Source organism: Chlorocebus sabaeus, chromosome 14 (genome assembly GCF_047675955.1).
Source record: "Chlorocebus sabaeus isolate Y175 chromosome 14, mChlSab1.0.hap1, whole genome shotgun sequence".
NCBI classification, from domain to species: Eukaryota; Metazoa; Chordata; class Mammalia; order Primates; family Cercopithecidae; genus Chlorocebus; species Chlorocebus sabaeus.
In genome coordinates, this window is record NC_132917.1 from 106,131,272 (window position 1) to 106,275,450 (window position 144,179).

Genomic DNA, 144,179 nt, shown 5'->3' on the forward strand with positions numbered 1-144,179 from the left:
GCCTTCAGTTGCGAGGGTGTTGAGAACATAAAGATGAATAGGATGTTGTCTCTGGCCTCAAGTTGCTTATGTCCTTGTGCAATCTTTCACTTTATGGAAGTCGGTGTAAGATGTGGATCCATAACACTAGGACAGAGCCAATAAGCTCTGCCAAGAAAAATGACCTGAAAATTGGCTTCGCTGTCAGGAGTTTATGTTACTGCATCAAATGCAGAGGATTACATTCCAAGACAAAGAGTATGGGAAAGAGAGAGGAGGTGGCCGGGTGCAGTGGCTCACACCTGTAATCCCAGCACTTTGGGGGACCAAGGCAGGTAGATCATCTGAGGTCAGGAGTTCGAGACCAGCCTAACATGGTGAAACCCCATCTCTACCAAAAATACAAAAATTAGCCCGGCATAGTGGTGGGCACCTGTAATCCCAGCTACTCAGGAGGTTGAGGCAGGAGAATCGCTTGAACCCGGGAGGCGGAGGTTGCAGTGAGCTGAGATTGTGCCATCGCACTTTAGCCTGGGTGACAGAGTGAGACTCTGTCTCCAAAAAAAAAAAAAAAAAAAATTGGCAGAGAAGGTAGCAAGGAAGAGGTGCCTGGTGTTGACTGAAGGCTTCCTTTAAATAAAGGGTGTGATGCTATTCCAGTTGGCAATGCCCCAGGCCATTGGAACTGCACTTCATACAGTGACCATCGGACCATGCAATGAAGTGTTACTTAGACTCAGTGCCTCAACCTTTAATCATGATTTCACACACTGTGCCTGTCAAAGATTTAGTTCTGAATAACTTTATTGCAAGTCACATAATCTTGGTTTAGACTTGACACAACAGGAAGTTACAGAGCTGTAAATACCAATTGGTCATTACCTTACTGAGTTTAGAAAACTTTCAAGTTTGTGGCATACATTAATTGCACTTAAATAGGCAGTGAGAGAAAGATTTATAAAGACATCATTCAAAAGGATTTTTACATTTGGTTGTGCCTTACTTGATTACAAAAATTTCAAACCAGCTTCCCACCTAGGGCCTAGGGCAAGTTTTCTCTTTCCCTGGGACTGAACTAGCACAAAGCACTAAAGGGTTGAAGCAAACGTGAGTATCACTGAAAAGCACTAGAAGAAAGTCTCGATGTGGCTGGAAGAAACCAGAAGGCAAGATTGCCTGGGTGAGAAAGAAAACATAAAAATCTGTGTGTGAGATCACAAGCAACAACTTCTCCGTGTTGACTTCAGATGTCTTTCCCACAGTCGGGGCACAGGATGTCGTCCCTCTCTGTGAGGAAGCCACGCCCCACCAGTGAGAGGGAGCACTTCTTACAGTTAAAGCAGTCGTTATGCCACTGCCGTTCCTCAAAGGAGATGTATTTTGTGCCGCCAAGTCCTGTTAACAGAGAGAAAATAATACCGGATGAAGAAAATTAGAATCAGGCAACTGGGACTGAAGAAGGAATTGTGGTTTGATCCATTTCAAAGTTTGGATTGTGTAATATGGATAGTGTGAACTTCTAGTGACTGGGTGCTGGGAATCCATATATAAATCAGATTCTATGCACAGTCTGGAGGATCTTGTGAATATCAGAAGAGAGATAGAAACTGGTTCCAAAACGATGTGATGAGTGCATCAAAGAAAGCTGACTGTATTTGTTACGTGTTTTCCCACAAAATGAAACTCTGTGAGAACAGGAAGCAGATTTCTCTTATGCCTTCACTAGGTGCCTCATGTTGGCTGGTGCTCAAATTTTTGTGATTTAATGATTGAAGCACTGAAGGGAGTGTAGAAGAGGAAAAGTTAATCCTCCCTGGGGTGGCCAGGAAAAGCTTCACAGATAAAGCACGATGTGGGTAGGAATGAGGGGAGAGGGATATTGTTGCAGCGGGAAGATCCTGAGAAAGCTGCAGACAGACAGATGGAATCAAATATTTAAGGTACATTGGTCCCTGATTATAATACAGTTGGTTTTACCTATTGGTTTTTCTCAGTGCTACAATAACCGCAATTCACATTCATATCTAACGTTTTACATTTAAAAGTGCTTTTATATAGATTGTATCACTTTATAAAGCTTAATGTTATAAACATTTACCTCAACAGAAGTTACTGCTGAAAATAGCATTATGAATATGTTCTGGCAAAAGATTGCATTTTCCCCCTAAATGATTCCAAGGGAAATGTGGTATATAAAGGACCAGAAACAGATATTTTAACATAGGTAAACTGTAAATACTATGCTTTTCTTCATATTTTAATTTCACATGGAAATGTAATGAGCTCTGCTTTACATGTGAGAAAACTGTTTTAGTGACCTGGGAAGGTGAGTTAGCTCAGTTAGGTGAACTTGGTTCTAGGCCTGAGGGAAAAGAAAGTCAAGCACAAGCACACAGGGGGTGTATAGATGTGTTTCTGTAATTACACTGAAAAGCCACATAGGAAAGCCAGGCCACCGGGTACTCCATGTGTCTGCCACCTTCCTCTGATAGGGAAGAACCAGTCCACTGAATGCCGTGGGATTGAAAATCCCACATCATAAAGCTTCTCCTGTGTTATTATAGAATACACACTTTTCTCTCCCCACCCAGTCACTAATTTGTGTAGTGATATGTGGTGACCATCTAAAGGACTTTAGTGGGAAGTCATCTGTTCTCCACACGGAATTTCTCCAGCCTGCTTAATAGTCTAGTCCAGAAACCTGATCTGCCAGCCAGCCAGATTTTGGGCTCTCACTTAGCCAGATCATTTGGGGGAATACAATATGAAAAACTCCTTAGAATGTACCCTCTGCCCTCATATAGCTGTGGCCTTGTGGCAGAAATTTCCCACTAAGATGCTTTGGAGTACAACCGTCCCCCTAAGATGCTAGGGGACACTACTAAGAAAACAGCACAGCTGCTAAGCCTGAAAAGGCCAGTTTTTATTGTGCTTATGTGGTGTCACAGGCTCATAGGCTGCAGTTTTAGAGATAATCCAACCCAAAGCAGAAACTAAACCAGAGCACAGGCCATATGGTTGTGATCCGGTGGGCTGCAGAGGAAGTAATCATTACTTGCTGAAGCATAGCCAGTGCACCAAGGAGAGGAAAGCAGATAGGCAGAAAAGTCTGCTGTGTTCAGAGCCTTAGGGAGGTCTGGGAAGTTTAGGGATATAGACAGGGTCACATGCTAAAATGCTAGGCCTTGCTCAAGCTTCCAATCCGTCTTCGAAGTGAGGACCCCGGGACACTCACCGCTGATGGGGTTGGTACACCCAGCACACTTCTTGGCATACAAGTCACAGAAGCAGTTCAGGCAGTAGGCAAAGTCATCGCGAGCCGTGAAGCGCTGCCCAGACAGCTGCTTCCTGCAGGCGGTGCACACAAAGCACTCCTTGTGCCAGGGCTGCTCCCGGTAAGTGACCCCTCCCGTGGTGATGGGCTGCAGGGACGAGTGGGAGAGTTAGTGTGGTCTCTGTGTTTGGGAGACATCTTCAGTCTCACTACTGCCACTGGACGATGCAAGATCCTCATTCAGAAAACGTCCCGTTTGTTAAACATCACCACGAAGCTGCTTTACAAACTTCACAGTCACTCGTTACCCTCGCCACACGCTTTCATTCCAGTGTCATAGGCCCTGGCTTTCCCATTAGTGAAACTGGAGCTTGGGGGTTGCCCTCAGCCCTTCCCAGGGATGCTGGAGATCTAAGGCACAGGGCACCTCAGTGGCATTGCCACCTTCGCGAGCAGGGAAGCAGCACAGTGGAGGGGTCGGGATTGAAGACAGCATCAAGGATACCTGGCTTTGAATCCTAATCCTACTCCTTACCAGACCTGTGGCTGGGAGCAGGTCATAATAAAGATCTCTGCACCTCAGTTTTCTCATCCAGGAAGTGAGGGTGATGATGTTAAATAGGCAAGTTGATGGGGAGTCCTTCCTTAGAAGCCTGGCAGGGCCGGTGGCTCACGCCTGTAATCTCAGGACTTTGGGAGGCCGAGGCAGGTGGATCACTTGAGGTCAGGAGTTCGAGACCAGCCTGGCCAACATGGCGAAACCCCATCTCTACTAAAAATACAAAAAATTAGCTGGGTGTGGTGGTGCGCCTGTAATCCCAGCTACTCAGGAGGCTAAGGCAGGAGAATCGCTTGAACCCTGGAGACGAAGGTTGCGGTGAGCCAAGATCATGCCACGGCACTCCAGTCTGGGCAACAGAGTGAGACTCTGTCTCAAAAACAAAACAAAAACCCTGGCAAGTGGTATCCTCTCCAATGCCACTCATGAGCCTGTCTCTCCAGCCACTTATGGTGAAAGAAGGAAAAGGCTTAAAGGACAGCTGGGACTGGCACCTGCTGATGCCACAAGAAGATACGGGCATCTTGGAAGTTTTGGGAAAAATAAGCCAGATGCCTTCATTCTCACCGGTCTTGTGGTCTTAGAACATCTGTGAGGTGAAGCTGCAAAGCCACACAAGGTGGAACGGCCATCAGTACCTCAATTTTACCTGGTATTTTCCTCCAAATGTTGCATCTCACATTCTGTTTAAAAAAGCGTGCTTGGTGGAGCTGAGTAAGCTATCAGAGGAATGTAGGTGGCCTCAGCTTGGCTAACGAAGGCCATGGAAGATGGAGTGCAAGCACCTCACAATCACGCTTTTTTGCTTTTTATTTTTTGAACATTTCAGTATCATCCAGTAATTCCTTTGGTCTTTACATAAAGCTTGTGAAGTAAGAAAGATATTAATTTTATGGGTGAGTAAACTGAGACTCAGAGAAATTAAAAAGTGACTTGTTGAAGAATTCATAGCTGGTTAATGACAAAGCAGGAACCAGAATTCCGGACTCCCTTCTATCTTGTATTCTTTTCATTAAACCATAAATCATAAAGCATCTTCCTATAACCCACCCCACCGCACAAGAGAATGAACACAAAACACGCTTGGTTGCAACGCATCCGTATGCATGCAGTAGCCTGTGTGTGTAAGACATCTCCTCTGCCTGCAACATACAGCCTCAGTCCTCCCTCACTCCGGATTCCATGCTTCCCACCCACATCAGCTAACTCGATGCCTCTCAGCATAGCATGATTTTCTCAGAGACTCCCTCCCTAAACGCCACCCTGGCCCCCGACTCCTCAGATTAGCTGAGGTCCCTCCATTCCACAATCTGCTTTTCTCCTCCATAGCACACTGCTTAGTAACGACTGACGGGTTTGCCACTAGAGTGTACTTCTACCTCGACTACAGTTAAGTGTCTGCATCTTGTCCAGCATCGGATCCCCAGTGCCTGAGAGGGCCAAGTTCATGTCAAGGAATGGATGCTTCTGGCGTGAAGGTTTTTGTGTGTATTTAACAAACATGCACACAAAAGGCGTGCAGAAGGATGTGTTGCTTTCATTTATGCAAATGAATAAAGCACACACTGGAAAGATGACAGAGGAAGAGCAATTCAGATGAACTTCTGTTAGGTCTTGATGAGAAAAACAGACCAAAATAAAAATAAAAAGGGGAGAGAACAGGGAAGAGGGTTCCTAAAATAAAAGCAGGAATGAGACCTCAATCTAAGAATAAAGAAAAAAACGGGAGTTTGTGACCAGTCTGGCCAACAAGGTGAGACACCGTCTCTACTAAAACACACACACACACACACACACACACACACAAAATTAGGTGGGTGTGGTGGTGGTGCCTGCCTGTAATCCCAGCTACTCAGGAGGCTGAGGCAGGAGAATCGCTTGAACCCGGAAGGCAGAGGTTGCAGTGAGTTGAGATCATGCCACTGCACTACAGCGCAGGTGACAGAGTGAAACTGTCTCAAAAAAAAGAAAAAAACAAGCATAAATGGAGAGGAAATTAAGAGAAATAAAATTTAAAATAACAGTAAAGAACAAAAGGGGCTGGGCGCAGTGGCTCACACCTACAATCCCAGCACTTTGGGAGGCGGAGGCAGGTCAATCACCTGTGGTCAGGAGTTCCGAGATCAGCCTGGCCCACATGTTGAAACCCCATGTCTACTAAAAATACAAAAAAGTCAGCCAGGCATGGTGACGCTTGCCTGTAATCCTATCTACTTGGGAGGCTGAGGCAAAAGAAATCGCTTGAACTAGAGAGGCAGAGACTGCAGTGAGCCAAGATCGTGCCACCGTACTCCAGCCTGGGTGACAGTGTGAGATTCTGTCTCAAAAAAAAAAAAATGGAAACGAGAGAAAGGCTGAATGGAAATTGGTAAGAATACTCAGCACTTAGAAAAGGTGCAGGCAAGCTGGGGACATTCTTGCCCAGGCCAGCCAGGTACGGGTAGAGGCACTGGGATGTTTCTCCATGGCCCAGAGGCAAGGGTAGAGGCCCCAAGGGCAACACAGCAGAAGCTGGGTAAGCAGGGTCAATGAGAGGATGAGAGCAAACAGAACCTGCAATGAGTTCCACAGCTGGCATTGCCCAGGGCGAGTGAGCCGTGGGAGGGTGCCACTCAACAGGCTGATGCAAAGTCTAACAGCACAGAGACGCTGGAAGCTACAGCATAATCACAGTTGCATGTGTGTGAGAGTCAGAGGGCACAGCAGAAAACTAAGCTCCACCCTGACGGGCACAGGTCGGGGGGCAACTGGGCAGAGTTGGCTTCCTACAGATAGGCAGTTCCCTTTCTTTCTTTAACCCTAACAGAGCCATGACTGGAACAGATTGAGTAGTTAAGTTTATTTATTTTTATTTTTTTAATTTTTTGAGATGGAGTCTCTCTCTGTCACCCAGGCTGGAGTACAGTGGTGTGATCTTGGCTCACTACAACCTCCACCTCCCGGGTTCAAGCAATTCTCCTGCCTCAGCCTCCCGAGTAGCTGGGATTACAGGTGTGCACCACCATGCCCAGCTAAGCTGTGTATTTTTAGTAGAGATGGAGTTTCACCATGTTGCCCAGACTGGTCTTGAACTCCTGACCTAAGGTAATCCACCAGCCTTGGCCTCCCACAGGTGATCCACCAGCCTTGGCCTCCCACAGTGCTGGGATTACAGGCGTGAGCCTCCTTGCCTGGTCAGAGGAGATACATTTAATAAATGATCTGTCCCATATCCACGGGGGCAGACTTTTCTCCTTTACTTTTCTTCTCACATCCGTCTCTCTCTCCTCCCTGCTCCCTCCCTTCCTCTCCCCCTCTTCCTTCCATCTTTCCCTCTCAAGTTTGCAATTGTTTTCTTGTTTTATTCATGGAGAGAAGCTGAACAAGACAGCTTTGGGATAGTGGCTCCCCTTCCCTCTAACATCAGGTCATCAACATAAGAATAGATTTAGAAATGGTGTAGAAGAAGGCAGGGTTAAACGATTTGATCACAGGAACTCAACAGTGTTGATGTTTTTGAAAGAATGATGGGCGCCCAGACCCAATGGATAAAGCTCGGCATGTAAGGCAGGACAGGCACAGCTCCCACGCCATTCCAGTATCACAGGTATCCTTGTTTTTGGAAAGAGAACTGACAGACGTGGACCATGGAGGCAAACCGGCCAGAATGTGCAAGGGCCAAGGGGGAATCTGAAATACCTTTTTGCACTGAACGCACTGCATGGCATGTTGTTTCTCATAGCAGGGCACACAGAAATTCTGATTGTCTTTGGGGATGAAACTCTTGGTTCCAATTGGCTGCTGGCAGCGGTGGCAGATGAAGCAGGTCTCATGCCAGCTGCTGCCCTTGTACTCCATCTTGCGGGTACCTGTCATCAGGGTCAAGAGGAACACAGCAGAGTTATGCTTAGAGGGGCGTGGAGTCCCAGCAATTGCCTTCAGAGCTTGCCACCCTCTAGTTTTATGACCAGAGCAAGTCACTTCAGCTCTTGAAGGCTCACCTCTAAATGGAGGTAATTCCTATTTTGTGCGAGGCATAGACTTTGTCTTTTGGTTCACTACTGTACACCCAGCTCCTAGAACAACACGTGTACATTTTAGGTACTTAACATTTATTTATTGAAAACCGTGGTTAGGAATGTTAAATCTAAAAAAAGTTAAGTCTGCCTCAGCAATGCAAAGTATAAAGGGAAGTGTGGCATAGCTCCGATTAATTTCTATGGAGCATGACTTTTGGAGTCTAGGGACTGTATTCACCTACTGCACACCTAATAAAGAACACTCTGTCTGGTTCGCAGCAGGATGGAAATGGCTGCAGTGTGAATGAACCTGGAACCTCTAACCCGATTCAGTGAGCAGCCTCTACAACACTCACTTTACGTACTGGCTGTTGAACCAAGTTGTGATGTATCTTGGTAATTTTATGCACTGTGCTAAGTGCTATAATTAAAACCTACATGTAGTTTTTTTTATTTTCGAGACAGGGTCTCGCTCTGTCACCCAGGCTGGAGTGCAGTGGTGCGATCCTGGCTCACTGCAGCCTTGAACATCCGGGCTCCAGGGAAGCTCCTGCCCCAACCTGAGGAGCTGGAACTACAGGTGCACACCACCATGCCTGGCTGCAATCTTCACGTGTTACTTGTACCTCCCATTTAGTAATTGCCTAAACCCGTGCCATCCATTGTCTTTTGAGTAACTATTAGCATTTGATACGTTTCTACCATTTCTCCAAGTGAACTGAGGAGCTCTAGAGAACTGAAACACTTACGGGTCACCCCTGCCACCACCAACCTGGACTCACTGCAAATGCCTGGTGTTTGTTGACTGACCTTTTTTTCCTTTTTGTTTACCAGAAAGAAGTGTATCTATTTATAGTAAGAGATGATTCCAGATAGGCATGTAAACAAGTACCCTTCGTGTAAAGCAAATGTAAAGAAAGATCTGGGGAAATGAGTTTCAGGGACAAAGAAACGGGAAAGTGTTGGAAGTGCCCGGACTAGCTGAGGGGCCTGGCCCCTGTGTGAGGACCAAGTCCAGACTGCTGCCTGCTTTTCAAATGAAGTTTTATTGGAATGCAGCCACACCCATTCATTTACTTCCATGGTTTCCATCCGCTTTCATGCTAGATGGCAGAGTAGCATGCAACTGTGTGCAGTTGTGCAGAATTGTTGTGTAGTTGTGGTAGTTGAGTAGTTGTGACAGAGACTGTGTGGTTCACAAAGCCCCAAATATTTATCTGGTTTTTGAAGGAAAAAATGTTGCCAATCCCTGGGGACTGCGGCATGAGGGTCACATACATGTGACTTCTACTAGCGGTCCGGGAGTGATGGGGAATCAAGCCGACGGGGGGACTGCCCGCACCAGACCAAGTGTAAGCAGCTGCAGTAACACAGGTGGCTTATAGGAGTCTATAGACTAGTCCGTAGCTCTCAGGCCCAAAATCTTATGGCCCCAAGGACAAAGCTAGAGGTTTTATTTTAGCTGGCTAGAAAGCTGGTCAGGAAATGTCTGTCCTCCAGTAATTAGGAATGTGCTGAGAATTATCACATGATTGTTATTTAGGATCATTTTCTCAGCTTCCTGTCCTTCCAAGACCAGACATTTGAGATTATATAAAATAAGCGGGGTGTGTGGTGGGGGGCAACGTGTGAGAGGGAATTTGGGTTGATGACACGCAGTGATCTTAACATTGAAAACTAAGCTGTACAATCTATGGAATTCAATTGTGGGGTGATGAATCCTAAAACGAACATGATGTGAAGCAATGGAAATTCAAGTCAAAATAGTGGAAGGACTTTGATACACACTTCACAAAGATTTTCTTCCACCTCCATGCATACTTTTGTCACTTGCTCTTTGGATCTCTGACCTTCATTCTGATCAAGCAGCCCAGAAGCCAAAGGATTTTGCCAATGAATATGGGGCAATTATGACTCTCGTGACATTCTTGGCGAGTTCTGAAATAAGTCTTATCAGATCAACACCAGTTCGAGGGCAACTCTACGTGCAGGGAATGCACGGGGCACCTGGAGCCTCAGGGAGGTGGCGCGTGCACATCTCAGGCAAGGCGACAGCCTTGGCCGCAGGCCTGCGTGGTCATATGCAGCAACGCCGGCAGGTGGCAGGGGCGTTCCTTCTCCGAACTGAATCGCACACTCTGAACCAAGTCTCCCGCAGACGGAAGCGCAGTCTTGAGGAACGGATGTCTTAATCGGATTCAAATAGTCAAATTAGGCTGGCTGCGGTGCCTCAGCCCTGTAATCCCAGCACTTTGGGAGGCTAAGGCGGGAGATCTCTTGAGCCCAGGAGTTGGCGACCGGCCTGGGCAACATAGGGAGTCCCTGTCTCTACCAAAAAACACACAAAAAAACAACAAATTAAGCTGGGTGTGGTGGTGTGTGCCTGAGGTCCCAGGTACGTAGGAGGCTGAGGTGGGAGGATCATTCGAGCCCGAGAGGTCAGGGCCATAGTGAGCAGTGATCGTACCACTGCTCTCCCACCTGAGCGAAAGAGCGAGATCTTGCCTCCAAAAAAAAAAAAAAAAAAAAAGGCAAATGAGGAGCCAGAAATTTGGTTGCAGGGTTGGAGACACTATCGCTACTGGAGTCTGCGCATGCGCAGAGGCTGTGGTGCATCTGTAAGCGATGTCTGCTAACAGGGGCGCGAGAGCTGGTAAACCCCAGCACTGGGGTTTCTGATGGTACTCCAGTTTCCTGATTAGTCATCAGGACACTGACTTGTGTAGGGGTGTGGCGCTGGCGGGTTGAGTTTTTTCACTCGTCCTCTAAATGTAAATTCACTGCAAAAGCTGTGTGCACTGACGCTGTAACCCATATTCATCTTGAATGGGTTCGAACACTTTTAAAAATCAAACCCAGGCAAGCAAGTGCTTTGATTCAGCGTTTTGTTGGTGGTGGTTTGTTTGTTTTGCATACACCAGGATTCTTCTAGACACCCTGCTTTTGGTGCTTAGTCCATTTCTTCTGGCAGAGGCACCTGTAAAATGGGGATGAAGCCATCCAACCCAGGGGACACTGAAGATTAAATGGGATTCGGTAAAGCAGCAGTGTCCGACCTCTCTGTGTGTGCTTAGGGGCCGGTAGCTGTGGCTGTGTTGTTATTATTACTACACAGCATTTCTTACCACAGAGCCTGAATTCCAGCTTCCCTCATTCCTTAGTAGAAGAGACTGCTGGCCAGTTAATTCTCAGATATTCAGTATGGGTTACCCCTCACTGAACATTAGGCTTTTACTTCTTATCTGATCATGTTTTTCCTTTCTTTCCCTCCCCAGTAAACACCACAAGAAAGAGAAGGTGTGATGGTTCATTTTATGTGTCAGTGTGGCTGGGCTCTGGTACCCAGTTGTTTGGTCAAAAACACAGGTTTATTTGTTGCCGTGAAGGCGTTTTTTAGATGTGATTAACGTCTAAGTCAGTAAGCTTTGAGTGCAGCACATTACCCACGTATCAGGGCCGGGCTTCATCTAATCAGTGGTAGGCCTTAGGAGCAAAGACTAAGGTTTCCCTAAGGGCAACTCATTCTTTTCAAGACTGCAATAGACACACCCTGGCTGAGTTTCCAGCCTGCTGCCCTATGGAATTCAAACGCTCCCATTTGGAACTGCAGTATCATCTCTTCCCTGAGCCTCCAGCCTGCTGGGCTGTTCTACAGATTCCAGACTTACAGCCTCCACAATCTCATGAGCCAATGCCTTGAAATAAATCCTTCTCTCTCTCTCTCTCTCTCATCTTTCTCTCTCTCTCTCATCTTTCTCTCTCTCTCCTCTCTCTCTCATCTTTCTCTCTCTCTCATCTTTCTCTCATCTTTCTCTGTCTCTCATCTTTCTCTCTCATCTCTCTCTCATCTTTCTCTCATCTTTCTCTCTCTCTCATCTTTCTCTCTCTCATATCTTTCTCTCTCTCTCATCTTTCTCTCTCTCTCATCTTTCTCTCTCCCTCATCTTTCTCTGTAATCTTTCTCACTCTCATCCCTCTCTCTCTCTCATCTTTCTCATCTTTCTCTCTCTCTCTCATCTTTCTCTCTCTCATCTTTCTCTCTCATCTTTCTCTCTCTCTCATCTTTCTCTCTCTCATCTTTCTCTCTCTCTCTCATCTTTCTCTCTCTCTCTCTCCCCCCATATATATGTATCTATGTGTATATATTTCTTCGATTGATTCTGTTTCTCTGGAGAACCTAACACAGAAAGTCAAGACAGGTGAAAAATTCAAAATCCGGGAACTATGCATACTTTTTATGTCATGGTTGGTGCTAACAGTTAAAGTCTTAAATAGCCCCTAGACTCCCCAGTGGAAGCTTCCTTGGGCCCTTGTTCAGGAAACAAGTAAGGGTTTAATTTGTTTTTCAATTAATGTTGTGGTTCTTGTTGTTACTGAGAGCGTTGTGTCTCTGCAGTGACTCCCTGTGGGGCAGGACACAGGTCAGCCTGGCTTTCTACGGGCTTCGGTTCTCATTCGCAGTGTCGCACAGCACTGGGGCCTGAGTTTCCAGCCTCTGCAGGATCCATGTGATCTTGGCGAGGCCTTCCTGCTTGGAGCTGCCTCATCTAAAGTCACCATGCAGCCCTGCCACCTGTCCTCCCTTACAGCTGCCAACAGGGCTGGGGTTGTGTCAGCCTGGGCATTTTTCTTCCCTGTCATAGTGTGTCACAGTTGTTTTTAAGTTGTATTAACCAGAGAAATGTAATAGCAGTAAGAAACCATCTTACTGAAGGTCAAATAACCTCCTTGCCTTTTTAAAAATGATGATTCCTTATCCTACATGTCTTTTTTTTTTTTTTTTTCCTCCAAGATGGAGTCTCACTCTGTCACCCAGGTTGGAATGCAGTGGCACAATCTCAGCTCCCTGCAACCTCCTCCACCTCCCGAGTTCATGCAATTTTCCTGCCTCAGCCTCCCGAGTAGCTGGGACTACAGGTGCACATTGCCATGTCCAGCTAATTTTTGTATTTTTAGTAGAGACGGGATTGCACTATGTTGGCCTGGCTGGTCTCAAACTCCTGACCTCGTGATCCGCCCTCCTCTGCCTTGCAAAGTGCTGGAATTACAGGGGCAAGCCACCACACCTGGCATCCTACATATCTTTTTAAACTATTTCCTATATGTCAGTCTCTTCAGTATTTCTTTATTATCAAAAACAAAGCAAACCAACACGATGAAACCCCGTCTCTACTAAAAGTACAAAAATTAGCCGGGTGTGGTGGCACACACCTGTAGTCTCAGCTACTTAGGAGGCTAAGGCAGAAGAATCTCTTGAACCTCGGAAGCAGAGGTTGCAGTGAGTCAAGATTGCACCACTGAACCACGTTGGCCAGGCTGATCTCAAAGTCCTGACCTCAAGTGATCCACCCACCTCAGCCTCCCAAAGTACTGGGATTACAGGCATGAGCCACGATGCCCAGCTTCTTTCTGTATTTTGAAATTCCATATCTTTTTATCCCCTTTGCTTTTCAAAATAAAAGATTCTGCCCTCTCACATAAAAGACAAAACAAAAAAACCAATAACTCCCCCCACCACACACACACACACACACACACACACACACGAGGGACATAGTCCTATCAACACACAAGGCACCTTTATTGCCATCCTCGGCACCTGGCCCAGTTGCAGGTGTGCCCTTTTTGACTGTCCATCTAGAACACCAACTCTACAAGGGCAGAGGACCAGGTGCACCTCGGCTCACACCCCATGGATGCTCGGCTTGAGCCCAGTGCCTGGCACGCAAGAGCACCATGCACACTTGGTGAAACAACTGAATGAGTACACATTCAGCAGGTAGAAGCGAAGAAAAGAGAAACCATCTATGGTGGTGGGAAAGTGGGGGCTGACGCAGGAGATGTATTTTTAAGGGGAATGCCCACCATTCACTTACTCTAACAATTCGACTGCATAACACTGCCCCATGTGCATAGCAAAAAGATCCCGTTACTGCCCATGATAGAACCCGTATGTGCCTGCTTTGTAAGGACTCTAAATACTCCTCTGTAATTCAAGGTAAAAATGGAAAGTCAACGCGAGTGTCTGGAACCAAGTCAATGTGAACAGGGGGTCAGAGGAACGTGCACAAGGCCTGAAGCTAGACTGGCTCACGCATGAGAAAGGTGTGTCTCCTGACCTGGCATGATGGTCTTCTTGCATTCCTGGCACTTGGATGAGTACTCGTTGGAATAGCAGTCTGTACAGAGCAGCTGGTCCTCCTTGGCAGCAAAGGGCTTGTCCACCAGTGAGTTTCTGCACTGCGAGCAGTGGAAACAGGCTTCATGCCAGTGCCGGTCCTTGTAGGATAAGTCCTGTGGGGCCAGACCACACAAGACAGTCAAGAGGCAGGATAGGAAGGCTTGGATCCCACAGCATTGGGGCCCCTTGCGAATCTGCAGGGCAAACAAGGAATGAAGGTGGGCCGAGGCACCCTGGCGCACCCACATTCATGCCCCAGGACCACCTAACTGCTGAAATCAATGAGGACTAGGCTGCTTTTCTCTTGCTGCATTTTAGACAACAGGTTAGACAGATGTGCATGTATGCACATGTCTGTGTGTGAGAGATGCTTCTCAAAAACAAAGGGATTTCCCTTAGGTATTGCCTGCAAGAAAGAGAAACAGAAAACATGAACACCTATCAATTTGTCTCACACCACATCCGGTGACAGAGAAACAGACTGCAGGAGGTCCTTGCCTGAGGGAGCCCTGCCCAACCCAGATCACCGTGGTCACCGGTGTGGCAGAGAGGCTCTCGGTGTCGGGATGTTCACCAGAAGGAGGCCCAAGGACTGACTGGTGGGAGAGGGTCAGGACAGACTGCTTGTGTGGGTGCTACCTGTGTGGATGGCAGTGAGCTGTGGGAGGAGGGAAATTTCAGGCAGAGAAAGAGCACAGACACAGAAGATCTGGGGACGGGGAGCATGTCAGATTGCAGGGACCACAGGCCGGGGGCGAGGAGGGCCCCCCGGCCTGGCTGGACCGGAACATATGGCTGCCTTTTTGCCTTTTATGTCTGCGTAGAGATTCCGTTGATCCTGAAGGCAGTGGCGAGCTGCTTTTCAACAGGAGAGTGAAGTGCTCAGACTGGGGGACAGGTAAGGGTGTGGGAGTAGAAGGGGGTGAGGGTGAGAGAAGTGAGACAAAAACTGGGCACACATGGGAGAGGCCCTGAGAAGACAGATGCATGCTTTTGAGTAAAAGATGAGAGACAGAAAGGAGCCCTGCAGAAAACTCGACTCCACACTTGGCTTCATCTTGCCTGAGGAATAAGAGAACCTTCCATAATGGCCTTTTAAAAATGACATACAGCATTTTTACAGTGCCAATAAAACATTAAAATAACAATCTATTTATGCCCAGCTCTATCTTAGAAAGAATATGTTTCTATTGCTGTCTTTGTGTTTCCAGCTCTGACCCCAAATCATCATCCATTTATTCATGAGGCAGAAACAGAATATTAGTCTCTGCACGGTTTCCTGGGCCAGCTTCCAGTTGGTAAGTATCCTGAACAGGGCGCAGGAGGGCTGTTCACGCGATGGCCCTGAAGAAGAGCCTGCCCACGCTGTTTCTGTTACTGAAACCAAAGTCGAAGCTGGAGTTATGCTGAGTGTAGGATGTGAAAACATGGATCTTGGCCTTGATTAGAAAGTCCTAAAACACCAACTAACTCAGAACCAAAACTAGAACAAACAGTTCTCCTTTGCTGAAGTATCTGTGTGTGTGTGTGTGTGTGTGTGTGTGTGTGTGTGTGTGTGTGTGTGTGTGTGTTTTCCTGGAACCTGGAACCAAACTGAAGTTATTTGATTTGGTGATCTCTTTGCGCATTTTGTTTTAGTTGAAGGAATTTTTAAAATGTGAACGCTGAGACACTTGGAAGACAGTCATGACTATGGCCTTTGTGAGGGGCGACCTCTTGTGCTATCCCTGTTGGAAGTTTACTTCCTAGAACATCTGGGAATAGGATTATTGCTGATGCAAGATGATAACGTGTGAAGGAGAGGTAGGGCACAGTGGCTCGCGCCTACAATCCCAGCTCTCTGGGAGGCAGAGGTGGGCGGATCACCTGAGGTCAGCAGTTCAAGACCAACCTGGCCAACATGGTGAAACCCTATCTCCACTAAAAATACAAAAATTAGCCGGGCATGGTGGTGCGTGCCTGTAGTCCCAGCTACTTGGGAAGCTGAGGCAGGAGAGTCACTTGAACCTGGGAGGCGGAGATTGCACAGCCTGGGCGATAAGAGGGAGACTCCGTCTCAAAAAAAAAAAAAGGAATGAAGGTAAGACGAGCATAGAGTGCTCTCAAAGCGGGACTAAATGCCCTGGTTTCTATGGGATTAGTTCTCACCTGAGCCCAGCACCCCTGAGTATCGTGGGTCCCCTGGGGTAGGCACTGCCTCCCAAGGGGACTCCAGGGCAGCTTGCTCAAATGTCCAAGTCCTCTCCATCCTTGAGAACCCAAACTGGGTATATACTGGGAGTTGAGGGCAGGGGGCTGCCCTGTCTTTTGTATTTTTAGCTTAAAGTATTTTCAGAAATCTGAGGGGAAAATCACCTGTGCTTTATGGGTTATTTTGACAAATGAAATACAGGACAAACTGCTTTGATTTGAGTTAATGTCTACACATGTGAACTCATGATAAACAGCAAAGCCCACAATTCACATGGACATCATCATTCAGGAACAGGCATGTTCTCCATTCTTTCCACGCACACGCCCCAGCTTCAAAAAGACATCTGAAACACCAGTGATGACCATCATTACCCCATCTGCGGGCTCCAGGCACGGCACAGCCCTGCAAGGTAAATGTTATTACTGAAGGTCAGAGAAGTTCCGTAACCTGCCCAGTCACATACCTGGCACGGAGCTAAGCCAAGCTTCGAGCTCAAGTCCTCCAGATGCAAAAGTTATTTCCACTGAACCAGCCCAGGCAAAATCCTGGTTGGGTCTGTGTTACTCTTTGCTTTCAAAGCAGATAGCCTTGAGGAGATGTGTGTGTGTATGTCCATTAAAAAAAATCCAGAAACGACCAAATTCTTGCAACTTTCTAGAACGTATTTTGTACCTAAATGAATGTGACTCAGCATTGCCTTTGTTTAGACTTTGAATAAAATCGAACAGACCATTAGAAGCCCTATCCACCCAAAACAGTAATCAGCCTAATTTAAGAAGAGATGGAGATTTGATTCATGTTATCACTGTTAGAATGCTGATTGTGGAAGAAATGCATTAAGAATAAATTTTGTATGGAAAAGAGCATGGCAGCTCCTCAAAATATTAGAAGTAGAATTACCATATGATTCAGCAGTTGTACTTTTGGATTATATACCCCAAAGAATTGAAAGTAAGGTCTCAAAGACACATTTGTACCTCCACCTTCATTGAAGAATTATTCACCATAACCAAAAGGTGGGAGCAAGCCAGGCATCTGTCTATCAACAGGTGAAGGGGTGAACAAAATGTGGTCTGTGCATACAATGGAATTTTATTCAGCCTTAGAAAGGAAAGGAATTCCGACTCATGCTACAACATGGATGAATCTTGAGGACATGATGCTAAGTGAAATGACAAATCGGTCACAAAAGGACAAATACTGTGTGATCTCACACATGTGGGATACTTAGGGAAGTCACATTCATGGAGGCAGAAGGTAGAAGAGTGGTTGCCAGGGGCTGGGATGAGAGGGAAATGGGAGTGAGAATGGGTCCTGTAACCCATTCATTCCTGAGGTTGCAATTTTTTGAATTTTTGCAATCAGACCTTGGCGATGATCTTGAGCAGTAGGATATATGTAACTCCGACATGCTCAGTGTTCCACTAATGGAATACTAGGCATAAATGGGTTGGATGGGGGCAGTATTTCAGATTTGCAAGAAGCAAAGGCTCTGGGGATTGGCTGCACAGCAACCTGAATGCGCTTACTACTGAACAGTACACTTAACAGTGGTTAAGGTAAGTGTGATGTTCTGTGTATTTTGCCACAATTAAAAGAATAAAAAAGTAAGTTTTGGCTGGGCGAGGTGGCTCATGCCTGTAATCCCAGCACTCGGAGGCCGAGGTGGGTGGATCACCTGAGGTCATGAGTTCGAGACCAGCCTGGCCAACATGGTGAAACCCCATCTCTACTAAACATACAAAAATTAGCCAGGCATGGTGGTGCCTGCCTGTAATCCCAGATACTCAGGAGGCTGAGACAGGAGAATCTTAAACCCGGGAGGTGGAGGGTGGAGGTTGCAGTGAGCCAAGATTGTGCCATTGTACTCCAGCCTCGGCAACAAGAGTGAAACTGTCTCAAAAAGAAAGTTTTGATTTTTATGTAGTAGGTGAAAAACACCTTTTCAGAAGTGACGTCTGTCCCCCTGTGCAGGCGAGGACAAGCTGCAGAATGTTTTCCATGACCCAGGACTCACTGTCTGGATGCGGCAGGCACCGGGGAGACGGGAGGAGATCCCTGGCCTCCCTCTGGGAAGATGGTAACTACCACAGCCCTGCCCAGGGAGGAGGCATTGCGCACAGAGGGGTGGCAAGTTATCAGTGACAAGAGAAGGAAAAGAAATACAATTTCTAGGAAATTTGCCTTTTGGGGCTGACCTTTAAGAAAAACTGAGGGAGAAATCTCCAAAGTCAACATGAGAGCGAAGCCACTAGATGTCACCACAGCCTGCACTCTGGTCATCGAGTCCCCAGATGGAGGAAAGAGCACATCAGTGTCCCTGGACAGACATGGAAAAGCTGGCTAAGACATGCACACGGACCCAAGGCACTGCAGAATTCCATTTTTCCTACAGTTAATATTTATGGCACTTTTAAAAATGCAATAGCTACGGTTTAAGACTGATCCGTTGACAGAGACATGTGACACCTGAAACTGTCCCTCTTAATGTGGATACTATCCACATGTTACTGGGCTAAGCATCCATGCAAGACTTGAGGACCTTCTGCAGGCGCAGCCTGTCCCCTGCGCGCTGCTCTATCAGATCCCACCTCGCAAGGTGCAGGCTGCATTCTCTCAGGACAACCTGGTCTGCTATATCTCCTAGGAACCATCTTGCCTTGGCTCCTGCGAGAAGCTGCCCTTTCCCTTCAGGCTGGTGTAGAGTGGTTGAGGCATGCAGAGATCCAGGTTTTGTCCTAAGAAACAGAAGACAGAGTGCCTTCCACAAAGTGCCTTTTCCTGCCCAGGGCCGCATTATCTCAGCATCATTCCCTGGGGCCGTCTGCACTCAGCTCCCAGTGCTTCTCTCAGCCTACCTCTATGAATTGCACACATAGGCATTCCTGAGTGAATATGCATGCAGCAGTTCCTAATTCTAAAACCTTCTACAGGAAACTCTTTTCCCTTAAGATAAATATTAACCTGTGCTCACGTTCTTAAGTTTTGTGATGTACAATAACTAAAAATACTCCATAAACAAGCTTGCATCACTGTTGTTGCTGGGTCCTCAGTGGGAACAGAACTGGCCCACCTCCCTGCTGCAGTACAGGGCGATGGTCTTCCTGGGCCAGCAATACCTGAACGCCAGCTGCATGCAAGCAGGATGGGAGAGCATGGGGTCCCACCGTCCACATCTCTTGTACCACTGTGGGGCAAGCGTCCACCCCTCTGGGATCCCAGGAGCCCGTGATTAAAGTGCTTGGTTATTTCACCCTAGAGGTTCAATTCAAGGGCCCAAATGCCAGACTGACTGAACTTAAATCCGGGCTCTGCCCTATGTCAGGTACATCACCATGGCCAAGTAATTGAACCTCTCTCACCAGATTTCTGACCTGTACAGCAGGAATAATAGACCCACTACTGGTTGTGACAAGCATGTATAACAGTTGCTGGTGTGTATTGCAATTGCTCAATGGATGTTAGTATAAGTCATTATTTAGATCACAGCTAATAATGAGAAGAGTTGCCTCAATGTGTCACTTGCTGAACCTACATTTCCTCATGAAGACAGTCCTGTCAATGAGAATATCTGCCATCTTAAAGTTCCATGTTGGTAACTCTGCCACTCTCCTTTGGCAGGTGCTTTTTCATTTCTCAGCCCTTTTAAATCTAAAATTCTTTTTCTTAATTCTTCATACCTATTTTGAGCCATACAATAACTCTATGAAATAAAGTTTTATTCTTATAGATGAGCAGATTCAATGTAACGACACCAAAAAGTGTTTTCTCCAATATTCCCACTGCCCTTCCACCTGAAATGATCCAACAGAACTAAACCGTGCTCCTGGTTTTTTACCTGGCACATCAGCCCCTTTGCAAGTTGACCCCAATTCGCTTTCCAACCTGACCCTCTGGTCTGGTCCCCTCTTCCTCATCTCCATACCTTTGACCATGTTCTGTCCCTGGCCTTGGAATATCCTTTCCTTTCTCCCCCAAAGGCCAAATCCCACTTGAAGTCCCAGCTGAAATCTCATCTGTTCTGCAAAGCTTCCTTGGCCAGAGCAATGCTGGCTTCAGGGAAGCCATGTGCCATGCCGGCTACCTAGCTTGTATGTCTCTTTCCAAATCCTGTTTGGAAACTCGTAGGTAACTAATTATGCCATGGGGTTTCCCTGTCACTCTCTGAATGGGGCGCTTAGTTTGTGTTTCTTTAGACGTCTGAGTCAAGTTAATAAATTCACGTCACTGCTTCCTCCTGGACTCGCTTCTTAAGAAAGTTCACAGTAAGGAGGAAGTGAGGAAATACTTTATGGTAAGAGGAAGGTAACTCAATATTGCCAGGTTTGATTTTTTTTTAGAGATCTTGGCCAACATGGTATTTGCTGAGTCTCAGCAGGAGGGAAGATTTTAGCCACACGGTTCCCTAGAGCTTAGAGGTAGACTGGAAAATGCCACCAAAAGGCCTAGAAGCGAGATTGTCATTGATTAAACCCAGGTGCCTGAGCCTGCGCTTCCTACCGCACTCTGAATCTTTACCTGTGAAGACCTAGTGCCAAGTGACCCTTTTCTTTTCTTCTATCTGTTCTGTCTGTCTATCTATCATACATCTGTTTAGAGACAGGGGTCTTGCTATATTGCCCAGGTTGGTCTCAAACTCTTGGCCTTAAGTGATCCTCCTGCCTCAGCCTCCCAAAGTGCTGGGATTACAGGCGTGAGCCACCATGCCCAGCTCAAGTGACTCTTTCCAAGCAGAAAAGCTCCAAAACCGATTTTTAGTTTCAGTTATTAGCACCATGCCAGTAGCTTAATTTTGCTATTTCCTTAGTACTCCATTGTGAACAGCAAACATGAGTGTAACAGAGATAGCACTTAGGTGCTGAGAGGCAACAGGGTAAGAAATACGGACACCTTGACAGACTTGCTGAAGAACTTTAAGATGGAAATATCCGGTTTTAAATTCCTCTAGAGAGAAATTGAAAACAAAAAGAAAGAAAAAAAGTCTTTTATACTTCCCAGAAAAAAATACCAAGGCTAATCTTGTGCTCACAGAAATGTCATACATTGCAGTAAAATGTTGATAAACATGTAAGATTAGGCCCACATACTTCCTTTCTGGTTTTGTATTTTTCCATTTCAGAAACATTCCTAACATGGGCTGTGCCTGTTGCTTGGCTCCAAATGTGTCCTTTTTAAGACTTTAGCTGAGCTTTAGTGGCAAGTGGCCTGGAGGGAGCCCTGGACCCCGCAGCTCATGGACGGTCTGGGTGGCAGGGTCACCCAGACTGAAACGGCTGGCTCCCATCCTCCCTCCTTCGCACCCCGTTCCACCAGGGCTGGGACCAGCCATTCTTCAGATCCATACGATTTCCCTTCAGAAATGGATTCTCACGTCATTCATGCTCAGCATTATGAAAAGATATTCTATGCTTGAGATCATCAGGTTTCCAACGGTACATTCTTTCAAATCCTTACAAATAAAGATGCGGAAAAATGGACAACAGCAGAAATGACAGCTCTGTGTTGGCACGTCACAGGTCTCCCTAGATGTTAACTCACTCAATTACCCCGACAGTCCCATGAGCTCGGAACCCCAGTTTATAGACATGGAAACGGAGGCTTATAGGTGGCAGGACTTGTCCCCTTCGTGTAGCTCGTCAAAGGTGGAGCCAGGGAGATTCGGCTCCGGGGTCCAGCCTCGGTGCATGCGACGTCACTGTTGAGCTCTGTGCACCTCTGCTGCTATGTCTTGCGGCTGAACTTTTGGTTTCACACACTGACAGGTCCTTCTCATGGAATCCATCCAAACAGCTTTGCTCCTGATCCTAGGACCCTGCTTGATTCAATTACCTTCACAAACAGACTTTTCTCTTGTAGGAGGAAATCCAAATAAATACACGTTTTCATTGCTCGTTACAAACTCTGTGGACAAACTCTACGTGGAAGAAGATCCAAAAAGGTAATTTTCTCATTGAGAACTTAAAAACCACCCCAACAAATAAAAAAGCACCAGGTTGGCAGGCTGGACCCTGAGAATGTGACTGGAGTAGCTGCTCTTCCCAGAAAAGAGTCCAGAAAGACCAGCGGCGGAGTCCTGTGTCACGCCAAGGACAGATGGATGGGTTTTTCAAACCTGACCTTACACCTTTCGCTAGGCTTGGTCAGAAGCCTTCCAAAATATACCAGAGGCATCTAGATTTAACCCGCATGTGTGAAAACCTTCGTCTCCTATTTCAGAGACCAGTTGCTTTCTGCTAAAATACCACTGAACTTTTCTGTCCATTACCAAACATTAACTGAGACTTTTACAGCATGATGGGTAAACCTCTGCCAAGTTGATAATCACTTCAATGTTTCCTATTTAATTAACTACAAAAGCTGGAAAGAGAGTTTGTGAAACAACCTGAGCCTGAATTCTGCAATCATGACCATCTAAAGGGGCCCACGAGAAGAGCAGGGGCTTTTGAATGAAGGTCACTCGATAGAGGCCAGGTGGTCACCACCTCTTACTCACAAGGACTGACTACATCTGGCCCGAGAGTCGCGTAGACAGGGTCCTGTCCAAGGTTGCAGGTGGCAGGTGGCATCGCATGCTAGGTGAGGACCCTCCGGGTCTGGGCTCAAATTGTACCTCGGATTCTTCCTAATCCCGTTAACCCTGGGCAGGATCCTCATCCTCTCTAGGCCTCAGCGGCTACTCCATAAAATGGAATGAAAAAAGTTCTTACTATACAGTGTTAGGAGGAATTTAGATCATGCAGTTTAGGCATTTACAAGTGCCTGGAACAAGTCATCAGGCAACACACGGTGGTTTCAATGACTACCACTAAAAGCTAAACCCAGAATGCTAGTTTCTGATCTGCAGATCTTTTGTTCTTGTTTATTATTAATTTTTTCTCTTCGTAGCACCCTCTACGCACATGGGTGGGTGTGGTAACCGTCCGATTTCACGGCATTGCTTGCAGACCCATGGAACATTCAAAATCTGGGTTAGGTGTGTCATCCAGGACTTAAAATCACCAATTTGTTAAATGCACAGTATTAGCAGCCATCTCTGGAACTCCAGCCTGTTTTTTATTTTTATTTTTTTAAGATGGAGTCTCGCCCTGTCACCCAGGCTGGAGTGCAGTGGCGCGATCTCGGCTTAAGGCAACCTCCGCCTAGCAGGTTCAAAATATTCTCCTGCCCCAGTCTCCCAAGTAGCTGGGATTACAGGTGCACACCACCACACCCAGCTTACTTTTGTATTTTTAGTAGAGCCAGGGTTTTGCCATGTTGGCCAAGCTGGTCTCCAGCTCCTGGCCTCAAGTGATCCACCTGCCTCGGCCTCCCAAAGTGCTGGAATTACAGGCATGGGCCACTGTGCTCAGCCCTATTTTTTCTTTAGTTTGTTGAATTTTTGAAGCCCAGAACATAGGTAGATCTCCCAAAAACTCTGTAATCAGTCTACAAAAATATTTTGTTAATATTAACAGGTATCCAAGAAAACATTCAGGAAGGGTGTAATGTCAGAGGATCATAACATTGTATTAGCACTGCCTATTCTCCACCATTATACTGGCCATACAAATCAATAATCTTTACCCTTTGAGATCACAGCATTTTCCCAGAGTAACTTAATAGAAAAAAAGGTTACAATTCAGTGGCTACATAGAGAGGATGTTCAAACTATAGAACAGGCTCTGAAGTCTTGCCTGTCTCATTGAAGTAGGTCAGGACTCTCAAAATTAGCCTAGTTCCTATAGGCATGCCAACATTTAAAATGTACACACATGAACACGTCCTTTAGAGAGAAGTAGCTGAGGCCCGTGGTGGCTGTGCTATTTTAAGAGAAGAGATTGGCCACCGGACCTAAGAGCGCAGTTCCTCTATCAGGTATCTCCCCGCCTGCCAGGACTGTGGGCTTTACTTCCAGAAAAAAACAGGAACATTTCTTTTCTATCATTGCTTCCACTACAAACCCAACTACCTGCTTATTTTTGAAAGTCAAGAAAATGACGCCTAAAGCATCAGAAGCCCCAAATGCCAAGGTCTCGCTTCAACTCAATGTCTCTTTTTGTTCCAAAATGTAGAAAATCATACAGTGTAACCCCACGTATCTCAAAACATGAATCCGAGTTGAAAAGTTCAGCACAATTCACTCCTGGCTTGACAGCAGCCTGGATGATTTTGGCTGCATTTGGGAGACTCTTGTTTATTTGCTCATAAAACACGCGTGGAAGGATGACTGGTTTTAAGGATCTTTCCACTAACTCACCGGAGAAACAGCAAGTGATTTTTGTCTTGTTTTTATTTCAGCCACTGGTCAGGGATGATTAGCCCCAAATATCCAAAATCTGTCCTTGAAAGTGAGAGTTACCCTTTGCCAGATGATATCTGAACCACTCACCTACTTAAGTATTTCTTTTGCAGGTGAAGTTTTATCATTGTATTTTTCTCGGGCCATCTAGTTCTTCCTCAAACTGGACATTTTTATTGATGTTTCAAAAATGAAAAGCGACAAAGAGAGAGGGTGAAGTGTCTGAAAGGTGTGTGGAAGGGACATGTCACAAAAAGAATAAGGAAGCAGTCAGCAGAAAGGTGACAGTCTGGAGCTTACCCTGTCCGCTGCTAGAAGAGTGTGAGGGCTTGTATCTACATATTAGAACCATCCTATGAGGCAGACCCCTGGTTCTCCCCAGTTATGTTTGTTTGTTTGTTTGTTTTTTGAGACAGAGTCTTACTCTGTCTCCCAGGCTGGAGTGCAGTGACATGATTCTTGGCTCATTGCAACCTCCACCTCCCAGGTTCAAGTGATTCTCGTGCCTCAGCCTCCCAAGTAGCTGGGATTACAGATATGCACCATCACACGCAGCTAAATTTTTGTATTTTCAGTAGAGACAGGGTTTCGCCATGTTGGCCAGGCTGGTCTCCAACTCCAGCCTCCAGTGATTCACCTGCCTTGGCCTCCCAAAGTGCTGGGATTATAGGCGTCAAGCCTATGTGCCTGGCCTGGTTCTCCCCATTTTATAGATGTGGAGATGTGCACGGAAGGGTCAAGTAACTGACCCAAGGCCATACAGCAAGTGAGACACGGAGCCCGGGCTGGAACTGGGCAGTCTGGTGGCCGAACTCTCACGCTTGGCCTGTTAAATACTGGTACAAGTGACCAGTGGTCTCTGCTGAACCACGCTGTGCCATCCCAGGAGAGCCGTGAACGCGTTTCCCCATTGAAAGGAAACAATACAAATCCTATCCTTCTCTCATTAAAGGAAAAGAGCCCACAATCTTCCAAGGACTTTGTGCTTTTATGTGCCCATTTATCCAGGAACCCACTCTGGTTCTCTCATGTACACATTCATTCATCAAATATTGACTGAGCACAGCACCTGCTCCACGTTACTCACCGTGGAGCAAACAGAGAAGAGGAAGAGAGCACCGCCCTTAAGAAAGTTACAGCGTTGGTAGGCAGCTGGGTGGTTAGATAAGGGCACTAATAACTAGAATACAGAAAATGTACTCAGAGACACTAAGCACGAAAGTCCTGGCAAGGCCCTCACCCAGTGCTTGTGGGCAGAGATCACATTAGCTAGAGGGAAGAAGCTTCTGAAAGGCTACATGCAGGGTCCACACCTCTCGGAGGGGGCTCAAGAGACAGACTTTAGTGGTGGATCAGGGCTTCAGCACAAATCACAGAGAAGCCTGTGTTTCTTGGGGGAGCACCGGGGACCTGCAGAGTCCCGTGGCAGGTACCTTGCAGTCACAGCCGATGGGCTTCCCACACTCCTCGCAGGTGTTGGCAAAGAGGGTCTCGAAGCACGCCACGCAGTATGGGCTCTCCTCTCGCAGGATGTACTTCTTGCCAAAGAGAGATTCGTTGCAATGGTGGCAGTCAAAGCGCTCGGTCATTTTGACACCTGCCTTTTCAGCAACCTATCAAAAAGAAGAGAAAATCCATGTCCCATTGAGCACTCTCTGAAAGAGATGCACGCAAAGACATTAACTGTCCCACTGTCTGTCATCTTTAGCCCAAAGGTGGTTAATTCCTCTGGATGAATAATTAAAACTCACCCTTTAATAGGTCATAATTTTCAATGATAACACTGTTTTTGGTTTTTTTTTTCATTAGCTAAGGCAGTTTTGTGTTTGAATGCATTCACTTCGTTGTTTGTTTGTTTGTTTTGAGACAGAGTCTTGTTCTTTTGCTCAGGCTGGAGTGCAGTGGTGCAATCTCAGCTCACTGCAGCCTCTGCCTCCCAGGTTCAAGCGATTCTCCTGCCTCAGCCTCCCAAGTAGCTGAGATTACAGGTGCCTGCCACCATGCCCAGCTAATGTTTATATTTTTAGTAGAGACAGGCTTTTACCATGTTGGCCAGGCTGGTCTCAAACTCCTGACCTCAGGTGATCTGCCCGCCTCGCCTAGCAAAGTGCTGAGATTACAGGCGTGAGCCACCACACCTGGTCACATTCCACTTCTTGAAAAGCACGAATTATTTTTTACTGTGTCAGAAAAAGCTATCTCAGTTTTAAATACAGGTAAGGGCTGGCACCAGAGCCCCCATCCTGTCCGGCTGTGACCCAGCCTTGCATTTTCCCCTTCTCCCTGCCCCCAAAATAGAAAGGCAGGCATAGAAATAATATGTCCATTTCTATAAAAAGATTTTCCATGAGCTCCTCTTTATGATTCATGATTTGAATAGGAAGAAATCACAGCGGCAAAAGGGAGGGAGATCTGACCTGGGAAACCTGAGAGTAGATGCAATGAGGCCACTATTACCCTTGACCTCGGTGCTGCATTGGGAGTGCAAGCTGACGTTGCACAAGAGAAACTGCCAAAGTCCCTGAGGATGAATCATTGCTCCCTGTGGGAAAGATCATCCTGCAGCTGCCCAGGTATCCTGAGAGCAGGATAAAGGGAAAGACTCACTTCCCAAAACAACGATATGGAATAGTCAGAAATGCAGTGGCTGCAGTCAGTGGCTCTCTGGGCAACACTTCAAGCCCTTTCAATAGGAACAAGACACTGGCAGGAACAAGACACTGGCAAGGCTGCGGAGAAAAGGGAACATTTATACACTGTGCGTGGGAGTGTAAATTAGTTCAACCATTGTGGAAAGCAGTATGGTGATTCCTCCAAGAGCTAAAAACAGAACTACTACTTGACCCAGCCATCCCATTACTGGGTATACACCCAGAGAAATACAAATCATTCTGCCATAAAGACATAAATAACATAAAGACACATGTACAGGAATGTTGATTGCATCACTTTTCACAATACCGATGACATGGAATCGACCTAAATGCCCAGCAATGACAGACTGGATAAAGAAAACGTGGTACATATACATCATGAAATACTATGCAGCCATAAAAAAGAATGAGATCATGTCTTTTGTGGGAACGTGGATGCAGCTGGAGGCCATTTTCCTTGGCAAACTAATGCATGAACAGAAAGGCAAATACTGCATGTTCTCACTTGTGAGTGGGGGCTAAATGAGGGAACACATGAACACAAAGAGGTGAACAACAGACACTGGGGTCTACCTGAGCAGGGAGGGAGGGTGGGAGGAGAGAGGAGCAGAAAAGATAACACTTGGGTACTAGGCTTAATACCTGGGTGATGAAATAATCTGTACAACAAACCCCTGAGACAACAGTTTACCTATATAACAAACCTGCACATGTACCCCGAACCGAAAATAAAGGTTAAAAAAAAAGGCGTCTCCACGCCCGGCACACTGCACTTTTCCTAGGATGAATACACAGTGTGCATAAGCAGCAAGGGACGGGCCCTTCTCTTATGACCATTCCTATAAAATCATGTCAGAATGATCCTGGAGAGAAAAAGCCTACCACAGGAATAGCTGGTGTGGAGAAATGTCCATAGGGCATTAAAAACAGACGATTTTCTTCAGGAATAAATGGCAATATTCCATTTCCTAAAAGTAGAAAGTTTTCTCTGTTGTTAAATAGGTACACCGGGCCGGGTGCGGTCACTCACGCCTGTATTCCCAGCACTTTGGGAGGCCGAGACTGGTGGATGACCTGAGGTCGGGAGCTCGAGTCCAGTCTGGCCAACATGGTGAAACCCTGTCTCTACTAAAAATACAAAAAGCGAAACAAAAACCAAATTAGCCGGGCATGGTGGTGCATGCCTGTAATGCCAGCTACTCACGAGGCTAAGGCAGGACAATCGTTTGAACCCAGAAGTGGAGGTTGCAGTGAGCCGATAATGGCACCTCTGCACTCCAGCCTGGGTGACAGAGTGAGACTCCATCTCAAAAAAAAAAAAAAATAGGTAGACTGGTTGGCTATGTAACTGTGAGCAAGGGTTCACAGGCTCTAAGAAAACTTGGTTCAATTTGCAGTCTTCAAACGATAGGAGAGTGAAATCCCAGAATCAGACCTTCTGAGGCAAATAAAATATTACCGCCTGGTTTATGATTACAGGAAATTTGATAGAGTTTATTAATTTTGTACTATTGCATATACACGGTCCTGACAACTGTAAGCAAGGAAAAGATCATCTTTCAAGCATCCATTCTTGGATATTTCTGTGTTTACAGAATAATTCTCTTCCAAGAGCAATAAATACACAGCTGGACACATGTGGCAAGCTCCGTCCTTCTAAATCAGTCTTCCTGGAGTTAAAGAAAACATTGCCTGGACATTCTTGTGATAACATCACAAGATGAGGCTCTTGAGCACTTGAATTATTGTTCTGAAACCCAACGTATAAATATCCTTTGTACCGCAGCCATCTCGGGTTGGAGCAGCCATGCTGGCACAAGATTCAATGCTTTCCTGTAATTGTTCAGTGATTGGCCTTGAAAGTGGCTGTCATTTATTTCATCGCAATTGAGAGCTGCTTTTCCAACATATATATTTTTCCGATAAAGGGTGCGATTTAGCTGTGGGACAAGAGGCTCATGGCCCATTCTGTGCCCACAAACATAAGAATAATAATTTGGGAATTTGAAATAAGAACCACGAAAGGACAGAGAACTATACATTGTGGAATTGTAAAAGCTGGAAACAAATCCCCAGATTCTCTATGACAACTTCCTCATTCTGTGGATGGAAAAACTGAAGTCCAGGCATATTTATGAAAAGGAGGGCCCACTGAGCTTTCTCAAATAGCCATCTGACTTAGAGAAAATGAACTCCCAATCTAACTTGAAAGGCCGTCTGTGTGGGTCAGGACAAGCACCAGCCCTGCTAGGGAAGGGAGACAGTCTACACCTCTGTCAATCTCTGCAGAGCTCCAATTCTGTTGGCAGCTGGTGAAAGGGGTGCATCTGTTTTCCTCCGAGGTAATAATCATGATCATGATGCTCATATACCTGATGTGTGTTTTTCACCTTCTCCGAATCTACAGGACCAGGACAGAAAAAAAAAAAATCTGGCCAGGCACGGTGGCTCACGCCTGTAATCCCAGCACTTTGGGAGGTTAAGGTGGGCGGATCACAAGGTCAGGAGATTGAGACCATCCTGGCTAACACGGTGAAACTCCGTCTCTACTAAAAATACAAAAAATCTAGCCGGGCGTGGTGGCGGGTGCCTGTAGTCCCAGCTACTTGGGAGGCTGAGGCAGGAGAATGGCGTGAACCCAGAGGCAGAGCTTGCAGTGAGCTGAGATCGTGCCACTACACTCCAGCCTGGGCGACAGAGCAAGACTCCATCTCAAAAAAAAAAAAAAAAAAAAAAAAAATCTAAGGGAATAAACTCTGAAAATAAGTAGGGTTCCACATTTGCTCAAAGTATGACTCAGGTTATGAATGTCATCATGATGAATGTCATCATCAGTGATACCAGCTCCCAGCAGGAACAGTAGCAGCTGCTATCTGCTCAGTGGGTCCACCTGGGAGGAGGCACCTGGCCCTGTGGTTCAGCTCCTAATTCTACAGAATTCTTTCTAAGAGTGGGTGGATCCCTCTTCCAACTTGTTCCTCATCTTCTAAGAGGTCAGTAGAGTTCTACAATGAGCAGAGAGCATTTCTACTCCAACCAACAGGACAGAGCATAAAATGGGCACCTGCAGGAACCTAGGAGCACAGTAGGATGCACTGTGTGAAAGCAGGCCCCTGAAGGAGGTCCACACAGTTACATACTGCACAAACCCTGAGCGTCAGAATAAACAGTCCGTGAGTCAATAAGCAAGCTCCAAGCTTCCCTTCTATTACAACGTGTTTAAAAGTATAATATAGTCCTATATTAGAAATCTCCTATAACTTGCATTTTTTTTTTTTTTTTTTTGAAACAGAGTCTTGCTCTGTCACCCAGGCTGGAGTGCAGTGGCATGATCTCGGCTCACTGCAGCCTCCACTTCCCAGGTTTCAGTAATTCTCCTGCCTCAGCCTCCCGGGTTGCTGAGACTATGGGCACGCACCACCATGCCCAGCTGGTGTTTTTTTTTTTTTTTTTTTTTTTTAGTAGAAACGGAGTTTCGCCATGTTGGCCAGGCTGGTCTCAAACTCCTGACCTCAGGTGATCCACCCGCCTTGGCCTCCCAAAGTGCTAGGATTACAGGCGTCAGTCACTTGCATTTTTTTAAATCCCATAAATACCTGATTGCTCATTCATTCATTGAATAAACATTGGTTGAGCTGGAACTATGTGTCTAATGTCACGAAACGTGCTGAAGATACAAAGATGACTAAGATGCAGGCCCCTCCCCTCAAGGAACTTGTCATCTGGTGAGGAAAAGAGATATATACCAAACAGACTACCAAGCCCCGTACTCGGTGTGTGCTGGAGGTGCACAGGTATGATGGGCACGCAGAGGAGGAGCCGCTGAGAGAGCAGGCAGGCATCCCAGTGGAGATGCTATCTGTGCTGGGAACAGGTCAGCCAGGTGATACGGAAGGTCAGGTCTCGGGGTGGAGTAGGCAAAGCCAGAGAAATGAGAGACAGAGTAGGTTAGGCAGAGAGCTCAGGAAGACGGAAGACCCAGTCAACAGCCAAGGCAATGAGGGCCTGGGCGCCTTGTTCATGGACTTGGGTGTGCCAAGCAGGCAGTGGGGTGACAGACAGCCCAGCGAAAGTTTACTGCATGGAAGCCTGCCTTTACTATGCAAGACGGCGGCCAATGACTTCTAAAAAATGTATCAGGGTATCACAGTCCATTTCTGAATCATTTCTTCAAATAAAAGTAGGACATCTTGGTTCTATAAGGACTTATTAACCTAATTGTGTACAATCCATTTACTGTCTCTGAACTCCTCATCCCTCCTGACAGGTTATCAATAATTCCTGCCCCTTAGCTGGTACACAGGAATGCTAAAAGCATCAGGCAACAGCTTGCAGGGAGATACCCAAACATAAGGTATCACCCCTTCTTGTTCTTTCATTGAATCAAATTCCAAACCACAGTTTCCTGGAGTTCTTATTCCTCACCAAGCTAAATCATTCCATGATGTCATTACCCCTTCGGCCCTGAACAGGGTATTTGAAAAGGGTGGATCTTAGGGTACAGGCTTGACTCCAGGTCAAGGGAACTGCCATGGTTGAGGCAGGTGCCAGGTGCAGCTCGGAGGTCTGGGGATGGCCCAGGGAAGGCTTTGATCTCTGAGTCTCTCGCCAGCCCAGCTTTGTCTCAGATATAAGAATAGGTTGGGTACAGGGGCTCATGCCTGTAGTTCCAGTACTTTGGGAGACTGAGGCAGGCATATCATTTGAGCCCAGGAGTTCGAGACCAGCCTGGGCAACATGGAGAAACCCTATCTCTACAAAAAACACCAAAAATTTGCCGGGTGTGGTGGCATGCACTTGTAGTCCCCACTACTCAGGAGGCATGAGCCCAGGAGGTCGAGGCTGCAGTGAGCCATGATAGCACCCCTGCTCTCCCACCTCAAGGAAACAGCCTCATGGTGACACAGACCATGTCTCAAAAAATAAATAAACAAATAAATAAATAAAAAGCATGTAAGAATAAAGGTTCAGAGAGCCAGGAAGCGACAATGCACAGCTCCTACTAACAATTCATACTAATTTTAAAAGTTCACAAGCTTATCAATGTGATCTATTTTTTAAATTTTCAGATTCAAAAACTGTAAAACAAAGTATGAGTGGGGAAAGTGTCAAAGCTAGAGGAACATAATGGGAAAAGGAAAACAGAAAGAGTAAAGGGAAGGGGAGAGGAGTAGTGACAGGACAAAGAAAGGAAGGAGGGGGGTAAATGAAATGAGGCGGAAGAGAGGCAAGGACCCCACATGCCAGAAAGCTCTTTGTTTGTTTGATTTTTTGAGACAGTGTCACTCTGTCACCCAGGCTGGAGTGCAGTGGCCCGATGTCAGCTCACTTCAACCTCCACCTCCCAGGTTCAAGCAATTCTCCTTTCTCAGCCTCCCAAGTAGCTGCGATTACAGGCGTGTGCCACCACACCCAGCTAATTTTTTTTTTTTAACCAGAAAGATTTCAATCAAAGGAAGGGCTGCCATGATAGACAGCCTCCCTTGGCTTGCTGGCTCAGGCCTTGAAGTTCCAGGAGCCTAGCAGATCCCTACAGGTAAAGCCTGAAGAGGTCAGATTAGCAAAAGAAGTCTATTTAAGCATCCTTTTCAATGCACCTTTTATTGACTACCTACTTTCATCTGATCCCAATGGGCCCATTTTCTCCTTCCCCTTTGAAACCTGAAGTGCTTCTCCCTATCAACCCTGCTGCAGGAGGTTCCTCTAGTGTAGTCATTTCCTAAGGAGAAATCTAGGAATGTTCCCAAGTTCTTGCTGCATGCAGCCCTTCAACACATGCAAAGGCAGCTTCGGTAAGTCAGTCCCTGGATCTTTAGATGCCACCGGGGATCCGCATGGGACATTCAATTGCCTATCAATAATCAACCAGAGCTTTCCAGAGCCAATTAGGAAAACTGGTCTATGTGGGCTCTTTTAAAAAATATATTATAAAAGTGTCATGTTTTCACGCAATGGCCCTGTCCTCTGCCAACCGTAAGCATTGGGAAGGGTGCCACTACCTGTCGCTGAGACCTCACCAGCAGGGAACACACACAGGACCAGGGGCTTTGTGAATACTTGTGGAATGCATGAACAAATGAATGAACGGGTGAGTGAATGCAAACATGTCAAAGTACAAACATATAGGCAAAAATCAAGCATGAAAAATGAGGAACGTATTATGTGAACAATCCACCCTGCATAGCAAACCCAACATGTAATGTGGTTTGGCATATGACATCATGAGCTTCCATCGCTGCCCTCGTCCCTCCTTCCAGATAAGCTGCTCCTTCCACAGCGGATAGAACTCTTCTTGTTGTGTTTGGACTCCAATCCCATGTGAACACACAGCTGCACAGTCCAGGATGTAGCCTGGCCAGGTCAAGAAGCAAAAAGCCAGCTGGGAGTCTTGCCCACTTTGGGAAGAACGCACAGATCCCCAACATGGGCTCCAGGTGTCAGCAGAAGGCCCTGATGTTCTACAGACACGTGTTGCCTATAATCAAAGATCCTCCATTCAAAGGCACGGGACTCACACCTGGAAATGTGCTCAAAGAATACCCTGCACTATTTTGTTTTCCTATGGATGGGAGTGTCTACACACAAAAACTGCTCACCCCCAACACTCGTCATTTGTCTAGCCAAACGATTTGTTTTCAACAGAAATTCTGATGAAATGGAGAGGGCCATCATGTCAAGGAAAGTTGCTGTTTTATAAACTAGAATAACGGATCAAGCCTTGGAGTTCCTAAAGAGAGAGGATCTCTTGAGCCCAAGAGTTCGAGGCTGCAGTGAGCTGCAGTGCTGCCACTATACTCCAGCCTGGGCCATAGTGTAAGACCTGGTCTCCACAAAAAAAAAAAAAAAAAAAAAAAAATTATATCAGTTGGATATGGTGGTGTGTGCCTGCAGTCTTAGCTACCTGGGAGGCTGAGGCAGGAGGACTGCTTGAGCCCAGGGGTTTGAGGCTATAGTGAGCTATGATAGCATCTGTGAAAAGCTACTGCACTCCAGCCTGAGCAACATAGTGAAACCCTGAAAAAAAAAAGGAAAGACAGAAAAAAAGTCTATCTCCCTCCACTTGAAATCTATTTTTAAATTGTTGCATTTTAAACAATCTTAGTTTGTAAGGTATAAAACTGACTAGCTTACCACTGTATAATATATTTACAGATTAATTTAATGAGCCTTTACTATATGCACGTACAGGCAGGTGTCAGAGGTGTATTATAGTTTACGTAAACTGGTAACTTCCAACTTAAAAATAAATAAATAAACATCTCCATTCATCTCTGGTGGTTCTGTGTGAGGCAATGTTTGAATAAGGTAAACTGCTGTCTTCTGAATTATCTTTTGATTATTGAATACTAAAAAGAAATGGGAAAACAATAAATATCAAATTTGTGATCTGAAGTCCATGACTACAAGAGGAGTTACACTTGTTCTGATGTCATTCAGGCTTTTGAATCCAGCCGACAAGAATGTGTTGAGTAACCACTGTTTTCCATGCGCTACGTGAGGCACCGGGAAGCTGAGATAAAACACACAGTCTATGAATGAGTTCCAGTCTAGTTCTAGCTCCAAATAATTTAAACACCTTTAAGATCCCATCTTGTCGTTTAATCTCAAAACACGTCAATTGCAGCCATGCAGGTCAACCATAGCTGCACAGGCTAGAATGGCGGGTGGCCTCGGGTCCGTCAATCACACCAGTGTGGGGACGGAGGGCGACTCCATCCTGCATGCTATGGCTCTACCATGCCTTCCCTGAGTGAGTTACGAACACTTCTACACCTACAAAACGAAAACCACCCACTCTTTTTCATGGCAGGGGTCTCCTCTCACCTCCCAAGTGTGGCTCACTCTTCACTCTCCCAGCCATCTGAGGTGCCTATGACCCCTACCCCCATGCTGGCCTTTCCCTTGGTGTCCAGCAGCTTCCATGAATGACTGGCCACCTCCTACTCACTGCAGTCCTGCGGCTCTGTGGGGTTTCTCTGGCACACTGCAACAGGGCTGTGTCCCGAGAGGCTTGCACACTTCCTTCTGCTTCATTCATTGACTGCCTGCTTTTCACTGGCTCCGAAAGTTGTATTAACCCAAACAGACAGGTCTATTTCCTTGTTGACTGACAAGCTCCATATTTATATACTGCAAGGACATTCTGGCATTAATTCTATTCACCCATGAAAATAGGGCAGCTGCTTCTGCCACAGACATCCCTCATCTCACTCAGGACTGTACGCCTGGAGGATCTTGAAGCCGCAGACAGATTCAGGGCAGTAAAGGCATGGGTCACGAAGGCTCAGGATGAGTGTGAAGTCTGAGTTCACACCACGCAAGATACCACCCACAAGCACTGGGATGGACCCGGGAGACCAGATGCTGCTCCAGACCCCTTGTGACATTCCCATGCAGAGAGCATGTTTTACAGCAAGAGGAAAGTCAAGACTCCCAGGAGCAAAGTAGTGATCAAATCTTTAAGAAAGGGAGAATGACAGCTGGTGGGGAGAATATTTAAGTAGATGCTACCAGAGAGCTGTAGTAGTCAGGGTTTTCTAGAGAAATAGAACCAACAAGAGATGTACATAGAGAGATTTATTGCAATGATTTATCTCACGCAAGTACGAAGGTGAAAAAGTCCCAAGACCCGCAGTCAGCAGGCTGGAGACCCAGGAGAGCCGATGGTGCAAGTTGCAGTCTGAAAACAGCAGCCTCTATAGACCCAAGAAGAGCCGATGTTTCAATGTGAGTCCAAGGGTGGAAAGGACCAACGTCCCAGCTCAAGCAGTCCGGCAGCGGGGCTTCCCTCTTACTCAGTCTTTTTGTTCTATTCAGGCCTTCAACTGTTTGGACGAGGCCCACTCACATTATGGAGAGCAGCCAGCTTGACTCAGTCTACCCATTCATATGTCAATCTCATTCAAAAACACCCTCGCAGACACACCCAGAACATACGACTGAATGTTTGGGCACCACATGGCCCAGTCAAGTTGACACATGAAAGTAACCATCACAGGAGCTAAAACTGAAATCCACAATTTACGATGACAGAAGAAATTCATTTGACTCACCCCAAAGTCAAAATGCCAGCCTAGTCTCCAGGAAGACACAGTTCTCAGCCCCTAGAGAAAGCACATGCATTTTTGTTTCAGATGGTCATCTTGAGGAAGCGACCTCAGTATAACGCAACCTGAGATGGACACTTAATAAATGTGGCTTTGATCAAATTCTCATAATAAAACCGCACAGAAGAACCCAACGTCTGGCGTTTCCATTCACCCAGGCTTAAGGAACTTTTTACCTCAGGGCATCTGAGTCAGAGAGCCACTTACCAACTCAGGCCCCGGTGCTGACAAAGGAAGCTGCCTGAGTCACAGAGGCTGAATAACTGGCCCTCAGCACAGGACGGAGTAAACTCCTGCTATCTAGTCTGATTTGTGTGTGTGTGTGTGTGTGTGTGCAATATTCTACTGGGTGTTTTTGACTGCAATTTAAATATCTTTCAGTACTGGAAGTGGCTTAACACGCAATCTTGGGTCAAAGAATGCAGCATAAGGCCTCATAGAAATAGTCAAATGTTAAAAAAAAATATTCAAATGTTCCTCCCGTGGTGTGTTTAGTGGTTAGAACTCCGGTTTTCAAGTTAAGCTGCCTGGGGTCAGATCTTAGGGCTACCATTTACAGCCTGGGAAACCCTGAGTTAAAGTTACTTTGAGCTCTGTTTTCAGTGTCTTTACCTGTAAAAATGAGGCTATCAAATATGTATACACTGTCTATGATGTCCAGACTTTTTAACAACTCTGCCAAAGAGGCAACATCATTGTCCCTGTTTCCCAGTGGAGGAAACCGAGACACCACGAGATTGAGTGGTTTGGCCCAGGCGGCACAGGTTGAGGGACCCAGATGTAAATTTAGGCAGCCTAGATGCAGTCCCCCGCATCCTCTAGCCTACCGCATCTGCCTGTGGCTATTTGTGAGACGGTGAGCTAAAATGAGACAGAATCTATGTGCCCAGAACAGTTTCTGGTCTTTAGTAAGTCCATCATTAGCCTTCATCGGCATATGATGGTGTAAATGCATTTTAAACCATGGCAGGCGAATAAACACCATGGAAACACAATTCTATGTATCAATTGATGATCTTCTAAATTGGAGGGTGATCTAAATCCAGTAACACTTGAAAAAATTTTATATAAATGCACAATGAAATGTTCTTTGAGTTTGGTTTTATTAAAATTAAATTGATAGACTAGGAATTCCTGTACTTCTAAGACTTGCTGCAAATATATATATATATATATATTTTTTTTTTTTTGTCTAAAACATCTTCAGGATAGTGCAAAACCTCTTTTCTTTAATACATTATTATAAAACACTCATTAGTAGAGTCAGCACCAGAAATGTGAGATGTATTTGGAGTTGTGTTTTGAGGACAGTTCTCCTGATTCTAAGCCCAAATTGTGATTTATTACCTTCCAAAATATGTGGAAGGGAGTGCGGGCCTTAAGTTCAGTGCTGTCTAAGTTCACTGCTGCTTGGAGGCCAGCTACACATTTCAGCTAACTGGGTTAGCCTACTTCCAATTAAAACCCGACTGGGGATGTGAAAGTAAATATGATTGATTCATTTAAAATCAGAAAAACAGTATTTTCTTCCCTCAATTTCTAGTATGCTAAGATATCGCACGAGTGCAACTTAAGAAAAACTTAGAATCTTTTTCATTTAAAATACGCCTTTTTTTTTTTTTAACCGAATGGTTCAGTTATTAAATGTCTACACGAGTCAAGGAGTGAGGTCACACTGCAAGCTCCACTTATTTCTATTAAAGGGAAATAGCCCGGACACCCCCGCGCAGACCACCGTGCCAGGAAAACCGGCTCCGGAGTCGGGCTTTGAAGCAAGGGGACAGCGTCACCTCCCCGCAGCCGCCGGCTGGGACCCGCGGCCAGCCTTTACCCAGGCTTGCCAAGCCCCTGCCCGCATGGCAGTGCCCCACCTGGTGAGGACTTGGGCTGTAATACCCCCTCTGGTGATGGGTCCGTGGGCTCCTCTGAGCTCCAGCGCCCCCAGGGTCTAGCCCCCTCTCATTGCTCCGCTCCCCTCTTCCCGTGGTCTCCCCACCCCCAGCCCCCAGGGATCTGCTCCCCTCTCCCGGGTCTACCCTACAGCTCATTTCCTTTCTCCCGGCTTCTCTCCGCACGGTTCGGCTCCCCTCTCCCAGTGGTCTTCTCCGACCCACAGCTCTACTCTCCACTCACCGGTCTCCCCAACTCCGGATCTGCTCCCCTCTCCCCGGGTCTCGCACAGGATTCGGCCCCCTCTTCCGAGTCCTGGTGGCTAAGCCCCTCGGCCTCCCTCCGGGGCGCAGGGAGTTGGAGGTACTCACCGCGCCGCAGCGGCCCGGGGACTGCCGGACGGGGCGGGCGGGCGCGGGCGGCTGGTGGCTGCGGCTCCGCTGCCGGCCGAGTGGAGCGCTGCGCGGCTCCCGCCCTCGAGAACCCCCTCCGTGTCATTTGACCATATAAGGAGATGCACGCCTCGGCTCGCAGGCACCGGGCGTGGGGCGCTGGGGGCGGGCGCCCCCAGGCCTAGCGGTCACCGTGCCCCCACCCCGGGCTGCAGCGCTGCCGGCCCGTGCCCTTTGTTTGCCAGGGCTCTTTCTTCTTGCCCTCCGGGTCTTGGGAGCACCGAGGTTATCCCGAGAGTCTCCTCCGACGTGGGCGTGAGTTTCGGACGGGGCCTGGACGCCAGTGGCAGGGGTCTGCCCACGCCGGGATCTCTGCCTGCTCCCAGGAGCAGGAAGCTGGCGAAGCCCGAGGAGGTGCCGGGGGCGGCGGAGGGAGGAGGGGGCCACTTCTCAGGAGGCATGTGCCTGGGATGTATTTGCACGGTGGATTTTTTTCCTTCTTACCCTGCAGATGTTTCTTTACCAAAAGAACCCCACAGATGACCGTAAAGAATCGTTCGTTCCACTAGGGAGGGGACTAAAGGAAGGTCCTATCCCCACCTCTCCCTCTCGGGGCCAGAAGACTAGTTAGACATCCTGGATTCCCCTCCAGAGCGGGAAAAGCAAAGTGAGCTGGGAGCGTGCCTCCCACATTCCAAGCCTGTGTCCTCTGAGTGAGGCTGACGCTGGGTAGGGACAGACGGCACTGTTCAACATTGTCGCAGGGAGAGCACAGGCTGAGCCCATCCCTGGGAGAGGGTGCATCGTGATAGAAACGTTTGCTCCTGAGCAGGTAACTGGTCCACTTGCAGAAACCAATGGACGATGAGCAGGTGGACAACAAAGGCGTCCTAGGCACTTTGGGGGCAGATGTATTATTTTTAACATTCAGGGCAGCTCATAGGAATACATCCTCCAGAGAAGGCAGGAAGAACTCCGTGATTGCCTTCTTTTAGTTGATACTCCCCATCTGGTAGCCCTCATGGATCTCCATCATGGAATCACAGAACTTGAGAATCAAGGGTTTCATCACCTTAGCTTCCACTCAGTGAGCACTAGCTCCATCTGGTATCTCATTTGATCCACAGTTCTTTAAGGTAAAGATTTTTACCAGATTTATGGTGAGGAAAGTTCAGCTCAGAGAGATTTGCTCAAGGCCACGTGAAAGGTAACTGTGCCAGCTGAGATTTGAACTGGAGTCCGGTAGATGGCAAAACCATGTAAGTATATTACGGGATCAGAAATGCCTGTCATCCCTCAGTCACTCAGGTGACTCCAGAGGACTGAGACTTGCCATAAGCCCAGCCAGAATTAGATGTGCGGAATACAGCCGTCCCCTGACCCCACCCCACGGTGTCCCTGAAACGGGACACTTCCCTGAAGAACCTGAGTTAAGGCCACCCTCCCTGAATTTCCGCTAAGTGTCAAGGCAGGCTAGTATTTTGAAATTCAGAGCAAAGTTTGTGTAGAAAAGGCTCCCAGCCCCTGACAGCTACCTAGCTGTGTTGTCGCTATCGTTACATATTAGGAAATGGTCTCCTAGTTCTCAAATGGTGAGCCTTAAGCTGCAGTTTGTAAAAACAAGTCCTAAAATGATGAAACATTAATTCTGCATTTATCTTCTTTCTGATTTCCTCTTGTCTTACATTTTGATTTTTTTAAGCTTTCTGACTTATGGGTGTAATCCATTTAACTTTGCTTTTTTTACTGATAGAGTTATTTAGTTCTGTTATTTTTCTTCTAAAAACTGCTTTAGCTGTGCCACATAGTTTCAGCGATGTTGTTTTATTATTAAGAAATTCTGTGATTTAATTTTGTGTTTCATTTTTGACCTAATGGGTAGCAGAACATTTTAAATGACCCTGTGGTAATTTGATAGGATCAGTAAAATCCAGACTCTGGAAGCAAACATACCTAGTTTCTACAACAACAATGCACAAAGAAAAAGAAGAGAGATGGAAGGAGAAACCAATAGATTAAAAAAAGACTTAGCCAACTGCAATGTATGGATCTTATTGGATTCTTTTTGTTTTTTGTTTTTTTTTTGGATCTTATTGGATTCTAATCAAAGAATAAACTAGTAGAAAATCAATTTTTATGAGACAATCTGGGAAAATATGACACTGACAGGCTATTTTCTAGTATTAATGAATAATTTATTTTAGGCGTAAGAGTGTGATTACACACATACATATATTTTTCTTTTCTTAAGTCCTTGCTTTTCAAGAACAGTGCCAAAATATTTCCTAGTGAAATAACATTATGTCTGGAGTTGTTTCAAAATAATTTGGGGTAGGGAAATGGATAGGGCCTATATCTATATGAAATACGATCAGCCATGGATTGTGGATAATCGCTGAAGTTTGATGATGGATATGCAGTAGTTTATCTTACTAGTCTGTCTCCTTTTGTAATGCTTGAAAAATCCCATAACGAAAAGATTTTTAAATTACAGATGAACATACCATTGGCTCTTTACCCAGCATTTCCCTTTATAGGAAATTATCTTGTAGATATGCTTGCTCATGTGCAAAACTATATACACACAAGGGTAGTCATTGTAGAATTGTTTGTAATAGAAAAATATTGGACCATGTTATGTGTTCATCAACAAAGGGCTTAGTTAAATGCAGTATGGTACATTTTAGAATTATTTATATATGTGGCTGTTAAAATGAACGAGGTAACTATATTTACTGATTTGGCATGATCTCCAAGATAAATCAACTGAGAAAAAATAAAAGTAGAGAACACTTTGTAGGTAGAAACCAACCACTTGTGTTCATGAGCAAAGAAAGGACCAGGGAAGACAATGTATACTTATAAGTGGTTGCCTCTGGGGAGATCTGGGTGGTCAGGGGTCATGGGGTGGAAAGGAGATTAACTTTTACTGTACACATTTTTATTTCTTGTAAATTTTGAGCTATGTTAATGTTGTGCTCATTCAAAAACTAAATATATATGTATTTGAGATGGAGTCCCGCTCTGTTGCCCAGGCTGGAGTACAACGGCGCCATCTTGGCTCACTGCAACCTCCGCCTCCCAGGTTCAAGCGATTCTCCTGCCTCAGCCTCCAGAGTAGCTGGGACTACAGGCATGTGCCACCACACCCGGCTAATTTTTTGTGTTTTTAATAGAGATGGGGTTTCATCATGTTAACCAGGATGGTCTTGATCTCCTAATCTTTTGATCCGCCCCCCTCGGCCTCCCAAAGTGCTGAAATTATAGGCGTGGGCCACTGTGCCTGGCCCAAAAGCTAAAAATATTTAAAAAATAAAAGCAACACACAGACTCCTTTAAGGAAAATAGGAAACAAATTTGTTAAACTGAGATGAATTGTAAGTCAAAGGAGGTTGGCAAGAAATAGAGGAAGGGAATGCAATTTCTGGGTTTAATGACATGTATGCTTTGATGAGCAAGTCCATCGAAGGACAAAGTATTAAAAACAAATTTTCATGAGACAATCTAGGAAAATGTGTTTTGAAAAGTTCCATCTGTCTTGTACATCATTATATTCCTGGGACCTTGTTATAGAGCATGGCACATAGTATGTGCTTAATAAATACGTGTATTGAATAAGTGACAGATCACAGAATTGTTTGTGACAAGTCTTTCACTATAGTGTGTAAGACTTGTGTAACGCTATCTATGGCAGATCTTTGAAGTCAAGCCAGGATTTGAATCTCTGTTCAACGTATGACTAGCTCTGTGATCTCCAGTAACTACAAAACTTCCCTAACCCTCAGTTTGCTAGTTTGTAAAATGAGTTAATAACATATAGTTTGTGAAATTGTGGCAAAAGTCTTTTGATGCGCATAAATCACTTAGCACTATTAGCACATTACTTGGCATGAAGTGGGCCCTTAGTAAAGTCTTCTGTTTTATTCAATGGCAAAGGGGAAATTAATCCAGAATAAGAAGTAAATGGACTTAACTCCCACAAGAAAGAAGAATTAAGGTTCAGATCCTGTTCTAAAGATGACAGATTATCTTCTTGAGAGAAAACCTCTCTGCTAAGGATAAAAGGCTAGTTCATGGAAGAAAAAAAAAAAAAAACATTAAGAAGTACTATTTCCTGGGGAAAGGATCAATGGTGACTGTGATGAGTTATTCAAGTTCTTCTTTTGTTTATTCCAATTATCCTTACATTCCTTCTTGAGACAACACTGCCCATAATGTCTCCCGTCTCTCCTGTAGGTGGGCTTCAGGGGGAGACACAGCTAGGAAGGGAGGAAAGAGAGGAAGAGACTTCCTGCAGCTAGTAGGTCTCAAAGCCTGGTCCCACAGGGCAGCAGGATCCCCTGCAAACCTATTAGAAGTTCACATTGTCAGGCCAGCTCCTGCTTTAACAAGCCCTCCAGGTGATTCTGATGACCAAAGGTGATTTGAAGTCAAATAAATACCTCTTAGGGCTTCCAACTCTGGACTCAGTAATTTACCAGAAATCTACAAAATGTCAGTTTATGGGGTGGGGGAAGGAGAGTGAAATAGAGATAGACTAAACATAGAGTAGACTCAGGAACTCTGAAATCCAGTTAGAAGTACTACTTCCTCTGTCAGTTACTTCACTCAGGGAAGCAGGAAGTAGAAAAGTTTCAGCCAGTGGGTCTGAGCCGTACAAATGCTGAAATTTCATTCTCTGGGAGAGGCGGAAGAAAGGCAGAGCTTCCAGGAGTGTGCTGGCAACTGCCGCTCTGTGGTGAGGTCGTGGTGGGGGAGGCTGGTGGGCTAGACCCATCTGTGCAGGGGCAAACAGTAGCCTCCTACCCGGATGGGGGGCTACCCCAGGGGGATTAGGATGAGCTCACCATTACCAGGTAGAAAGTGAACACAGGAAAACATGAGCTGGAGGTCAGACCCCCCTACATTCGTTACCCTAACTGACCACTGCCATCAAGATTGTTAAGCATTTTGTCACCATTACAGGATTTCACACAAGCTGCTCCTCCCACTCAAACCTTGGCCAGGAAACTGGTGGATGATTTGCCCTTGATTCAGAGGTAATCGTTCTTAATTGCCTCACATGGTTGGAAGGTGAGTAAGTGTCTAAGATCATAAACGCTGGAGGGAAGGGGTCACGAGTGATCAAACCAGCTCGCCTCCTGGCAGTGGGGTCAGAAGGCAAGTCCCTGCATGCCTTCCCATGACACAGTACCAGATCCCAGGATGGTGGCACAGAAAGCTGGGTTCACTTTTTCTGAAAACACTATTTGCCTGGCTCCAGCAGGAAAGTCTGTGGAAGATGACTCTACAGAGGCAGGGTGTACACCTGCCTGTGCCCGTGAGCTGGGTACAGTTGTGACGGGAGACCCAAGGGCCTCCAGCAAACAGGAGGAACTTGATCTGGTTACAGGAACGATCTTGCAGGATCCAAACTTTGTTCCTTTGCCTGTCAGACTTTCAGGAAAAGCTCAGCTTTCCACAAAGGGCAAGCTCTTTTCCTTTTCTTCTCCCTTCTGCTATGCTCTGGTTAGGAGGGAAAATGCTTGGCTCTCTCTTGAGATACAAAATTTCCATATCCCGTTTCTTCCCTCTCTCCTTTTTCACAAACTGATTTATTGGATGCAAATTGTCAGTGTTTCAAGCCTCAAAAACATGCCAGACTTTGAGCCAAATCCACAAACAACTCCATGATTCCGAGTTTCCCATCCTTGGTTAGAGTTTATTTGGAGCGTTGGATATAAGTTTCCATTGTGGCTTTGATTCCTCATTAAGAAAGGCTGTGTTTGGTACATGAATGACCAATAGAATGAAACTATTCGTACCCATAGTTCATTTGGGCCAGTAAATGTTGCTGGATGGTTTCAGATGAAAAGTATTTGTAAGGTAGACTCTGAAAAATTTTGCTTCTTATTTGAGATCTCTTTGTCTCTGATTTCAGTCCTTTTCAGCAGCAATCCATTCACTTCTCTGCTTGCCTCTCTTGCAGTTTTACTCTTTTTTTCCTCCGTCAACGATTCCAAAATCCATTTCAAGGGAGTATTAATGTCTAAAGTCTGTGCAAACCTGGCAAAATTCTCTTCTGAATGAACGGTTTGCTTCCCTAAAATACCTGAAATGGGAGATTCTTCCAGGCATTTCTGAAATGGGAGAGTCTCATGACTCACTTGTTCCTCAGAATGTTTATTTTATTTTATTTGAAACGGAGTCTCACTCTGTCACCCAGGCTGGAATGCAGTGGAGCAATCTCTGCTCACTGCAAACTCTGCCTTCCCTGGTTCAAGTGATTCTCCTGCCACGGCCTCCCAAAGTGCTGGGATTACAGGTGTGAGCCACCATGCCTGGCAAGAATGTTTATTTTAAATCACATCGAAATCTGTTATTCTTTGTGAATTAACTTTATGAGTCAAAATTAAAAATTTGAAATCCCAAGTTCCCTCTCCACTGCCACTAAGGTCATTTTGTGCTATTTCTGCTTTGATTAGGGTCATTAACAGAAAATCCAAATGGTCTAACTAGAAAGAGCCTGGGCTGGCCAGGTTCTAGGAGGGAGGGGGCGAACCCCAGGCCCAGGAGCTCCTATGGAGCAATGTGTGTGGCCATAGGTAACACCTTTCACCTTTTTGTGTCTTTTTTACATTACCTGTAAAACAAAGAATGTACCACCTCTCTTCTTACTTTGAAGAGTTATTTCACATTATCTAGATTTTCCTCAAGCCACTTTCATGGCTAATTGACAATGAGAATGTCTTCTGTGGCTAATTCTGCCCCATGGTACAGATTTGTGTGTGATGAACAACTATGCTTTAAGTTCTAGAGAGCATGTTTAGGAATATCTTTCCCCTATTTCAGAAGATGCTTTAAAACTGGACCTGGGAGTCAGGACAGAGCTTCCTGGAACAACTAAGCATCTTTCTCCATCATTGCTGTAGTAGTTGACTGCTGAAGTACCAGAAACAGATTTTCTAAAATATCTGACCTTCAGCATCTCCTGGCAGGACTGTTTGCCAAAAATAAAAAAACCTTCAAAAATTCTGGGCCATCCTAACACTATAAATATACTTGGAATCATGTGAACAGTCAGAGATGCTGAGCAATTACTCCTCAGTAGGACCAGAGGAGTCACTGTCTCCGCCGAGGGCTAGAGAGGTTCCGGTGGTAAATTACCATCAGATATCCAAACTCTTCATGTAGCCATCTTTGAACTCAAGGTGAGGGCTTTTTCTTTGTGTGTGTGTGTATATATATATATTTTGCCTTCCTTTTAATAACTTGAAATTCAATTTCCATTTGGCACATGACTGTAATGTAATCTCGATGCCCGACTTTGCTAACATTTTCTGGACTCAGTTGTCTGTCTCACCCTCTGCATGGGGGGGGTCTGTCTGTATTACTGTATTGCTTCTGGTCCCTTGAATTTCCAGGTCAGGGTAGACGCAGATGGAGCGAATGCTTGAGAGGTTTTCTTTTTCCAAGAATATGTTCGAAAGTGATGAGGTCAGGAAAGCAGACGCCGCGATCCTGTGCGGGATCCTGTCCGGGAGGGAGTCTTTGAGAGCCCTTGCGGCTCGTTCTCTTTGCACCTCACACGTTCCACCTGTGACCAGTGAGGGGCGAGCCTTTCATCCTGTGACTCCTGGAACTGCCTTCCTCACTCTCTTCTGCCTGGTGGACTCCTGTTTATCCTTAGACCAAATAAGGTATCCCCGCTAGGAAAGCTGCATGGGTAGCCATCATAGCCTCATTTTTGACCGGTCCACTCCTTCTTTCCCATGTTTATAACAACAGAGGAAAGACAGTGGGCTCCTTCGGGGCAAGAACTGAGACATTTGAATCTGTGTTCACAGCACTTTGCAACTTGATCAGTATTACTGAATTTAATTCACTTTTCTTGAAAATGCCTAAGCTGCCGGGCACGGTGGCTCACCCTTGTAAACCCAGCACTTTGGGAGGCTGAGGTGGGCGGATCACAAGGTCAAGAGATTGAGACCATCTTGGCTAACACAGTGAAACCCGGTCTCTACTACAAATACAAAAAAATTAGCTGGCCGTGGTGGCAGGTGCCTCTAGTCCCAGCTACTGGGGAGGCTGAGGCAGGAGAATGGCGTGAACCCGGGAGGTGGAGGTTGCAGTGAGCAGAGATAGTGCCACTGCACTCCAGCCTGGGCGACAGAGCGAGACTCCGTCTCAAAAAAAAAAAAAAAAGAAAATGCCTAAACCAATATAAGGCTGCTATACAATGGCTCTATATGACCCTGCTCAGAACAAACGCATCAGGCCCATTTCCCATTTAGGCAGTTGAGTTATCTGGGCTTGGCACTGAGATCCAGTTGGCAAATAACTTGAATTAAAGCAAAGCCGAGAACTTGGCCTTCCAGATGTCAGTAGATGCAAACTTGGGAATCTCTGCCTGAATTAAAGGAAGTAGCCCCAGGTTATAGCATCCACAGATACAATGAAGAGCTGAAAATGAGGATGCTGGGAAGTGTGCATGTGGACGTTCTTGGGATGGTGCTTCTTTCTCAGAGCCCAGCTTTTCTTCGCTAGTGAGGGTCTGCTTCTCCTGCCCCAATCCTCCCCCCACTGCCACCACCACCACCAGCCTAGGCCTTAATCGCAGAGAAGGTCACTCATTGAGGGACTTCCTTGAAGTCTGCATCCTGCAAACGGAAGTCACCATCTTAATTTTTAGGAGTCTATCTGGGGAATTCATGTCTTTAGTTTCTCTGCTTGGGGCATGTTGATTTTCTATCAAATGCTTAAAAACATTTCTGTCTATACAAATTGAATAGCAAAATAGAAAGTTAAACAAAAATTCCGTCTCCCACAGAAATTCCATAAAGTTTCTTTCATCTCTGCCAGCATGAGCATGTGTCATTTGTGGAAGCAGGCCTGCTTGCCATGACAACAACTCTTCTGTGGCTTTGCAGAGGCATCCTCCACGTTGTGGTGTGCTTTTGCTAGGCAGCCGGCAGAAATGGCCCACATAGGACCACTGCCGTTCAACCCCACCTGTTTTAAGGTGGACTCATTTGGATTGAGAAACTGGTATTTTCCCCGCACTTGCACATATTTTGGATGTATAAATATTTTCAAAAGATAGGTTCGACTAATATATGCACACCTTCCTTGACGATCACCATCCAAACCCACAGAGACGACTGGGAATTTCCAAGTCATGTAATCCTAATGTTGACTTGAGCATCCGCAGGCTGCCTTAGCACACTTTCCAACCAAGACTGGCACCAGCACTCTGGCACTTGCAGAATTACAGCCTTCCCTTACCAGAAGTACAACTTCACCCAGCCAGTTGGCTTTGTATTGAGAATTCGTTTATTTTGGACAGGTCTCTCTTCCTCATTTACAACTGGCACATGGATGCAGAGAAAGGAGAGCAGCTCCCGGCTAGAGCAGAACTAATGGGGCAGACAGTTAGTGAGCGTGCACCTGATGGCCCTGATCCTAGCAGTGGAGTTTGGAGGAGCAATCATTCGCCATCACTACCACCACCATGATTACCCCCATGATGTTTATCTTATTTATTAGCGTATTTTGAGTGCTGAGAGGGTGGCGTTTTTGGTATAGGAAGGTGAGACCCAGAGTGGGTCTTACTCTTAGAGTCTTGAAAGATTACTTTCTTCCCCTTTCCATCTGAAGCTCTCAGAAGAGAGGCAGTTTCAGAGGGACGCCTACATCCAGTGTGACGTAACAAGCAGCAGAGCGAGGGGAGAGGGGAGACCAGGCTGAGCCAAGGCAGCACCAGGTCATGGTGCCCTCTCTGTGGGTGCAAGAAAGCAGCAGGAGGTGGGGGTAGGAATGGCTGAGACGGGGGGCTGTGGCCCGAAGAAGGAGAAAGCCTTTGTGCCACGAGGCTTTAACTCACAGAGACGGAGGCTCAGAGACCAGCTGGGAGGAGCAGGCCCAGTGAGAACAAAAGGAGACCCTCTGCAGGAAAAATGGGCAAGTGAGGAAAAGAAAGAGACTATGGGGAGAGCAAGCCAAAGGAAGTTTTTGTTGGGGAAATGTTCGAGGAGTCTGTACTTGGCAGCTGTGCAATTTATATGTGTAAACAAGAGCTCTGGGTGTAATTCACCTGCTGATTTCTGGGAGTCAGGAATCGTTTCCAATGAAGAAGCTGAAGTTGCCCCCAGCAGTCTCCCATGATGCCCGTGTGTGGCTGTGGCTATTCTAAGTAGGCCCTCGCATGGCAAGCCCAGCAAGATAGCCAGATAGGGAAGGATAGGGGAGATTTGCCAGGTCTTTAGGTCAGACCCAAGTTAATAGTAAATTTTACATTTTTGTGCAATAAAGGCATTCATGTAATTTACAGCTTAGTGCCGGTTTAAATATGCATATGTGCTTAGGACCAGTGCTACCATTTTGTTCTTTGTTTGAGAGAGTCCCATTTCTGATGCGTTAGTAAATAAAGCGATATTATTGTTTACATGCCCATCTAGGCTCTTTGTCCCAGGAACGAGGACACAGAGGGGTGATATAAAATCCACCGTGGAGCCATCTCAGGGCTGGTTGTTCTGAAAACCTGGAGCTGCCTGTGTGAATCAGACTGGAAAAACACGTGGCTACACTTTTCCATGAAGCAGGTAACAAAGCCACAGTTCCTGCCTGGGAAACCTGCCCTAGCATCTCTGCCAGGAGAGCAAGCCGACTCATGCCTGGACGCCCACACGAGGGCCAGTGCCAAGTACACTGGAATGAAGGGACACTGCCGAGGATCAGGAATACCAGGAGCTCAGCCCAGTTACCAGGCTGAGCCGGGGATGCCGAGGTTACTGTGCGCACTCAGGCAGAGCTGGAAGCTGAGTCTGCCGTCCAGAAGGCAGAACCCAGACAGGGTTCAGGGATCACACCAGAATCGGGACACGGGAGAAGTTTGCTAACCTAGGTTCAACCCAGAATCAGATTCAGATTCAGAGCAGGAGGGCAGCAGGACAGTTTTGTCTCCCAAAAGGAATCAGGCCAGAGACGCAGCCCACCAGCTAGGAGAGCACTTGAGCAGTCTTAAACCCAGGCAGGTTATTGGCAGTTGCTTCACCTTCTAGTGACCTCAGTTGCACGCCTGCTTTCCCCAAGCAGATAACCCCACACAACTGCAAAATGAATTACTATTTTCTCTTCTCTGCTTCTAGAGGGTCCATGACCATTGTATTGGCAGTTGGAGAGGTGAGAGTTAAACTGAACGTGAGCCTGTGTCAGGGGCCGTGACCCATTTTAATGGAGGATCTCTAACAGCACCAGTCTCTCAGTAGATATCACTCAAATTGTGCTAGGCTACCTACTAGCAGATTTAGCACGGTGATGCCTTTTGAAGTCTAAAGTTTTGACTGCTAATCTCTGGGAAACGTGTCACATCCTATGCTATTATTTGGTGGTGGTGTCCAAAACCAACACGTTGATCTTTCTCAGACGAGAAGGATTCTTGGCACAGGCAGGCAGAGGGAAGTGTGTGGTATGTGCGTCTTCCTGTATCAGCTTGTGTTTCTGTTGTGCTGGAAACCTAAGGTGTCCGCACTGGTGGAAAAAAGTGCTGCCAGATTTAAGGTGAGGAGCAATGGCATGAGTAATCCTTTCAGATAGACGTTAGCAGTGCTGGACCCTGGAGGTGGCAGTTACAGCTGCCAACATTCGAAAATGGACTGTTATTTTAGGAAGCCAAGTGCTACACATTGAGCCAACCTCAGTTGAGATGCCTGAGGATCAGTACATAGAAGGTTTTTAAGATTCCACAGTTCCATTTCATCATTTACAAAATGTCCGCCATTTTGGCCCTGAACCTACAACTTGCTTATTGAATCTTTGTGAAATTCGAAGGGGAGAGGGAAACAGTAATATGACCCAACGTAAGAGAAGTACCAGCGAGCCTCTGTGGACACAGGTGTGTGCATAACCACCATCACTCTAATCCTTAGATTCATCCTTTCTCATTTCAGTCAAAAAACTGATTCTAAAATTAAGGCAGACTGACATCCACTACGTCCTAAACTGTAGACACATGAAAGGTTATTAGCACAATTTCCTAGTATTATCTTTGACTTTTTAAAATGTAACTTTTAAAGATAAAAACAGATTGTAACTTTAGAAACAGTATTATCAACTATCAATGCTGTCACGTACCGAGCGAATTTTTTTTAAAAAGTATAATATACAGTGTTGTTGTCGTTGTTTTTTCTCATTCTTTTTCAAGCACAGCTTGATAAATCTTGTCTCTTATTCCTGGTTTTAGATAGAATTCTGTTTTCCTCCTCAAGCAGAATCCTCATCTTTGAAACGAAGAATTTGTAAGTGGTCTTGAACTTAGGGGTTTTTTTACTTTAAAAGTTCTCATGGTTCCCAGCACTTTGGGAGGCCGAGGCGGGTGGATTACTTGAGGTCAGGAGTTCAAGACCAGCCTGACCAACATGGTGAAACCCTGTCTCTACTCAAAATATAAAAATTAGCTGGGCATGGTGGTGAGCATCTGTAATCCCAGCTACTCGGAAGGCTGAGGCAGGATAATGGCTTGAATCCAAGAGGCGGAGGTTGTGGTAAGCCGAGATCACACCATTGCACTCCAGCCTGGGCAACAGAGCAAGACTCCATCTCAAAAAAAAAAAGTTCACATCGTGTCCTTCTCCTAGTAATTGGATTGAGTAGAGAGCCAGAGGGAAACTATTGAGCAGAAACTTGTTGATTGCTAAGTGACTCATCCTCACAATGCCACCAAGATGAATAAATCTCACTCCATCCCTTCTAAGGGTTGAAGTCCAGTGTGACTGGAAGGGAGGGAGCCAGCTGAGTAAAGATGAAACTCCAATAAGTTCTGGTCAAGGTTAAGATATGGAAGTATACCCCACTTCTGGATATATATCTAAAAGAATTGAAAGCAGAGTTTAGAAGAAATACTTGCACACTTATGTTCACAGCAGCATTATTCACTATAGCCAACAGATGGATGCAACCCAGCCTTCCATAGATAGGTGAATGTGTGAGCAACATGTAGTACATCCATACAATGGAATCTTATTCACACTTAAAAAGGAAGGACATTCTAACACATGCTTCAACATGGATGAACCTTGAGGTCATTTGCTAAGCTTGAACGAGAGTCTCTTGAACCCAAAAGGCAGAGGTAGCTTGGATAACCAAAAGGTATACTCCTCAGGAAAATAGAAAAACCAAGCTAGTGGTGGAGGATGAATTCCATTTTGCCCTATTGAAACAGAAGCAGTTTGGGGACGGCCATCCAAATAGACAAATTTCCCAAACTTGTAGAAATGTAAAATTCAGGGGGAAGGTTGGAGCTGGTGGTATGAACATAGGGGTCATTAGCCAAATGGTAGGTAAAAACCAGTAGAGCAAAAGAGCAAATAAATAAACCAGGAGAGTGACTGAGGTCATGTAAGAAAGCACGTGGATGGTTAGGAGTGGGTCAAAGGTCAAGTTGCAGGGGAGCCTAAGGTTTAGGGGGCAGCATCCGCAGAGGTGGCTGAGGAGGCAGCGTCAAGGAAGGATGAGGAGAAAGAGTCAGAAGCAGGGGCAGTGAAGCCAGTGACTGACGCAGCCGAGGAGCGGTGGCTCGGGGCTGCTGAGAGTGTGTTGCACGTGGCAGCACAGTGGCTGTTGGTGACGTCTGAAGGTGATCAGTGGCATGATGGGGACAGAAGCACACTGCAGTGCGCTGAGGGTGAGTGACAATGGAGGGTGTGGAGATGGTGATATAAGAGGTCTGATGGGAAAAAAGGGAAGAAATTCCACATAGCTCAGTAAGGAAACTGAGGCCCAGAGAGGGCAAATAACATGCTCGAAGTCAGAGTTAATGGTTTAGAAGGACAGGATGCAAATCAGGACAGCGTGTGACTGATGTGACTGCTCCCGTTTCCTGGTTCCGTCCCTTCCACCAGGCTGCCTCCTGAAGCAAGGCAGTGATCAATTTCTGAGCTCTCATGACCCATCCTTATAGCGTCTCCTTCTTAACCAGCACAAGAAATAAAATAGTCAAACAGAAAGGCAAAGCCTCTCCACAACCCTCTTCCCTATTTCTTCACTCTCCTGACAAAAATGGACTGAAAAGTTTCCAAAATCAGGAAGCATAAAGCCTGATTTCTTTTTCTAGTCAGACTAAGGAAACTATTTATTTTCTTTCCACTCTCTTTTAAAGAAAAGAGGAGCAGCACCTCTTCCTGGAGCTATTCTAGCAGTTAACAACAAAGCTAAGGGCTACTTACCATAGAACTTTGTAAGATATCAGAAAAAAAAAAAAAGCAGTTTACAAAAATTTTTTTAGAGGCAGGGTCTTGCTCTGTCACCCAGGCTGGAGTGCAGTGGCACGTTCACAGCTCACTGTAACCTCAAACTCCTGGGCTCAGGTGATCATCCCACCTCAGCCTCCAGACAAGCTGGGACCACAGGTTCTCCACCACACCCAACTAATCTTTTTTAATTTTTATTTTTGTAGAGACAAGGTCTTGCTATGTTGCCCAGGCTAGTCTTGAACTCCTGGCCTCAAGCAATTGTCTTGCCTTGGCTTTCCAAAGCCCTGGGATTATAAGTGTGAGCCGCCACCACACCCAACCCCAAGCTGTTTTTCTCCTACTGGATGCTTACAGCGCAGAACACTTCTGTGACCCCCAGATGGGTGTGATTTTCCCTCCACATACCAAACAATTCTGCAAATGATTCTCCAGGACACACCAGCTAGGTGTCCTCAAATTCAATTCTGACACTATCTGCCTGGAGTTAGATCCCACAGGGCTCAGTTCCACAAGACTGCCACCCTGTACTTCAGATGCCGCTTGCAAGTAGTAGGTTGTCACCTATACTTCTGACCAACAGGATATTAATTGGGGAGAGGGGTCCTAGAACCCTTGCTAGAGCAGCTCACAGAACTGAGGGAGGCACTTTATTAATGTTTACCCATGTATTATAAAGATATTATGAGGGATACAGAACAAAGCATAAGGTAAGGCATGTGGACCTCCTGTGTCCTCCTTGGGGTCACCACCCTCAAGGAACCTCCCTATGTTTAGCCATCCGAACACCCATCTGAACCCTGTCCTTTAGGGTTTTCATGGAGGTTTCATTGAATAGGCATGATTGATTAGACCATTGGCCACTAGTGATCAACTTAACCTTGGGCCCCTCTGCCCTCCTGGGAGGTTGAGGTTGGGGCTGAAAGTCCCAACCCTCTAGTCAAGCCTTGTTCTTTCCAGTGATCAACCCCCTTCCTGAAGGTACCTAGGACTCCCCAGCCGCCATTATCTCATTAGCGTACAAAAGTGCTCTTATCACTCAAGAGATTTAAAAGGTTTTGTTTTGTTTGGTTTGGTTTGGTTTTTGAGACAGAGTCTCGCTCTGTCGCCTGGCTGGACTGCAGTGGCAGGATCTCAGCTCACTGCAACCTCTGCCTCCCGAGTTCAAGCGATTCTCCTGCCTCAGCCTCTAGAGTAGCTGGGGTTACAGGCACACGCTCCATGTCCAGCTAATTTTTGTATTTTTAGTAGTGATGGGGTTTTGCCATATTGGCCAGGCTGGTCTCCAGTTTCTGGCCTCAAGTGATCCATCCACCTTGGCTTCTCAAAGTGCTAGGATTACAAGTGTGAGCCACCGCGCCTGGCCAGATTTAAAGGATTCCAGGAGCTGTACGTCAGGAAACTGAAAGAAGACCAAATATCTGTTTCACAATATCACCAGCTTCTTTACAATTCCTCAGTAACCTATGACTTACAATTTTCTCTAATACAACTGTCGTCTAAGTGATGTTGGCTTACTCATCTTTCAATCCTGAAAGTTATATTAGTATATGCTTGTTGTACACAAACGCAGATGTATACAGATACTAGAACATTCTTTAAGGTAGCATAAGTGGGGAAACAATCTAAATGTTTATAGGTAGGGGCAGAGTCAAGTCATTCGTCCATACAATGAAGCAAGCACTACACCGCTATAAATAGTGAGGCAAAAATCTCACTCTCTGGGCCAGTCTTCAAGACAGGGTGTTAAATGAAAGAGGAAAGCGCAAGTCATTGTGTGGAGTGTCCTACCATTTGTGAGGAAAGGATGTGTGGCCATTATACATGTTTGGAATATCTCTGGAAGGATGCACAAGGAGTTGGCAATAGTAGTTGCTTCTGGGGAGAACTAAGGAAGACTTGAAAATGGAGGGAGGGGGAAAATTACTTTTCATTATTCTTTTTGTTCCTTCTGAATTTTGCACCGTGTGCATTGATTATCTGGTTAATAACTAAAATAATATAAAATAAATAAATAATCAGCATCTCTTACCACAGCAAAGGCGGTTTAAATAATGTCTTTAAACAACTAAATTCAATAACACTTTTAAACAAAGATTGAAGATGGCTTCACAATGGGCAAGGAAATAATATGTGACACAATTTGCAAGGACAAAAACGGTGTCTGTGAAAATCACATTAAAATGTGTTGGGAAACAGCCTGAAGAAAAGCTGTTCCTAAAATAGAACCAACAACAAATAAATAAACAAATAAAGTAAGCAATGCAAATTTCTTAAAAGCACCGGGATTCCTGCATCTTTAAGTTACTTCTTTGTGGTCCTAATCCCAAGTTAAGCACCAGGGACTCCTTGGAGCCGAATGGTACCCCATGGTGGGAGCATGGCCCATATGGTACAATTAATTAGATGATTTCAGCAAAAATTACATCTTTGACTCAGTGTTTTATACAATAGGAATAGATGGGGAATATTAACAAGAATTGAAATTGTGTGTGGAACCATATTCAATTAATTTCAAGTTTAATTAAGCCAGCTACTCTTAACCCCTATTTTTAAAGAGTGCCTCAAAGAGTACAGCCCTCTCTCTACACTTTAACATCATTAAGAATCCCAAAGGGTTTTTGTTTATGTGGGTTGTATCTATTATATTTACTGCATTAGAAAATAGAACTTAGAAGCTAAAAAATTAATTCATTTAAAATTAACAACATTAAATCCATAACATTTTATAATACGAATGTTTTCATGAAAAATAATTATACTTTTCAAAACAAAACAACTAGTAAGAAGAGTGGTGTGGTTTTGTATTTTTGCAAATCTCTTTAACATTGAGCCTAATAGAAGACAGCTGGAAAGCTCAATTCTTATGTCTGCTTCTGCATTCGATCTGTTGAGTATGTGGTTTTGGTTGAAATTTATGAAGGAAACGCAACCTTATACAGAAATGTTGTTGGAAAAGAGAAATATTTTGATAGCCATCTCAGATCATCATCTCTCTCTCTATATATAGATAGATAGATTCTACACCAAAATTTGACAAGCAGTTGTTTCTTAACTACTGCTTAAAGATTGCAATGTGGAATCTGAAACCACATCAATAAACTTTTCATACCCTATTACATTAAAACCCATTTGGTCTATCTTAAGCTTTAAATAGATCTTTAACCTACACATTATTTTGTTAGATTTAGAAAATATTGCTTCTATAGATCTTCCAAATGCTGATACATTTCATTATACAATATTAACAAATTACAGTAATTGATATCACCATCCATCTAATCAGAAAAGTTTTTACACACTGGGAAGCTGCCACGCTCACAGTTTCCCAAAATGCTAATTTCACCTGAAAACTCAAATTTTATCCTTGAGAACAAAAACAAATACTGTCAGTTGTTTCCCTTAGAATGACAGGCTACTCTTCATTTTTGGGAAAATATCTACTGCCAGAATCTAAGTATGCTTTGTCTTCAGTTGTTCTTTCAACTGAAAATGGAAGAAACAGCTTGTTGAACTCACAACTTGGGCCGTTGCACAACTGCCTTTCCGCAAAACAGCCACAGTTCTTTGATATGAGCAGAAGTGCTTCATGCATCTTCCCTTTCGTCACTCTGAATATTAAAAAGATACGTGTTGCGGCCAGGTGTGGTGGCTCACACCTGTAATCCCAGCACTTTGGGAGGCCGAGGTGGGTTGACCACGACGTCAGGAGATTGAGACCATCCTGACCAACCTGGTGAAATCCTGTCTCTACTAAAAATACAAAAATTAGCTGGGCGTGGTGGCGTGTGTCTGTAATCCAGCTACTTGGGAGGCTGAGGCAGGAAAATCGCTTGAACCTGGGAGGCGGGGGTTGCAGTGAGCCGAGATCTTGCCACTGCCCTCCAGCCTGGCAACAGAGCTAGACTCCATCTCAAAAAAAAAAAAAAAAAAAGAAAGAAAGAAAAAAAAAGGGTGTTGCTGGGCACGGTGGGTCACGCCTGTAATCCCAGCACTTCAGGAGGCTGAGGCAGGCAGATTGTCTGAGCTCAAGAGTTCAAGATCAGCCTGGGCAACATGGTGAAACCCAGTCTCTGCTAAAACACAAAAAATGAGCCAGGTGTGGGGGCGTGTGCCTGTAGTCCCAGCTACTCAGGAGACTGAGGCAGGAGAACTGCTTGAACCCGGGAGGTGGAAGTTTCAATGAGCCAAGATCTTGCCACTGCACTCCAGCCTGGCAACAGAGCTAGACTCCATCTCAAAAAAAAAAAAAAAGAAAAAAAAGGAAAAAAAAGTGTGTTGCTGGGCACGGTGGCTCACGCCTGTAATCCCAGCACTTCAGGAGGCTGAGGCGGGCGAATTGTCTGAGCTCAGGAGTTCGAGATCAGCCTGGCCGACATGGTGAAGCCCAGTCTCTACTAAAATATAAAAAATGAGCCAGGTGTGGGGGCATGTGCCTGTAGTCCCAGCTACTCAGGAAGCTGAGGCAGGAGAACTGCCTGAACCCGGAAGGTGGAGGTTGCAGTGAGTCAAGATTGTGTCACTGCACTCCAGCCTGGGCAACACAGTGAGACTCCATCTCCAAAAAAAAAAGAGGATGTGTGTCCAGGGTCCAGATTTAATAACATTAATACTTGTTACTGTTGTTTTATCAAGGTCATTCTGGAAAGTGACTGGGCTTTTCTTTTTCCCCCTACTGCTTGGTGATGAAGTATATCATGATTACAAGGTGGTTTGGAGCCACCAGCTTGGTTCCTGCTAAGGCACTAGGAGTCTTTCTACCGCAACTTTTGTACCAGCATAAATGTCAACACAGTGAAAAGATAAGTAATATTTTACTAGTATTAAGAAAATAGCTTCAACCACACAAACTCCTTGAAAGGGACTCAGGGGTGTAGGGACCACACATTGAGAACCACTGAATTATGTTTTGTAATAGAAATGGAGGTAGTATATTTTCCACCATGTGGGTAAATGGTGGAGATTCAGACACAGTCTGTATAGCTAGTGTTTTGTATCTGTCCTTATTTTTGACTCTGTGAATGGCCACCCGAGGCTGCCAAGGGCTCATCACTAAGATGGTGCTGGGCTTATTGAGCTGGATATCCTAACTCCTGGGCCTTCTGGTTTGAAAGATGTACAGGCCAGGCAGATGAGCACCAGGGCAAGCCACCTGGCCCACAGGAAAACATTCTCCCCAACAGAAACCACTTATTTTCTTCCTGTTGAAAATAAGCCTCAGAGACCCAGGCGGTCAAACAACACCAACAAAAACAAACAAAAACCCATTTTAATCTCATAAGTAGGTCAGAGTTGCATATTTCATGAGAATTGGGTCCAAAAGACCAGGTACCACTAATTATCCAGATATTTCAGTTGAGCTGATTTAGTGAGCAGTTTCCGTTCTGCACTTTACATTTTTGTGAATGCAACTGTGGATAAAGTATGTGCAGACCTAGAGTATTCTATTTCTTCTTTAAGAATATATCTCTCTGTAAAGAGTATTTATTCATACAGTAGCGCCCTCCCCCTGCCCTGCCTTATCTGTAGTTTCTCTTTCCACACTCTCAGTTACTCATGGTCCACTGTAGGGCTGAAAATAGATTGAGTACAGTACAATACAATATTTTGACACAGAGAGGCCACATTCACATACCTTTTATTATAGCACACTGTTATAATTGTTCTATTTTATTATTATTTATTGTTACTCTCTTACTGTGACTAGTTTATAAGTTAGAACTTATCATATGTATGTATACACAAGAAAAAACATAATATATGCAGGGTTTGGGACGATCCACAGTTTCAGGCATCCACTGCGAGTCTTGGAACTTATCCCCACCAGATAAGGGGGGACTACTGTGCAATATTTGTATATGAGTATTTTATTTAGTATATGTCTGTCCACAAAGTAGGCTTTCCTGTACCCATACATTAGAAAGACAGACAAGTAGATCTATAGAAGGCCACTGGAGAATCAGAATATGCCACACCAAAATCTGTCACACCAGAATATGCCACTTTGGCATAAGGATTTTTTTTTTAAATTTTTTATTTTCATAGGTTTTTCAGGAACAGGTGGTGTTTGGTTACATAAGTAAGTTATTTAGTGGTGATTTGTGAGATTTTGGTGGACCCATCACCCAAGCAGTATACACTGCACCAAATTTATAGTCTTTTATCCCTTACCCTCTTCCCACCCTTTCTCCAAGAGTCCCCAAAGTCCATTGTATCATTCGCATAAGGATTGTTTTTAAGGATTGTTTTGAGATGAGGGCAATTAAGAAGCAGCAAATGCAGAAAAAGCAGGACATAAATTTCCCTTTGTGAAGGTGTTTCTCCTCCCCTCTTCCATACCAAGAGGAGAATAACTCTTGTCACTAGAGACAGAAATTCAGCACCAAGACAGGTCTGCACAAACAAACCTCACCAATATCACCCTTACCTTTCATTAGGTTCCCCTATATGTTTACTCTCCCACTTCTACAAGCCCAGGTTGCTTTTTGCTTGTTTTGTTACTTCTCTGCAAATTTATCACCCTTTGTTAAAATGGCATATAAACTCCTGGGTCTAACAACCTCTTTGGTTCTTCACTTCTTTTCTATGAATGTCCCTTCACACAAAAATTAAAATAATAACATAAAATAAGATTTGTGTATCTTTTCTCCTGATGGTCTCACTTTTGTCAGTGTAATTAACAGCCCCAGTTAAGGAACAGAAGAAGGTTGAGGAAAAATTTTATTTTCCTCCCTTAAACTACGTAGTCCAGTATGACCGAACACACATAGTCACTAAGGGAAAGTGTTCAGCTGAGGGTGGAAGGGGATGCACTGGCCAAGGTTTCAAGAGGAGAATTGACTGCTTGGATTCAGTTCTTCATTTTCTCGAAGATAAGTCACCCAATGCCCCATTGTGTTAGTCTGTCGGGGCTGTCATCACAAAGTACCACAGACTGGATGGCTTAAACAACAGAAATTTATTGTCTCCAAGTTTTGGAAGCTGGAAGTCCAAGATCAAGGTGTCAGCAGGGTTGGTTCCTTCTGAGGACCTTGAGGGAGCATTTGCTCCATGCATCCCCCTAGCTTCTGGTGGTTTGCTGGCAATCTTTGGCATCCCTTGGCTTGTAGACTTACTTCCCTCATCTCTGTCTTCAAGTGGACATAGTATCTCCCTGTGTGTGCGTTTGCCCAAATGTCCCCCTAATATCCCCTTTACGAGGACACCACTCATATTGGATTAGGGCTACCCTAATGACATCCTCTTAACTAATTACTTTGTAGCAACCCCATTTCCAAATAAGGCCATAGAGTTATTAGGAGTTAGGGCTTCTGCATATGAATTTGAGGGAGAGACACTCAACCCATAACACCTTCACTAATAATACTAGCAAATTATTCATAAGTAATAGTAACATGAGGAAGAATCTAATAGAGGTGGGGCAGAGAGAGGGATGGCGAGGAGGAACCAGTGCAGATATCCCTAACTTTTTTGGCACCAGGGACCCATTTCATGGAAGACAATTTTTGCATGAATTGGGAGGTGGGGGGCAGAGGGTTTCAGGATGAAACTGTTCCAACTCAGATCATCAGGCATTAGATTCTCACAAGGGGCACACAACCTAGATCCCTCACATGTGTAGTTCACAATAGGGTCATGCTCCTATAAGCATCTAACGCCTCCACTGACCTGACGGGAGGCAGAGCTCAGGTGGGAATGCTTGCTCGCCTGCTGCTCACCTCCTGCTTTGCGGCTGGGTTCCTAACAGGCCACGGACCAGTACCGGTCCATGGCCCGGGGATTGGGGAACCCCTGAACTAATGGGGCAAAGTTTAGGAGAACAAGGGGCTCCATCCACACCATGAGAATGGGGCACTGGGGTTGTACAGAGCCAGTGGTGGCCCAGTATCCCTGTGTCCCTGTCCTATACTGGATCCGGCTCATGAGACAGATGCAGTTTATGGTCGGACTCCATGTGGTCCAGTCCTCCCTTGATAAAGAAGGTAATCCAATGGGAAGAAAGTGAACTGTCCCCGGTCCCATCGTCACTGGCTTGTCTCTGGCTTGTAAGGACCGCCAGTTTCACATGGAGTGTCTGGGACAGAGTCCTCACAGATTTGATTTGGTGCCAGTGATCTGGGGCTTTGTGGCAATCTTCTGCCCTGCTTGAGGTTACAGGCCAAGGTTCAAAGACCAGCGACCCAAAAGCCTGGTCACTAGAGTGTGGATGTTGGGTGGGGTATTCACAACCACTCTACAGAAAGCCCAATGCCTGAGGTAAGACCATAACCTCAACTCTCCTGATCTAAAAGACAAACACTCTTCTCTAAGACAAAGGCTATCTCTAGGACAAATGCTATCAGAATGATGAAAAACAATTTTCTGCCCATTTTTTTTTTTTGTTCTGACAGATGTGACTGATCTCTGGCAACAAAATGCTCCAGATGAAAGAAATCAAATACTGTCTGCAGTTTAACACTGCCACTAAATTCCATCTTTAGGTTGATTTTTGTGTCCTCTTTATCAATTCACTGCTTAATTGAGAAAATGATTGTCTAGCTCAGTTATACTATGCCTTGCATTGGCCGAGAGAGGTATCCCGGTCTCATGACCCTGATAGCGTAACTGTCAAATGGAAGTACTTCTGCGAGGCAGAGGGCACAATTCCATGCATGAGCTTGCAATGCACGGTCTATGCCATCAGGGACTCAACATTCTAGGATTTAGTTTTCCAGATTTGTTTCTTTGATTTAATGGAAAAGATGTTTCTATTTCCCACCCTGCTATTTTTCTATTTTTGTATTGAGACCAGAGTTCATTGGTACATCTTTTTGTTCCCATCAGCTTTTTCCCCTCTTGGGGTCCTGTTGTGTGCACTGGCAGCGTAGCTCAGAGGAGTTGCCCCTTGGAAAGAATTACAGTGGAGGACGGTCCTTCCCCACATGCATGCAAGTCCTCCAACACCATGCATATCCAGCAGTGATCTTGGTGGCGTTATGGACCAGAAAGGAAAAGCCATAGTAAGAAACAGCTGTTTGGCTTGAAGGTGTGTTGGTTTGCCTATGTTTGTAACTTGCTTGCTTTTTTGCTTTGGGTTTTCAAGATGCTGGTGCTATTGGTGACAATGGCAAGGACTCCTATGTCTTGTGAACCATAACCAGCTCCTGGCATTCTCAAGTTGGTGGCAAGATGAATGTCATGTGCATGGGGACTACAGAGGCCCCATGTGGATGGATCCTTGGTGCTTCTCAGATAAGACAAAACTACTTAGGAAGCAAAATTGTGATGGGAATAGTGGGTCACATAAAGAGAAATATATATTTTTTATTTATAGTTTCCTCTTGGTTGAATTTACTTTTTCATTACAGGATTATAGCACTAAATAAGACATGATCTACAAACCAAACCACAAGCCACTTAGAGACATCAGGACGATGAAAATCAATTTTCTGCTAATTTGTTGTTGTTGTGACAGATGTGATTTATCTCTGGCAAAAAAAAAAAAAAAAAAAAAAGCTCCAGATGAAAGAAATCAAAATTAAATACTGTCCACAGTTTAATACTGCCATGAACTTGCATCTTTAGATTGCTTTTTCTTGTCCTGTTTATTTTATCAATTGACTACTTGATTGAGAAAATGATCGTCTGGATCAGTTATACTATAGGTTGCACTGGCCAAGATACCAAAATCATTGCAGAACCACTGTTTTTCATTCTGATAGTTTTACTCAGTAGACACTGTCCCTCTCAGATAACTAAGAAATCAGAGTAAAGGCTTCCATCAATAATGTCAGAAACTAATTTTCTCTCCTGCTTCTTGCCTTTTCCTGCAGCTCAGATGGCATGGGAACCCATTACAGTTCCCTCATAGTGGAAAGCAAGCCGAGGATGCTTGCATTGGGCCTGACCCAGGAAGTGGTGCCAGGTCCCTGGGGCAGCTCTTCCCTTCCTCTCTCTGATGTTTGCCCCCAGAGGAATGAAAATTCTTCTAGATTTTAGTACAGAATAGAGGCTGTCAGTGATACCCATATGTTAGAAAAAGCCAACGGAGCAATAATGTCTCCAAGAAATGAAAGATGCAGCTTTTAGAAAGAATGGAAATTACAGTTCAGTTTTGAATTACTTGCAAGCCACTTGAAGATTTCAAAAACCTATTTCATCAACTCTAACAATAGCCCTTTACTGGTATAATTATCTGCATTTTGCAGGAGTAGAGATTGAGGTACAAAGAGAGGACATATTATACTTGCCTGAGGCTTTGATGAAACTTCTGACAATATCAAGGGACATATACTTCTAACAGTATTTTTAGCTACTCGATGAACAACAATTGCTTCTCTTTTTAAAGATCACAGTCACTGAGGAATTCACCATATTTCTGTAGTAGGAAGAATGTTTATATCTGTGTCTTGTCTTTCTGGTTAAAGGTATTTGCTTCCATCACACTACCTGACTTCAAACTATACTACAAGGCTGCAGCAACAAAAATAGCATGGTAGTGATACCAAAACAGATATGTAGACCAGTGGAACAGAACAGAGGCCTCAGAAATAACACCACACATCTACAACCATCTGATCTTTGACAAACCTGACAAAAACAAGCAATAGGGAAAGGATTCCCTATTATATAAATGGTGTTGGGAAAACTAGCTAGCCATATGCAGAAAGCTGCAACTGGATCCCTTCCTTACACCTTGTACAAAAATTAACTCAAGATAGGTTAAAGACTTAAACATAAGACCTAAAACCATAAAAACCCTAGAAGAAAACCTAGGCAATACCCTTCAGGACATAGGCATGGGCAAAGACTTCATGACTAAAACACCAAAAGCCATGGCAACAAAAACTAAAATAGACAAATGGGATCTAATTAAACTAAAGAGCTTCTGAACAGTAAAAGAAACTATCATCAGAGTTGAACAGTCAACCTACAGAATGGGAGAACATTTTTGCAATCTACCCATCTGACAAAAGGCTAATATCCAGAATCTACAAAGAACTTAAACAAATTTACGAGAAAAAACAAACAATCCCATCAAAAAGTGGGTGAAGGACATGAACAGATACTTCTCAAAAGAAGACATTTATGCAGTCAACAAACACATGAAAAAATGCTCATCATCACTGGTCATCAGAGAAATGCAAATCAAAACCACAATGAGATACCATCTCATGCCAGTTAGAATGGTGAGCATTAAAAAGTTAGGAAACAACAGATGCTGGAGAGAATATGGAGAAATAGGAACACTTTTACGAGTGTAAATCAGTTCAACCATTGTGGAAGACAGTGTGGCAATTCCTCAAGGATCTAGAACTAGAATTACCATTTCACCCAGCAATCCCATTACTGGGTATATACCCAAAGGATTATAAATCATTCTACTATAAAGACACATGCACACATATGTTTACTGTGGCACTGTTTACAATAGCAAAGACTTGGAACCAACCCAAATGCCCATCAATGATAGACTGGATAAAGAAAATGTGGCACATATATACCATGGAATACTATGCAGTCATAAAAAAGGATGAGTTCATGTCCTTTGCAGGGACATGGATGAAGCTGGCATATTCTCAGCAAACTAACACAAGAACAGAAAACCAAACACCACATGTTCTGACTCACAAATGGGAGTTGAACAATGAGAACACATGGACACAGAGAGGGGAACATCACACACTGGGGCCTGTCGGGGAGTGGGGGCCTGGGAGAGGGATAGAATTAGGAGAAATATCTAATGTAGATGATGGGTTGATGGGTGCAGCAAACCACCACGGCACATGTGTACAAATCTGCATGTTCTGTACATGTACCCCAGAACTTAAAGTGTGTGTATATATATATGGTATTTGCTTCCTCTTTGGCAATGTAATGGCCACACCATGTCATCATCAGGGGTGTCTTTCTATATTGGATGCAAGTTTTTACCCGGTGCATTTGTCAAAGTGCTCTTAGCTCTTGGAAAACAGGTTGTCTGCTCCCATAAGGAAGCGAGAAGAAAAGAATTTTCCAGCTTTCTAAAAGGCAATGTGTGTTCTGTCTTAGCCACTTCCCATCACTCCCAGCCTCACCAGGAAAAGTCAGTATTCATTTTTGATGTATAAAAGTAATTGCATCTAAGTTACCTTAACCAGGCTCCATAATTCAAGTCAAAAGCAACCAAAAGCAGAATGAAAAACACATGGTAAAGAATGGAAACAGCATGGTCTATTAAAATACCTTTGCAGTTTGCTTTTATCTCTCCTTCCAGACATCCTGCCTAGGGTCGCTCTCTTCTGCTCTGCACCAGGGTCCCCCTCCTCCCTTCCCTGAGCCAGCAGTCCTGGAAGGCAGCCTTTGATGTGAGGGCTCCCCACTCCTGCATTTACCTTCTGCAAAATTACAGGAAGAGGCTGGCAGCCCCTGCGCTGCTGCAAAGACCCTGAAACAATGCAGAAGGGGGGCCAGGCACTCAGGCGGGGATATTTTCCACTTATTTTGTGGCACAGAAGGGAGGTGTATGAGAACACACGCACAGCAACATCCGGCACTCCCACACTTAGGCACAAATAGTGCTGGGGTGCAGATGTTGCCGGGGAGGTGTGGGGTTGCAGAGAATTAGCTGAGTTGCTTTGAAGCTTCTCAGAGATCTCTACTCACATGGCCCTATCACTCCTTGGTGAATGGTGCAAGGTTTTGGCTTTTTCTCTCTTTTCCTTTTTTTGATAAAGACTTATGTTTATAGAACTGATCAAATAGGAAGGTATTTCATGGGCTGTAGCCTAAAGGATCCAACTAAGCTATCTGCAGAGAATGGAGGATGCCTGAGAGGGGTGTGTGGGAGTAAGAGAGCCGCCCTTGGCACTGTAAGAATCCAGGCAAAAGGAAAAAGAAAACCTGCAAAGATGGTTTATAGCAGGGGACTGCAAATTTTGGTGGTTCCCCACACCAGGAAGTACATTTTTACATCACAAGCACTTCAAAGACCCTCACATTTAATGCTAGAAAAATATACTGTCATGAAAAAATTCTGGAAAGAATTTCTTACTATGTGAAAAGCATTCTGTTCCCTTTAATTCTATTTTTTCCTGCTCTAGTCAATGTCATTTTGTTGTTAAAAATGTACCGATCTCAATCCACTGAACTGATTTCATGACCCATAGCATGAACTATGAAACTGACCCCGAGCTGGAAACACTTCTGTTTCAGTAAAGCCTGGACAAGACAGAGTGTCTCGTGAACACGTGGAGAGGGCAGCAGAAAAGCACCCCAATTTACAACAATGTCACAAAAGAAAAGCGAGCTCTGGGGCTTGGGGGATGGAGGTGCAACTCTCAAATGTCAATAATCAATAGGAGAAACGTGTCCCTGACTTTCAAACAGAGGCCCTTGTGAGGGAGTTACGTCATTGGTCCACCTTATAAGAAACTTTACTTCGGCATTTCTTGTCTTTCACGTGAAAGGAATAAGAGTGTTTGAGGTTGCAGGCAAGCATTTAGGTGTTGAAGAATCCCTCTAAACCATTGTGCTTATAGTTAAGGCAGCTTCACTAGGCCCTGGGTGCCTGGGTATGAGGCTTTGGGCTCAGAGAAGGGAGCCCCTCCAACAGGGCCCTGAGAATCTGCAGTTACACCTGTGGACCTCACACACTTATTAAAAGTGCTCTCAAAAGTGCCTCAGTTTGGACCATAAATTCAACGGTCACCCTGAGTATGAATAACTGAGAAAGGTATATCTAGAGTATGCAGTCTACTTTATTCTTATTGCTTTGTCACAAAAACACACAACCCATGTAAATTCACCTCTGATTTCTAACACTGTGATGCTCATATTAAGGAAAGGGTCAAAGTAACGCAACCGGGTACCAGGTAAGTAATCCTGTTCCGAGAGCTCGTGGTCATAAAAGGTTCCAGTCAGCTGCAAACCTGCTGAGGGTGTCCCCTAGTCCTTCCCACCTGGAGGAACAAAGGTCCTTTTAGATTCCAGTCCTGGAGGTCCTGCGCCGTCCCCAAGTGGGTGGAGGCATGTGTATACGTGTTAGGGGCGGCCCGTGCCATTCATAGGTGAGATCTAGATATAGGTCAGCTGACACAGATTTGGGAGCCAGGGGCTTGCCGAGCTGTGAACTCCCCATATTCCCCAAACTGCAGCTCATCTCCAGCTTCTAGTTTCCCTGCAACCCCACTTCTTTTGTCCTCAAATAATTCTCGTGTCCCGTTGGCTTGCTCCCTCCCTGGTGGATCAAAGCTGGCTCGTTTGCTGGGTTTTGGAGCTACCTTCCATCCCTGAGAGGCTGTGCTCCTCATAGACAGCCAGCCTGACTTGGAGGCCCGCTTACTACCCACTCCTGTGGACAGACTCTCCCACTACGCCCTTCTGTGGACAAGCCCGCCTGTGGCTGCCCCATGACCACGCTTGTCCTGTCCCTTGGCTTCGTGTGGGTCAGCTTGTTCCGCCACCTTGCTAGGCTGGTTCCTGGAGCTTCTATCTGTTGTGGCCTGGGTTGCCACCCTGTCCCTGGTCACCTGTGTGGGCAGACCCTGTGTCCCTCACTGGAGTACCCTGAGCTAGGCCGCCTCAGCTCTTCCTTACCTGCTCCTCTTACTGTGGGGATCCTGCTTCCAGCTCTGCCCTTGGCGGCTGCTCTATAGTCTGTACAGACACCCTGTTTGACGGGAGGCGTGTCATGGCCTGTGCCTACGCTGGGCTTTCATTTTTACTTTGTAACCTACTTTTATCAAACGTCTGTGGTTGCTTAAAAGTCAATAATATATTTGGAGATCGGGTGAGATGGATTGTTTCAAACCTCACCTTGATAAGATAAAACAATGTTGAAAGTTGACTGTGAGCCTTTGGCGTCCTTTACTGCAGAGGAGAAGGGCAGAAGGGGATGACCTGTCCTGTTTAATGCGGCATACAAAACCCGAATCTGGGATCCAGAGATTTCCGCCCTCCCTCCACTGCCACAAGGAAGGAAAAAGGACTTAATAAACACCAGAGATTTTACTGCACAATATGATGGTAAAACGATCGCAGTTCTGCCTCTTAGTAATTGGTAGCAAAATGATAGTCTCCCAAAATGTGCACGTCTGAATTCCTGGAACCTGTGAATACGACACCTTACATGGCAAGAGGGTCTTTGCAGATGTGATTAAGTTAAGGATCCTGAGATAGGGGGATTATTCTACATCAACTGGGCAGCCCCCAATGTAATCACCAACGCCCTTATATATGAAAGACGGAGGCTGGAGAGCCAGGGTGAAAGAGAAATGGGAAGTTGCTGTGCTCTGGGCTTTGAAGATGGAAGAAGGGGCCATGAGCCAAGGAATGCAGGCAGCTTCCAGAAGCTGGAAAAGCTGGGGAAACATACCTCCCCTAGAGCCTCCAGAATGCATCCCTGCTCATACCTTCATTCTGGCCTAGTGAGACCCGTTTCAGACTTCTGACCTCCAAAAATTTAACACAGTAAATCTGTGTTGCTTTAAGACAGAACGTTTATGGTAATTTGCTAGGGCACCCATAGGAAACTAGTACAGCGACTAGAGCTCCTTAGTTCTGATACTTTTCTGGATTTGTTCCCTCATCTGCAACTGAGGAATTGTGATTGTCCCTGCACCAGGTGGCTGCTGTGAAGACGGCAGGACAGTGCAAAGCAAGTCAAGCCTACGGGGTATTTTCTGCCATACACCGTGGGCTCAGTTGACAGTAACCGTGGCTGTTAGTGCCTCCTTGAATCCCTGCAAGTGATGGACAAGGTTACTGTTATTATTCTCATTTTACAGGTGTGGTTCTGGGAAGTTAAAACCTTGCCTGGGCCCAGTGTGAGTGGTAGAACTAGGACCTTGCACCCTGGCAACCTGACCCGCCAGCTCCCAGCTCCCTTCCTTGACAAAATGCAAGTGTAGTGGACGTTTTTAAAGTGAAGTTTCAGTGGTGAACAAGGGATATTAAACTTGGATCCTAACAAGAACACTGTGACCAGTGATAGGCATTGTTGGGGCTCAGCAAACGACACCCCAAAGTGTGGCACTGTGGCCTGCCGAGTGCTTTGAATCGAAGCACACTGGAAAGGCCTCTGAAGCAAAGTCTGTCTCTGATCTTCTCCTGTCCTCCTCCTGTTTCCTTTCCTCCCTTAAGGCAGGTCAGAGAAGCCAGAACCACTCTTCCTACAAAATAGAAGTAGGCCAGGCGTGGTGGCTCATGCCTGTAATCCCAGCACTTCGGGAAGCCGAGGCGGGCAGATCGTCTGAGGTCAGGAGGTCGAGACCAGCCTGGCCAACATGGTGTAACCCCGTCTCTACTAAACATACAAAAAATTAGCCGGGCGTGGTGGCGGGTGCCTGTAGTCCCAGCTACTTGGGAGGCTGAGGCATGAGAATCGCTTGAACCTGGGAAGTGGAGGTTTCAGTGAGCTGAGATCGAGCCACTGTACTCCAGCCTGGGCAACAAGAGCAAAACTCCATCTAACAAAACCCTAGAAATATTACTGTAAGGTTTCCCTGGCCCTTTTGTGTAGGAATTGGCTATAAAAAAATTCCCAAACCTATCTTGTCTGAAAGGAGATCCTAAGACCTCATTCCACAGAGGTCCTGCCCTGTGTCTGGGAGGAAGAACTCCCAGACCAAGATGAATCAGAGCAGACAGGCCTTGCTGTGGTTCCCCACTCAGTCTGTTGCCATTAGGCCATACCCTTTATGCCCAATCACATTTTTACGCCACTATACACTCTTCATCAAATCTAAACATAAAAATGGACAGTCTTCTCTGGGATCTTTGGGTCCTCATTTCTGAAGCCTCCCATGTCATGAAATAAATGAGTTATGCTTTTCTCTTGTTAATCTAGATTTTGTAATAGGAATGCCCGCCATGACCCTTATGATGGGGAGGAAGAGTTTTGTACCATTCCACCTCTACAATATGAATTACAGTCAAAAAGTTTCTAAGATCTCAAATTAAACATATACAAATAGATGATTCACACCTTCATCCTTCAACAGACATTTATTTAGCGCCTACTAGGCACCATTTACTGTAGTAGGTATTGGGGATATCTCAGTGAATAAAATAGAGTTTCTGCATTCACTGGAGTTCACATTTTATTGGAGGAGAGATAAACATATATATATATATATATATGTATGCAGATGTGTAGATGTGTGAGATAGCAAGTAAATCAGGGTAAGGAGTTAGAGATTGATAAGGAGTGTCATTTTAGATGAAGTGTTTAGGGGAAGCTCTCAGATTGGGTATGAATGAAGGAAGGAGGAAGCCTTGTGTTTGTCTTGGAGAAGAGTCTGACCGAGATGCCAGCAAGTGTGATAGGCCCTGGGGCAGGGCAGTGTTTGGCACAGCTGGGTCAGGGCAATATGACTGGAACCCCTCTAGATGGACAGAGAGAGAAGGAAGAGAGGAGGTCGGATTCTTGGGGCATGGATCACGTAGGGCTCTGTCAGCTACGGTTGGAGTTAGGATTTTATTTCGACTTGGGAAGCCATTGGAACATTTGGGAAAAGGAGACACACTGTCTAATTTAAGTTACAAATATGATCCCTAATTTTAAACAGAGACCCGTGGTTAAATGGAGCTCCCATTGGCCTCTGGGGTTGTCTGGTTGCTCCTGCCCGAGGCTGGCGGAGGTTTGCTGACACTTCCCAGGAAAGAGTGAAGCACACCAGACAAAAGTAGAAGCAGCTCAGAGCAGCATGCCAGAATTTTGCCAGGGCTCATCAGCAGCCGGAGTGGAGGATATGCTGCCGCTGCTGCTTCATAATAGTAGCTGAAGGGTTCATCAATCCTTCTACCCAACTTTCATTATTTTAACAATGTTGAACTTGCCACTATGAGTTTCCAAACTGGCTGACTTGTGGAGAGCCCTGTCTTAATTAGAAGGTCCTCATCCCACTCTTTCTTACTGCCTGCAGAGTTTTTTCACCTGAGAGTGTTTGCAGACACGGAACTGTGGGTGTTCTTATTTCTCCCCTCACTTGGATGATCGCCCGTGCGGGTTAATTGGAGTGCCGACACATTTGCACCTGCTCATAGATTTTTGCATTTTCAATTTGCAAGAGTCGAGAAACAGGGGCCAAAAAGGAGTTTGTCTCAGGCACTTTCCACATCTTAGCTTTATGTCTTACACGCGCTATTGTTTTTTCACTGGACCTAACTGATTTGAATGTCTTGTTTGACCTCTGTCTTTGATTTTGGGATTGGAAGGGCATAAAATTTGGCCATTGGTTCTCTATTCAATGTAAATAAAGTTGAAGAGACTATTCTCTCGCGCCTGCTTTTTTGGTTCCTAAAGTACATTTAAAGAGAGCAAAATATTACAGTTTCCTAGTAAGTTAATTAAAAGATTCTGAAGAAAATTGGACAGCTTTTCAAAAAGGAAGTTTACAGAGTTCAGAATTTTTTCAGCATTTCCATTCTCTTCTCTTCCCCCAACACACACGGACTCATACAGAGACACACACAGACACACGCAGAGACACGTGTACACAGAGACATGTGCACACACAGACACACTCACACAAACTAATACTTTAGTAAATGGAAGCTTCCAAGTCAGGGAATCTACTCCTTAAGCATACATTATCATCAGATATTAATACTTATTGCGTCCAAAAATTCCATTTAAAAAATACGTCCTTATGCTGCATATCGAAAGGTAGGGAGTGAATCTGAAACCTGGTTCCCAGCCAGGATTGCAGAAGGGAAAAGTACTAGCCAAGAAGAAATACTTCTAGCTCCTTCCTTTGGATTTCAACACTCCTTGAACCCAGCTGAATTAAACACAACAGTTTGGTTCAGCAAATATTTATTAGGCAGCTGTGCACTGTGTGCAAGTTACAGTGCTAGCTCTCAGGGTTTAACTAGGGTGGATGAATATACTTTCCAGCCTCTTGAGAAGGTGCTGAAACTAAAGGGAGAATTAAAAATGAAAAATAAAAATAAGTTCAAGTCCTCATTCTTTTTTTCTTTCTTTCTTTTTTCTTTTTTTTTTTAAGGAGTCTCTCTCTGTCACCCTGGTTGGAGTGCAGTGGCACGATCTCGGTTCACTGCAACCTCCACCTCTCAAGTTCAAGCAATTTTCCTGCCTCAGCCTCCTGAGTAACTGAGATTACAGGCACATGCCACCATGCCTAGCTAATTTTGGTATTTTTTAGGAGAGGCAGGGTTTCCCCATGCTGGCCAGGCTGGTCTTGAACTCCTGACCTCAGGTGATCTGCCCACCTCAGCCTCTCAAAGTGCTGGGATTATAGGCGTAAGCCACCGCGCCCGGCTTCACTTTTAAGATGAGGTCCTTTCTCCGTTGTGGGGACTTTTCCAAGTTTCTAGTGGGATTAGTGTGAAACTGGCGTTGCACTGCCTGCATTAGAATCCGGCTTCCCCTGTACTGCCTCTGTGCCCCTTTGCTTCTCAGTGCCTCAGTGTCCTCACCTGTAAACAAGGAAACCAGAAGCACTCCTCACAGAGCCACCCTGCACATCCTGTGTGTGTGTGTGCAGCACATCCAACACTGCTGCACACGCCATGAGCACTCAAATGTCAACAACTACTATCTCTCTAATTCAGAGCTTTATTTTAAATTTGGAATCCAAATTAGTCCTATTTCAGATTCTTTATAAAAATGAGTTTTTCCTTTTTTCCCCTTTTACTTTGGGGAGCCAAGAGACTTCCTTATTTCATTTTACAAAATGTTGGATTTTTGAAATGTCCAAAAGAGAACACAGAGAAGTGAGGTAGCCTCGTCCTTCAGTCATTACCCACCCCTCAACACATCTGGCATATTTTCTGGTACCTTCGAAGAAGTCCTATCACTTTCCATCTCCATATTGTTCACATTCCTTCCCACCTGTAATGTTCTCAGTGTCTGCTAATTTCTCCTTTCCTCGAGGCGCCACGTCCCTTTCTCTGTAAACTTTACCCCAGGTATTTAAAAACATCCATAGATTTTTGCCCTCAATACCTGAAGCATTCGTTTATGTCATTCAAACCATGTTGTCCCTTGCATATGGCAACAGGGTTGCTCTTTTGCAATTCAAGTCTAATGCCAACTGGATCGGAAAGTACTGGAAAGAAATCCATTGGCCGGGCACAGTGGCTCACGCCTGTAATCCTAGCACTTTGGGAGGCCAAGGCGGGCGGATAGCCTGAGGTCAGGAGTTCGAGACCAGCCTGGTCAACATGGTGAAACCCTGTCTCTACTAAAAATACAAAAATTAGCAGGGTGTGGTGGCCTACACCTGTAATCCCAGCTACTCAGGAGGCTGAGGCACTAGAATCACTCGAACCTGGGAGACGGAGGTTGCAGTGAGCTGAGATCTTGCCACTGCACTCCAACTTGGGCAATAGAGTGAGACTCCATCTCAGAAAAAAAAAAAAAAAAAAAAAGACATTATCTTTAACTTGGTTGCACCCTCAGCAATGAATGACACGGTTCTAAGCTTCAGTTTCCTTTTCTGAAAATAGGAATAATAATAAAATTAATAATAATGTTTATCTATAGGGCTGCTGTGTTAAATGAGCTTAAACATAGTTCCTGGATATCATGATCATTCAATAAATTTTAACTTTTTTTTTTTTTTTTTTAGATGGGGTCTTGCTCTCTTGCCCAGGCTGTTTTCAAACTCCTGGGCTCAACCAATCCTCTTACCTCAGCCTCCGAAACTAGCTATTATTTGTAATAGACTAAATCATTCTGGTTAGTTATTTACAATTTTTATAATTGGTGGTAATAATTAGACTGTTTTGTGTTTGCATAGAATTTTGCATTACCAAAACTTTCATGATTAGTCTTACTGTAGAAAATTTAGTAAACTATTTAAAATGTAGAGAAAAATGTAAAATTACTACTAATCTTATCCTTCAGAATCAATAATTTTATATATTTTGGTGTATTTTTTTAATTCATATATTATGAATATTGTTTTCTAGTCTGAGTTTTAAAAATTAAAAGTTCTATGCAAACTTTATTTTTGGTGGTTGCATATATTCCATACTATGGCTGTATCATATTTTATTTAACAATACTTCACTTTTGAGCTATTGCACTGTTTGTTGGTTTATTACGTATTATTATATATATATAATGTTTTCATATAACCCATTGTGCCTTCATCTTAACCATTTCATCTTCCTACAAAGGATACGACTTGGAGTAGAATATTCAAATCATGTCATTTTCTATTTTGTGTTCATGCAAAACCGTGAACTGATACATTGAAATTAGTCTAGATTTATCTGCACAGAACAAGTCCACGCAAAAAAACACTATGATATCTTTTACTTAACATGAAAATAAGTGGTTCCCACAGCCGCTTCAGATACGATCTAGACATGCTTACTCTTTAAAGACTAGAATGACAGCACTTTGGGAGGCTGAGGCAGGCAGATCACCTGCGATCAGGAGTTCATGACTGGTCTGGCCAATATGACAAAACACTGTCTCTACTAAAAATACAAAAATTAGCCGGGCATGGTGGCAGGTGCCTAAGTAATCCCAGCTACTCGAGAGGCTGAGGCGGGAGAATCGCTTGAACCCGGGAGGTAGAGGTTGCAGTGAGCCGAGATCGTGCCACTGCACTCCAGTCTGGGTGACAGAGTGAGACTCCTTCTCAAAAGATAGATAAATAAATAAATAAATAAACAAACAAACAAACAATTAAAAAAAAGACCAAAATGAAATTCTTGCACTTTCCTCTTAATATCTAATTACATGTTCCTCCTTAATAAAACACATCAAGCATGTTTCATACATTGTTGCCTTGATATAGTTTTAGTTCAGTTTAATTTTTCAGTATTACTTTCTAACTGCAACAAAAGTCCTATGTTAAAATGGATTTTTTATTCCTCTTTTCTCTATCTAAAATGTATCCATTAAATTCAGATGAAGTACCAAATTGTAAAATATTAAATTGCTCAGAACTTATGTGAGTTCTTTTCTATTTTTCATCCATAGTTTAGTGTATTAGAGACTAAGTGAGGAGGTGCTGACAAATCAATGGTAATAAAAAAAAATCATTAAACAGATTTTGTAGGGGCATGGAGGGCATACAGATCAAGGCACAAGGTGGTTGAGTTTTTCATGATTCAAAAGGGACGAGTAATAGTGTAGAAATCAATTACCAGATCATACTTTAAACTGATGTTATATTGCTATATTCTAATAACATGTCTTATCTAAATCTTTTTTTTTACTTCTCATCTATCCAACTATTATGAATATTTTAATATGTTGACTAAACAAATTGGTCATAATGATATATAGAGATAACCAATTTTCAAGGAATTAGATTTTGAATTAACAGTAAAAGATGTTGACCATAAATTGGACAGAAAGTAGAAGACCCAAATAATTTGATTTTTAATATACCTAAGTATATATATACACATATATATGTTTTTGTTAATTATAATTTACAGTTTCCCACATAATTTAATGTTTTTGGATTCACCTTAAAATATCTCACAGTGGTATTTTTTTTTTAAAAAAACTACTATTAAGTTAATGGTTAATCTTTCAATCAAAGACATCTTAGAATCAATAAATAATTAAGATAATCATTTGCAAGAATAGTTATCTTTGAGTAGTAAGAGTATGTATGATTTTCCATTTTCTTCTTTTTGCTGGTCTGTATTTTTTATAGTACCCATAGATCATTTGTAGAGTGAAAAAATAAAAACAATCAATATAATTTTACCTCTTTCTTTGGTGGGGAGAGAATGAATTAAAATCAGTCTCTGGGCCATATCTTGTACATATGAAATATTTTAGAGATCGGTAGAAAGCATTCAGGTCCCTGTGCTTTAGGTCGTGGGAATGTAGTGAGAGGCATGGCTTGGCCTGGCCTTGGGGATCTGAAATCAATGGAGAACTCTGGAAGCTCTGAATAGAACAATGAAACCTAAAAGTACGAAATGTGCTGAAAGGCAAGATGGTGGGTGAGCAGTCAGGGAACCCTGTATTGGAAAATATGCAACTTTTCATGGAAGTTATGCACTAAAATATTTTTTAATATAAGAAAATGCCTCCAAAATGTCATCATTTGAGTGGATTAGTCAGCTACTCAATTAAATGCCAAAACTTGTGTAAGGGGTCAGATGGATCTCAACATGTAATAGACCTTATTCCAGCCCATCCTGGATACCCCAAAACCCTAACTTGGTCATTACACATTCTATGTATATACTGAACACTCACATGTACCCCATAAATATGTAAAATATTATGTATCGATAAAATTTTAAAAGCTTAGCAATAAAATAAAATTCAAATAATATTCCTCAAGAAACAAATAAAACAATGATAATAAACTTACATACAGCAAATATGAGCTACAATAGCATTAATCTGTAACGCAGGTGTTTATTAACACTGTCTTTGGACCTCAGAATAATTTAGAAAAAAAAAAGACTGGACAGACAACTTTTTTTTTTCTTTTTAGATTAAACTTGATAAAGTGTCTTGCATGGAGTCTGGCTAGAGGATGTTTATATATATGATGTCTATTATCATATATATGGCATTCTATCAGTATTGAGATTGTTACACAATTGACCAAAGCATTACTTAGGACTGTGTATCTTGGAGTTTGCCCTGCTCTGGAAATTGTAAAATATTCATGCATTTCCTTTTCAAAGCATGCAATAGCTCTCTGGGCTTTCAAACCATCAGCTGCGAAGAGTCATGTTGTATAAACACACTTTCCCAGAGTAATCAGACTCATCAGTAATTTGCCTTTTCAGCCCAGGCTTTCCGGAAATTCTGTCAGGGAGAAAAAGTTCAAGTGCACTGTGGTTTGCCCCCTTTCCAATGTTTATTTTATAATATTTCTTCTTTTGCTTTCCCCTTAAAAAATGTTTTCCGTTGTTTAAAACGGATTCCCACTGACAGGGGGCAGGAGTTCAATTTTATTTAAATCTCTCCTCATTCCCGATGAGCAGGGGTTCTCTGTCTTCAAGCTGACGCCCCCGGTAGCTCTGGGCAGGGCGGCTTCTGTTCTCGGGCTCTGTCGTTGGTGGAAGCCAGCTGCCAGCACCACCTCCTGCATCTCTGCTGTGGTCGGCGAGCTCCCAGTGCCCGAGAGCTTCCTCCCAGGGCTGGGACACTCCCTCTGCATGGATCAAGATGCCCACAGAGCTGCTGTCCAAGCCTGCTGCAGAGACAGGCTGGGAAGGATGGCAAGGGTGAGAGAAGAGCACGGGGGAACCAGTGGCGCTTACCTGCGATGTCAGGGTTCTGTCTTCTGTCCTCCAGCCCGATGAGCAGGGACAGCGGCCGTGCAGGCAGATGGCCGGGTTGGTTGGCCCCAACCTTCTGTGCAGCTGCCAGCCAGCTGCGCTGCCCTTGTCAGTGGCGCTATAAATAAGGCACGTCTGGACATCGGCCAGGCCCGGGAGATAAGAACCCAGCCCCTGGCTCCCACATGCCTTTTAAGGTCTCCAGATTAAAGGAGGCTCAGCTTCCAGATGGGAAGGGGCTGCCATGTCCTCACTTGTCCTGCCTGCTTCAAGGACAGCCCAGGCATCATATTTTCCAGGAATCCAAAGGGTGGCTGAACTGGGAAGGCCATCAGCGCCAGAAAGGGACCTCACTTTGTCATACAAGAGGCAGAGCCTCCAACAGGCTGCCCAGCTCCACCTCTGTGCACCCCTCAGATTAGGTGACTGGCTTGGAGGCCCAGGAGTGGAAGGATACTTCCCCCAGGCCACACAGTACCTCAGTGAGCTGGGAAATGTGGATTTCCAGTGCTGCCTTTTGGAACAAGCTCACTGACCTTCTCTTTGGCTTACGAGGGCCTTTGCTTGGGTGAGAAGATGTTGGGAAGACCGAACAATCGGCTTAACAAATGCCAGGCATTTGTGAAGTTATGGAGTGGTATACATTCGCAGAAAGTTCTCTGCCTCCCTATCCTCCCTGCTCATGCGTGATTATGAGGGTTTCTTGAGCCACACACTGTTTTCTCTATAGAATTACAACAGTGAAATCTTCCCGGAGCCTTTTTAAAGCCATACACTAGGAGAGGAAAGAGAAAACTGATTTGGGGGACCAACAGCTCCTGATTCTTCCTTAATGTCTTACTTACGAGTATGCTGAAAAGGCACTCACCCACGACGAGGGCCAGCCTCTTCCGAGTACTATTTGGCGACAGCTGTCTGCATTACCACAACAATCCTAAGCCCGCAGATTTATTCCAAGGAAAGAATAGTGGATGTGGGCAGCGACTAACCGCAAGGACATTTCTCGAAGCTCTTTTTTTCTTGGAATTAGGAAAAGTTGGAAACAACCTAAATGGCTAACAAAAGGGGGCTGATTAAACGAGAAATAGTGTATAAAAAAGCAGAACAGACCAACCACAGTGGCTTATGCCTGTAATCCCAGCATTTTGAGAGGCAGGAGGATCACTTGAGCCCTGGAGTTCAGGACTGCAGTGAGTTATGAACGTGTCACGGCACTCCAGCCTGGGCAACAAAGCAAGACCCTGTCTCTAAAAATAAAATCAAAAATAAAGCAAAGCAAAACATGCTGCAACTTTTAGAAATGTCAAAGGAGAATATTTAATGATATAGGAACAATGCATATAATAATATATTGAAAATAAAAAGAAGGTCATGGCTCTGCCTGTAATCCCAGCACTTTGGGAGGCCGAAGAGGGGCAGATCACATGAGGTCAGGAGTTCGAGACCAGCCTGCAACATGGTGAAACCCTGTTTCTATTAAAAATACAAAAAAAAAGTAGCCAGGCGTGGTAGTGGGCATGTGTAATCCCAGCTACCTGGGAGGCTGAGGCAGCAGAATCGCTTGAATCCAGGAGGCGGAGGTTGCAGTGAGCCAAGATCGCGCCATTGCACTCCAGCCTGGGCAACAACAGTGGTCACCCTTGAGGGGAAAAGGGCGTATGTATAATATGAAGTTACTACACACAGGTAAGCACCCCCTCTCTCACACACACACACACAGCCTGAAAGGATGTGCCACAAATGTGGAAGGTGGTGATGGATGGAGGAACGGACATGGCTGATTTGATGTTCTTCTTTGTCTTATATGCAATCTCTAAATTATTTACAATAATGTTGTATTCCTTTTATAAGAAAATTAACTTCACCCAAAATCTTAGTTTCTGCAAATCAGAAGACAGCTTTCTGTGTTTCTGCATTAATGAATCTCAGTTTATTTTAAGGTTACAGACTTCCTTGGGATTTCCCCACTCTTTCGAAAAACCTATGTAAGGCCCAGAAGCTCTTTTTCATGCCAATTCCAATGATCTGATGTAGCTGGATCTGTCGAATCCTCCAAGTGCCCGTCAAGGCAAAGGCAAGGCAAGAAAGAGAGAAAGAAAAGAAAAAAAAAAAAGCACTAAGAGAAAAAGAAGGAAAAAGGAAATAAACTTTATATAATATATACAATCATAATGTATATTTTTATCACACCCAGTCACTTTTATTCGACCTAACATGCCCCATTTATGCTCCAATCAGGACATTAGAAAGGCACTTAATGGGCCTTTTGTTTAAAGGAGGTGCATGTTCTGATGATTGTTTTGTTTTTTAAAAATTGTTTTTAACGTAAGTTATGACCTCCCGATCTGACTGTGTGATATAGAGGAACTCTTCTTTTACTTAGAACTCATTTTCACTGATATGTATGTTGGAAGAGGGGACCCCTTTCCTGACCTGGCTCCTGTAGTACGGAGGGCCCGAAATCCTTTAATTCCCTCGTCTGTCTACAGAGACCAGCATGGGGTTGCCCCCCCATGAACAGGACCTGGCCTAAGACATAGCACCGGGTGGTTTCAATGCTTCTGTGTTGAGTCTTATTGCCAGAGGAGCCTCTATGACAGACACAGCCCTGGGCAGAGCCTGCAGGCTGAGACCCATTCTCTGGACTATTATTTGAATTTGCGGTGCCGAAGCCCTGCTTGGCCTATCCAAAGTCCTTCTCGAGTAAGTGCTGACTGCCTACCTCAGAGACTAGCCAGCTGAACCATGGAAAGCATCCTGCAGGTGTCCAGGGAAGAGGGGGCACTTCCAGTCTTAGGTCAGCCTCTGGAGTAGGGTAGAGTTTCTCAAGAGAAGGACAAGATCAGGAAGAGATGGCACTGAGAGTCCTAAGGAAGGATCTCTCTTGGAGGAAGCTAGGCTGGAGGACAAGGAATTGGGGTGCCCAAATAAAGGACTTTCTGAAAGGGCTCACCAGTTTGCAGGGCTCATCTTTGATCTCTGGGAACAGCCCCCCAAAATGAATGAGAGGAAAAACAGTTTTCTCTCTACCCTTCATGAGTTCTTAACTGGGATGCCCTGGAACACAAGACAGATCAACAGGAGAAAAACAAACAAGTTGAATATTAAATAGCGTGGATACCTTCTATATCCACGGGAGTTACACAGTGAGCTGAGCAAATCTCTAGGGTAGATCCAAGAGGGAGTTGAAACTTTGGACTGATATATTATTTTCTGAAACACAGAAAGAATGGTGTAGGAAAGCCCTGTTTTGGGGGAGAGGAATGCCCAGAGAAAGCACAGAAAATGAACAAAATGGATCATATTAAGTTGGCACCTTCTCCACAGATACATGTCAAGGGATTTAGTCATCCTTCTCTTCCTGGTGCAGGAATGGAGATTTCCTTCATAGATGTAAATACTCTTCAAAAGGGTAACTTTTCCAGCATATTTAGGGGTGGTGTATTTTGGTCTCTAACAACAGCATCTGTTGGGACTCAGGAAACAATACTCCTGAGTATGGGGCTTTGGCAAATTGACTACTCAGAAGGCCTCAGCAACAGCCTCAGCAGCAAGCCCCTCTGACCTTTTCCAGCCTTCCTATCTTCCACCTCTTTTCCTCCCCTGCAGCTTTCAAAGAAACCAGAATCCTCTTCCCATGGTGGGTCATAGAAATCAGAACTCTCCCGCAAAGCCAGCCATAAAACCTGAAAGTATGACTCTACCCTTCTCCTGCCTTTCTGGGCAAGAGCTGGCTGTAAAGAAATTCTCTGAGCTGCCATGTCTGAAAGTAGATCATAAGATCTTCATTCCAGAGGGCTCTGCTCTATAGCTGGGAGGAAGGATTGCCACACAGAGAGGCCAAGAAGAATCTGAGCAGACAGGCCTTGCTGAGTTTTCCCACTCAGCCTGTTAGCATTAGATCATTCCCTTTTCATCGTATTTCCATGTGACTATCCATCCCTCATCAAATCTAAGCATAACAATGGACAGCTTTCCTTGAGTCTTTTGGGTCTTCATTCTGAAGGCTCCCATGTCACATAAAGCTTCGATGAAATATTTTTTTTTTAGACAGGTCTCTTTCTGTCACTCAGGCTGGAATGCAATGGCGTTATCACAGCTCATGAACTGCTGTCTCAAACTCCTGGGCTCAAGCAATCCTCCTGCCTTAGCCTCCTGAGTAGCTGGAACCACAGGCATGCACCACCATACCTGGCTAATTTTTTATTTTTATTTTTGTAGAGACAGGGGTCTTGCTATGTTGCCCAGGCTGGCCTCAAACTCCTGTGCTCAAGTGATCCTCCTGCCTCAGCCTCCCAAAGTGCTGAGATTGTAGATGTGAGCCATCGCACCAAGCTTATTATGCTTTTCTCTCGTTGGCCTGTCTTTTGTTAGAGAAGTGTTGGCTGTGACCCTTCTGAAGGCGAGGAAAGGTATTGTGCATTTCTGCCTCCACGCAGCCCTGTTTCACATTCTTCCCGCTCCACGCTGACTCACTCTCACAGTCTTGGGGATGGGTGAGATGTGAGGCAGGGTGCCTGCCTGACATTCACTACCCACAGCAGACACTGTGGGAAGGAGCCACATCTGCCGGGGATGCCATGGCCAGGATTTGGGGCTGTGGTCAAGACTGGGCATGCCAAGGAGAGGAACTGCCCATGAATGTGGCACTTGCCTGTCTTCTACAGTATCATAGGGGAAAGGTGGACAGATATTTCTTGGTCATGTTTTCAAAAACTTGGAGACCAAAACCACAAGACAGATAGGTCTGAAACAAACATTTTTTATTCAATTTGGGAAATATGTACTGAGCCTCCACTGGGAACCAGATACTGACAGGCACAGGATAGACAGGACGGAGACTCACAGATGGCCATGAGCTCCTCTAGTTTATCACCAGCTATCAGCCTGGGTGAGGGCACCCCACCATGGGCAGTGTCTCCTGCACAATCTCAGCACCCCAGGCCCATGCACTCAGGCATTTTGCCCGTGGGACATAAAATCTTCTTGTTCATCCATCAGTGTTGTTCATTCATTTTTCCAAGAACTGCCCGTGGAGCTTCTTCCACGTGCCAAGCATTGTACTAGGTCTTGGAGCCTCAGTCCTGAACATAACAGAAGAACCTCAGGTCAAGGAGCTTGCAATGAACTAACTGTGCACTGTTGTCATAGCCTGAGGCTCTCACCTTGAACCTGGAGCACCTTTCCCTTATAGTCACTGTAGGTGCCATTTACCACTGTTGCACCACCCTCACCTTTGAGGGAGTCACTGTCACTACAGCTTCTTGCTCTGGGGTGGGCAGCCTTAAACTTTCTGTGAACCTGGTTCTGTGGCTCCTGGAACCTGCCAGAGCTGAGCTTTGTACATGGGATGGGGCGTATCGTCCGGTCAGCCACCTGCGTGCGGCACAGGCCCACGGCTGTAAGCCCAGCGCTGCTGAACCTGCCGGGGGGGTGTTTGTGCTTCTCATCTGTCACAAGGACCAGCCAGGCCCACGTTTCCCTCCATTTCCTCTATCCCACCCAGCTAGACTGCTGCTGGGACTGCCTTTTCCTCCTCTCCCTCCCTGAGCTGAGAAACCATGGGGTTGGGGGTAACGCACCTGGCCCCTGGCTGGAGGGAGCTGGGTCTCTTTCACCATGGACAGACTTTTCCCTGCTAGCTTGGTGGTTTGCATGTCAGAGGAAGACAGCTAGCCAAGGAGCCAGAGAAGGATAACAGAGAGGTAAGAGGAGAAGCACTTAGTGCTGGGGCAGAGAGAGTAGGGTTTTAGGAGGGAGTGCATGAAACGATATCATTTTTTGTAAGCTGAAAAGAGTGTAGACCAAGGAAAGCCTTGTTTTTCCAGACTGGAAAGTCCTCAGATGCAGAACCAGTGTGTGTTGGGGTGCAGAGGATGAGTGGTTTGTGAACCGCGTTGCTTACCAAGCGCCTGTCTGTAGAATCTGGGAGGACAAGCCCAGCCTCGTTTTCAAGTGAATACCTTTGATTGCCTAACCATTCCATTCGCTATTCCTGAAACCTCTACATAAACATTTCTTCGCACTTCCCAGAACAATAAACAGGCAGGAAAGATTGCATAAATGTCCAGTAAATGTAAATACATTTACGATCAGCTCTGGGAAGTTTCAACCTGAAAAATAGCACCACCATTTGCTGGTGTACAGAATCCAGGCACCTCTTCTTTTGGAACTCGGCTTATGCTGAACCTAGTTTAGGTGTTGAAATGAACCATGTTACCCTATCAGGGAACTGACTCAATAATAATCTCAGTATGGTGTTAAGGAGTTTGGGCCATAACCTGGAAAGATACAGTCCCAAAGGCCATAACCTTGAGTGTTGAATTCCCCAAAGACACACATCCTTAAAGTTTAAATCCCCCAAATTTCAATCCTTAAAGATCAAAATCCCCAAAATATAATTCTAGAAAAAAAAAAAAGGAAAATTCTTTACAAGACATTTATTTACATTTTTAAAAGGGGACTTATTAGAGAAACATAAAAAAAGTCTACTTCATAGGCCACTAAATGGAATAAAATAGTCAATAATAACATATATCTTTTTACAAGCATAAACACTCTAGGTATACTAACGATAGTCGTACAGGTATAACAGTTACGAGCAGGTGAACCAGATTCCTAACTGTGGTCATGTGAACTATCATTATGGACAACTTGTCTTTTGATGAGATTGATCAAAAACTACATGAGGCCGGGGGCCATGGGCTCACGCCTGTAATCCCAGCACTTTGGGAGGCTGAGGCGGGCAGATCACGAGGTCAGGAGTTCGAGACCAGCCTGACCAACATGGTGAAACCCCGTGTCTACTAAAAAATATACAAAAATTAGCCAGGGGTAGTGGTGGACGCCTGTAATCCCAGCTACTCAGGAGGCTGAGGCAGGAGAATCACTTGAACCCAGGAGGTGGTGGAGGTTGCAGTGAGCCGAGATCACGCCACTACACTCCAGCCTGGGTGACAGAGTGAGACTCCGTCTCAAAAAAACAAAAAAGCAAAAAAAAAAAAAAAAAAACAAAAAAAAAACCTGACGTGATGGTCACTACCACATATGCAGTCACCTAAAGAACCGAGACCTTGAGAAATTTTGTCCTTCACAAACCTGGATATACAAAAAGGACGTCTGTACTTATTGAGAATGCACACAAATAATGCTTACATACAAAATCAACATTGTGATAATGCACTTTCATGGAGTCAAATTTGCAAAAAAAAGAGCATAAAACAAATTAGAACTCTCTCAAAGTCTTTACACGATTTAAACCTCCAGTATTGGGAATGATGCAAGAACGAAATATATAGCAGAGAGAATTGTAAAACATAATGCTGCCAGTTTAAAATAGTGGGAAACGAGTTTAAAAAGAACCCTCCCCCACATAAACTAAAAAGAAAATTCAGCATGTGAAAAAGTGTAGCACAGGGATGGATCATGGGCGATTGCACAGAGATAGTCCACAAAAGCTGGCTGACTTTCACTATCATTAATTTTATTTTGAAGTCTTACATCAAAAATTTTCTTTTAGGACACGGCCCTCCTCAGAGAATACATTTGCCTCCATTTTCTATATGATGCTGTTCTTTTTGAAATTCTTCTACGAGTCCGTGTACACTGACATGAGCAATCCCCGTTAATTTTTCCCATCTTCTGTGCCATGCGTCTAAATTGTTTTGTGTACAGGGAAATTCATTCTGCACGCACGCCTATACAGACCCCAAATTTGGTGGAAACAACACTGCTGATCAAACAGCAACAGCGCTGTATGTTACCTTATTTTAAACATTAGGGTTTTAGGCTTTAGAAATTTTGATCTTTAAGGATTTCGGCATTAGGTATTACAAAGTTCAGGACTGTAATGCTTTCCAGGACTACGATTGGCACCTCATATTACATTATCATATCTTCAGCAAGAAAGCAAGCATGCTTACTGTACGCTGAGGACAGGGCTGGGCTTTTCAAACATCAGTTAAATTCAGGACATCACTCTGTCTCAAGTCACATGCTAAAAATAGACACAAAAAATGGAATATAAAAGTATACCAATAGGTCAGTATCACTCTGCGCATTCCGGATCCTGTGTACCTTTATTTTCTCTCCCTCAAATCCCTCTCGAATTTATGCATAGAGTCTTTATCCACACCAGCTTACATTATACATGACAGCTGGTGATCCCTTGGCTAAACTTATTTGTACTCTAGCAGCGATCGACACCCTCAATCAGAGGGACGAAACGTGAACGGGTGACATGTCAAACCTCAAATAGGGGCTGAGGGAGAACATGGAGTGGACCAAATGCTATGCCAGCCCCTGAGTTTATGTAGAAAGCCACTCCCAGATGTGCCTGTCAGTTGCTGTAGATAATGGGCTGTAATCTGGTCAACGAGACTCTAATTCTAGAGCCGTCTTCACCATGTGGCAGATCACTGGAAAAGCCTGACCCGCCCTGGAGACATGATACTGGAACGGAAGGGACCCTGGGCAACTCTGCTGCTCCCCCCCACACCCTTGCTGTGTGACAGGTTGGCTGATGTGGACAAGCATCAACGACCTCCTTTGCTGTCTGGCTTCTGGTTGGGTTTAGCCAATGGGAAGACTCACCCGGAGAACAAATGCAGGAGAAGAGTGAGGCCAGGTCCTCAGGTGCCCAGGTCTTCCCTGGATACCAGTTCAGGAAAAAGCCACAAGGTAAATAGGTATTTTTAAAATTTAAAATGTATTATTGTGGAAAACATAAAATTGACCATTTTAACCATTTAAAATATACAGTTCAGTGACATTAAGTATATTCAAATTGCCGTGCAACTGTCACCACCATCTCCAGAACTCTTTTCACCAGCCCCAACTGCAACTCAAACTCTGCCCTCACTGAACACCTCTCCGCTCCCCACCCACCCCCCACCCAGCACCTGCTGACCCCCACTCTACTTTCTGTTTCTATAAACTTGATCGCTCTAGATATCCCCTCCAAGTGGCATCATACGGTATTGGATCCTTCTGTGACTGGCTTATTTTACTAAGTATACAGCCCTCAAGGTTCACTCCATGTTGCAGCATGTGGTAGAATCTCCTTCCTTTTTCAGGCTGAATAATACTCCATTATACGGATAGACCACAATATTTTGTTTATTCTTTTACCCATGGATGGACACCTGCAATGTACAAGGTCAATATTTGCTTTCTTCATTAAATCACCAAATAGTCTTCAGAATAAGTTCACGCAGACATAACTTAAACATCAGAAAAATTCAGCCTGTGTGACTCAGGAGAGATGTTAGAAGAATGGGTGTTTCATGAAGCAGGTGTGTATCCCAGCCTAGGAATGTAGGTTTGCAGGATACATCACTCTCTTTATTTCCTTAGTTGTCCAACACCATTTTGGGAACATAAACCAGCCTGTTAAAAGATGCAACGTGGGAAGCACTATGGCTAAGACTCTGCCTGAGTATGCGGCTGGAAGGGGGGTGACACAGTTATTTTCTTCAATCCTGTGGATGTGAAGTGGGCCCCAGAGGACAGAGGCACACGTCTCACTGTCAGGAGTCATGGAGCAGCCTCAGCTGCCTGCATCATATGGACTGTTTTGGAGCCTGGAGAAGGAAGGCTGGGACCCTGGCTTAGGCCTTTGCCTCCGGTCCACTTCACAGCCCTTCTCCTGCCTGCTCTGCTCCGGGTTCCCAGGGCACATTGCGCTGGAGCCTCCTTTCCCAGCTTCTGGGGCTTAGCTGGGTGGTCCCCTCTCTGTGCCTATGCTGGTGTCTCTGGCAGAGCTGTGGTCTCTTCCGTGGTTTGAGCTTCTTTTGGGTGACCCCAGGCCCCAGGCCACTGGCAGTGGCTCCTCCTCACTCTCCCAATTCAGCCTCTCAATACCCCCATCATCCGTGCACCTGGTGCCTAGTATAAGTTCCCTCTGTTGAAATTGCTTGAAGTAGATTCTGTTTTCCTCCTTAGACCTTTCATTTATTTATTTATTTATTTATTTATTTATTTATTTATTTTTTAGACAGAGTTTCACTCTTGTTGCCCAGGCTGGAGTGCAATGGCGCGATCTCTGTCTCCCAGGTTCAGGTGATTCTCCTGCCTCAGCCTCCCGAGTAGGTGGGATTACAGGTGCCCACCACCTTTTTTTGTATTTTTAGTAGAGACGGGGTTTCACCATCTTGGCCAGGCTGGTCTCAAACTCCTGACCTAAGGTGATCCACCCACCTCGGCCTCCCAAAGTCCTGGGATTACAGGCGTGAGCCACTGCCCCTGGCCCTATTTAGACCTTTTAAACCATTTCTGGAGGTTGACAGAGTTTATGTAAATTAAAGTGTCATTATATATGAAGGTCTGAACAAACTAACTAGAAATATAATCCCATCCTCGGAGCCTCTCTATTTTATATTTTCATGTTGAAGTGAGCTGGGTGTCCTCTAAGATCGGTAGAGCGACACTTTGAGAAGGGGAATTCCCTAACCAGCCTAAATCAGTGAATAGGATTTTGCAGAGGGAATTAGCCAAATACACTCCAAATTAGGGAAGAAGGGATTCTGACAGCTAGAAAATGCGAAAGTCCAGACTACAAAGGGTAGCAGCAAAGCAGACACGAAAAATGGAGCATAAATACACTAGCCTTTCATTTAATTAATCACTTTGATGAGTATTTAATTAGAAGAAAACTCTATTGTATTAGAGGAGAAAATGTCTTAAATTTAGTGGTAACAAAATGGATTAAATCAGCGAGTTCACGGGACTGTGTATCTGACAGCAGGAGAGCCAAGAGCTGGGCTGGGCAGCTGAGGGTGTAACAGAGCACTGTCCAGGTGCCTGTTCAGGTAGGGCAAGGTTGGGAGGGGCAGGACTGCAGCACCCAGGCCAGTCTCCAAGGCTTCCTTCCATGCACCCAGGGCTCCAGGTAGGTGAGGCAAAGTGAACTCATGAACACCTATTGATTTATGGCACTATCACCCACTTGAGCCAGAGATAGAGCAGATGTTGAGCACCCAAGACTTCCTGAGCACAGAGGCTCGGTGCATTATCAGCTGCTCTGCCCTTTACAGTATCACGGTGAGGTCATTAACAAGCAAAGGAGGTTGATATTGATGAGGGGTGGAGCAGCACTTTGTATTACGGCTAGTTCCGGCTCAGGAGAAGACCTGTGGAGAAACTTACAAAGGATGGGCTCTTTTGGGCATGTCCCATGTTGTAAGTGGAACCCATTTCACCAAAGGAGTGAATTCCACTTAGAGTACAGAAACTCCAAGTGAGCCAAAGAATAGGGAGGTGGGGCCATGCACACCATTATAGCGGAAGGAAGTGGCGTATGTTTAGCTTGGAAAAGCTGCTCAGGCGTTTCTAATGAATCCCTGCCTCCACCTCCAATCTCTCTGTCTGAGAGTTACCCTCAAAGATATTTGCAACAATCCTCTCTTAATGGCATATGAAGAAACTAGAAATCACAATCATTTGTGTTTGTTCCTTTATCATGGTTTACCATAGATATATTATTTAAACCTTACTTGATCCAACAATAATGTATTTTGAGTTTCATTCATTCATACATTCATTCAACAAACCCCTACAGACAGGGGTTAAGTGACAGGTGCTAGTGCACACAACCTTGGGTATTGATTTCACATTACCTTAATGTAATGGCTTCTTATTACCTTAAAAACCCAATGCTTCTGCCATATTAAGAAGAGATGTCCAAATAAAATCCATGTTTAATGATTCATTCCTGATTCCCTAATTGACCTTTTCTTTTTTTGAGACAGAGTTTTGCTCTTGTTGCTCAGGCTGGAGCGCAGTGGTGCAATCTCAGCTCACTGTAACCTCTGCCTCCTGGGTTCAAGCGACTCTCCTGCCTCAGCCTCCCAAGTAGCTGGGATTACAGGCATGCGCCACCATGCCCAGCTAATCTTTTGTGTTTAGTAGAGAGGGGTTTTCACCATGTTGGTCAGGCTGGTCTCGAATTCCTTACCTCAGGTGATCCTCCTGCCTCAGCCTCCCGAAGTGCTGGGATTACAGGCGTAAACCACCGCACCTGGCCCCCAATTGACTTTCAATTAGTCCCCGTTTTATTTTTAGCCACTCTTTAGCTTTGTGTAATAGAATTAAAAGTTTGAGTCTGGTACAGTTTGAAAATTCTTGTCTCCTGTAGATGAAATTGCTAAGAAACAAAACAAACAAACAAACAAACAAACAAAATCACTCTGAGCTTTAAGGTCCCACGAGGGGTTAACTTTTCAGACTGCAGTCACTGGCATTAGCTTGTGCTCAGCACATGGGCACCGTTGAAGACATGTGGACCCAAGTGTCTTGGAAGCACAGCCACACAGCTGTTGCTGTGTTAACTAATGTGTATTTTCTGTGATCATGTCAAAGTTACTCCTGGCACCTAACCGGTAATCCAACCCTGGCACTGGGCTGGTCCAGTGTTGATGGAGAGCTTCTATCACTACAGTGGGAGGGATGGGTTGATTTTGATCATCTTGGCACTATAAAGAGAATTTAGGAAAGGGGGTAGAAACTGGCTCTGCAGGCAAAGAATAGAGTTAGTGTTAACAAGCAGAACACGTAGGATTTTTGAACTTGGAAGCTGGATGTCCCCCTAATTGTCAGATGCTGAAACTTACACAGTGGAATATTTTCAGAAGTCTGAGATAAGGGAAGGCATCCATAATAGCAACTATTCAGGAAGACATTGAATTGGACCACATAAAAAGTAAATGGCATAACATAACACATGACTTACAAGGGTTAAAAGGCAAACACAAACTGGAGAAAATATTATATGACAAAGTGTTAATATTACTAATACAGAGTTTTTATACATTAATATAACAAAAGTAATCAATCCAATAGAAAATTTGGTCAAGTACATAAAGCTGTTAATTTACCAAGCAACAACAAAAGACGTCAATGACCTAATGAAAATGTGCCTAACCTCACTAGTTATAAAGAAGTACAGGCCCAGCACGGTAGCTCACACCTGTAATCCCAGCACTTTGGGAGGCCAAGGTGGGCAGATCACTTGAGCTCAGAAGTTCGAGACCAGCCTGGGCAACATGGTGAAATCCCATTTCCACAAAAAATACAAAAATTATCCAGGACTGGTGGTAGACTCCTGAGGTCCCAGCTACTGGAAAGGCTGAGGTGGGAGGATTGCTTGAGCCCAAGAGGTAAAAGCTGCAGTGAGCCATGATTGTGTCACTGTACTTTAGCCTGGGCCATAGAGGAAATAGTCTCAAAAAAAAAAAAAAAAAAAAAGTGCAAAGTAAAAAACACCCTAGCAATATCAAGATACCACTTTTTCCTACCACACTGGTAAAAATTAGAAATTGGCAGTAACCAAAGCTGGTGCCACTGAAGGCAAACAGCAACTCTGGTGTACTGTCAGTGTGAGTATATATTAGGTCAGATATCTGGAGGGCAAGTGTGATAGTTAATTTTGTGTCAACTTAACTAGGCCGTAAGGTGTCCAGATATTTGGCCAAACAGTACTGTGGGCGCTTCCGTGAGGGAGATTTGGATGAGATTAGTATTTGACTCAGTGGACAGAGTAAAGAAGAATGCCCTCATGGGTGGGCCTCATGCAAATAGTTGAAGGCCTGAATAGAACAAAAGGCTGGCCCTATCCCAAGTAAGAAAGAATCCTTCTCCCTGGTGGTCTTCATCAGTTGTGAATCATCGGGTTTTCTTGGCTCTACAGCAGCCTGCTGGTTTCTTTATCTAGAACTAGACATCAGTTACGCAGATTTGAAACTTAGCAGCCTTCATAATTGCATAAGTCAATTCCTTACACATCTCTCTGTTGTTTTTTGTATACATAGGTAAATAGATCTATCCTTTTTCCTTTGTTTTTTCTCACATATGTGTGTGTGTATATATATATGCACACAAATATATATGTATCCATATATATATGCACACAGATCTAGAGGTCCCTAAGAGCAGTTTAACAACGTTTGTTAAAATTTAAAATAAGCATGCCATTTGATGTAGAAATTCCATATCTAGAACTCTGGTCTAAGAACATGTTTCATAAGATGGAAGAATTGTCATCATGAACATATAGTAGAAAAAATGGAAACAAACTGAATGCTTTCCTGCAGAGTTTTATTAGGTTGGTGCAAAAGTAATTGCAGGTTTTGCCATTTTTTTTTTATAAGTAATGGTAAGAACTGCAATTACTTTTGGGGAGGCTAAGGCAGGATGATTGCTTAAGCCCAGGAGTTTAAGACCAGCTTGGGCAACATAGTGAGACCCCCATCTCTACAAAAAATATATATTTTTTTAAATTAGCCTATCATGGTGGTATGTACCTATGGCCTCAGGTATTCAGGAAACTGAAGTGGGAGGATCTCTTGAGCTCAGGAGGTTGCGGCTGCAGTGAACCATGGTGTGGCACCACAGCACTCCAGTCTGAGCAACAGAGTGAGACCCTGACTCAAAAACAAAAAAACAAAAAACAAGATGAAATATGGCTATATTTATTAACTTATTATATAGTGAAAAAGCATATTATAGGCTAGGTGCATGACTCAAGCCTGAAATCCCAGCACTTTGGGAGGCTGAGGCGGGTGGATCACCTGAGGTCAGGAGTTCAAGACCAGCCTGGCCAACATGGTGAAACCCCATCGCTACTAATAATACAAAAATTAGCCCAGCGTGGTGGCGTAGGCCTGTAATCCCAGCTACTTGGGAGGCTGAGGCAGGAGAATCGCTTGAACCTGGGAAGCAGAGGTTGTAGTGAACTGAGATCTCACCATTGCATTCCATCCTGGGCAACAAGAGCAAAACTCTGCCTCCAAAAAAAAAAAAAAAAGTAAGTGTCATGTATAGTATGTATAGTATGATTCAACTAATATAAATGGCATATTACTTGTGTACTTATATGCATATTATGGAAAAAGCTGTCCAGAAATACATTTAATACAATGTTAACATTAGACCCAATGGGTCACGTGTGGGTAGTGGGAAATTGGGTTTTTATTATGTTTGATAATAAACACATATCTTTTTTTTTTTTTTGAGAAAGGATCTTGCTTTGTCATTCAGGCTGCAGTGTAGCAGCATGATCACAGCTCACTGTAGCCTCAAACTCCTGGGTTCAAGCTATCCTTTAGTCTCAGTCTCCTGTGTAACTGGAACCACAGGCATATGCCACCACACTCAGCTGATTGTTAATATTTTTGTAGAGACAAGGTCTTGCTATGTTGCCCAGGCTGTTCTCAAACTCATGGGCTCAAGCAATCATCCTACCTCAGCCTCTCAGAGTGCTGGGATTACAGGCATGAACCACTTCACTCAGCAAATATGTATCATTTTTAGTCAGAAAAAAGGTAAGTTATGTTTAATCAAATAATAAATATCCACAAAGATTCAAGGGCTCAGCTGGAACTAAAATTTTACCTCCCGGATTCTCTGTCTAATCTCTTCTCACCCACCGTGTTGTGCAGCTGCTGTACGTTGCACCAGCAATCCCAAGCCATAAAAGTTCTTTCCATGGGTAGCGGTATGGTGGGAGTCAGGGGATGCTCCATTAGAAACTTCTGAGACTTCCCTGACAAGAAATAGGAAGGTTCTCAGGTTCCTCCATCCATTTTGGAAGAATTTCCACATCCTCTTCTGAACGTCACCATGTCAACAATGACAGCAGTAACAAAAGTGTCTGATGTCCAAGTGGACATACCACTCTCAGTTCAAAATTCTGTTTTAATAGAAGCACCAAGATAATAATTGGAGGTATGACCATCCTTGGCAGCAGCCTCAAACAGTTACAGTCCTACAGCAGAGAATCCAGTCGCCCCTTAGGAATGCACATTCGGCCAGGCATGGTGGCTCACGCCTGTAATCCCAGCACTTTGGGAGGCCGAGGCAAGTGGATCATCTGAGGTCAGGAGTTTGAGACCATCCTGGCCAAATGGTGAAACCCTGTCTCTACTAAAAGTATAAAAAATTAGCTGGGCGTGGTGGCAGGCACCTGTAATCCCAGATACTCAGGAGGCCGAGGCAGGTGAATCGCTTGAACCTGGGAGGCGAGGTTACAATGAGCCAAGATTGCACCATTGCACACCAGCCTGGGTAACGAGTGAAACTCTGTCTCAAAAAAAAAAAAAAAAAAAAAAAAAAAAAGATGCACATTCACATTCAAGCTAACAGATGCTCACGTTTTAAAAACTGATTATGCACTTTGAACCTGTTTACATCTTCAGCAATCTTGGATATTATGCCGTGTTCCTAAGTTTATAACAGGCTGTACAAATTAGCACTTTCTTGCATTTGTCTGAGCACACCTGTTCTATACTTTTGGTAGGAGGTGCTCTTCGGATTTGAGCTTGAGCCCTGGTTCACCTGGAACATCCTATTCAACCATTACCTTCTCCAGGCTTTTGTCTCTCTTGACAAAAAATTCTCAACTGTATTCTGACATTCTGTGGCAACATCTCAGTTACCTAACTTCAGTCTCACTGAGTCTTCTTAAAATTGTGGCAACCAGAACTTCCCAAAGAGAAAATGAGTGATGACTGGTACAGGGATGACATTCAAAGAATTGTACTGATGGGATGCTGGCCAATCGGAATGGAGTTGGGCACAGACGCCTTCTGCTGTGGAGGTACAGGGGTAACAATCAGGTTGCTGGAGCAGGCAGCAGTCCAGTAGAGAGTGGGGGGACTTAGGCATCTTCACGCCATCGTGGGGCCACCTGGGAGAGCTTGTTACCAAGGAATAAGGAAGTATTTCAACATTTTAATAACCAGAGGGTAAGCTTTGGTTTTGTGCTTGGGTAATGCTTTCTGTCTCTTTCCATCATTGTTCCTCCATCAGGCTTGCATTTCAAAGAGGAGAACTGATTTCTAATTCCAGCTTCTCACTGAGCACTCATGAGGACTCCTGCCAAGTAAAACTAGGGTTTGGGACACATCAGAGGGTTGGGTCAAATGACTCCCAGCAACATGAGTCATTAATTCCAGACTTTGAACTTCTTTTTCTAACTATAGTCACTTATTTACACACACAACACGGATGCTTCAAGTGCCAACAGCCAATAACCTATAACCCGAATGACATTAGGCTGGGACTGAAAGAAGTCAGGCAGCGGGCGGGCAAGCCTTTTAAAGAAAACCGAATCCAAGATCCACAACCATGGAACTACGTGCCATTGGATCTCCAGTAACTCTGAGGATTAGGGGTTGGACAAAAGAAATTTTTATTAAAAAACGTTTATCTTAATTGGCTATTCCTGTACTTTATGTCAGAATTTCCCGTTTTGTTGTTTACTTCCTTTTTAAATTGGAAACCTCCACTTTCATTCTCCTACCCTCAGATAGCAATCATCAGGATCATTCGCTCTCTCCCTATATTTTCATTTCTTCCAATTTCTAGCTAGGGTGTTTGTGTTCAGGGCAGTGCCATGGGCACACCACATGGGAGGCAGGAAAGCCAGTTATCAGCGCATTCAGGAAACAAATGCCAATAAAGAAGCATTAATGTGAATGATTTGCCTTTGAGTCAGTGAACAAATACCATTCCCTCCAGCCTTTGCCTCTCCTGTCTTTTCTACTGAGTGAATCAGAGAGTACAGACCTGACTGTTGGCCATACCACAAAAGACAGCTGGTTAGAGGACAAGCATCCTTCTGAGGTTACCAAGTCAAAGCCACCTGGGAGTAGTCCTGGGTCCCAAGTCACACACTGAAATTCCTCTTGCTTACGACTGGAGTAACTGTGCTAAAAGCTACGCTTTAAAGTTGATTTTGGGCCCTGGAGTGGGAAGCTTGTTGGATTCAGGGAATCTAACAAGCTTCACCTCCCCAAAACACACCTCCTAATATCAGCACATTGGGGCTTGGGATTTTACAGTTGGTTTTGGGATGGCAGTGGAAAGCTTGTTGGATTCAGGGATATGGGGGAATAAAGAAAGTCCCGTGTGCCTCTATGTGCGTGTCTGTGTGCATGAGCGTGTGCGTGTGTGCGTGTGTCTACTTGCAGAGTACCAAGGAATGTGAATTAGGTGTGAATCCTTTCCTAAGTCTGTTGTTGGCACACACAAAAGGGAGCATATTGATGAGGATTACAACTAGCAGCCAAGTGATCATGGTAGGAAAGTATATTCCTGGAACATCCCCAGAATCTTCCAACTGGGCTGAACTGAAGACACCCTATCCTGTGTAGCACAGAGATAAACTGTGGGGGAATAAACCAGATGGTGATCTGAATTATTAAGTAAGGAAAAAGGTTGGATTCAGACTTTTGAGCTCACGGTGACACCCACCCATTTGGAGAAGATGCATAGAAAAAAATCTCAAGGTACATATTTAAGGGAGCAAAGAAACATCAAGAGACAGCCTCAGACTCAACATAATGCTTTAGAGATTTTCTCAAGGTCTTTGTGATAATACATCTTTCCTTTGACAATTATGCTTTTTATGTTCTTCAGTGACACCATGAAAGGTGAAAATAGGGTCAACTATTTTGACAAGATCTGCATATCTATACATGAAAATAGTTAATTTGATGTCTGAGACACATGGATTCTGGGCAATTGTAACATGTTTAGCAGGAGTTTGAAATCATTAAGCAGACAAAGCATTGAGCTTCTGAGCATTCAAGGTCTAAAGGAGTGTCCCCCATCAAAGCAACACACATATATCGCTTACATTCTGCTGCAAGCCCAGCCTAGTTGGAGGGAAAGTAATGGTGGTATTTACCACTTTTAAGAGGACAGCAGTCACATTGCAAATGAGCTTTTGCAACTTCATTAAGAGCCTGGAGACCAATTTAGGTAACATACTGAAGTAATTAGCTCTAAAAGCCCGAGGATGGCATTTGGGTGGAGGAGATGATGGTGGACAGACAGCCTCCGAGTGAGAAGGCAGTGGGGTCTAGAGGTGCCATGTGAGAAGGCTTCTGGCGATGCCAGGTCAAGCAGGTCCTGATTTAAATATAAAATATTTTATTGATTGTGCTTGTATTCAGATTGAATGACCACTCACAGACCTTTGCATCAGAACTTGAATGGAAGCATTAAGTTGGTGATAGAGAGATACATAATGCGATTATAGAATATATTTATCATTTTATATATATATATACGTATGTATGTATCTAGTGGTTATAAACTTGTTTGGGAGTTTCACAGGCACACACTTTTGAACCAAAGGGAACAGAACACATTTTGTCAAATTCAGCAGGCTCTTTAATCATGTTGGGTGCCTGGTGTGGAGGCTACACTTGAATTTTGGAAATGACAAAATTTTGTTTACCCTTAGTAAAATATAGTTTCCTGGTTTGGGGCCTGGGCATAAGAAAGCCTTTTAAAAGAGGCTTATTGAAATCTCTTAAAAGTGTTCTCGGACATTAAGAAAACAACAGTCAGTTGTATTAAGTGCAAATGTTGTAGAAACGTAGAGGTTATATTTCATCTAAAGTACACATGAAATTCAACAGTCACAGTAAAGTTATAAAAGGTCCAGGAAGGGAGAGATTTGGTTTTGCTGAGCTAAAATTGTTGAAAAATAAATAGTGACATTTGACAAAATCAAGATGTCACCATATTTGTCAACGTCCCCTTGAAATGAACTCTTCCCTGTGTAGAACGAGAGGCTGTGTTCTCCAGTTCACTTCACGGTGCCAGAACATTATAGTTTATGAAAATATGGAAGGTTTTAAGCCAACATAGGTTGACCTGTAAAACTCTCCCGACACATGTGAGTGGTCTTGGCACTAACTGATTCTCTGATTTCTTGTTGGTACTATAGTGAGGACATTTGCACAGAGGCACAAAGAATTGTCACTTAACTGGGAGAGGTGAAAGGTGGCCACAAGAGATTAGTGATCATATCAGGCTGGATTTCTACCCTCAAGCTGAAAACTATGGACTTCAGGTCTAAAAGCAGGGTTGGTTGAGTACAAAGAAGGGAATGAGGGGGAAGAAGGATGTGAGAGTGCTGGAGAGGAGGACGGGGGAGAGGACAGAGAGAGGGAGCTGGGGGCGGTGAGAAACATAAATAGAAGATGCATGCCAGGAACAAGCGGGACTGCAGCCATCTTGTTTTGATTTAGAAGACATCTAGAAAATAAAATGTCACATGAAAATGCTACCACACACCCAACAATTTATTTGCCAAGGGGATGGATGGGATTCTCCTCCAAGAAAAAGTCAAAAGGATAAAGTAGATAACAAACCTTTCTAAGCATATCATGAGGAACTAATTCAAGGAGTTGCCTAATCTTCTCCGTGTGTACTTTTTTTCTTACATACAGGTTGTGTTAGTCCATTCGAGCTGTTATAACAGCTACCATAGACTAGGTGGCTTGCAAATAACAAAAACTTATTTCTTACGGTTCTGGAGGCTGGGAAGTCCAGGATCAAGCAGCAGGCAGATGCGGTGTCTGGTGAGGGCTTGTTTCCTGGTTCATAGATGGTGCCTCCTCACTATAATCTCACGTGGTATGAGGTGCAAGGGAGCTCTCTGGGGTCTTTTTAATCCCATGCATGAGGGCTCAGCCCTCATGACCTAATCACCTCCCCAAAACGTACCTCCTAATACCAGCACATTGGGGCTTGGGATTTTAACATACAAATTTTGGGAGAATAGAAACATTCAGACTACAGCACAGGTTTTGACCTGTCTCAAAAAAAGCAGCTGTGTAACTGGTGATAATAATGTACTGTGACATATCCATTCTTCCAATGCATAATGTTTATTCTCTTTTTTCATAATCATCTATTTCTATGTAATCTTGGCACTTTGGGAGGCCAAGGCAGAAGGATTGCTTAAGTCCAGGAGTTTAAGACCAGCCTAGGCAATGTAGTGAGATCCTATCTCTACAGAAAAAAAAAAAAAAAAATTTTAATTAAAAAAAAAAAAACAGTTGTGGGCATGATAGCTCACACCTGTGATCCTGGCTACTTGGGAGGCTGAGGTGAGAGGATTATTTCAGCTTGGGAGTTTGAGGTTGCAATGAACTGAGGTTGTGCCAGTGCACTCCAGCCTGGTTGACAGACTGAGACTCTGTCTCAAAAAAAAAAAAAGGTATGATTAAAAGGGCATCCCAAGTTAATATTCAATTTGGGACAGGAATCAAACAGAAAGGACTTTGAGTAAGGAGGCAATACTCATTTTCCCTTATGAAGCTATTCATTGATTTTAAAACACTTAAGGTGGGCAGGAAGTAGAAGTTCAGATTATAAAATAAAACAACCACAAAACAAAAACATCCTATTTCTTTTTTCTCAAAACCAACCTCTCCAATAAAGGGTGAGATAGCCAGTGGTGGGAAGTTTGAGTAGCGGAGGTAAAAGGTTACTTCCAAAGGCTTTAGAATTCAGTATGGAAAACCCAACTAATTCAGTAGAAAAGGAACCCTTTAGGTATTTGGCCTCACATTGATAAGTGTGGTACCCAATTAGCTCTTTATTCTAGAAAGTTTCAGGGTTACTCTGTTCTCCCACTGTGCTAACATCATGAGGGGTAGATGAAGATATTAAGGTAAATGATTTTGTCCTGCTTTAATCTCTTGTTTTGATATACCAGGGCATATCCAGACATTTAAACCCAGAATGTCATTAACTCCGTGTTCTATATGTAGATAATGAACTTCCTCTTACCCCCATCAGTGGGCTCTGAAGGGTCATTGATTGTAAACTCCTTTGGCTTAAGAAATTCTAGTCTTGACTCCAGAACTAATGTGCAGGTCTGAAAAGAATGTGTCCCTTGGCCGATGTCCCTGAGTAAGCCAAACAAGCAAACAGAAACTAATCAGGAATGTCTGCAGCTTCCCAGTGATCATATTCTCTTCTTCATAAATTGAGATATTTATGGAAATTTCTAAGTAAGCTGTTTTCAGTAACATTCCAGAAGCAAGAAACTCAAGGTCTCTTTTGCTTAATGGAAAAGAAAAATGCAGGAGGGAGAGGGAAAGGGGAAAGAAGTGGGGCAAACAAGAGAGCAAAAGGCTGCTGCACGTAACTGGGTTTGGAAGAGCTAGGGTTCCACATAAGATGTCTGGAAACCTTGGCTAGCACTGCTGGGACCAAGGCCTCTGACCCTGGTATGATTTTCCAGTGGCCTTATCATTTGAACTGGCCAGACTGGCCTTAGGTTCTCCTCCAGGGCTGGCTGGCTGCAGCTGGGGGCTTGGATCCCACTGCACCCTTTTTCTGTGGTTCTGTTTGTCCCCTTTAGTGTCTCTCCTCTATTTCCTCTTGTCTTAAGTGGTCCATGTCACACATTCATGCACCCATCTGGTTGTAGGCACACGAGTTTGCAACCTCTGGACCCTCTCTTAAAGGTTGTGGATTCAGTAGTGTAAGTGTTCTTAGCAGGTTCCAAAGAGATGCAAAAATTGGAACAGGAAGGTACCTGCCCCCAGTGTGTCCCATCAATACCTACCTGGCAGTTTTTCTTATGCACCTAGCCCTGACATTGTAAGCTTTGACAATGCCGGGTTGATCTAACCACATAGACCTACCCACCGGTGACTCCTAACCCACTTCAATCTCATGGTGTGAGCATGTGTTGAGTCTCCTAAGAAGCTCCTTGGAAAAAAGAAGACAGTCCTTGTGGCTCATGCCAGAACCAACCTCTCCTGCCCCCTCTACCACAGCGACACCTACACACCGATGTCAATCCCCGGATCAATCTGTACATGCTGATTTCTACGTGAGGCCTATGAAGACTTCCGTGATATCCATCCTTCCAGCCTGGGGCTATTTTGGACTTTGACAGAGATTTGGAAACCAGAGTGGGAACCATACTGCCAAATAATTTGGCAGAAAAGCACTTTATAGAAAAGCAGCAATTCAGAGTGTGGTCCCATCTCTGTGACTGGGGCTTGGTCATCAAGTGCAAGCTGGCGCTACAGCGTGAACAAAGATGCAGAGGTTGGGCATGGTGGCTCACACCTGAAATCCCAGAACTTTGGGAGGCCAAGGCGGGAGAATCGCTTGAGCCCAGGAGTTCGAGACCAGCCTGGGCAACATAACAAGACCCTGCCCCTACACAAAATAAAGAAATTAATTGGGCATGTCGGTGTTCACTTGTAGTCCCAGCTATTCGGGAGCTGAGGCAGGAGGATTGCTTGAGTCCTGGAGGTCAAGGCTTCAGTGAGTAAGCTGTGATGGCACCACAGCACTCCAGCCTGGACGAGAGAGCAAGACTCTGTCTTTAAAAAAAAAAAAAAAGTACAGAGCATATTCCTTTGCAGTGCCCGGGTGTTGGCAGACATCCGTGCTTACGGCTATCACCTACCCCTTAAGGGCTAAGAAAGTGTTTTCAAAAATCTTATATACTGAAAATTTAGTTCTTCCCCTAATAAAAAGTCTGGTATCAGCTCTTAAGATAATTTTTTATCCAATTATACATGTTTACCTACTAATTTCAGAAATAAAAACACTGTTATTCTCACCATCTAGAGTTAGCCATTGCTAATAGTGTGGTTTATTTATTTCTGTTAAATAAAAGGCATGGGAAGTTATTGTTTTAGACTGAGCCCTGGGGCCCCAACAGACAAGACAAGTCAGAATGGAGTCATTTATGTGGGTGCCACCTGATCAAACTGAACTTTAAAACTAGCCAGTTTTCCAAAACATGAGATTCACACAACCAACCAGAAGGGTCCCGGTTTACCTGAGCTCACATGATAAGGGAATCCCTTCTGTTTTAATCCTATAAGGAAAATGACTATGAAACAACCAATCTGCTTTTTGTTCCTTGTTTCTGCTTTCTTCAGGCTTTTTCTGCCCATAAAGCTCATCTCTTGAGCTCAGCCCATCAGAGTATCTTTCTAAATCTTTACAAGGGATTCTGCCTGATTCATGAACCATTGATAAAAGCCAATTCGAACTTTAAACTAAGTTGTTGAAATGTTCAGTTCCACTCTTTTTTCCCTAATATATATTAAAACTAGATATAAGAAGAATCTTAGGCTCATACTGTATATTCTGTTATGGATACTGTTTTTTTTCCATTTAACATTGGGTCAACATTTTCTCCTTAGAAACTTAGATTATGAAAACGATCAAGTCAAATAACCAAAAACAATTCAGATAAAGCAGAATGCTATCAAATGGAAACTAAAGGCATCTTGCTTCAACTTGAACCCCCTCCTACACACACAGTAGTGTACCCCAGGAATAGCCACCTGTATCCATTTTACTTGTTCATCTAAAACAATTTAATAGCACATATTCATCCCTCTGGTAATTGATCCAATTTAGATGAAATCTATTATCTTCCCATCACGTAAGTGAAGAATTTGGTTCACAGATATTTCCCCCCATTTTCTCCACCCCTCTTCATTTTTTAATATTTATTTTCATTCTTCTATTCTACATTTATAGAATATAAAACCCCCACACCACCTTGCACCCCCTCTGCCCTTCACTTCACGACTCTTAAGCAATTCCATTCATTTTCTTTGATAGAATTCACAACATTTACATTCTCTTCTTCCACTATTTTGAATGGTATATCTGTACTTTGCCTATAAGGTTGATATCAAATACTAAAAACCATGAATTTTTATAAATACTATGCAGATGCAAAGATTATTCGTCAAATGAACCCAATAGTAAGGATGGATATACAAGAAAAAATATTAACCCATATCATTAAACCTATGACTCTTGAAGGAGAAAGACATAATTTTTTTTTTTTTTAATCTGGTGCCATGGTTCCCAAACTGCAGTGCCCTGGATATGCTACAGCAAATTCACAGAGTCCCTGGGACTTTCAAATTCTAGTAGGGAAGATTATGATGCCCACACCATGTGGACTCCAAGCTGGAGGTAGTTTGTAGTTTCAGCCCTAGATGATATGCTGTTTGATGTCAAAGGCAAGTCACTGTAATAAAATAAAACGTAAAGAAAGGAAATGTGGGCCAGGTGCAGTGGCTCACGCCTGTAATCCCAGCACTTTGGGAGGCCGAGGTGGGCGGATCACCAGAGGTCAAGAGTTCGAGACCAGCCTGGTTAACATGGTGAAACCCCATCTCTACTAAATACACAAAATTAGCCAGGGGTGGTGGTGCATACCTGTAATCCCAGCTACTCGGGAGGCTGAGGCAGGAAAATTGCTTAAATCTGGGAGGTGGAGGTTGCAGTGAGCCGGGATCATGCCACTGCACTCCAGCCTGGGTGACAAAGTGAGACTTGGTCTCCAAAAAAAAGAGAAAGGAAATGTGGGTGATGGCGTCTTGGTTTGCTAGGGCTGCCATAACAAAGTACCACAGATTGGGTGGCTGAAATGGCAGAAATTCATTTTCTCACAGTTTTGGAGGCTTGAAAGTCCAAGATCAAAGTGTCAGAGGGTTTAGCTGCTCCTGAGGCCTCTCTCCTTGCCTGACAGATACCATTGAAGGGAATCAAAATATGGCATCCCAAAATATTTTTTGTCTTAAGGACCATATTGAGTTGAAGGCAGTTAAGAACCAACAAATATAGGAAGATCTATCTGCTCTCGCCTTGTCTCTCTGAAAGCAGGGCATAAATTTCCCTATGTGAAGTTTTCTTCCTTTCCCTTGGAAGAGAAGTGCACTCTTACCAATGAGATGAGGAGTCAGCACTGAGATGAGTTTGCATGAACAGACCTTACTAAACCTTATCTGCCATGCGTTCTCCCATATATTACCTGGTCACCAACTCAAGATTCACCATCCTTTGAAGCCCAAACCCCCTTTCTTTGTCAAAATGATATATAAGTCCCTGAGTCTAACAGCTGCTTTGAGTTCTACTTCTTTTCTGTGAATTCCTATACATGTAGATACTGAGAAAAATGATATATCTTTTCTCCTGTTAATGTATCTTTTATTAGTTTAATTCACAGGCCCGAAGTATTAAACCTAAAAAAAAACTGTCCTCCCCTACACCTTTTCTCTTTGTCCTGGCGTGGCCTTTCCTCTGTGCATGTACATTTCTAGTGCATCCCTTTCTTTTCTTTCTTTTTCTTTTTTTAAAATTTGAGATGGAGTCGCACTCTGTTGCCCAGGCTAGAGTGCAGTGACGCCATCTCAGCTCACTGCAAACTCCACCTCCCAGGTTCAAGTGATTCTCCTGCTTCAGCCTCCTGAGTAGCTGGGATCACAGGCATGCACCACCACGCCCAGCTGATTTTTGTATTTTTAGTAGAGATAGGGTTTCACCATGTTGGCCAGGATGGTTTCGAACTCCCAGTGTCAGGTGATCCACCCGCCTCGGCCTCCCAAAGTGCTGGCATTGCAGGAGTGAGCCACCGTGCCCGGCCCCTTTCTTATGGCCTCATTTAACTTTAGTTATCTCTCTAAAGGTCCTGTCTCCAAACACAGTCATACTGGGGGTTAGGGCTTCAACATACGAATTTTTAGGGGACACCATTCAGTCCACAACAGGTGGTGTTTAATCTGATTGTGATGTTCAAAAAGTGCTTCAGTGCCCTATAGACATGAATCCGAATAATACAAAATTGTGGTTATTACAGAATAAAATAAAAATTTTATTTATTTCACTTTAGATGTATTTTTTTTTCCAAATGGTTGCTATGTTGTTAGGGCATAAATACTTACCAAGTTGTTTGAATGTGATTTCTTAACATAAAGAACTGGTGGGTATGTCTTTGGCCTAGAGCCAGCATGAAGTGATTTCTCAGACACTAAGGGTGCTGTGAGCAGAGCCTCTGGCGGGATGGGCGGTCTTTCCTTGCACTGTGGATGGCATAATGTAAGGACGTGGTCCTGGCAGCAGGGACTCTCTGTCCTTTCTCTAATGAACATCCTCACTTGGGCCCTGAGTAACAGGAGTCATCGTCTCAGAGAAAATGGCCACAGTGGAAACTGAGATCGAAGAAGGACAATTTTTGGCTTTTGAAGTTAAAACATGAAAACCAAATCAAAACAAAAACACCTTTGTCCAAGTTTTTAAAAGGGAAAATCCGTGTATAACACCATCCGGCAGAACTGGCCTGTGTTCTATTCATGACCTTCATCTCCTACCCTCCCAAGCCTAGATAAAGTGAGGGAAGGAGCAGAGAGGGGCAAAGTAGGAGACGATGTAGGGAAGTGGACACTGATAATGGTATGTGTCGAGTCTGTGGTAGGCACAGAACTGGCAGCAAGTCTGGGGCTCCACGGTCAAAGGGTCTGTGCGCTCAGTCCTAAGGGTCGTCCTGGGAATACGACCCCAGGGTATAAATAGGACCCCAGAGACCCTGCTCACGGTGCCAGTTGGGGCTCTGGATGGAAGCAGAAATGGGAGAGATGGTGGTTGGAGTGGAAAGTAGGATTCGATGTATTTCAATCTGAAATGACTGAAAAAAGACTGAAACGATCTTGAAATGACTGGCTTGATTTTCTCCATTAGGTGGAATGGGCGCGCAAGGTAAAAGTTAAAAATCACTGAGAAGAGAACAAAAGAAGATGCATTTGTACATGCTTGAGTTTATAGGTCAGGAATGCCACACCACTGTCTGCTCCATTAATTTGTAAACATTTTCTTGAATGTTCAAGAATATGATTTGAAGAACTGAAATATCTTTGAGACTCAGTAAAATGAATCTCTAGTGACTGTTTTGGGTATTTAGAAAATCTAAATATCAAGGGGAGGTCTAAACTTATTGTATATAGTGGGTTGAATAGGGATCCCCCAAAATCACATCCACCAGGAATCACAGAATGTGATCTGTTTGGAAATAGGGTCTTTGCACATATAATTAGTTACTTTTTTACTTTTTTTGAGATGCTGGATTTTGGATGGGCTCTAAATGCAGTGACTGGTGTATTTAAAAGAGGAAGGAGAGGCAGGCGTAGACCCAGCAAGACACAGGGAGAAGGCAATGGAGCAGAGATTAAAGTCATTCCTTCCCAAGTCATTGAATGCCAAGAGCCACTAGACATTGAAATAGACAAGGATGTATTCTCTCTAATGCCCAGGAAGGGAGTGTGGTCCTGTGGGCATGCAAACTCTGGACTTCTCTCAAAAAAAAGCGTGAGAAAATACATTTCTGTTGTTGGAAACAAGTCTGTGGTCATTTGTAAGGGCAGCCATAGGAGTGGACTGTCCTTCTTAAGCATCACATGTACCTCTGTGCTCCACTGGGCATTGTACAAATGAAGGCCCATTTACTGCCCCTTTTTTCAGTTCACCTTTCTTGAGTGCCAGGGTAGTCTGGACACTCAGGGTAGAGAAGAAAATGGCATAGATCGGAGCTTGGAGCTCAACTGGGGAGACCAAAAGTTGAAGTAACCGAGTCCTATATTGGAAATAGTGGTGTGTGTATGGGGATAATCACAGGGTAGGAAAGCAGGGAGCCAGGGAAGCATGGTGCCCCAAAGGCCAAGCCAAGAAAGTATCTCCAGAGGGAGGGACTGGCTGGGGGTGGCCAGTGCCCTAGACGTATAAAATAGGACACAGAAGGGACCCTCAGCTATGCAGAGTGGAGGCACCCATGCCCTTGACAAAGAAGTCTTGTAGAAATGTACTAATGCCAGCCCCATTGGAATTGCTGGTGAGGAAGTGAAAGAACTGGAGACATCAACCTTCCTGAGGGAGTTCTGCTTCCAAAGGGGAGCAGAAAATCGAGAGGCAATTAAAGGGGGCCTTATTTGGTTAGTTTGTTTTTATGTTTAAGATTGAAGATAGTGTCACAGGCACTTGAACAAGAGCAACTCCATCTTGAATAGGGGCTGGGTAAAATGAGGCTGAGACCTACCGAGCTGCATTCCCAGAAGGTTAGGCGTTCTTAGTCACAGTATGAGACAGGAGGTCGGCACAAGACACAGGTCACAAAGACCTTGCTGATAAAACAGGTTGTGGTAAAGAAGCCAGCTAAACCCTGCCAAAAAGAAGCCAGCTAAACCCTGCGAAAAAAGTGACCTCCGGTTGTCCTCACTGCTCATTATACACTAATTCTAATGCATTAGCATGCTAAAAGACACTCCCACCAATGCCGTGACAGTCTACAAATGCCATGGCAATATCAGGAAGTTACCCTCTATGGTCTAAAAAGGGGAGAAACCCTCAGTTCTGGGATTTGCCCACCTCTTTCCCAGAAAACTCATGAATAATCCACCCCTTGTTTGGTATATAATCAAGAAATAGCTATAAGTATACTCAGGCGAGCAGCCTGTGCTGCTGCTCTGCCTATGGAGTAGCCATTCTTTTATTCCTTTACTTTCTTAATAAACTTTCTTTCACTTTACTGTGTGGACTTGGCCCGAATTCTTTCTCATGCAAGGTCCAAGAACCATTCTTGGCATCTGGATCGGACCCCTTTCTGGTAACAACAGTGTAGTGTGTATGCTGATGAGAAGAATCAGCAGAAAGGAGAGGCAAGAGGGTGAGAGACAGGAGGAGGAAAATGCAGGGGAAGTCCTTGGGTAGGAGGAAAGGGTGAGACCCAGTGAACAAAAGAGGCAATTGCCTTGACTGGGAGCAGGGTGGAGCGTCAGTAACAGTTGAGTGGGGAGAGTTGGTGGTGGGGGGGTGAGGTGGTTCTCTTGTTGATTGCTTTTCTTTTCTCAGTGAAATAAAAACCAAGGTGATCAGCTGAGAATGAGGAAGGGGAGAGGGTGCTGGGGACCCTTGGAGAGAAGATGTTTTTGCATCTTCTCTGCAGGTGTTCACACCCTCTGCTGGGCCCCCAGGTGCCACACGGAAGCCAGCTGTGAGAAGGTCAAAGTCAGATCACTGAAAGGCCCGCAAGTCACCCCCAGCGGTTGCCACGGCACTGCCTACTGGACTGTCACTCCTCTGTTTATAACTCTCAAAGAGCACCTGCAAAGACAAGGTCTAAATTCCTTGGCTCAGACTCGGAGCCCCATAATGGGCCCCCGGCAGACCCTCCTATCTCCTCTTGTCCTGCCAGATAGGCAACTGCAGGAGAGTGGAGAGGCCTGGGGCCTCCCTGACTTGTCAGAAGTGCAGTCCCCATCACTGAGATACAGGACCTAAGACAGCGTTGCTCGGGAGTGAGGGGAGGGACCAGCAGAGGAGCAGCCTCTACTCACCTCGGTGTGCTCCCTGAGGACACACAGGCCCAGTGCTGCCAGTGCTTCCTATGTTGCCAGAGAATAGGAAACACAGAGTGTTAGGTGTTGCCGGAGCAGTTTTCTGTACTCTGCCGATGAGCTAGTATTATTATTTTTTCAGTGCATTATCTTAAAGCCCCCGCTAGTATCGTGGAGCAGGTTCTCTTCCTATGAGCGGGTTAGACTTGCAAGACTTCCCCAAGTGAACTCTTAAAAACATTTCTTCTTTAATGTTTCTACAATTCTGTTGGGAGCAGATGGGTTCCAGATAAGCCTATGCCAGAGAACAGGCACCAGGAAACCATGTTTGTGCTAACTGTTCTATTTTGGTTTTGAGTCCTCTAACCTTCTCCTCCTTCTGCAAACTCATTTCATCTAAGCCTTTGCCAGGAGGACAGCCCTTGCTGGTCAGAGCAGAGAGACTGAGGAGAAGAGGCTGGGTGGGGGTGTCTGCAGGGTTGGGGAAGGAAGAAGATTCCAGTTACTTAAAAGGCACTCCACACGTTGGGGTTGGGGAGGTGCAGATGGTAATCCCGTGTGGACATTGGTCCTGTTCAGCAGCCCTATGTTGAAAGCAATGGTGATATGTGAACACCAACACTGAATAGAAACCTAGAGCTTGATGCATCCAAAGTCTTCCAGGCCCAACCACCTGCCTACGTGTGCTCCATCCCAGGTCCTCCTCCAGTGGGATCACTTGTTCCTGTAGGGTGGTGCGGAGCCAAGGACACACAAGCCACACTTGGGTCTGAAGGAGTCACCTGCTTTCCAGTGTTGTCTCTCCTCTTGCTCAATGTCAGGAGACCACTGACAACAGAGACTCGAGGCGAGCTTGGGAGGACACGCATATGATCTGTACATAACAAGAGTGAGGCCTAATCTGTGCACGAGTGGCTCGTGTTTGTACACTTTTTCTACCTTGAAGATGTGTTTGAAACTCTGCTGCTTTTCTGTACTTCAGAGAGCTTAGGCAACAAGGACAAGACATCAGATACACCTTTTTCCAAAAGTGTACATACTCTCGTTGTGGTCTAATTATAATAACAAAAAAACCAGGAAGCAGCTTACATGTCTAATGTGAGGAGATGTCTCATAAATTATGATGTACCAGTAAGACGGGTCCCATGTAGCCAGCCACAGAAGAACACGCTCACCTGTCACCTTAACTGAAGAAAGTTGGATATGAAAACATAAAAAATGAATAAGGAGCACAATCCCACTCTGTCATACAAAAACTTTTGTTATATAAAAACACCCACATACGTGCACAGAAAAAAGACTGAAACAGTATTCTCTAAGATATTAAAAATGTCATCTTTGAATAAGACTGTAGGTAACTTTTATTTTTTTCTTAATAATTTTCTCGTTTCCTTAGCAATAAATATTTATTATTTACATAATAAAATGTGTATGCATTTTAATTATATATATTCTATTATATATAGTGTTTGTGTGTGTGTGTGTGTGTGTGTGTGTGTGTATATATATATATTTTTTTTTTTTGAGATAGTCTCCCTCTGTCACCCAGGCTGGAGTGCAGTGGTGCAATCTCAGATCTCAGCTCACTGCAACCTCTTCCTCCTGGGTTCAAGCAACTCTCCTGCCTCAGTCTCCTAAGTAGCTAGGACTACAGACACACACGCCACCACACCTGGCTAATTTTTGTAGTTTTGGTAGAGACAGGGTTTTGCCATGTTGGCGAGGCTGGTCTCGAACTCCTGACCTCAAGTGATCCATCTGCCTTGGTCTCCCAAAGTGCTGGGATTACAGGCGTGAGCCACCATGCCCAGCCTCTTTCTGTTTTTCTTTGTGAAAAGCAACAGCTCTGCCAGGGAGCCCTCTTTACAGCTCCTGCCTCTCTCTCAGGCTGGTGGCTATCACATTTTCCCCGTCCCTCCAAGTCCCAGCTGGTACGTGCTTTTACTTGTTGCCTGCCCTAAGGAACACCACTATCCCTTGTTAAAACAGTCCTCTTATTAAACTCGTTGCAGACCTCCCTCCTGCAGAGTGCCGTCTGTTTCCTGCCTGGACCCTGCCTGGCTCGGTGACTTTTGTGCTCAGCCCCCAAGCTTTCTCTGGTTCTCTAGAGTCTGAATCAAGGAAACCAAGTTGCATGTTCTGTAGACTGGAAAAGCCATTCTGCCAAGTGTAAAACTGGCTATTGTAAAAGAAAAAGAATCACACAGGAAAAGAGGCATAAGAAGTAAGTAGTAGTCATCTTTTTGGGGTAAAGATTTGTTTTCAACCTGAATTCATAGACATGTTGAGCAAGCAAAACTCATGGAAGATGATCACCTTTTTTGAGCATCATTTCTTTGTCAACAAATTAAAGGGTTGAAAAAGGGCCAGTCCCTTAACTTCCTTCCTTCCTGTGTTCATATCCCTGAGGGTGACCCAACATCAGGTCAAGAACACATTTTTCTCAGGCCCTCACAGTCCTCACCTCCTAATCTGGGATCCTCATTCTAAAGATGGGTCTATGTCTCCTGACGTCAGGGCTGCTCTGAAATGTTGACCTGAGGGATGTGAGCATGAGGTCAGGTGGGAACACGCTTGGGTGCATGGGTGTAGCTGAGAATGCTGGCTCAGAACCTCTGCCCAAACTCTACCTGCTTTTTGGGTACAGCCTGAAGTCTATTGCTTATTGAAGACCTAGCTCTTCTCTGAACTCTGAAACAATTCGCCATGAATTTAGTGTACCATTCTTTCTTTCCTGAATTAGTCTGTGAACTCCCAGATCACCTACCTTATAGGGATGTACCTCTTAGCACTTCCCAGGGTGTTGGATGCAAACAGTGTTGTGTAGACCCCAGCTGATGAACAGACATGTGAACTGTGTGTGGCCCATGACAGTTATAATAGAGATAATTACCTGGACATAATAACTAGCACATGCTTTACCCTCTACTGGCTACTATATTGTGTTTGCCCAGACAACCTCATTTAATCCCTACAAACATCCCATGAGTTAGGTAATATCCCTATTCCTATTGCATGATGATGGAATTTAGGCTTAGAAAAGTTCAGTAACCTGCTAACAGTCACACAATTATAAATAGCAGAGACTGAAGCCCAGGTTCTTAGCCCCTCGGTCTTTCTGCCTTTTTCTTTGGTGACCATCCCCACTCCTCCATAATAATGTGATGACAATTTCAGTGAACCATTCCATCACATGAGACAGGGTGCTTATGCCTTAACTGGACACTTTAATGAGATCAAGAGACTCGGAGTTCACAAACATCCACACCTGTCAGGGGAATAATAGGTCTCCTTTAACAGTCTTGCCCTATGCTAGGCTTCCTTCAAGTGGGTTCACACCCAATACAGACCCTTCTCTACACTCAGAACAGTCAACATGAACCTAGAGAGACAAGTACAACTTTTCTTTTCTTTTTCTTTTTTTTTTTTTAGATGGAGTCTTGCTCTGTTGCTCAGGCCGGAAGGCAGTGGCGTGATCTCGGCTCACTGCAAGCTCCAACTCCCGGCTTCATGCCATTCTCCTGCCTCAGCCTTCTGAGTAGCTGGGACTACAGGCACCCACCACCACGCCCGGCCAATTTTTTTTGTATTTTTAGTAGAGACGGCGTTTCACCGTGTTAGCCAGGCTGGTCTCGATCTCCTGACCTCATGATCCTCTCGCCTCGGCCTCCCAAAGTGTTGGGATTACAGGCATGAGCCACCACGCCCGGCCACACCTTTTCGAGGGGCCTCTGCCTGAACTTTTCCACAACTCTGAGCCAATCTTTTTTTTTTTTTTTTTTTTTCCAGACCTGGTCTTCTGTTTTAGCTCAGGGTAGAAGCTCTTTTGGACTCCCAATTTTAAAATGGAACAGAAAAGAGAATGACTAAAAAATTCTGTTAAAGGTGCATTTTGGCCAAGTGGCTCAAGGGCATTTCCGTGGTTCAGAAGGTTTTTTTTTTTAGCATCCACTTTGAGAAACCCTGCAGCAGCTCCCAGTCTGTGCCAACTTAGGTTTTGGCCTGATGAGATGCAATGTTCACGCTCAAGTCAATAAAATGAGATGAAAATCACTCTTAGGCTGTGACGGTCAGATTAGGACCACAAAACCACATAAAATATTTGGTCATGAAATACTTTCTCTGATGCCCTGGACTGGAAAGTCTGACTTAAAATTTAATGAGGTGATCCCGAGATTTTAATTTTTGTAATAACATCCCTTAGGTTGATTTGTTCTCAATATTCTCTGTCAATTGAAGAGTGTAAGCTTAGAAATCATGACCTGGGGTGGGGTGTGGGGAGCACTGGAAAGCAAACATCAGCAACCCAGTTAAATTTAGTTAAATTAGGGTATTGGAGAGTCTGAGGAAAAGGACATTGGGTCGTGGGGTGTGGAGTTGAAAAACATACCTTTTCTAAGAACTTGGCAATTCAAATTCTGGCCACGATCAATCACATTCCTCAGGCTCAGAAAACATGGAAATGCACGCAAAAATGTTCCTTAGTTTTCCCCAGAACAGGCAGGAATTCTTTGAGGTGGAAAGTAAACAGAGCTATCAGCACATCGGCCTGGGTTCAGTTCACTATTTTTAACGAACTGGAAGAAAGAAAATATATGGCCCTGTTTTCTTTGCTTGATTGATGTAAAGAGCATTTTTACAGAAATATGCATTTTCCACTAGATGTATCTGCCATAGCATCTCTCTACTCACCCATGAGCTGCCTGTGAGATCCATACACATCTCCTGGGCAATGAGTCTGATCAACCAAACAGACACCAGGGAGTGGGAAATGTCTAGGCTGTTCCCCACTTGTGTCTTTTTGTTGTGGTGGTGATAAAATATACATGATATAAATTTACACTTTCACCATTTTTAAGTGTACAATTCAGTACCATTAAGCTCATCTGTAATATACAGCAACCAGCACCTCCATCCATCTCTAGAACTCTTTTCATCTTCTCAAACTGAAACTCCGTCCCCATCAAACACCAGCTCACTCCCCATTCCCCCTCCTCCCAGGCCCTGGTAACCTCTATTTGATGTTCTGTAAGAATCAGGCTGGAGTGCAATGGTGCGATCTCGGCTCACTGCAAGCTCCACCTCCTGGGTTCACACCATTCTCCTGCCTCAGCCTCCCAAGTAGCTGGGACTACGGGCGCCCGCCACCATGCTCGGCTAATTTTTTTTGTATTTTTAGTAGAGATGGGGTTTCACCAGGTTAGCCAGGATGGTCTCGATCTCCTGACCTCATGATCTGCCCACCTTGGCCTCCCAAAGTGCTGGGATTACAAGTGTGAGCCACCACGCCTGGCCTCACGTAGCATATTTTCAAGGTTCATCCATATTGCAGCATGTGTCAGAGTTTTCTTCCTTTTTAAGGCTGAGTAATATTCCACCATACACACACACCACATTTTGCTTATCTGCTCTTCCACTGATGGACATTTGGATTGTTCCACCTTTTGACTACTGATGTCTGAGTCTCTGCTCTAAATCCTTTTGGGTATGTCCCCAGAGGTGGAGTTGCTGGGTCATATGGTAATTCTGTGTTTTAACTTTTTCAGGAGCCACCATACAGTTTTCCAGCATTTCATGCCAGCACACTGTGCTAATTTCTCCACATCCATGCCAACACTTGTTATTTTCTGCTCGTTTTGTAACAGCCATCATAACAGATACGAAGTGGTACCTTCCCACTGAATGTCTTTTAAAAGAAGCACAACTGAGGAGGTGCTTCAAATCGGGTGGCAGTTATATCTGGATTTTGAAGGAGTTTTTAAACTCACATCCCAGAATCTTTTGAGTATGTTTTATAAACAACAACAACAACAAAGGAAATGGAACTTAAATGAGTAAATGAAAACAGAATGAAGAGATAACAACAATTAGAAAGAGGAAAAGTTTAAATATCTAAATTGACCCAGCAGTGGCTTAACTAGTGATGTATACATCTGTCTATACATCCGTCCCTGCGTTGGCCTACGGGAAAGTTCACAGTTGACCCCAACACCAGCACATTTTGGTGGAGTCTGGCTTATTAGTCGAGCAGTTCCTGAGACGATTCACCGGGTACTCTCTCTAAGCAGAGGCCTTGGAAATGGAATCCCCACTCCTCCTCTTTAGGGCACATCTCCAGGGACAACCATTAACAACATCACACCCAGCCTGCCAGTTTGAGGGTGGACAGTTCCTCCACTGAACCAGGAGGACGGCAGGGTGCACAACACAAGGGCAGGGCTTACATCCGCGGAGTCACAGAGGCCACCGCCTTTCTGCCTTGCCCTCAGTTCTCCCAATTCCTTAAAAACAAAGAGCATTCCCCACCTGTGATCTTCATCCCAGCACGATCATGTGCACTGGGGAAGTCATCTCAGCTTATACACAAGGAATCTGAGGCCTGAGAGGCGAAGTAACTGACGAGGTGACCCAGGACAGCACAATGAGCTGAGTTTTGTTCTGCTGGCTTGGTCTTGAATGACAGTTGGAGCTAGGGGAGTACACTGTCCATCCTGGAACCAAGCCAACTCCACCTCCAACCAGAGGGATCCTCCTTCATTTTTCCCCCACACATGAGTGCAATAGTCCTAAATCAGAGGACAACACCAGACATCTGTCTCACCAAACTCGTGCGACTATATCAAGAATATCCTATGTGATGCCCCTGGGGTCTAAAAGCCAGCACTGCTCTTGTAGTTTCAAAGAGGTCTACAATGCCAGGTCACATGGAACTGAATCTATCCCGTAGCCTGTTGAGAAAAACAGTAACTGAAATCACTGCATTTGAATCTCTGGGGATTCATGGTGGCCTCCTACTCTTTGTTGTCATTCATTGTTTTACAATATTGTTTAAATTAAGTCACTTAACTTTCAGCTTCTTCAGCTATTACAAGCTTTCCGAGAAAACAGAGCACATGTTCTTCTTTTCAGGGCATCTCCCATGCTTAGCACAGGTGACTCACTAGTGCAGGCCAGTTGTAAGTCCTATGTTATCCTTGGGGCCCCAACTCCCCACCAGTCACTTTCTGTCTTCCCACACTTACATGAGCTCAGACTTGCTGTTTCATCTTAAATCTAGATGGCACACAGCACTGTTAAGATGCTTAAGCAGGTAAAAATGCGTGCTGTTTGGCGAGTCAAGTAATCATACAGGTACTTTTTGATCTTCAAGTATAAGATTTGAGTGGGCTAATTTTTAAATGAACATGTGTCTATTTCTGAATATAGAATTACAGTAAGGATGACATAGTAGAACTTCACTTAAAGTTGGTGACTAATGGAGCACTAGACCTAATTCACTTGCGCAAATTAGAATAGATTGGTAGGCTTGGGCCATGAGGTAAGTATATCAACTTGTATCAGTTTGCTAGGGCTGCCATTGTTAAGTACCACAGACTGGGTGGTTAAACAACAGAAATGTGTTTTCTCACAGTTCAGGAGGCTGTAATTCTGGTTGGTTTCTTCTGAGGCCCCTTTCCTTGGCTCATAGATGCTGTTTCCTCCCTGTGTCTTCACATAACTTTCTTTATTCTGTATGTGTCTGTGTCCCAGTCTCCTCTTCTTATAAGGACACCAGTCAGATTGGATGAGGGCCCATTCTAAAAACCTCATTTCAACTTAATTACCTCTTTAAAGACCCTGTGTCTAAAAATAGTCACATTCTGAGATAGGTGTTGAAGTTAGAACATGAACACATGGATTTTGGGGAGACACAATTCAGGTCCTAACACAATTAGAATGTAGATGCAAGGAAACTGTTAAACATTTGAAAAAAACTGAATGATCATGGATTATTATGTGGGACTTCAGCCAGATACTGAGAGTAGAATGAGCCAGTAGGCAGTGTGATGCCACATTTCCTATGTGCAGGAGCTCAGGTGTCAGGGAGAATGGGGTCCAGGATCTAGCTCCAATGCTGCCAGCCACATGGAGATGAAAAATTTGACAAGGAGAGAAATGTGAGAGGCAGTCTTCACACCTATTAAAGAGAGATGATAACAGTACCTCCCCTGTAGGCTTGTTATGAGGATTAAAATAAGGAGCCTAGACCACTGTTTAAGTGAGGGGTCATGAAACAATGAGCCCAGACCAGCATTTACACTTTAGTTTGCACATGAATCACCTCAGTCATCTGGCTAGAAAGCAGATGCTGACTCAGTAGGTCTGGGGTGGGGCCTGAGACCCGGCACTTTTTTTTTTTTTTTTTTAAAGTCTCACTCTGTTGCCTAGGCTGGAGTACAGTGGTGCAATCTCTGCTCACTACAACCTCCGCCTCCTGGGTTCAAGCAATTCTCCTGCCTCATCCTCCTGAGGAGCTGGGATTACAGACGTGTGCCACCACACCCAGCTAACTTTTGTATTTTTAGTAGAGACAGGGTTTCACCATGTTGGCCAGGCTGGTCTCAAACTCCTGATTTCAAGTGATCCACCTGCCTTGACCTCCCAAATTGCTGGGATTAGAGGCGTGAGTCACTGCACCTGGCCAGACTCTGCACTTCTAACCAGCTCCTTAGTGGCATAGATGAGGCTGACCTGGGGCCCTCTGGAGCCTTGGGGTCTAAGATATTTCGCCCTGTGCCTGATAGACCTGTAGTGCACACGCAGTAGAGAGAGCTGCTATAAATACTACTGCTACCTCCATGTTGAGCTTAATAGAAACCTAGTCCTCCGACTTTTCATTCCTCTTTGATTGGGCTACTCTTAATGGGTGAAGCATAGGCAGGCCACCCTCTTCTACCCACAAAAGTTTTCCAAGTTAATTAAGAACACACAGAGAATAAATCTATGAATCCCTTGGGCTCTGGATTTCTGATGACAGTGTTTAAGGCATGAGTTTGGGTCCCAGGTCCTGTCATTAACATTTTGTTTATTTATTCCAATGATGATCATCAATGACCAATTGCTGAGTCCTCTCTGTTTCCTTTGGAATCAGCATAGGCTTCAAAGGCAAACTGGCACAAAATGTTAGCCTAACCCCTCTGATTGCTCTTCCCTCTACTCCCTCTATACGCCCCCGTCTCCCCAAATCTTGATCCTCTGAATCTGCATTGCCTTCACAGCTCTCTGGTAACTTCAGATAGATTTTCTATTATCTTGTCCAGTTTTGTTTTTTTTTTTTTTCTTTTTTTGAAATGGAATCTTGCTCTGTCACCCAGGCTGGAGTACAGTGGCACGATCTTGGCTCACTGCAACTTCCACTTCCTGGGTTCAGGCAATCTCCTGCCTCAGCTTCCAGAGTAGCTAGGATTACAGACGCATGCCACCACATCTGGCTAATTTTTCTATTTTTAGTAGAGATGGGGTTTCGCCATGTTGGCCAGGCATGTCTTGAACTCCTGACCTCAAGTGATCCATCCATCTTGGCTTCCCAAAGTGCTGGGATTACAAGTGTAAGCCATCATGCCCGGCCTACTTTTCTGGTATTCTTGGAAGGGTGGGTCTGGAACATTCTGGTCAGCCATGGCTGGAAAATATAGTATTACACACTGAACATAGAGATATTAGTGATTCTTGGGATGCAAATTGTAGCTATGTATTTTTTGAGAGTTTCCTTAAATTAAATAGTTTTTTTTTTTTTTTTAAATCATAAGTCATTTGTAAGAAAAGAATCCCATCTTTTCTCTCTGTGTGAAGATGCAGTTCAAATGCCCCAGGAGGAGGCAGAGTATGACTCTAACTGATGATAAAGACAGAAATGTTAGGGAGATTTGGGGAAGGTTTCTAACCATGATAGAGTCAGTAGTGTTAGACTATCCCTCCTGCTGAGAACAATAAAAGCTGGAAAACATACACCATAAACAGTTTGAAGGTATTGAAATGCAATGAACATTGGCAGGACCAAACATGAGGCAATCCTCGAGAGGAGGGACCCACTGTGGGGAACTGGCCTCTTTCCTTAACCTTATTTGCCAGTTCTCTGCCTGGGTGAGCAGGACGTTCAGAGTCCCACGGGGCTGAAGAAAGACAGGTTGAAGTTCAGGGCTAGAAAAAGGGCTAAAGTGCATCAACAAAGGAGCTGCAGAGAAATGAACCTTCTATACACACTTTCCCTTGAAACATTTGCCAACTCTTAAGGTGTAACAGGCAAGCCTGAGAAACCAACAGAAAGTTGCAACTTGAAGGTTAACGAGATAATCAGGGATTCCAGCAGCCACAAGGTGCTGGGGAGACAGTGATGGAGTTTAAGACCTAGGAAGGAGGACAGGCATTGGTATGACTGAATCTCAGCTGAGCTCCCAGAAGGGCCCTGTCTTAGGAATAAGGGCTACACCACAGAGGAAAGGGCAACACTGAAACGGACCAATGCTGTCTGCATAAAATTAACCATGACAGGGTCATGGTGGTCAGCAGGCATGCTCTCTGCCTGCAGGTGGAAAATTAATCCAACCACAGAAGGACATCTTTCAGAGCCCCTGTGATTTTCAATATGCAATATCTGTAATTCAAAATAAATCACGAATCATACTACAATGAAGCCGAAATGACAGAACACCAAGAGAGGATTAGCACAAGAGAAGATTGGCGCAAATTGCCAATACAAGTCTTGCAGGTAATTTATTGAGTTATTAGATTTTAAAATAACTATGATTAATATGTTACAGTTAAATGAACAGTTTTATCATAAGATTAGACTCAGTATAAGAAAGGATTAGTGAACTAAAGACAGGATAAGCAAAAGTATTCAGATTGAAGCATGGAGAGGAAAAAAGATGGAAAACACAAAATGGGACATGAAAGACAGGGGACAGGATGGAAAGGGCTATGTATGGATAATTGGATTACCAGGAGAAGAAGAGGAAAGACAGAGAATGGGACAGAAATGGTATAATTTTTTAAAATATTGCTGAAAAATACTGTCTGCAAAATTAATAAAAGACCAAAAACCATAAATTCAAGAATCTTGGAGAATGCCAGCAGATAAATATAAAGCCAACAAAATCTAGTCACATCATAGTCAAATGGTTGAAAGTGAAAGATAAAGGAAAGTTTTAAGAGAAGACATAATAAAAATATGCATTATCTTTACAACAGTAAGAATAAGACTGATGACTGACTTTTTAATAAAAGTCTGGCCAGTTATCTGGCCAGAAGACAATGACATCTTTATTGTGTTGAAAAAAAAAAATGCCAACAAGACATTTTTTAACATAACATCCTCATTAAAAAAATATTAAATGGAATTTTTTAGGCAGAAAGAAAATTATTTTAAAAGAAATTATAAAAATACAAAAAAAGTAGTGAGCACACTTACCCTGTAAGAGTAAATATGAAGGTAAATTAAATTAATAATAATAATAACTAGGAGTTTGAAATATGGGTGCAGTATATGACAATAGCACACACATAAAAAAACAGGAGAGGTGTAAATGAAGTTAAACTGTTTTAAGTTTCTTTCATTATTCAGAAATAAGTAAAAGTACTAATTTAAGATAGGCTATACTAAGTCAAGGATAGATTCTTAATCTCATGGTTAATCAACAAAATAATAATACAAGAATGTATAAGTAACATGCTAATAGATTAAAAATATGAGCTAAAAATGCTTATTGATAAATAAGGTAATAAGGAAGAAATAAAGGAACAAAGAAGAGAGAAGACAAATGGAAAAAAAATAGCAGGATGATAGACAAATCTAAACATATCTGCAGTTGCATTAGCTGTGAATAGATTAATATTGAGATTAAAAGATAAAAATGCCAAATGGGATTTTAAAAATATCATCATATACTGATTATAGAAGACATATCTTAAATATAAAGACACAGATAGGATCAAAGTAAATGGATAGAAGAGATACCAAGCAAATGCTGACCAAAGTAAAGCTAGTATAGATAAATTATCAACACATAAAGTAAACTTTAAGAAAAAAAGAGTTACTAGTGATAGGGACATTTCATAATGATAAAAACACCAAATCAACAGTAAGATATAACAGTCCTAAGTTGCTATGCACCAAATAACATAGCTTTAAAATATATAAAGGAAAGGTGACAAAACTAAAAGGAGAAACAGACAAACATAAAATTATAAGTGGAGATTTTAACATACCTCTCTCTGGGACTGTTACAAGTGGACAAAAAAATCCACTAAGAATGTAAAAGATTGAGCAACACAAAAAATCACCTTGGCTTATTTGAGAGATATATATATATATAATAGAATAATGCAAGCAACAATGATAGAATACAAATTTTTCATGACCACAAAGAATACATAACAACGAAGACCATATTCTGGGCCATACAGCAAGCCTTAACAAATTTCAAAAGGCTGAAATCACATACAGTATATTGTTTGATCACAACGGAATTGAACTTGAGATCAAAAGGAGAGAGAAAACTGTCAGATCAATACATATTTGAAAAATAAGAAATACATTTCTAAATAGCCTATGGTAAAACAAAAAATGGAAATGAAATTGAAATATTTTGAATTGGCTCATAATGAATATATATCACATCAAAACCTGTGAGTTGCAGTTAAAGCAATGTTTAGAGGACAATACATAGCACTAACTGCATATATTATAAAGGAATAAATGTTGAAAATTAGCAATTTAAGTTTCTGTCTCAAGAAGCTGGTAAATAAATATAAAAAATAAACCAAAAATGCCTGGGACTAAATGCACATGTTAAAAAAAAAAACAGAAATGTTGAAAAATCAATGCTCCTAACAGAAGAAACAATATGATAAAACACATCAGTTAAATGAAAAACAAGCACACAATAAAAAAAACCGACAAAACTGAAAGTTGATGTTTTGAAGACTTATAACATTAGTAACCTCCTGTCCATACTACTCAAGGAAAAAAAAGGGTAAAAACACAAATTGCCAATACAAGAAAACCAGAATAGAATATACAGATGTTAAAAAGATAAAAAAGAATGTGATAAACAACTTCATGTCACTACATTTGACAATTAAATAAAATGATCAAATTTCTTAAAGACACAATTTATCAAAATTGACCGAAGAAATTTGAAAAAAGCATAATCCTCGTAAAGAAGTTAAATCTGCAATTAAAATCTTGTCCCCATAAGAAAACAATGCACTCTAATAATTCACTGCTGAATTCATCAAACACATAAGGAAGAAATCATATCAATCTTATAAAAACTTTTCAGAAATTATAAGATAAAGGAAGTTTTATTAACTCGTGTCATGAGGCTGGCATAACCTTGATACCAAAATATGACATGGACATTACAAAAAGAAAAATTATAGACCAACATGTCTCATAAACTCAGATACAAAAATTCTGAACAAAATATTAACGAATTTAATACAGTGATATTTTTAAAAGATGATGAAGCAGACCAATGGTGTTTATTCCACAAATTAAACAATTCAATAATTTATTCAAAATAAAGAATATAATTCATATATTAACTGAACAAAAGATAAAAATCATATGATCATCTCAAATGATGCCCAATAAACCATTTGTAAAATTAATCACCTAATCAGATTTTAAAAGTTGGCAAAAGGGGAATTTCCTTATTATAAAATAGAAAGTCTACAAAATACCTATAGTAAATATTATAATTGTAAAATATTGAATACTTTCACTCTGAATTTAACTAAAACAAGAATGTTCACTAACACTACTTCAATTTACATAGTGCTAGAGGCCCTAGTGAGAGTGACAAGCAAGACAGAGAAATAAAATTTTAAATACTGGAAAGAAGAACTACAACCGTCATTACTCTCAGATGATACAATTGTGAATGTAGAAAAAAACTCCATAGATAAATATTAGAATGTGTTTATCAAGGTCATTAAATATAAAATAAACATACAAAAATGTATTGTATTTCTATACTAGCAATAAACAATTGAAAAATGAAATTTAAAAGAATACTGCCACTTATAAATATCAATAATTTTTTTTTTTTAAGATGGAGGAGTCTCCCTCTGTTGCTCAGGCTGGAGGGCAGTGGTGTGATCTTGGCTCACTGCAACCTCCGCCTCCTGGGTTCAAGCAGTTCTCATGCCTCAACTTCCCAAGTAACTGGGATTACAGGCATGTGCCACTATTCCCTGCTAATTTTCATATTTTTAGTAGAGACAGGGTTTCACCATGTTGGCCAGTCTGGTCTCAAACTCTGACCTCAAGTGATCCGCATGCCTCGGCCTCCAAAAGTGCTGGGATTACAGGCGTGAGCCACTGTGCCTGACGCTCAACGTTTTTAACAAGCCTATTAATAATAACTGCAACTCAAAATGTGTAATTCTTCACCAAATTTTACAGAATATTGATGAGAAACATTAAGACTTACATAAGTGTTCTTGAATTGGAAGACAACAATATTATTATGATGACATTTCTCTCAAAATTCATCTATAAATGTATTTTGTAATCTCATATAAAATACTAACAGATTCTTTGTTGAAACCTGACAAGGTGATTTTAAGTTTATGTGGAATTGCAAAGGGCCATGAAGACAAAGCAGAGATCGTTTTGAAACACCCACACACACAATGCAGAAAATAGTCAGCGGTCTTCCTGATTATTAAGATTTCTTATAAAGCTAGAGTAATTAAAATAGCATGCTATTGGTATAAGGCTAGAGAAATAAACCAATAGAGTAGAAAAAGTTCAGAAACATACCCACACAAAAGGGCCACCTGATTTACCTGATTTACAATAAAGGTGCAACTTTATCGTTGTAAGGGAAACGAGAGCCTTTTCAATAAATGGGGCTGGGTCGACTGGCTACTTATGAAAAACCATGAGTCTTGACCTCTATCTCACACCACAGACAAAAAAAAAAAAAAAAAAAAAATCAATTGCAGATGGATTATGAGCTTGAATGAAAAGAGTGAAACAGTAGTTTCTTTAAAAATGTAGAATATCTTTATGACCCTTGGGTTAGGCAAAGAGTTCTTAAACTGTACCTGCAAACCACTAACCACACAGAAAAGTTTGAAAATTTGTTTTTCATTAAAATGAACAATTAAGGGCACCATTTAGAGACTGAAACATCAAGCCACAGACTGGAAAAGATATTTGCAACCACAACATACTAAAGACAAAGATGAATATTAAACAGATACTTTTAAAAACTCCTTTAAGTAAATAAGAAAAAGGCAGACAAATCAGTTTTTAAGCCTGGGAAGGAGTTGAACAGGCACTTCACAAAAAGAGGATATCCAAAATGCCAACATTCTTATGAAACACAGTTCAATGTCATTAGGCCATTAAGAAACACTGGAACCACAAGAAGACATCTCTTAGGCATTAGAAAGATTGGCAGGACCCAGTGTTGGAGAGAACATGGAACAATTGGAAGTGGTACAACCACTTATGTATTAAAACTAAATATATGTCTACCACATGGCCTAGGAATTCCAATCATAGGCAAATAACCCAACAGAGATATGTGCATGTTTTTATCAAAAGACATGTTCGAGTATGTTCATAACAGCTTTATGCATACTGTCTCAAAACTATCAAGGACTCAGATGTCTATCCATAAATGGTGGTATAAAATGCAATAAAAAGAACAACTTACAGCTACATGCCAACAGGGAAAGAAAAGCCCTTTCAACAAACGGTGCTGGGTCAACTAGCTACTGTCTGTGCAAGAATCACAAGACACACTGAGTGAAAGAATACATACAGTATGAGACTGTAGGGTCAACACACCTGACAGCAAGAATTTAAGCATACCCTTATAACGACCCCATATGGCAGATGCACTTGAATGTGTGCTCCAAATGGCCGACCCTGACAGACATCTCAGGCCCTGTCTTGTCTTGTGGAATATTGGCCTACAGGGGACTGAGGCCCTGAGTTTTGGGTTAAATGAAGGTGGTTGCCAGGTGGAGGTCATTGGGAGGAGGGTGTTAAGAGAAAATGCGGTATAAACTACATGTTTGCAGATGCTTGTGGTTTTCCTGCCTGGGCCCCCGTCACTGGACTCTCCCCTGTGTATAAGCCCCTGATAAAATCCCATGTCTCATTTCCTGGCTCTGGGTCTCTTCGTCAGCCTCTGGAATCTGGAGACTTCCCTACTGAGGTTCAGAGGGATTTGGCATGATAGATACCCTCTTTGTAAAGTTTGAGAACAGGCAAAATTACTTTATGGTGATGGAAGTCAGCATTGTGCCTATGTTGAGGGGCAATTTGATTGTGTAGGGGCCAAAGACCTGCATCTTGATCTGGAATTTTTTCTTATTTTTGAGATAGAGTCTCGCTGTGTTGCCCAGGCTGGAGTGCAATGCTGAGTTTCTGCTCACTGCAGCCTCAAGCGATCCCCCTCTGCCTCCCAAGTAGCTGGGACTCCAGGTACACGACATCATGCTTGGCGAATTTTTAAAATTATTTTTATAGAGATAGGGTGTTACTGTACTGCTCAGGCTGGTCTGAAACTCCTAGGTTAAAGTGATCCTCCCACCTCAGCCTCCCAAAATGATTTACAGGCATGAGGCCACCACATCTGGCCTTGATCTGGAAATTTATCAAATGTCCATGTAAGGCGGGTGCCCTTTTTTACTGAGTTTATGTTGTGTCTCAATGATTAAATATTGTTTATAAAGAAGTCTTCCTCCCTGAAATCCCCTCCCCTGTCCTTTATCCAAACTCTCTTTTTGGATGTCAGTTTTCAAGGTCTTACTTGTGCTTTTCTGCTCAATTTTATTCCAGTTAAATGTGAGATCCATGGTATTCATTCTACCCTAATCAACCTACACCTGGTTTGTTGAAATCCTTATAGGTCCAAGGTCACTGTCAGGCACGAGTGTGCAGCAGGGCAGTCGTACAGCACCCTGTGCCTAGAAGGGTTTAATGCTCTGCTGTCACCAACTTGAAGTTCTTAATTTTGGAACAGAAGCCTCCAATTTCATTTTGCACAGAACCCTGAAAATTATGTAGTTGGCTCTGCATGCAGGCATTTTCATCCTCAGAAGGCACAGAGGTCGGTTCATGTTTTCAACCGTTGCTGCTCATTAGAATAACCACAGTTCCAGAGATTCTGAGTTAATTGGATGGGGGTGAAGCCGAGGCATGAGGAGTTTTTAAACTCCTGGCTCATTCTAATGCTCAGCCAGGGCTGGGAGTGGCAGATCCAGTTGGAGAGGTCATGCCAAACGGATGGTTTACCAAATATCTGGAGGGCTTAGAGGATGGAGGGATCACTTTGGGCTTGGGGTTGGAGGTGAAAGCCTGATGTGAGTTTATGGGGTGAGTTTATGGCAAGAAGTCAAATGTTCAGTGTGATGGCGTTCCAGGCAGCGGTACCTGTGGGCCCAAGAGCTGCAGGCAGAGATCCTTCTGGATAGGAATAGTGCTCACAGCCTCCTTCCTCAGCCAACATTCTTATTCTCTCATCAGCCAGTGAAAACCTGTTGATTCTGTTTTGTAATGAAGCTGTAAAGGTGTGAAAGAGAAAACGATGGACTTAGCCTCCAGTTGATTTTGAGAAGAGAAGGGCTCTGAGGTTTCAGATGTGGGTGCCGAGCTTGGTGGCTGCCGTGGAGGAAGGAGTGTCGGACTGCACGTCAGAAGGTAGAGCTTCTAGTCCTCATCCTACCCCTGGCCACCCAAGACGCTTGCCCAATTCAGTTTCTCATAAAAACTGGACTGATCTGATCTAGAAGTAATTTTCCATTTCCACAAGGCCATAAATATATGGTATGTATCTTATTTCATGGGTATCGATATTGTCTTATAAAGTTATAGATGATAGACTATTTATATGGGTCAGCAATTATAAAGCAATTGAAGTCTCTTAAAATAGGAAGTCCATGGACAGAATCCAGCCAGTAGAAGTTTTTTTAGCCTGAACAATATTATTTTTTCAAAAGTGTATTGTCGGCCGGGCGCGGTGACTCACGCCTGTAATCCCAGAACTTTGGGAGGCCGAGGCAGGCCGATCACAAGGTCAGGAGATCGAGACTGTCCTGGCTAACATGATGAAACTCCGTCTCTACTAAAAATACAAAAAATAAACATTAGCCGGGCGTGGTGGAGGGCGCCTGTAGTCCCAGCTACTCGGGAGGCTAAGGCAGGAGAATGGTGTGAACCTGGGAGGTGGAGCTTGCAGTGAGCCGAGATCATGCCACTGCACTCCAGCCTGGGCAACAGAGCGAGACTCCATCTCAAAAAAAAAAAAAAAGTATATTGTCCACATTTTGAGATTTCATATTAAAATGCAGATTTACAGTTTCTCTTGAAACAACAGGAGATCTGACAACTCTAGGCCTGCTTTGGGCAATTCTTGCAGACACTGGTGCTCAGGAGGGGCTGCCCTTTTGGATAGAGCATGCACTTGCCAGCTCACCCCAGTCCCCACCACTCCCTATTCTATCCCAGTCGCCTCGTTGACTTACACCAGCAGTCAGATCCCTAGGGGTGCATCTAAGTTCCTTCACGCGCTGAGGACTTTGTAAGGACTCCTTCAGCAGAATGTTCATTGCCTGCTTCTTACTGGCTTAAAATTAGAAGTAGGTTTTGTTAGAAACGACAGTCTAATGGTATTAGACATTCTTCCATTCCCTCGTTTGTCTTGTCTGACTGTGACCACAGAGCACGTCTCTGCTCTCCAGCCTCAGAAATGATGTGACCTCTCTTCAGACATATTGACTCTAAGAAAACAAACAAAAACTTGGTAACTGGGGCTTCTGCAGGAATGTATGTTCATTTCCATCTTCCTGTAATCCACTGCATTCTTCAGGCCCTCTGAGTTTTCTAAACATTCAGGCCAAGTGATCTTCAAGTTATTTTTCTAACCACAGTTATCCAAATCCTGTTTTGTTTTCTCTCTTCTTTCCAAGTGTTCAGTTGGCGTCACTTAGGCTTTGTTGGGGGCAGCTGAGTCTTTCAGGGTCAGGGGTGTTTTCCTTGGTTGTGGTCTGAAGACGATTGGTGGGATAAGAGGCCAGCCCACGGCTTTCATCGTCACCGCTACAAGGCCACCTGCCAGAGACGCCTCACCCCTGACCTTCTCCCAAGGATGGGCAGGGCATGAGGAGGACTGGAGAAAGGAACCCAGGCTGCCCCACCCTCCCTGGCAGCGCCCTCAGTGAGACTAGTCCGTGGTTGTTTTCTGTGTTGGTCATGGATCCCTCCCCATGCCTTCACCTTTTCCTGCGCGTCAGGCAGGAGCCAGTCAGTGTCGTCTGAGGGGTGCAGCTTGGGCAGAAGGCTTCAGGCAGCCCCTGCCGTGAGGACAGCGAAGGGCACCCTTGGGCTCCATTTGTACTTTGATAAGAACTAGAACTTCATATCCAGTGTCCAAGTCTAAAGTGATCCTGGCAGACTCGGGTCTGTGATTAGAAGCGCATGGAACATGAGAAATCATTAAGGTGCGGAGGAACATTTTGAAGTGTGGCCCGTCGCAGGGAGAGGGTCCCGTGTCCCCTTCATCAAGCTGACCAGGCCACCTCCAAATCACCCAGCCTCCACTCTCACCAGCCGCCACCCTTCCAGTCATCCTTCTGAGAGAGTGGGGAGGAAGAGCAAGGTTCTTTCCTCCACCTTCATATTTTCTTGTAAATGCAAAACCTTTGCCCCTAAAGGAGGCCACTTATGAAGAAAGGCTTAAGAAGTGACCTGAAAATAAAACCACAGCTGCCCAACCCACACTGGGGAAGGGGTGGAGAGGTGTAAAATGTTGTGCAGGGCACAGCAAGCCCACTCCCCAGGGCCGCTGTCTTTCCACGACCCTCTCCCTGGCTCCTCTTGAAGTCTGTGCACTTGGAGTGAGGCCACGTTTCTGGTTTTTCGAGGATGAAAGCAGCGGCAGATCCCCTATCTGTGGAGTCATTTGGCAGAATCTGCATGTGGTTGATATCAGCCATTGAAGTGAAGTCTCTTAAAATAGGCTTCTGGGACTCCAGGCACTGATGTCCTCAAAGCTCAGTGACACCAGAAGCTAAGAGAGCTTGCGTAAAAATAGCCAGGGGAGAGCGGGCGGCACTTTCCCCTGACGCATGCTCACCACCTCCTCTCAGCTGTCAGCACCTCTATCCTCTGATGTCCCACCTTCCCCCTATTATCCAGCCCTTCTTCTCCCACTTGCTCTCCTCCTCATAGCAGAGCCACTGAATGATTCCTGGCCAAGGACTGATAAAACCTGGCCGTCATATTTCCCTGTGACTAGCATTTGGGAGACTATGGCACATCAAGTTAGATGTTTATTCTTTAAAAAAACGATACACGTGGGCCGGGCGTGGTGGCTCATGCCTGTAATCCCAGCATTTTGGGAGGCCAAGGCAGGTGGATCACTTAAAGTCAGGAGTTTGAGACCAGCCTGGCCAACGTAGTGAAACCCTGTGTCTACTAAAAATACAAAAATTAGCTGGGCGTGGTGGTGTGCGCCTGTAGTCCAAGCTACTCGGGAGGCTGAGGGAAGAGAATTGCTTGAGTCCGGGAGTTGGAGGCTGCAGTGAGCTGAGGTTGCACCACTGTACTCCATCCAGGGCAACAGAGGGAGACTCCTCTGGAAGGAAAGAAGGAAGGAAGGAAGGAAGGAAGGAAGGAAGGAAGGAAGGAAGGAAGGAAGGAAGGAAGGAAGGAGGAAGGAAGGAAAGATGGAAGGAAGGGAAGGAGGGAGGGAGGAAGGAAGAGAGAGAGAAAAAAGAGAAAGAGAGAAAGAGAAAGAAAGAGACAAAGAAAGAAAGAGAGAAAGAAAGAAAGAAAGAAAGAAAGAAAGAAAGAGAAAGAAAGGAAAGAAAGAAAGTGAAAGAAAGAAAAGAAAGAAAGGAAAGAAAGAGAAAGAAAGAAAGAAAGAAAGAAAGAAAGAAAGAAAGAAAGAAAGAAAGAAAGAAAGAAAGAAAGAAAAGAAAGAGAAGGAGGGAAGGAAGGAAAGAAGGAAGGAAAGAAAAGGAAGAAAGAGTATTTAAGCTGTGTCTACATGTATGATCACCTCCAAGATTAGGATAGAAAATATAACTGAGAACAGCCTACCAAGGAGGACACCTTAAACTTGATTACATTTTGAGGCAGCTGGTTGTTGCTACTGCTGTTGTTTTTCCAGGACGTTAGTAATAATCACTCCCTCCTTATTTCTGAGCAACTATTAAACAAACCCTTATCAAGCTGGCATTCCTATCTCACCAGGGCTACTATGTCCTGCTGTGCAGAGTGTGCACTGCTGAAGTCCAGACGGCACCATTCCCATCAACGAGGAGATTAATAGTGTCCCCTGGTCTTGTGCAGTGTGGCAGCACTACCACCCACAGTTTCCCTGTTGTCTTCTTCCCAGTTCTTTCTGTTCTACAGATCCCAATAGGCTGATCTGGTAGGTAGGAATAGAGGCCCTTAAGATACGGGGAGTTTGAATTAAAAGGAGCTCCCTTATTCCTTCCCTCTGCCCTATTTCAAGTGTTGTTGTCACCCAGGCCATCTCTTTGCTTTCCCTTTAAATATTTCCTTTTAAATCTTTTTAAAAATCCCTATTATCACTTTGATCTAAGATGTTATTGATCTTGTTGTAGGAAGTCTGAGAACTCTCGAAGGGCCATTGACAAAAGTGAGTTCTCACCTTGGCCACGCTTATTCCCCTAATCTCGTCCTCTTCTGTCTCTCTACCTGAGAAAGACAAAAAACGAGGAAGCCATTCACTGTCAAGAGAGACTGCCTGGGATTCTAACAGCAAAGTGGCATCAATATTAATTGAAAGCTCCTTCAGCTGGAAGGGATCTGAGAGGTCATCTACAACCCTTTACCCAGTGAGAGGTAATCCAATTCCTCTCGATTACGTTAGTGACTAAACACTCATCATCTCACCGGATAGTCCAGTCCATTGTTGACTTTGTTTTATCATTTGATGCTCTTTGAGCCAAAATTATACTGAGCCAGAATCAACCGCTCTCTGGCTGGAAGTCCCTACCATGTGTCGAGCAAGGCACTGGCAGCTGGGGACACAAAGGTAAATTAAAGACACACGCTGCCTTCCACGAGGTCATAGCCAGTGACTGTTCCACAAAGGGATGACCACAGTGAAATAGGCAGAACACGAGAGTACCCAGCAAAGCCCCAAATTCAGCGGAAAGTTCTGCAGGTGACCAAACTGGGTTTTGAATGTTTTGTTTTCCAGAAACACTCATTACAAGCTACTCTTCATCTACATAACAGCTCTGTAATTTTTATAACAATAATTGTATCCCACCTTTATCTTCTTATATTGTAGTTTAACGTCATCATTGCCTTCAGCCATGTCCTGTAGCACATGAATTTTTTTTTTTATTACAAGGGTTTTCCCTATCTAACGTCCCCTTGGAAATGTTAAACCCCAAGCTGAGCCCAGTATTCCCAATGGGACAGCATGCAGAGAACCATTATTTCTCATTGCCTTGGTGTTCTAATCACGTGGCCAGTGAGTAGATTCCTGTATTTCGGAGGTCATTGTTTGATGGTTAAAACTTAACCCCCTGCTGCCCAAATGTTTTAGGGATAAAAAGTTACAAAGCCAGGGACTCTACTTACTGTTTTCAATTAAAGCAGCTTAGAATGATCCACTTATGTGCCTTCTGCTTGGCACTTGCACTGCGTTATAGTGGCCTGCAGTTCACCTTGCCAATGTCAATACTTCTCTGAATGAAATCAAATTGCTTGCAACTTGGAACTTGGACCTGCCTGTTTTCCTTACTTTCACCGTCATCACGGAGACCTGTGCATCTGAGTCATAGGTCTCATGTCTTCCCGGAAGACATCAGAATAATTTTACACAACATATAATGGAAAGGGACAATTCCATGCTTTACTCTTTGTCAACTCCTGTTCCCAGAGACAATAACTTCAAATTCTTTTATCTGGTTCTTCTAAACCAGATAGTATAAACAAGTTATTTGATAAAATGGAACACTTAGCTCGGTTTATCAAATAATTTGTTTATATTACTATTTCTTGCTTTTAACGTTTTTCAAATGTTTCTTGATTTTAAATTGTTATTTAGGTCTTACGTACTGTCTTGTTCTTGTGGGAAATAAGGTACCGATTAATTTAAACCTCACTATTTTCCTCACGCTCACCTCTTTCTTTTGCCTTCCCATGCTTTCAATATGGTGTTAGCAAACATTTTTTGTGAAATCAGTGTATGGTGATTATCATTATGACTCTGTAAATATTATACACACTAAGCTTTGGTTTTGGTTTTGTTTTTGTCTTGCCATGACTCTATTTCCTTTCTTGTTGTATTTTATAGATTTAACAATTAACTCATTTTTCCCTATTTGCTTGCTTAGTATCTGTCATTAATTCATTTTTAAATTCTCCACTGGGAATGTACATCTCCTAACAAACTGATACTTTATCAGCTTAATCCAACCCACCCTTTTTCACATCCTTCCTCCAGCCCCCCGTCATCCTGTTCCAAACTGCATTGATTGCCTTCTAGCTGCAGAATTTCTCTTCACCTCCCTTGTGAGAATTCCTTTTCCTTTCTCCTGGGTTGTATCTCTTGATTCCCGGATATTAAACCTTCTTTTTGAATTTTTTTGAACATTTACTCATTTTGGTAAAATACTTTCTTATGTAGCTTCTTTTTTTCACTTAATTTTTTGTTTTTGTTTTAAGTTCTGGGGTACATGTACAAGATGTCCAGGTTTGTTACATAGGTAAATGTGTGCCACAGTGATTTACTGCACCTATCAACCCATCACCTAGGTATTAAGCCCAGCATGCATTAGCTATTTTTCCTAATGCGCTCCCTCCCCCCACCCCACCCCTGACAGGCCCCAGTGTGTGTTGTTCCCCTCCCTATGCCCATCTCTTCTCATTGTTCAGCTCCCACTTATAAGTGAGAACATGCAGCATTTGGTTTTCTGTTCCCACCTTAGTTTGCTGAGGATAATGACTTCCAGCTCCATCCATGTCCCTGCAAAGGACATGATCTTATTCCTTTTTATGGCTGCATAGGATTCTGTGGTATATATCTTACATAGCTTCTTAAGAAAGAGCGCATGGACAATAAAATCGCTGACATCATGAATGTTCAAGTACTTTAGTCTGTGTACACACACATATAACTGTCATTTGGCTAGGTATGGAATTCTAAGATGGAAATTATTTTCCTTCAGGATTTTGAAGGTATTTCTCCATTGTCTTCTAAGTTCCAGTTCATTGTTGAGAAACTGAATGCCATTTTCATTTGCATCTGTTGAATTTTTCCTGGTTAACTTTACTTCTTTCTTTCTGGAGAAATGTAGGAGTCCTCTTCGTCCCTGGGGTTCTGGGGACAAAGAGAACTGAAAGTTTACCATGATGAGTCTTGGTTTGAATCACTTAGAATCCTTTCAGTCTTGAAACATGTCACCTTCAGTTCTGGAAAATTTTCTTGTGTTTTATCTTTGATTATTCCCACCTCCATTTTCTCTATCTGCCCTTTTTAGAAGTTCTAATATCTTCATTGGATCCACCAATGTTCTTATTTTTTCTTTTCTATTTTCTCTATTTTTTGCCTTTTTATTCTGTTCTTTAGGACATTTCTTCAATTTTTAACTTTCAGTCCTAATGAATTTTATTTCTGCTATCACAATTTTATTTTTTAAAAAAGCTCCATTTTGGTCTTTGAATGTTTCTTTTTATTGAATCTTCTGCCTATCCCATGAATACAATGTCTTCCTTTACCTCCCAGCATATTAACTTCATTTTTTAATGTCCTTCTACTTCTATATTTTCTGTTTTTTTATGAACTTGTTTTGGGGTGTGTGTGTGTGTTTTGCTGCCTTTCACGTTAGAGATTTTGCTTAAATATTTTATCTTTGGTTATACACTCATAAGCCTTACGGCTGCAGAAACCTCAGGTAAGTTCCCTTTATTCCTCATAGCACAAGCAGCTATTACTCATTTTACATAAGTTTATAAAATTGCCTTTGGAAAGAAAATCAAGCTCCATCTTTGATTTATTTTTAATTCAGTTTTAATTGAGTATTAAGTGTTCAATGCTACATTTGAAAAGTAATTTAAGAATCCAAACTTTGATTTTCTAAAGCCGGAAGTACAAATATCTAGGACTAGATTCTAAAATGTTCTTTAAAATAAACATTCCTGGTTGAACGTTGTATAACACGATCTCTATTGCCAGAGATCCTCTTGCAAGAAAGACATTTGTTGTCGTGGAAAATAGAGTAGGAAATTTAGAGGATGAGACTGAGTGAGGAAGAGGCTTAGAAATGAGCTCTGGAAATGAGGAGAGGGAAGTGGCTTTCCCAGATCCGAGGACTATCCCCATGTGGGACTGGTGGTAATTGGTGTCATGAAGCACTCACTATATGCAACTACTGTGAGTCCTATGCTCTTTATGTAGATTATCTTGTTTAGTCTTTACAATTTTATGATACAGTTTTCTTGTTTCAGAGGTGAGGAAACAGAGACTCAGGGAGGTGAAGCAAAATGCTAAATTCTATGTAAGGAGCATTAAGCGACAGAATTGGAATTCAAGCTTAGTTTTGCCTAACTCCAAAACCCATGTTCTTGAACTGTTGACCCTCCAAACTGGATTCTAACGCTATTCCCAAGGATGAGACAATGGACTTTTATAGTAGTGGCTTTAGAAAGAGGACCTACAAATAGAGCTACAGTTTAACGGATGATCTGAAACAGGAAAGGCTCCCTTGTCCCTCTCTCAGGGCGTGCGATGGGGCAGTGGCTCGCTTCTCCAGTGCCCCGCTGCTCAAACCTCTAGGGGAGCATACAGACAGGCAGGCCGTGGGGCTCCAAGCACAGGGCAGTGTCTCAGGGTGAATGTTTACAGCTGAAGCCCCAGTGGGCATGTTTTACAGGGTGGTCTTTTAGTTTAGCTGTCTATAGGCTGCTTGTGTTAACCAGCTCAGTTAGACCCTCTACCTTGTCGCAAAGTCAGAGGCTTTCTGTATCCTGGGTTCTTGCCTTGGTGTACCAGAAGAATCAGATCACACGTGGGCTTGGAGAATGAGTGCAAGGTTTTATTGAGTGGAGGTAGCTCTCAGCAGATGGGGCAGCCAGAAGGGTCATGGTTTTCCCCTGGAGTCGGGCCACTCAGAGGCCTGGGCCCTCCTCCGACCGCCCTGGCCAAATTACGTTTTTCTGCCAGTTGACCGTCTGCGGGCATACCGATGCCTGTCAGTATGCTACCAACACCCTCTGGACATCCAGCCACCGTGTGTTCCTCCGCCAGTGTGTTTCTCTTGACATCCAGCTGCTTGTCTTCTTCCCGCCCATCCGCTCCTCTCAACATCCAGCCACTTGTGTATGTGCCCCCGAGGGTCTCAAGATTTTAATAGATGGGGGTGTGGCAGGCCAGGGTGGTCTTGGGAAAGCAACATTTGGGCGAGAAGGCAGGAGTGCCTGTCCTCACCCAGGTCTGTGGGCGCAGGCCCGGGGTGGATCCCTCACCAGGGACCCGCCTTTCTCTACCCAGTACTTCCCTGCCCCCTCCTGTTTCAATTCGTTACTCAGAAAAGTGTGTTTTCGGACTTTTTACTTTTGGATTTCTGGCCCCAATCAGCCAATAGCAGTTCATTATAGAATCTACAGAGACACCGTAATCTTCCTATTTTAAGACACAGTTTTAATTGTAGTTATGCTGAACTCTCTCCTAAGACAAGCAGCAGCTTTTTATCGCCTGTTATCTAGGGTGTTGCTTTCACAAATCCACACCCTCTGGGCCTGTCACAGGCAGCCAGATCCTGGGAGTTCTCAGTCAGTTGCTTTGCTGACAGTTCTTCAGAGGTGATGAGCTGTGTGTGAAGGCCCCCTTCAGACCATGGTCCCACGAGGGCATTACACACCAGGCATATGTGCAGAGATTGAAAACTTCTCAAAGATTTCATGTTCTATTCCGAGAAGTAAGGTCTAAAAATGGAAACCCATTTTAAGTTCTTTTGTGGTTGTACTTTTGGCAACATGGAAGGAGGAGAAACCTACACAGTTTTGTGTTGCTTTGTGGTTTTTTATGTTTGTTTGTTTTGTTTTTTAAGACGAAGTGTCACTCTGTCACAATGGTGCAATCTCGGCTCACTGAAACCTCCGCCTCCCGGATTCAAGCAATTCTCCTGTCTCAGCCTCCCAAGTAGCTGGGATTACAGGTGCACGCCACCACACCCGGCTAAGTTTTGTATTTTTAATAGAGATGGGGTTTCACCATATTGGTCAGGCTGGTCTCAAACTCCTGACCTCAGGTGATCCATCCGTCTTGGCCTCACCAAGTGCTGGGATTACAGGCATGAGCCACCATGCCCAGCCTGCTTTGTGTTTTTGATTTACCAGGCTTTCTCTGGTACTATTTCACAAATTCAGGCTTGATAGTTACTTGCACACTGAACTGAGGTCAGAATGTCTAAGTCAAATATCAGGTGATCTGCTGGAAATGGAGAGAGCAATATTCTTCTTATCCCTTTTGCTCCAATAAGTGTAAGATCCTATTTCTTGTGCTGAAAATCTAAATACACGATGGAAGCCTTATTTTGAGATTTTCAAACTTCAGTAGAGAAGCGTCTTTGTTTTTCTCTTGTGTTCTGCCAGCCTCTTGCGTAGAAATAAGCCAAGTTTTCTCCTGCTCTCTCTAGGGGTAGAAAGAAAGACCTTGAAAGCATCGGATATTTGCATGGCTGAGTTCCCTGGGAGGGTAGAGATGCCGGTGCCCATCCATGTGCTACCAACAACCTCTGGACATCCAGCCACTTGTGTGTTCCTCCGCCAGTGTGTTTCTCTTGACATCCAGCTGCTTGTGTCTTCTTCCCGCCCATCCGCTCCTCTCAACGTCTAGCCACTTGTGTGTGTGCCCCCTAGGGTCTCAGGATTTTAATAGGCACAGGATGGGGGTGTTGCCTCTCTGGGACTGATTAGACTGTTTTCCTAATCGGAGCATCCAAGCCCACACTTACAAGGAAGGGTTTGTAGTTAGAATCTGCAGTCCTCTCATTCTGCAGCTTGTGCATCAAAGCCTCAGCCTGGCACGCAGGGGGAAATGAATGTGTCCTAACCTTTTGGGCAGGCAGGCCCCAGAGGGAAGGCGATGGCCCCAGCCGTTATTATTATAAATAGTTAACTTGTGTTCTCCAAACAGAGGCATGTGTGGCTATCTCAAGTTGCATGTTAACAGAGTTCTGGAGAAAGCAAATTTTCCAGTCGCCTTTTTGATAAACACATTCTTGGAAAGGACAGTCTGCTACCTAATGAGAGACCCTAGGGAAGATATTTTGAGCAAGTCTAAGGCCGTCTGTCTGTACTCTTTGTGCTCACAGTGTGAAGTACTCTCTAGTTTAATTCTCAGGGGTGGTGAATCAGGACCCAGCTGGCAGCTGTGATCAATATCTGTCAACCACCTAACTTTGAGCCAGGTGGGCAGCCAGATCCCAGGATGTGGGACTTTTCATGACCTTTTCTTGGACGTGACATTCCCTGCACCCATCACGGCTACAGGGATGTGAGGAGAAGGGGTGAGGAGATCCCTCTCAAAGCCCTCAGCCCTGGATTGATGCTCTGCCGCCTTTCACTTGCCCTTTTGTCTGGACGATCCTGTCCTTTGACAACCAGCACACACATGGTCAGGCCTTTTACTGGAGTGAGGAAATCTTGAGATACAGGTGATGTAATGAGCAAAATACACGGCCTGGGTCACATGTTATATACACGTGTGTGCACCTGTGTGTATGTGCTTGTATTTGATCTCAAAGGCATTGTTTGTCCTCATTGTCTGCTCAGTCCTCTTGGGGACAGTGTTCTTTCTTTGCCATACTTCCATCTTTGAAGCCACAAAGATCTCTGGATACATAGAGACCTTTTCCTACTAGGCTTCAGATCCTCCCTTCAATTTTGGGAATAAATGAATCTCCTGGAACTAGTTTGCTTTTTTGTTCCTCTGGTATTTCCTGGAATAGGTCCCTAAATAATTTCTGAATTGCCCTTGCCATTACTATGAGTAATTCATTCCTTGCCTGGCCCAAGAGCTGTCTGATGGGAGTGGCCTTACAACTCTTACAAGTTGGTAGTCCCTGTCTTCCTGGCCTCCACTGCCTTCTCTCTCCCTCTACTCCCTTCCCTTCTATCTCCCCTTTCATGCCATTCAGTTAAACTCTATACAACTGCCATGTCTTAAGGTCAACATGGGAACTTCATGTGGTTCAACCTAATCACTTTGTCAACTGGTTGCACTATCTCTGGAGTCTCCTTCCAATCTCCCATTTTAGATGTCACAAACATGAGCCTCCCCACTCCCACCTAAGTTCCCTTCCCAAGGAACAAAGTTTCTAAGAATTTTTTTTTTTTTTTTGAGATGGAGTTTCTTTCTTGTTGCCCAGGCTAGAGTGCAATGGCATGATCTCAGCTCTCTACAACCTCTGCCTCCCAGGTTCAAGTGATTCTCCTGTCTCAGCCTCTCAAGTAGCTGGGATTGCAGGCACCCACCACCACGCCTGGCTAAATTTTTTGTATTTTTGTAGAGACAGGGTTTCACCATGTTGGCCAGGCTGGTCTCGAACTCCTCACCTCAGGTGATCCTCCCCACTCGGGCTCCCAAAGTGCTGAGATTACAGATGTGAACCACCATGCATGGCCTGTTTCTAAGAATTTATCTCAAATAAACATTAGAACAATCCTTTGAATCTCAATAACTTAATTCTGGTTCACACCTGCATATTCCCTTCCCAGTCAAGTGATGAACCTTCTCAAATTCAAATAGGGTATTTTCATGCCCCACTGTGAGCTCAAAATCACAACACAAATGATCCTCTTTCTAAATTTAGAGGATTAGAAATATCTTCATTGAAAGTCCTCATATAGAAAGGAAAAAAAAAGACAAGTTGTTATTAAAGCAAAATCAGCAATAAGACTGTCAAATATCAATGTCATTTCATATTATGAGCATGTTTTAGTAAAAAATAGTTTTGCATAGAAAAAAATGGGGGTTTTTGCATAGAAAATAGGTGAAATAGGTATCATATGAAGAACACATCAAAAATAACTGGCTTAAGCAGATTTATTGAAGATCTTAAAAGAGCATCTCAAAGGCAGTGTCCTTCACTCTTGACTCAGCACAGGAAGGCAGGAGTGAAGGGACAGTCTTGCCAAGTCAACCTGGCCAACAGGACAGCACTGAGAATAGCTACTGGCTCCCATCCTGAGGAGGCATCTCTCTTGTCAAGTCTGTACTCTTGAGAGTTCTGAAATGGAAACAGAAGGGAACGCAGGCAAAGCCTTCTCTGAATTGTCCAAAGGAGATTGTATGGAGGATAGGAAGCAGTCTGGACTTGCGAGGTGTCTGCCTTTGCCATACACTGAACGAGTGGCCTGGAACATGTCCATTCACCTCTCAGGTTCTTTATCTGAAATGCGGGTGGCTAATAAGGTCATCACGGGGCTGTTGTACTGAGATGAGACCATCTGGGAAGTATTTGACCTAGTGGCTAACACATAGGTCCTTAAAGATTTATTGAATCAAAATTCAGTCAGAGTAACCTGTGTCCCCCACTCCTTGAAGCAGTTGAAACACTGGGAATTTCTGAGTCTACTTTGCTTGGAAACAAGAGACATTTTAATAGTATAAGAAATCCTGTGATGCAAAATGTCATCTCTATACTCCTTCTGTTGTAGAGAATTAGGAATATCTGTGAAGAATCTGAGCGCTCAGAATGAAAAAAAGAAGAACAGAAAAAGATAAGAGTGGGAACTATCCATGAGAAAGCCAGATGGAATTAAAATCCCCGAATTATTTTATCATAGAGACTACAAAAGACAGAAGTCACCCCACTTCCTAGCTTCCCACATTCACCAATCACCTAGGTAAGTATCTAGATTATACTACCTAGATTAAAAAATACCTAGAAAGTCTAATTTTGACCTGCGATATGTCAGAAAAATGTAATGTCTTTCATTTGCCTACATCACATCTGGCTTTCTTCTGTACTCACACTCACAGTTAGTGAAACCCAATTATTTCAGCATCAAAGTGGGTTAAAACCTTAGCTTGATCCAATATCTGAATTAGTTTATTTAGGAAGGGTTCAATCTCTCCTTCTAAAGGTCATATTCTTTCAGGTAGCTTCTCTCTTCCTCTTCTGCTTCCCTATAGGGATGAGCGGTTGCTTATGTGGCAATCTCATGGCATTGGGGAAACCAAGTTGTTGAAATCCCTGGGTGCGCTTGTTCTGCCCTCTGGTTGCTGGGAACGTATCTTTTCCATTTGACTGCTGCATGTCCTATAGGTGTTCACAGTTGTTTTGACCACAGTCGTGTATCTTGTGATCTGCTTCTTAAGTAGGGCCTTGGATGACAACCTTACTTCAGCTCTGCCTGGGGACCTTTGGATTTGAGGTACAACATAGTAGTGAGTTCCTGAGTTTTTGTCTCACAGATACCAGAGTAGATTTTGGAGAAGCTGGCAATCCAGAAACACTAATGGGAGAAGACAAAATGCCCCAAGAAGGCCCTGCTCTCTTGAGCCAACAAATTAAGAAAGGGGCAGCCTAGCAAAGTAGAAGGATAAGAAAAGATGTTCAATGCAAATATCATCTTAAATGAAGCAGGACTGGCTGTGTTAAGGTTAGATAATGTTTGTTTGTTTATTTATTTATTTTTTGAAACGGAGTTTCACTCTTGTTGCCCAGGCTGGAGTGCAATGACATGATCTTGGCTCACCGCAACCTCTGCCTCCCCGGTTCAAGCGATTCTCCTGCCTCAGCCTCATGAGTTAGCTGGGATTACAGGCATCCACCACCACGCCCAGCTAATTTTGTATTTTTAATAGAGACGAGGTTTCTCCATGTTGGTCAGGCTGATCTCAAACTCTCATCCTCAGGTGATCCACCCACCTCGGTCTCCCAAAATGCTGGGATTGCAGGCATGAGCCACCGTGCCCGGCCAGATAATGTGTATTTCAGAGCAAAAAAATTTATGAGGGATGGGAGGTAAAAGTTTTTCTACTACTAGAAAAACGTAGTAGTCCTAATTGTATATGCACCCAATAATACTACCGTAAAATATGTGAAGCAAAAATGATAGAACTCAAAAGAGAAACAGACAAATCCATAACTATACATGGAGACTTCAACACTCCTCTCTCCAAAACTGAAACAAAAACTAGACAGAAATCCAGCACAGATATAGAAAAACAAAATACTACCCTCAAATAGGATCTATTCCGCGCTTACAAAACACTCCACTCCAAAACAGCAGTATCTATCTTTTAAAGCACCTACAGAAGATATACCAAGATAGACCACACCCTGGACCTAAAAATGAACCTTAATACATTTAAAATAATTGAAACCAGACTGGGTATAGTGGCCCATGCCTGTAATCCCAGCATTTTGGGTGACTGAGGTGGGTGGATCACTTGAGGCCAGGAGTTCAAGACCAGCCTGGCCAACATAGGGAAACCCTATCTTTACTAAAAGTACAAAAAAATTAGCTGGGTGTGGTGGCACATGCCTGTAATCCCAGCTACCAAGGAGGCTGAAAATCACCTGAACCTAGGAGGCAGAGGCTGCAGTGAGCTGAGATTGTGCCACTATACTCCAGCCTGGGCAATAGAGCGAGAGTCTGTCTCAAAAAATAAAATAAAATAAAATAAAATAAAATAAAATAAAATAAAATAAATGAAATCATACAGAGTATGTTCTCTGACCACAGTGGAATCAAACTAGAAACCACTTATATAAAGTTAACAGGAAAATCTTCAAAAACTTGGAAAAGAAACATTACACTCCTAAATAATTTATAGGTCAAAGAGTAAGTCTTCAGGGAAATAAAAAATACATTGAACTGAATACAAAAAAAATAAAACATATCAAAATTTGTGGGACACAGCTAAGTCCATGCTAAGAGGAAATTTTATAGCACTAAATGCAGACATTAGAAAAGAGGAAAAGTACCAAATCAGTCATCTAAGTTCTCATTTCAACAAATAAGAAAGAAGAGCCAAATAAACCTAAAGCAATAGAAGGAAGGAAATTTAAGAAGATAAGAGCAGAAACAAATGAAGTTGCAAACAGAAACCACAGAGAAAAATCAATGAAACAAATATCTGGTTCTTTGAAAAGATCAATGAAATGGATGAACCTCTAGCAAGACTGACAAAGAAAAGGAGAGGGAAGACATTAAATATCAAGATGAGAGATAAAACAGGGGATATCTTTACAGACCCTACAGACACTGCAAGGATAAGGGAATACTACAAACAACTCTACATACAAATGTAACAATTTAGAAGAAATTGATCAATTCCTCAAGACACACAAACTACTCTAACCCAGTATGAAATAGATAATATGAATAGCTCTGCAACTACTAAGAAAATAGACTTTTGGCCGGACACTGTGACTCACGCCTGTAATCCCAGCACTTTGGGAGGCTGAGGCAGGTGGATCACTTGAGGTCAGGTGTTTGAGACCAGCCTGGCCAACATGGTGAAACCTCACCTTTACCAAAAATACAAAAATTAGCTGATTGTGATGACAGCCACCTGTAATCCCAGCTACTTGGGAGGCTAAGGCAGGAGAATCACTTGAACCTGGGAGGCGGAGGTTGTAGTGAGCCAAGATCGCACCACTGCACTCCAGCCTGGGCAATAGAGTGAGACTCCGTCTCAAAAAAAGAAAAAAAGAAAAAGAAAATAATCTTTCAAATTTAACACCCACACCCCTCACTACCCAAAATCTCCAGGCCCAAATCATTTCACTGGAGAATTACACCACATTTATTTTAAAGAATTCTGTACTATCTCTTCTAGAAAATAAAAGAGGTGCAAACACATTTCTATTTATTTGATGAAGCTAGTCCTACCCTGATACCAAAATGAGACGTAGACGTTGTTCTTACTAGAGAAAGACATTGTTTTCTCCCTGAGATCAGGAGCAAGGCAAGAATGTCCTCTTTCACTGCTGCTATTCAACATAGTGCAGGAAGGTTTTACCAGTGCAATAAGGCAAGAAAAGGAAATTAAAAACGTGTACCTCAAAAAAGAAAATTGGTATTAACTTCTTCATTGTTGAGGCTCAGAGAAGTCAGGCAACTTGTACAAGGTTTCATAGTAGACAGCAGAAGCAGGATTCAAATCTACCTTGAAGAGAGGAAGCTATTGTGTTCCATACTACAGGGATCCATCACATGCCATCCTAAATGAGTCTGTGTGAGATCTTCACTCTCTGAAGTCTTCTGTCTCTAGAAGCCTCTGGTACCATGGTGGCACCAGCAAGGCTTGTCAGTATCAGCCCCAGATGATGGCAGCTCTAGACACTGCCCCTCCCATTGTGGTCATCCACTGATATCATTGTCATACATACAACAGAGCAAATTTGGGTGTACCACCAGCATGAGCCACTGTTTTCCAGAGAAGACAAAACCAGGGCATTGGTGGGCTTTGCACACAGACAGTCATTAGAGAATTCAGTCCTGTCAAGAAGCAAAGCATAGCTACTAGGCCAAGAGTTTTCAAACCTTTTGGTTGTAAGACCCCTTGATGGTTTTAAAAATTATTGAGGACCCAAACAGCTTACAGTACTGATATTTAATATATCTGAAATTTAAACTGAGATATTAAAAATAGTCCATTTAACAATAAACCCATTATATGTTTGCATCACATAGTATATATTTTATGAAAATTAAATCTTTTTCAAAACAAAAATATTTAGTAAAAAGAACTGGCAAATTGTGAGGCATGGACTGTGAAGGCCAGAGTGGTTCCTGCCTTCTTTGAAATTCTCTTTTTGCTTATGATTAGCATCACACAATGTACAAACTTACTTCATTGCCCTGAGTTCTTTGCTGATGTTACACATGTCAGCATTGCCCTTAATGAGGTCCTTTCTGATCTTGGCTCATATTTTTTGGCCTGTTCAGAATCTCTGTCAAGAAGCAAAGCACAGCTTTGCTATGTTGCAGTGCCACAGTTGGAATCCCTTAGTACCTATTGACCTTAGCAACAGAATCAACAAGCTCAAGTTCAGGCAGTGAAAAGCTCTGTCTGGGATCTGCAGGAAAATCTACCATGTCCCCATGAGCATTAGAGCCTGAAATAAGACACTAGAACTCTCAGACATCAGTTTTATTTTTGTTGATATAAAAAAACAAAGTGATCTTTCTGAGACTGATTTTTTTTTTTTAATTTAAGACCAAAGAATATAATCCTTGGTCTTAATTTGCATGGTTTTACTACATTATAAATTGATATACTGTAAACTAGCCAAAACATGGTATGTTATCCAATGGGCCTGAGATCTGATTTCAGCTTAATTTCACATCAGCTGTGAGCATTTGGACAAATTACCTCACCTGTGTGAGCCTCAATTTTGTTAACTGGGTCAATGGAGATTTATTATATAATTTATTTTGAATAAATGATTTTGATGGCCATATGCCTCTACTCAGCCTTCTCAAACCCTGGTCTTACACAAGGACTTCAGTAATTAATAAACTGTCTGATAACTATTTGATGAATATCTGCCTTGTATCCAGCTTTGTGCTGAACATTTTTGAGGAAATAAAACAAACAATACAAATCCTTTGCCCTTAAGGAGTAAGTAATCTAGCATGAGAGAGAGAATTTACAGATAGATGCTGTGTAATTATTTATAGAATCTTAAAAATTGGAGAAGAACTTTAGGATTTATCTATGACAACCTTCCAGTCAATGAATACAGTAATTTATTATGGAAGATCAATGAATAATAGTAGACCAGCAACAAGTTGAATGTCCATTACTAACAGTGTGCCAATCACAGCTAGGAAAAACACTGTTTGAATATTTATCATGTGTCAGGTATTTTTTTTCTTGGAGTTTCACAAATATTATTTATTTAATCTTTCTGTCATTCTTCTGAGAGAGGTATTGTTTATATCACTATATTTCAGAAGGGGAAACTGAGGCACAGAGACATTAAATAAGAAATCAGAGCACATATCTTAGAACAACGTCAAACAATATTTTATGCCACTCCATATTTTTTCAAGATCATTTCATACTGGACTTCAGCCTATTTACTGTTACAGGTATATGCTAATTTTTTATTTGTCCTTGTTTATATTTTAAATATAATCTAATCAGAGATTTTCTTGTGAGGTTACACTGGCTTCCGTCAATGCCTCCATCTTCCTCTTAATTAACCTTACAAGTTTAGATGTTGTGATGGTGTCTTTGACACTGCATTTATTTCAAGCAAAAAAGTTGAGGTCTCCATGTATTAATGCCATTGTGAGTATTGGTGCATGCACACACAAAGTCCTAAGAATTATGCTTACTTCTCCAAACTTTGCTACTGAGAATGACCTCATCTTTCTTTAATGCAACATATACCTCCTCTACTCTCCATAGGATAACATTTTAGAATTTCCTTTAAGCATTTTCCTCTTCCTGTTCAAATTTCAACTTCAATTTTGCATGAGCAGGTCGGTGTGTCTCCTGAGAAAAGCACTGGTACTCAGGGGTGTAGAGATAGGCAATGAGGAGAAAGCAGCCACATAGATACTTTGTCTAGAGATAGGCAATGAGGAGAAAGCAGCCACATAGATACTTTGTCTAAAAGACGTTCCAATCAGATTCCAAGTAATTTTCATTGGGTGGTGACTGAAGCCACCCTAGAGCAGAGGCACTGAGCAAGTGTAAAATTTAGGTGAGGGCAACCTTGCGCCTCTACTAACAACAACAACAAAAACAAACAATCCAAACCAATCTCTGACCAATGCATTGCAATGAGATCTCTTCTGAGAGAGGCTGTTTTGTTGCCGGGTTCATTTTGCCATTTGGTCTCTAAGGGATGCCTTTGAAACAATTCTGATATTAAATAAAAACCAACAAACTTCTGTCAACTTAAAGAAAATATGTCATATATACACCATGGAATACTGTGAAGCCATAAAAAAGAATGAGATCATAGCTGGGCATGGTGGCTCAAGCCTGTAATCCCAGCACTTTGGGAGGACAAGGTGGGCAGATCACTTGAGGTCAGGAGTTCGAGACCAGCGTGGCCAACATGGTGAAACCCTGTCTCTAATAAAAATACAAAAAGTAGCTGGGCATGGTGGCGGGCACCTGTAATCCCAGCTACCCAGCTACTCGGAAGGCTGAGGCATAGGAATAACTTGAACCCTGGAGGTGGAGACTGCAGTGAGCTGAGATTGCGCCACTGCTCTCCAGCCTGGCTGACGGAGTGAAACCCTGTCTCGAAAGAAAGAAAGAAAGAAAGAAAGAAAGAAAGAAAGAAAGAAAGAAAGAAAGAAAGAAAGAAAGAAAGAAAGAAAGAAAGAAAGAAAGAAAGAAAGAAAGAAAGAAAGAAAGAAAGAGAGAGAGAGAGAGAGAGAGAGAGAGAGAGAGAGAGAGAGAGAGAGAGAGAGAGAGAGAAAGAGAAAGAGAGAGAGAGAGAGAGAGAGAGAGAGAGAGAGAGAGG

The 144,179-nt window shown here is 43.8% G+C and overlaps 1 protein-coding gene across 5 annotated transcripts; it reads right to left on the minus strand.

Annotated features, from left to right (window-relative positions):
• Positions 1–765: 765 nt before the first annotated feature.
• FHL2 (four and a half LIM domains 2) lies at positions 766–77,033 on the minus strand. 5 transcript variants are annotated; one of them, XM_008008284.3, is made up of 7 exons: positions 38,358–38,849; positions 36,171–36,221; positions 25,897–26,076; positions 13,930–14,104; positions 7,491–7,660; positions 3,215–3,401; positions 766–1,374 (listed from the first exon to the last, which is right to left on the minus strand). In XM_008008284.3, the coding sequence occupies exons 1-7, from the start codon at positions 38,610–38,612 to the stop codon at positions 1,223–1,225; spliced, it is 1,170 nt and encodes a 389-aa protein (XP_008006475.3). In that variant the 5' UTR covers positions 38,613–38,849; the 3' UTR covers positions 766–1,222. The 5 variants fall into 5 exon arrangements, with proteins under 5 accessions (XP_008006475.3, XP_008006478.1, XP_008006479.1 ...); XM_008008287.3 differs by having other exon boundaries at positions 38,486–38,564; XM_008008288.2 differs by lacking the exons at positions 36,171–36,221; positions 38,358–38,849 and adding an exon at positions 76,918–77,033.
• Positions 77,034–144,179: the final 67,146 nt, after the last annotated feature.

Bases quoted from the DNA above. Each gene is read 5' to 3' on its own strand.
- FHL2 (XM_008008284.3), bottom strand. From the start codon at position 38,612: ATGACACGGAGGGGGTTCTCGAGGGCGGGAGCCGCGCAGCGCTCCACT. The intron at 26,077-36,170 runs GTGAGTCAAATG...TCTTTTTGATAG, and splicing joins GCTGGCATTTTGACTTTGGG to GTTGCTGAAAAGGCAGGTGT. The intron at 7,661-13,929 runs GTCAGGAGACAC...CCCTGATGACAG, and splicing joins CAAGAAGACCATCATGCCAG to GTACCCGCAAGATGGAGTAC.